Genomic DNA, 121,907 nt, shown 5'->3' with positions numbered 1-121,907 from the left:
ATGATACCAGAGACCATTTTTTCTGGAAGAAAGGCTCTTAGGTTCTTGCCATTGGAGGTGAGTCAATGGATACCAGAGACATTTTTCTGGAGAGAAAGGCCTCTTAGGTTCTGCCATTGGAGTGAGTCGATGGATGCCAGAGAGTATTTTTCTTTGTTCTTTTGTTGAATCCATTCACCAATATCTCATGGATGACGTCAACTACAGCCTGTTCTACAGGGTTTAGAGCTCGGACACTTCTGTTTCAGCAGTTTATTTCACCTTCTTTGCTACACCTGATCCTTCTGGAAGCTTAATTCTTCCCCCTCCTGAGCTGAATTTCATCTCTGTCATCTTTCATTGAAGCTCCATGAGCTAGAGGGATTAAGAGAAATCTCAGTATTGTGTTTGCACTGAGATGTTTGCATCCTACTTTCTGTACAGAATCAGATGGACTGGTATCGAACCCGCTTGTCGGGTGCATGGCAGTGCAGCTTACCTACAAGCTTTTTAAGGCATGAGGCAGCGTGACGAACCTGCAGTGTAGTTTTTTTAATATTATTAAATGTACCGCTAACATAAATGGTGGGGTCTTCCGGGAAATCAGGGCTTTGTGCGAGCAGTGGCAACTATTGAACTGATCTTTTCGGAGATCTCTTCCCAACACTGCCGTGTCAGCTTTAACACCCTGCTACATCGCTTTTTCGGGACATAAGAGCGCTGGCGAAGACCGCTGAGATCGAGTCCTCCGAGGACGGCCTTATTTTCCCTCATCTAAAAGCACCGACATTCTTTCACGTTACGATCCTGAACATGGGAAGGGCTATTTTTAGGATGCTGGCAGAGGAAGTCTGAATGATTTCAGAAAGCATGTCAGCAAGAAGCCTTGTATGTTGGCGTTGCATGTGCCACTTTTGTATTAAGTACCACTCAGTTTCCGCGAGAGCTTATTTTAAGTACTTATTGATTGGTGGCAAAATCTGGTCTGGTGTGACCACGATTAATACTCATTTTCCTTTAGCATGCCATTGCATTCAACACAAATGTTTTTTTCTTGGTTTGTGTTAAAAGCGTGAGACGTTTACTGAGAGAGCGCCGACTGTTCAACATGTGCCAACAAATGAGCATGTCCGAATGTCTGAGGGGTATTATAGCCTCTGCCTATGTGACGTTGCAGCACATCATAGCCAATCGAATTTCCTTCATCTTTCAGTGACGTCACGAGCTACGCATGCGCAGACGGCGCACTACCTCCGGGCTTTGCGTAGTTGACGTACACGCCGCAATGCATTGTGGTGAGCGCCCTTTCGTCTTCACCATCCCTTCGGGGTCCCGAATCACAACAAACACACTGTGTTGGAACGACGATGTCAAGAATGATTTAAAAGCCAGCCAAAAGGAGACAGGGACTGTTCATAGAGAAACCGATTTCGTTCAGAGGGGACAGCAGCGTGTAACTTGCAGAAATAGCGTTGCATTGGGAAATGTGGACCGCCATACTGAACATACGGCCGTGGAGTAGAAACCCTGAAGACAACCGTGCTATTGACATAGCCTGACATATTTTCGTACCTTATCTGTGGAAATCAGCGCGATACACACGTCATTCAAAGCAAAGTTAAGTCCAGCTCGAGTACTGCGTTGAAATCGTGTTGGATTTTCCACTGCAAACATTCACATGTATGCGAGCATAAATTCATTCATGAGGGGAAATTACCAGTGAGAAGTGGAGGCTGTTAGGTGGATAAACATTAGTTGAAGTCATGACATGTCCTGCAGTATTTAGTTATTCTTTATGGTTTACAGAAATTGCAATGAGTTAGTTCATATTTATGAGTACATAATTCTATTGATACTTCTTGCTTACATCTTTGTATCTTTGGTTCACGAAAAATAACATTTTATTTTAATGTTATACAGGGATATGACCGGCTCAGAATCTCCTGATCATATTAAAGGGATCATCCAATTGTCACTTTATGCTTTCTCCATCTCTAAAGTGATTACCTTACACATTACATACTTTAGGTTCAGTTTCTGGCAGGCCAGGTTTCTGACCGAAACGGCAGATTTAGAATATAACACAGTACTGGCGTCAGTACCATATAGAACAGGACGCGGAACAGAAACATACCAATTTTTACATATTACATCAGGACAGGGTTACTATTACAGAGAGTATGTACAGTTATTAAATTAAATAAAAATAGCTACAGATAAGAGGCAAAGTGTAGGTGCGTGTAGTGTTTAGTGCGAATAGTTGATTAACTATTGCAGTTACAGGCGCAGATGTAAACATCTAGGTTTGTTGGGAGCAGTTCTGAGTGTACAGTCTGAACTGCAGGGAGGGAAGGACCTGCGGAAACGTAAAAGTACTAAAAAGATAAAACCATTTAGTAACAGTAGGTAACCTACTAAACTACACCAAATAACAAAATGGTAATATTGTTGAGTAACCTGGATAAAAACTGTAGTCTAGTAGATTATTGGGGTAAAACAATATTAAGTTAGTAAATGTGATTTTGACGTCGCCTTCAAAGTTCACATTAATTTACCCTACTGCAATGTTGAAATCATTTCCCGCTGATGTTTAAAATAAGTCTTCCTTTAAAAAGATAATTCTTGATTATTATTCAACTTTATCAACTCACTGTCATCCTGAATAGGGAAGAAGAAGAAGTACAGTAACTTTTCCAGTTTTACCTTCGTGCTGTGAATTCTTTCAGAGGTACAACCTCCTGAAACACACAGAGGTGAACTAAGCTAAGAGTTTTTCTCCAACACTTTTGATCCCTCATATTTTCAGAGGTAGACGACATATAGATGTCAGATGTGAATATAAATTGGGCAATGTTTAAAGGAAAAATGAAAACCATTCCAAGTGTCCCAGTATCACAATATACAGTGAACCCTGACACCCACAAGTTTGCCATTCGATTCAAACATAATAAAAAATATATGTCTAATGGATAACAGGGTGTTAGTTTGTGTGGAAGATAATGAAGAGGGGCTGAAAAATGCTGAACTACGAGATTATGTTAGGCACCAAAGTATTTCTATATGGAATGGAGATGACTTATCTGCACCTAACAGATAAACTTTATGCAAAGTTGGTATAATCCTTTATAATTATCTCACTAGAAACTATCTCAGTGTTTCACCTCAAATAAAGGAACTGTAGAGTAATTAAGTTAAGCCAAGTTTAAAAAAGTAAAGCAAAGAATGACTCCGTTGTTGTTTCCCCTCAGCTGATTGATGTGTGTTGTGCAGGAGGTGGGGCTGACTGCCAGGGCATGAGTCAGATCACAGCTCTGCTGCTGACTACATGAATGAAGAGGACGCCTTTGGGCTCTCGTCAAACTGCTGTCTGGGCAGAAGCACGCCATGCACGGTAACGTGCGACACTGTGTTCTGAAGGCTCAGGGTTCTCAAAGTGAAGCCTGTGGTCAATTTATACTATCTCTTTCAACTCTTTTGTTCTCATGTTATCGCCAAGTAAAGCTTCCTAACACAGAAGCTGGAATGTACAGCTGCTCCACTAATGGTTAAACTAAACAGAAAATGTAACTGTAACTGAATGTGCAGAAGAAAGAAAAAAGGGGAAGTTTCTTGCACATGATGTGCAGACCGCTGGTACTGAATTCAGTGGGCGAAGCTCCTGCAGCCTGAGTGTTGCATGCTGACTCCTTAAAGTGGAGTTCAGATGTCAAACTACAAAAATCCTCAGCATAGAACAAACTTTGATTGTCCGTTGCAACTTTGTGTAATCACCACGTTTGAATTCACTGGCCTAAAATTGCTGTCACAGAAGGGTTCAGATCATCGGCCAAGTTCTGCTTAAAAAAAACAGCCTGGCCTTTTTCCTGTTTCCACAGAGCTGCTCAGAAGGTGACAAACCATCTGTTATGTCAGGTTAAGGCACGAATCTGTCTGACCAACAGCTGCCAGATTTGCATTTTTGACATTTAGAGTGTTTTAAACTGACTCTGGGTCCTGCACGGAAATGACCTTGAGCCTCTTGACCTCCTCCAGTCGTATCAAGCGTTAAGCGATAAAATTATCAGCGAAAGGCATCATTGAGGAAGCATCTGGGACAAATTAGCAGCACGCATGCTGCTGCAGTGAGCTCATGAATCTAACTTTAAACATGGACGCAACAGATGTGTAAGTTTACATACAGAGTTTAAGGGATGATCACGTACGGCTCGTTCTCCCCACTCAGGGTTTTTTTGTCCCTGGTTTCCCGAAGCTGATGCGTTTCCAGGAGCACCACGACCGCATCCTCAAGAAGATGATGCCCAAACTGAAAACAGCCCTGGGTGAGAAACACGAGAACCTGTTGTGACAATTAATAATGAAGCAAGTGCTGCATAACGATCCACAGCCAGTCATAGTGCCAGAATGAAACCTTTAATCCCTCAGAGGTGGCTGCTTAATCCTCAACTCTGACTCAACTCCAATGGCAGAACCTAAGAGCGTTTCCCAGAAAAATGGTCTCTGGTATCCATTGACTCACCTCCAATGGCAGAACCTAAGAGCGTTTCCCAGAAAAATGGTCTCTGGTATCCATTGACTCACCTCCAATGGCAGAACCTAAGAATGTTTCTCCAGAAAAATGGTCTCTGGTATCCATTGACTCACCTCCAATGGCAGAACCTAAGAACGTTTCTCCAGAAAAATGGTCTCTGGTATCCATTGACTCACCTCCAATGGCAGAACCTAAGAGCGTTTCTCCAGAAAAATGCTCTGCGAGCATTTCAGGCTCTCTTAAAGATTCCTTTGAAGTATTAGAGATGGGTGTTGTGTCAAGGTCATCTTCTGATTTTAAGGAAATGTCCATTGACCTCTCCTTTTTGCTCTTTAAGACACTTCTTGGAAAATGTAAGTCTAAGACCATGCAATCTGTGGCTAAGACCACAAGTACTTCAAGAGAAATACACACTCTCATCAACCATCTGACAGAGTTGATACAGCCTGAACTCAGCAGCACAGAGTCCGCCATAAATCTGATAAATGACAAGAATCAGTTCATTAAGAAAATGGCCAAATCCCTCATCAAGGAGTTTGGCTCCCCAGACAAGCTCTTAAATGCTGCGATGTCAAATGATTCATCTTTTGACAAGGCTGTGATAAGTCATTTGAAATTCGGGCTCCCCAGTCCTCCAGAAAAGTCCAAAATTTCCAGGTTTTTTTCAGCAGTGTTAAAAGCTTTTTTAAAACCCTTTACGTGCTGCTTTAAAGGGCAGCAATGATTACGTGACATTTTTGGCTTTTTCCTGCTGCCTTGCTTCGTTTAAAATCTTGAAGCAGAATTTTAGCACCAAATCCATTTCCATCACCCCCAACCAGTCGCAGCGGATGGCTGCCCCTTTCTGAGCCTGGTTCCGTTGGAAGTTTCTTCCTGTCAGAAGGGAGTTTTTCTTCCCCACTGTCGCCTTGTGCTTGCTCAAAAGGGGATCATTTGATTGTTGGGTTTCTCTGTAGTACTGTATTGTTTTTACCTTACAGTACAAACAGGGAATAAACTTGTGATTTGGCGCTTTATTTAAGATATATATCATATACAAAATATCATATATCAAATAAAACAATAATATCAAATAAAAACATTCAGACTGTTGTCTTGTTTTTCTATGTTGTCAAATATGTAACAAGTTGAGTGTGTGCATTCTGGTCATTAGCATTTTTGGTTTTTTCATTTTTAATGTATTCGAGCTGAATTCGGGGTGCGAGGTAGTTGCTTACTACAGCATGTTTGTATAGACACTATGGAGTTCTGAGCTACTAGGAAGTAGGAAGAGGCTGACTTAACCACCCCTCCCTCCTACCACACATACAAGATTGATTTAAATTTGTAGGATCTGATCTCTTTCAGAACCCAGCTTTGCTCTCAGGAGGTAGGAGTTAGTCTGAAACTTCAAAATGAGGTGGCCAGCTCTCTTCCATGTGTGTGACATAAGCGACTGAATCTGACAAAAAACTTGAATATTTTTCTGTCCTTTGAACATCCAATACGTACAAATAGAATAGAATAATGCTTTAAATGTCCCACAAGGGGAAATTTGGTTGTATAAGCGGCAAAAAGAAACAAAAATACACACAGAACAGAAAGACAATTTTTACATATTTTACATACAAACCCAGGTTGTAGTGTGCAAACAGAGCAAGATACTGAAAGATGTTTACATATTTAGAATATTTTGAAAAGTGCAGGTTGTGTATTGTACCTGTGCATTAAAAAGTAGACATGTAACTTCCAATAAGTTAGTGTATATATAGACTGAGAGAAGTAATGTGCAAGTTATAACAGCAGAAGTTGTCACAGCACTGATGTAAACCTCTATGTTTGTTGGGAGCAGTTTTGATTGTGCAGTGTGACAGCTGTAGAGAGGAAGGACCTGCGGAAACGCTCCTTCAAGCATCTAGGATGCAGCAGTCTGTCACTGAAGGAGCTCTGCAGTCCAGCAACATTTACATGCACGGGGTGGGAGACTCTGTCCATCAGAGAAGTTATTTTGGCCAGAGTCCTTCTGTCTCCCACCACCTGCACTGGATCCAGGGTGCATGCCAGCACAGTTCCCTGTGGGGCCCCTGTACTGCATATGAGTATGTATGTATGTATTGTAGAATTCAAGTAGGTGCAATATGTCGGTGAGTGCAGAATTTAGGAGAATCACAACAATCCATTTGCAGTCCAAGTTCTTCCCCCCTGTTGGACAGTCATTCTGCGAGCCTTATGAATGTGTTTGCAAAGAATCAGATCTTAGTGAACTCTGGCTCAAGGTCAGGGGTCAGAGGTCAAGTTGTCTGAAAATCTTGTAAATGTGATAACTTTAGAACAAGATGATGTAGAATTTTGAAATTGATACCATAGGTGTATCTATTATGAGGCTGAGTGGTACGATTGGTCAGTATCAGTAGCTATGTGCATGACTAGACCCTATTACATACTCCCGCCCTGTTTAAATGCTGCTTAACTGTGCAGTCCCTCACATTAAGTGTTTTATTCTTCTCAAGAACATTTGGGGATCCATTAAAATGTAAAATGGTCAGATGAACAATAGTGATGACTGATTGTCTACTAGACGAGCCGTACGCGTCCCTAGTTTTGATGTGCAGAAGAAGATGAGTTTAACCGACAGACAATTTAAATCAGGAATTCATTTTATTTATTTACTCATTCATATTTATTTACATGCCAGAACTTTTTGATCATGTCACGTATGACTGATTTAACTTTGCAGGTTTTAAATCCAGCCTCAGATGCTTCAATAGAAGCCTTCAGCCCATCGACTGCAGCTCAGTGTTTGTGCAGCTGTGGCAGAGGGCGAGCGCCTGCCAATCATCTCTTGCGACACCGTCTAGCGGCTGGCGAATCGACGGCCCCCGCGGACACGCACTACTATTAAAGCAGCTATTAATAGCAAAGTAACAATCTCAGAAGCCACATTGTGCTCATGTTCTACACGTGTCAGGCTAGAACTGCATCAATTAAGGCCAATTTATGGTCTTCCTACACTCAACACATGATAACCTGGTGGGATTCTTGAAAAAAAAAAAAAAAGGAAAGCACAAACTTGCGCTTCCCACAGAGCTCCCAGCTGATGTGTTCAGCAGCCGCCTGTGCAGCCTGAGTATTTGTCCTTTTCCCTTTATTCCTGTTTCTCTGCTTTGACCTTTATTTGTGTGTTAGGGAAGAAATCTCAGCAACAAATCTCACTTTTTGGGGCTCTTGCTCTGAACAGATCAGCCACTGATGAAAGAAATGACATCACTGCCCCTCTGTGTTCATAGCTGAGAACTGCACTGCAGCGCCATGAATTCTAAACGTCTAGATTCAGTTTTTCCACAACAAACACAAATTTATGGAGACAAATAAATCACTTATCCTGGATCATGCTCAGCACGAGGTATAGTGTCGCTTTGGTATGAGTTCAACTTCACTCACCCATCAGACTATGTGTGCACATGTACACAGGTCCATAAGTAATTTGGTTTGATTAATTAAGATGTGCAATGCAGAATTTCAGCTTTAAGTGTTTAAGAATTACACCCTGAATTTGGATACAGCCTGTGAGTGCCCGTTGTGCCGCGTCTGCGCATGCGTAGCTCGTGACGTCACTGAAAGATGAAAGGAAATTCGATTGGCTATGATGTGCTGCAACGTCACATAGGCAAGAGGCTATAAATACCCCTCAGACATTTCGACATGCTCATTTGTTGGCACATGTTGAACAGTCGGCGCTCTCTCAGTAAACGTCTCACGCTTTTAACACAAACCAAGAAAATAACATTTGTGACTGCAATGGCAATGCTAAAGGAAAATGAGTATTCAATCGTGGTCACGCCAGACCAGATTTTGCCACCAATCAATAAGTACTTAAATAAGCTCTCGGAAACTGAGTGGTACTTAATACAAAGTGGCACATGCAACGCCAACATACAAGGCATTCTTGCTGACATGCTTTCTGAAATCATTCAGACTGCCTCTGCCAGCATCCTAAAAATAGCCCTTCCCGATGTTCAGGATCGTAACGTGAAAGAATGTCCGGTGCTTTTAGATGAGGGGAAAATAAGGCCGTCCCTCGGAGACTCGATCTCAGCGGTCTTCGCCAGCGCTCTTAATGTCCCGAAAAAGCGATGTAAGAGGGCTGTAAAGCTGACACGCATGGTTGAGGAAGAGATCTCCGAAAAGATCAGTTCAATAGTTGCACTGCTCGCACAAAGCCCTGATTTCCCGGAAGACCCCACCATTTATGTTAGCGGTACATTTAATAATATTAAAAAACTACACTGCATGGTTCGTCACGCTGCCTCATGCCTTAAAAAGCTTGTAGGTAAGCTGCACTGCCAGCACCCGACAAGCGGGTCTGATACCAGTCCATCTGATTCTGATACAGAAAGTACGGATGCAAACATCTCAGTGCAAACACCAATCTCTGAGATTTCTCTTAATCCCTCTAGCTCATGGAGCTTCAATGAAGAGATGACAGAGGATGAAAATTCAGATCAGGAGGGGGAAGAAATTAAGCTTCCAGAAGGATCAGGTGTAGCAAAAGAAGGTGAAATAACTGCTGAAACAGAAAGTGTCCGAGCTCTAAACCCTGTAGAACAGGCTGTAGTTGACGTCATCCATGAGATATTTGGTGAAATGGATTCAACAAAGAACAAAGAAAAATACTCTCTGGCATCCATCGACTCACCTCCAATGGCAGAACCTAAGAGCCTTTCTCCAGAAAAATGGTCTCTGGTATCCATTGACTCACCTCCAATGGCAGAACCTAAGAGCCTTTCTCCAGAAAAATGGTCTCTGGTATCCATTGACTCAACTCCAATGGCAGAACCTAAGAGCGTTTCTCCAGAAAAATGGTCTCTGGTATCCATTGACTCACCTCCAATGGCAGAACCTAAGAGCGTTTCTCCAGAAAAATGGTCTCTGGTATCCATTGACTCACCTCCAATGGCAGAACCTAAGAACGTTTCTCCAGAAAAATGGTCTCTGGTATCCATTGACTCACCTCCAATGGCAGAACCTAAGAACGTTTCTCCAGAAAAATGGTCTCTGGTATCCATTGACTCACCTCCAATGGCAGAACCTAAGAGCGTTTCTCCAGAAAAATGCTCTGCGAGCATTTCAGGCTCTCTTAAAGATTCCTTTGAAGTATTAGAGATGGGTGTTGTGTCAAGGTCATCTTCTGATTTTAAGGAAATGTCCATTGACCTCTCCTTTTTGCTCTTTAAGACACTTCTTGGAAAATGTAAGTCTAAGACCATGCAATCTGTGGCTAAGACCACAAGTACTTCAAGAGAAATACACACTCTCATCAACCATCTGACAGAGTTGATACAGCCTGAACTCAGCAGCACAGAGTCCGCCATAAATCTGATAAATGACAAGAATCAGTTCATTAAGAAAATGGCCAAATCCCTCATCAAGGAGTTTGGCTCCCCAGACAAGCTCTTAAATGCTGCGATGTCAAATGATTCATCTTTTGACAAGGCTGTGATAAGTCATTTGAAATTCGGGCTCCCCAGTCCTCCAGAAAAGTCCAAAATTTCCAGGTTTTTTTCAGCAGTGTTAAAAGCTTTTTTAAAACCCTTTACGTGCTGCTTTAAAGGGCAGCAATGATTACGTGACATTTTTGGCTTTTTCCTGCTGCCTTGCTTCGTTTAAAATCTTGAAGCAGAATTTTAGCACCAAATCCATTTCCATCACCCCCAACCAGTCGCAGCGGATGGCTGCCCCTTTCTGAGCCTGGTTCCGTTGGAAGTTTCTTCCTGTCAGAAGGGAGTTTTTCTTCCCCACTGTCGCCTTGTGCTTGCTCAAAAGGGGATCATTTGATTGTTGGGTTTCTCTGTAGTACTGTATTGTTTTTACCTTACAGTACAAACAGGGAATAAACTTGTGATTTGGCGCTTTATTTAAGATATATATCATATACAAAATATCATATATATCAAATAAAACAATAATATCAAATAAAAACATTCAGACTGTTGTCTTGTTTTTCTATGTTGTCAAATATGTAACAAGTTGAGTGTGTGCATTCTGGTCATTAGCATTTTTGGTTTTTTCATTTTTAATGTATTCGAGCTGAATTCGGGGTGCGAGGTAGTTGCTTACTACAGCATGTTTGTATAGACACTATGGAGTTCTGAGCTACTAGGAAGTAGGAAGAGGCTGACTTAACCACCCCTCCCTCCTACCACACATACAAGATTGATTTAAATTTGTAGGATCTGATCTCTTTCAGAACCCAGCTTTGCTCTCAGGAGGTAGGAGTTAGTCTGAAACTTCAAAATGAGGTGGCCAGCTCTCTTCCATGTGTGTGACATAAGCGACTGAATCTGACAAAAAACTTGAATATTTTTCTGTCCTTTGAACATCCAATACGTACAAATAGAATAGAATAATGCTTTAAATGTCCCACAAGGGGAAATTTGGTTGTATAAGCGGCAAAAAGAAACAAAAATACACACAGAACAGAAAGACAATTTTTACATATTTTACATACAAACCCAGGTTGTAGTGTGCAAACAGAGCAAGATACTGAAAGATGTTTACATATTTAGAATATTTTGAAAAGTGCAGGTTGTGTATTGTACCTGTGCATTAAAAAGTAGACATGTAACTTCCAATAAGTTAGTGTATATATAGACTGAGAGAAGTAATGTGCAAGTTATAACAGCAGAAGTTGTCACAGCACTGATGTAAACCTCTATGTTTGTTGGGAGCAGTTTTGATTGTGCAGTGTGACAGCTGTAGAGAGGAAGGACCTGCGGAAACGCTCCTTCAAGCATCTAGGATGCAGCAGTCTGTCACTGAAGGAGCTCTGCAGTCCAGCAACATTTACATGCACGGGGTGGGAGACTCTGTCCATCAGAGAAGTTATTTTGGCCAGAGTCCTTCTGTCTCCCACCACCTGCACTGGATCCAGGGTGCATGCCAGCACAGTTCCCTGTGGGGCCCCTGTACTGCATATGAGTATGTATGTATGTATTGTAGAATTCAAGTAGGTGCAATATGTCGGTGAGTGCAGAATTTAGGAGAATCACAACAATCCATTTGCAGTCCAAGTTCTTCCCCCCTGTTGGACAGTCATTCTGCGAGCCTTATGAATGTGTTTGCAAAGAATCAGATCTTAGTGAACTCTGGCTCAAGGTCAGGGGTCAGAGGTCAAGTTGTCTGAAAATCTTGTAAATGTGATAACTTTAGAACAAGATGATGTAGAATTTTGAAATTGATACCATAGGTGTATCTATTATGAGGCTGAGTGGTACGATTGGTCAGTATCAGTAGCTATGTGCATGACTAGACCCTATTACATACTCCCGCCCTGTTTAAATGCTGCTTAACTGTGCAGTCCCTCACATTAAGTGTTTTATTCTTCTCAAGAACATTTGGGGATCCATTAAAATGTAAAATGGTCAGATGAACAATAGTGATGACTGATTGTCTACTAGACGAGCCGTACGCGTCCCTAGTTTTGATGTGCAGAAGAAGATGAGTTTAACCGACAGACAATTTAAATCAGGAATTCATTTTATTTATTTACTCATTCATATTTATTTACATGCCAGAACTTTTTGATCATGTCACGTATGACTGATTTAACTTTGCAGGTTTTAAATCCAGCCTCAGATGCTTCAATAGAAGCCTTCAGCCCATCGACTGCAGCTCAGTGTTTGTGCAGCTGTGGCAGAGGGCGAGCGCCTGCCAATCATCTCTTGCGACACCGTCTAGCGGCTGGCGAATCGACGGCCCCCGCGGACACGCACTACTATTAAAGCAGCTATTAATAGCAAAGTAACAATCTCAGAAGCCACATTGTGCTCATGTTCTACACGTGTCAGGCTAGAACTGCATCAATTAAGGCCAATTTATGGTCTTCCTACACTCAACACATGATAACCTGGTGGGATTCTTGAAAAAAAAAAAAAAAGGAAAGCACAAACTTGCGCTTCCCACAGAGCTCCCAGCTGATGTGTTCAGCAGCCGCCTGTGCAGCCTGAGTATTTGTCCTTTTCCCTTTATTCCTGTTTCTCTGCTTTGACCTTTATTTGTGTGTTAGGGAAGAAATCTCAGCAACAAATCTCACTTTTTGGGGCTCTTGCTCTGAACAGATCAGCCACTGATGAAAGAAATGACATCACTGCCCCTCTGTGTTCATAGCTGAGAACTGCACTGCAGCGCCATGAATTCTAAACGTCTAGATTCAGTTTTTCCACAACAAACACAAATTTATGGAGACAAATAAATCACTTATCCTGGATCATGCTCAGCACGAGGTATAGTGTCGCTTTGGTATGAGTTCAACTTCACTCACCCATCAGACTATGTGTGCACATGTACACAGGTCCATAAGTAATTTGGTTTGATTAATTAAGATGTGCAATGCAGAATTTCAGCTTTAAGTGTTTAAGAATTACACCCTGAATTTGGATACAGCCTGTGAGTGCCCGTTGTGCCGCGTCTGCGCATGCGTAGCTCGTGACGTCACTGAAAGATGAAAGGAAATTCGATTGGCTATGATGTGCTGCAACGTCACATAGGCAAGAGGCTATAAATACCCCTCAGACATTTCGACATGCTCATTTGTTGGCACATGTTGAACAGTCGGCGCTCTCTCAGTAAACGTCTCACGCTTTTAACACAAACCAAGAAAATAACATTTGTGACTGCAATGGCAATGCTAAAGGAAAATGAGTATTCAATCGTGGTCACGCCAGACCAGATTTTGCCACCAATCAATAAGTACTTAAATAAGCTCTCGGAAACTGAGTGGTACTTAATACAAAGTGGCACATGCAACGCCAACATACAAGGCATTCTTGCTGACATGCTTTCTGAAATCATTCAGACTGCCTCTGCCAGCATCCTAAAAATAGCCCTTCCCGATGTTCAGGATCGTAACGTGAAAGAATGTCCGGTGCTTTTAGATGAGGGGAAAATAAGGCCGTCCCTCGGAGACTCGATCTCAGCGGTCTTCGCCAGCGCTCTTAATGTCCCGAAAAAGCGATGTAAGAGGGCTGTAAAGCTGACACGCATGGTTGAGGAAGAGATCTCCGAAAAGATCAGTTCAATAGTTGCACTGCTCGCACAAAGCCCTGATTTCCCGGAAGACCCCACCATTTATGTTAGCGGTACATTTAATAATATTAAAAAACTACACTGCATGGTTCGTCACGCTGCCTCATGCCTTAAAAAGCTTGTAGGTAAGCTGCACTGCCAGCACCCGACAAGCGGGTCTGATACCAGTCCATCTGATTCTGATACAGAAAGTACGGATGCAAACATCTCAGTGCAAACACCAATCTCTGAGATTTCTCTTAATCCCTCTAGCTCATGGAGCTTCAATGAAGAGATGACAGAGGATGAAAATTCAGATCAGGAGGGGGAAGAAATTAAGCTTCCAGAAGGATCAGGTGTAGCAAAAGAAGGTGAAATAACTGCTGAAACAGAAAGTGTCCGAGCTCTAAACCCTGTAGAACAGGCTGTAGTTGACGTCATCCATGAGATATTTGGTGAAATGGATTCAACAAAGAACAAAGAAAAATACTCTCTGGCATCCATCGACTCACCTCCAATGGCAGAACCTAAGAGCGTTTTTCCAGAAAAATGCTCTCTGGTATCCATTGACTCACCTCCAATGGCAGAACCTAAGAGCCTTTCTCCAGAAAAAATGGTCTCTGGTATCCATTGACTCACCTCCAATGGCAGAACCTAAGAGCGTTTCTCCAGAAAAATGCTCTGCGAGCATTTCAGGCTCTCTTAAAGATTCCTTTGAAGTATTAGAGATGGGTGTTGTGTCAAGGTCATCTTCTGATTTTAAGGAAATGTCCATTGACCTCTCCTTTTTGCTCTTTAAGACACTTCTTGTAAAATGTAAGTCTAAGACCATGCAATCTGTGGCTAAGACCACAAGTACTTCAAGAGAAATACACACTCTCATCAACCATCTGACAGAGTTGATACAGCCTGAACTCAGCAGCACAGAGTCCGCCATAAATCTGATAAATGACAAGAATCAGTTCATTAAGAAAATGGCCAAATCCCTCATCAAGGAGTTTGGCTCCCCAGACAAGCTCTTAAATGCTGCGATGTCAAATGATTCATCTTTTGACAAGGCTGTGATAAGTCATTTGAAATTCGGGCTCCCCAGTCCTCCAGAAAAGTCCAAAATTTCCAGGTTTTTTTCAGCAGTGTTAAAAGCTTTTTTAAAACCCTTTACGTGCTGCTTTAAAGGGCAGCAATGATTACGTGACATTTTTGGCTTTTTCCTGCTGCCTTGCTTCGTTTAAAATCTTGAAGCAGAATTTTAGCACCAAATCCATTTCCATCACCCCCAACCAGTCGCAGCGGATGGCTGCCCCTTTCTGAGCCTGGTTCCGTTGGAAGTTTCTTCCTGTCAGAAGGGAGTTTTTCTTCCCCACTGTCGCCTTGTGCTTGCTCAAAAGGGGATCATTTGATTGTTGGGTTTCTCTGTAGTACTGTATTGTTTTTACCTTACAGTACAAACAGGGAATAAACTTGTGATTTGGCGCTTTATTTAAGATATATATCATATACAAAATATCATATATATCAAATAAAACAATAATATCAAATAAAAACATTCAGACTGTTGTCTTGTTTTTCTATGTTGTCAAATATGTAACAAGTTGAGTGTGTGCATTCTGGTCATTAGCATTTTTGGTTTTTTCATTTTTAATGTATTCGAGCTGAATTCGGGGTGCGAGGTAGTTGCTTACTACAGCATGTTTGTATAGACACTATGGAGTTCTGAGCTACTAGGAAGTAGGAAGAGGCTGACTTAACCACCCCTCCCTCCTACCACACATACAAGATTGATTTAAATTTGTAGGATCTGATCTCTTTCAGAACCCAGCTTTGCTCTCAGGAGGTAGGAGTTAGTCTGAAACTTCAAAATGAGGTGGCCAGCTCTCTTCCATGTGTGTGACATAAGCGACTGAATCTGACAAAAAACTTGAATATTTTTCTGTCCTTTGAACATCCAATACGTACAAATAGAATAGAATAATGCTTTAAATGTCCCACAAGGGGAAATTTGGTTGTATAAGCGGCAAAAAGAAACAAAAATACACACAGAACAGAAAGACAATTTTTACATATTTTACATACAAACCCAGGTTGTAGTGTGCAAACAGAGCAAGATACTGAAAGATGTTTACATATTTAGAATATTTTGAAAAGTGCAGGTTGTGTATTGTACCTGTGCATTAAAAAGTAGACATGTAACTTCCAATAAGTTAGTGTATATATAGACTGAGAGAAGTAATGTGCAAGTTATAACAGCAGAAGTTGTCACAGCACTGATGTAAACCTCTATGTTTGTTGGGAGCAGTTTTGATTGTGCAGTGTGACAGCTGTAGAGAGGAAGGACCTGCGGAAACGCTCCTTCAAGCATCTAGGATGCAGCAGTCTGTCACTGAAGGAGCTCTGCAGTCCAGCAACATTTACATGCACGGGGTGGGAGACTCTGTCCATCAGAGAAGTTATTTTGGCCAGAGTCCTTCTGTCTCCCACCACCTGCACTGGATCCAGGGTGCATGCCAGCACAGTTCCCTGTGGGGCCCCTGTACTGCATATGAGTATGTATGTATGTATTGTAGAATTCAAGTAGGTGCAATATGTCGGTGAGTGCAGAATTTAGGAGAATCACAACAATCCATTTGCAGTCCAAGTTCTTGCCCCCTGTTGGACAGTCATTCTGCGAGCCTTATGAATGTGTTTGCAAAGAATCAGATCTTAGTGAACTCTGGCTCAAGGTCAGGGGTCAGAGGTCAAGTTGTCTGAAAATCTTGTAAATGTGATAACTTTAGAACAAGATGATGTAGAATTTTGAAATTGATACCATAGGTGTATCTATTATGAGGCTGAGTGGTACGATTGGTCAGTATCAGTAGCTATGTGCATGACTAGACCCTATTACATACTCCCGCCCTGTTTAAATGCTGCTTAACTGTGCAGTCCCTCACATTAAGTGTTTTATTCTTCTCAAGAACATTTGGGGATCCATTAAAATGTAAAATGGTCAGATGAACAATAGTGATGACTGATTGTCTACTAGACGAGCCGTACGCGTCCCTAGTTTTGATGTGCAGAAGAAGATGAGTTTAAACCGACAGACAATTTAAATCAGGAATTCATTTTATTTATTTACTCATTCATATTTATTTACATGCCAGAACTTTTTGATCATGTCACGTATGACTGATTTAACTTTGCAGGTTTTAAATCCAGCCTCAGATGCTTCAATAGAAGCCTTCAGCCCATCGACTGCAGCTCAGTGTTTGTGCAGCTGTGGCAGAGGGCGAGCGCCTGCCAATCATCTCTTGCGACACCGTCTAGCGGCTGGCGAATCGACGGCCCCCGCGGACACGCACTACTATTAAAGCAGCTATTAATAGCAAAATAACAATCTCAGAAGCCACATTGTGCTCATGTTCTACACGTGTCAGGCTAGAACTGCATCAATTAAGGCCAATTTATGGTCTTCCTACACTCAACACATGATAACCTGGTGGGATTCTTGAAAAAAAAAAAAAAAAGGAAAGCACAAACTTGCGCTTCCCACAGAGCTCCCAGCTGATGTGTTCAGCAGCCGCCTGTGCAGCCTGAGTATTTGTCCTTTTCCCTTTATTCCTGTTTCTCTGCTTTGACCTTTATTTGTGTGTTAGGGAAGAAATCTCAGCAACAAATCTCACTTTTTGGGGCTCTTGCTCTGAACAGATCAGCCACTGATGAAAGAAATGACATCACTGCCCCTCTGTGTTCATAGCTGAGAACTGCACTGCAGCGCCATGAATTCTAAACGTCTAGATTCAGTTTTTCCACAACAAACACAAATTTATGGAGACAAATAAATCACTTATCCTGGATCATGCTCAGCACGAGGTATAGTGTCGCTTTGGTATGAGTTCAACTTCACTCACCCATCAGACTATGTGTGCACATGTACACAGGTCCATAAGTAATTTGGTTTGATTAATTAAGATGTGCAATGCAGAATTTCAGCTTTAAGTGTTTAAGAATTACACCCTGAATTTGGATACAGCCTGTGAGTGCCCGTTGTGCCGCGTCTGCGCATGCGTAGCTCGTGACGTCACTGAAAGATGAAAGGAAATTCGATTGGCTATGATGTGCTGCAACGTCACATAGGCAAGAGGCTATAAATACCCCTCAGACATTTCGACATGCTCATTTGTTGGCACATGTTGAACAGTCGGCGCTCTCTCAGTAAACGTCTCACGCTTTTAACACAAACCAAGAAAATAACATTTGTGACTGCAATGGCAATGCTAAAGGAAAATGAGTATTCAATCGTGGTCACGCCAGACCTGTTAGGTGCGGCTGTGTGCAGACAGGAAAAGGACCCAAGGTGCAGACTCCGGAGACAGAACTTAAACAAAAACAGCTTTAATGCTGAACGCAAACATGGCATAACTGGAAAATGTCAAAAATAAACTAACACCGGTGGACAGGCAAAACACACAGCAAAATAAACGGTAGATCGCGACACAGACACAGAGAAACACAGGGCTTAAATACACAGAAGGAGCAATCAGGGAATGAATAACAGGAGGGAAACACAGCTGGGGCAAATCAGAACTGACGAGACAAAAGGAAGCGTAAACTGAACACACTGAAATAAGACAGAGACCTTCAAAGTAAAACAGGAAACACATAACACAGACTCACATGCAGACACTACAGAGGGAACAGAGACGTGGGACCAGGGCAGACACAAACACTGACTGAACACGGGAATATAGGAACTAAGGATACACAGAGACTCAAACTAGACAAGGGGATACAGGTGATAGGGGAGACAGAGCAACTAAAGAAGACAGAGACATAAACCATGAGACAGAACTCAAAGAAACCAAAGACTAAGTATAAATAATATAATAAACTCAAATACCCTGGGTCAACGACCCAGGCATCCTAACAGTACCCCCCCCTTAAGGGCTGGCTGCCAGACAGCCCAACCAAAACATCAAAACCAAAAAAACAAAAACAACCGAACCAGGGTGGGCGGCGGGGGAAACAGGATGGAGGGCTCGAAACAAACCAAACAAAGAGCCAGAAACAAAAAAAAAGAAAAAGAACAAACAACGGAGCCTGGAAAGCAACAGAACAAAAAACAGGCTCATGACAGGCGCAGGCAGCCAGGAAAAACAGTTCACAAAAAGGTCAGGGGGCCGGCCCGGAGGCTGACGGCCCAAGAGCCCAGAAAACAGTTCAGGAGGCCGGCCAGGCGGGAGGCACTGGTGGCGACGGAGCAGATCGGGAGGCCGGCCGGGCGGGAGGCACCGACGGCGACGGAGCAGATCAGGAGGCCGGCCGGGCGGGAGGCACCGACGGCGACGGAGCAGATCAGGAGGCCGGCCGGGCGGGAGGCACCGACGGCGACGGAGCAGATCAGGAGGCCGGCCGGGCGGGAGGCACCGACGGCGACGGAGCAGATCAGGAGGCCGGCCGGGCGAGGAGGCCCGACGGCGACGGAGCAGATCAGGAGGCCGGCCGGGCGGGAGGCATCAGACGCGACGGGAGGCAAGATCAGGAGGCCGGCCGGGCGGGAGGCAACGACGGCGACCGAGCAGATCAGTATGCCGGCCCGGGGCGGGGGAGGCACCGACGGCGACCGAGCAGATCAGGAAGTCCGGCCGGGCGGGAGGCACCAAACCAACGGCGACGTAGTTCAGGGGGCCGTACCCAGGAACAGCAAAGGACGATCCAGTACATCGGCCGGAGAGGACGTGCAGGATCAGAGCAGGCCGAACGGAACGAGCAAGGCCCGAACGGGAACTAGCAGGCCGAACGGACGAGCAGGCCGAACGGGACGAGCAGGCCGAACGGGACGAGCAGGCCGAACGGGACGAGCAGGCCGGGCAGGACGAACAGGCCGGGCAGGACGAACAGGCCGGGCAGGACGAGCAGGCCGGGCAGGACGTGCAGGCCGGGCAGGACGTGCAGGAACAGACAGATTGGAGACCTCAGGGGCAGACAAAACTGAACCCTCGGAGGCTGGACCAGGCGGAGCTGCAGAGGCTGAGGCCGGACCAGGCGGAGCTGCAGAGGCTGAGGCCGGACCAGGCGGAGCTGCAGAGGCTGAGGCCGGACCAGGCGGAGCTGCAGAGGCTGAGGCCGGACCAGGCGTAGCAGAAGCCGAGGCAGAAGCTGGACCAGGCATAGCCAAAGCAGAGGCTAATGGCGGCTGAAGCGGTTCCTCGGCCCCTCCAGCGGAGGCAGGTGGCTGAAGCGGTCCCCTCGGGCCCTTCAGCAGGAAGAGACGGCTGAACGGGCCCCTCGGACCCTCCAGCAGAGACAGGAGGCTGAACTGGCCCCTCGGACCCTCCAGCAGGAAGAGACGGCTGAAGCGATTCCTCGGACCCTCCAGCAGAGACAGGTGGCTGAACTGGCCCCTCGGATCCTCCAGCAGGAAGAGACGGCTGAAGCGATTCCTCGGACCCTCCAGCAGAGACAGGTGGCTGAAGCGGTTCCTCAGACCCTCCAGCGGAGACAGGTGGCTGAAGCGGTTCCTCGGACCCTCCAGCGGAGACAGGTGGCTGAAGCGGTTCCTCGGACCCTCCAGCGGAGACAGGTGGCTGAACGGGCCCCTCGGATCCCCCAGCAGGAAGAGACGGCTGAACGGGCCCCTCGGACCCTCCAGCAGAGACAGGAGGCTGAACTGGCCCCTCGGATCCTCCAGCAGGAAGAGACGGCTGAAGCGCTTCCTCGGACCCTCCAGCGGAGACAGGTGGCTGAAGCGGTTCCTCGGACCCTCCAGCGGAGACAGGTGGCTGAAGCGGTTCCTCGGACCCTCCAGCGGAGACAGGTGGCTGAAGCGGTTCCTCGGACCCTCCGGCGGAGACAGGTGGCTGAAGCGGTTCCTCGGACCCTCCGGCGGAGACAGGTGGCTGAAGCGGTTCCTCGGACCCTCCAGCGGAGACAGGTGGCTGAACGGGCGCCTCGGACCCTCCAGCGGAGACAGGTGGCTGAACGGGCGCCTCGGACCCTCCAGCGGAGACAGGAGGCTGAACGGGCCCCTCGGACCCTCCAGCGGAGTCAGGAGGCTGAACGGGCCCCTCGGACCCTCCAGCAGGAAGAAACGGCTGAAGCGGTTCCTCGGACCCTCCAGCAGGAAGAAACGGCTGAAGCGGTCCCTCGGACCCTCCAGCGGAGACAGGTGGCTGAACGGGCCCCTCGGACCCTCCAGCGGAGTCGGGAGGCTGAACGGGCCCCTCGGACCCTCCAGCAGGAAGAGGCGGCTGAAGCGGTTCCTCCGACCCTCCAGCGGAGACAGGTTGCTGGACGGATGACCGAGGAGAGGAGTGACGATGGCGTCGCTTCCTTCTAGATGAGGGAACTGAAACTGGCGGAGATACGGAGACCTCCTCCTCATCCGACCACATGGCCGCCAGGAAAAAGGCAGGCGAATGGGCAGGCGAACAAGGTCCCGGCTGGTGTGAGGAAGGAGAGGCAGTCTGAGGTAGCGACGAGGCAGGTGGTGAGTGTGTGTTGTCCTGGAGCGGCGGTAAAGAAGTGGAAGTGAAGGTAGAGAGAGCAAGCTCGCCAGCCCTGACTTGCTCCCTCCAGGCAGCTATGGAGCCGCCCAGCACAGTGTCCATAGAAAACTGAGTAAGCCGAGGGTTGCTCCGAATGATGGCATCTACAGCACTTAGCCCAACTGCCATGGTCCTCAAATCATTGGCCTGAGCAATGCGGTCAAGGAGCTTAATCATCCGCTCCATCTCAGCGTTGAATCCAAAAGCTGAAGAGACTGCAGGGTCCATGTTCAGGTCGCGATCTTCTGTTAGGTGCGGCTGTGTGCAGACAGGAAAAGGACCCAAGGTGCAGACTCCGGAGACAGAACTTAAACAAAAACAGCTTTAATGCTGAACGCAAACATGGCATAACTGGAAAATGTCAAAAATAAACTAACACCGGTGGACAGGCAAAACACACAGCAAAATAAACGGTAGATCGCGACACAGACACAGAGAAACACAGGGCTTAAATACACAGAAGGAGCAATCAGGGAATGAATAACAGGAGGGAAACACAGCTGGGGCAAATCAGAACTGACGAGACAAAAGGAAGCGTAAACTGAACACACTGAAATAAGACAGAGACCTTCAAAGTAAAACAGGAAACACATAACACAGACTCACATGCAGACACTACAGAGGGAACAGAGACGTGGGACCAGGGCAGACACAAACACTGACTGAACACGGGAATATAGGAACTAAGGATACACAGAGACTCAAACTAGACAAGGGGATACAGGTGATAGGGGAGACAGAGCAACTAAAGAAGACAGAGACATAAACCATGAGACAGAACTCAAAGAAACCAAAGACTAAGTATAAATAATATAATAAACTCAAATACCCTGGGTCAACGACCCAGGCATCCTAACAAGACCAGATTTTGCCACCAATCAATAAGTACTTAAATAAGCTCTCGGAAACTGAGTGGTACTTAATACAAAGTGGCACATGCAACGCCAACATACAAGGCATTCTTGCTGACATGCTTTCTGAAATCATTCAGACTGCCTCTGCCAGCATCCTAAAAATAGCCCTTCCCGATGTTCAGGATCGTAACGTGAAAGAATGTCCGGTGCTTTTAGATGAGGGGAAAATAAGGCCGTCCCTCGGAGACTCGATCTCAGCGGTCTTCGCCAGCGCTCTTAATGTCCCGAAAAAGCGATGTAAGAGGGCTGTAAAGCTGACACGCATGGTTGAGGAAGAGATCTCCGAAAAGATCAGTTCAATAGTTGCACTGCTCGCACAAAGCCCTGATTTCCCGGAAGACCCCACCATTTATGTTAGCGGTACATTTAATAATATTAAAAAACTACACTGCATGGTTCGTCACGCTGCCTCATGCCTTAAAAAGCTTGTAGGTAAGCTGCACTGCCAGCACCCGACAAGCGGGTCTGATACCAGTCCATCTGATTCTGATACAGAAAGTACGGATGCAAACATCTCAGTGCAAACACCAATCTCTGAGATTTCTCTTAATCCCTCTAGCTCATGGAGCTTCAATGAAGAGATGACAGAGGATGAAAATTCAGATCAGGAGGGGGAAGAAATTAAGCTTCCAGAAGGATCAGGTGTAGCAAAAGAAGGTGAAATAACTGCTGAAACAGAAAGTGTCCGAGCTCTAAACCCTGTAGAACAGGCTGTAGTTGACGTCATCCATGAGATATTTGGTGAAATGGATTCAACAAAGAACAAAGAAAAATACTCTCTGGCATCCATCGACTCACCTCCAATGGCAGAACCTAAGAGCGTTTTTCCAGAAAAATGGTCTCTGGTATCCATTGACTCACCTCCAATGGCAGAACCTAAGAGCCTTTCTCCAGAAAAATGGTCTCTGGTATCCATTGACTCACCTCCAATGGCAGAACCTAAGAGCCTTTCTCCAGAAAAATGGTCTCTGGTATCCATTGACTCACCTCCAATGGCAGAACCTAAGAGCCGTTTCTCCAGAAAAATGGTCTCTGGTATCCATTGACTCAACTCCAATGGCAGAACCTAATAGCGTTTCTCCAGAAAAATGGTCTCTGGTATCCATTGACTCACCTCCAATGGCAGAACCTAAGAGCGTTTCTCCAGAAAAATGGTCTCTGGTATCCATTGACTCACCTCCAATGGCAGAACCTAAGAACATTTCTCCAGAAAAATGGTCTCTGGTATCCATTGACTCACCTCCAATGGCAGAACCTAAGAGCGTTTCTCCAGAAAAATGCTCTGCGAGCATTTCAGGCTCTCTTAAAGATTCCTTTGAAGTATTAGAGATGGGTGTTGTGTCAAGGTCATCTTCTGATTTTAAGGAAATGTCCATTGACCTCTCCTTTTTGCTCTTTAAGACACTTCTTGGAAAATGTAAGTCTAAGACCATGCAATCTGTGGCTAAGACCACAAGTACTTCAAGAGAAATACACACTCTCATCAACCATCTGACAGAGTTGATACAGCCTGAACTCAGCAGCACAGAGTCCGCCATAAATCTGATAAATGACAAGAATCAGTTCATTAAGAAAATGGCCAAATCCCTCATCAAGGAGTTTGGCTCCCCAGACAAGCTCTTAAATGCTGCGATGTCAAATGATTCATCTTTTGACAAGGCTGTGATAAGTCATTTGAAATTCGGGCTCCCCAGTCCTCCAGAAAAGTCCAAAATTTCCAGGTTTTTTTCAGCAGTGTTAAAAGCTTTTTTAAAACCCTTTACGTGCTGCTTTAAAGGGCAGCAATGATTACGTGACATTTTTGGCTTTTTCCTGCTGCCTTGCTTCGTTTAAAATCTTGAAGCAGAATTTTAGCACCAAATCCATTTCCATCACCCCCAACCAGTCGCAGCGGATGGCTGCCCCTTTCTGAGCCTGGTTCCGTTGGAAGTTTCTTCCTGTCAGAAGGGAGTTTTTCTTCCCCACTGTCGCCTTGTGCTTGCTCAAAAGGGGATCATTTGATTGTTGGGTTTCTCTGTAGTACTGTATTGTTTTTACCTTACAGTACAAACAGGGAATAAACTTGTGATTTGGCGCTTTATTTAAGATATATATCATATACAAAATATCATATATATCAAATAAAACAATAATATCAAATAAAAACATTCAGACTGTTGTCTTGTTTTTCTATGTTGTCAAATATGTAACAAGTTGAGTGTGTGCATTCTGGTCATTAGCATTTTTGGTTTTTTCATTTTTAATGTATTCGAGCTGAATTCGGGGTGCGAGGTAGTTGCTTACTACAGCATGTTTGTATAGACACTATGGAGTTCTGAGCTACTAGGAAGTAGGAAGAGGCTGACTTAACCACCCCTCCCTCCTACCACACATACAAGATTGATTTAAATTTGTAGGATCTGATCTCTTTCAGAACCCAGCTTTGCTCTCAGGAGGTAGGAGTTAGTCTGAAACTTCAAAATGAGGTGGCCAGCTCTCTTCCATGTGTGTGACATAAGCGACTGAATCTGACAAAAAACTTGAATATTTTTCTGTCCTTTGAACATCCAATACGTACAAATAGAATAGAATAATGCTTTAAATGTCCCACAAGGGGAAATTTGGTTGTATAAGCGGCAAAAAGAAACAAAAATACACACAGAACAGAAAGACAATTTTTACATATTTTACATACAAACCCAGGTTGTAGTGTGCAAACAGAGCAAGATACTGAAAGATGTTTACATATTTAGAATATTTTGAAAAGTGCAGGTTGTGTATTGTACCTGTGCATTAAAAAGTAGACATGTAACTTCCAATAAGTTAGTGTATATATAGACTGAGAGAAGTAATGTGCAAGTTATAACAGCAGAAGTTGTCACAGCACTGATGTAAACCTCTATGTTTGTTGGGAGCAGTTTTGATTGTGCAGTGTGACAGCTGTAGAGAGGAAGGACCTGCGGAAACGCTCCTTCAAGCATCTAGGATGCAGCAGTCTGTCACTGAAGGAGCTCTGCAGTCCAGCAACATTTACATGCACGGGGTGGGAGACTCTGTCCATCAGAGAAGTTATTTTGGCCAGAGTCCTTCTGTCTCCCACCACCTGCACTGGATCCAGGGTGCATGCCAGCACAGTTCCCTGTGGGGCCCCTGTACTGCATATGAGTATGTATGTATGTATTGTAGAATTCAAGTAGGTGCAATATGTCGGTGAGTGCAGAATTTAGGAGAATCACAACAATCCATTTGCAGTCCAAGTTCTTCCCCCCTGTTGGACAGTCATTCTGCGAGCCTTATGAATGTGTTTGCAAAGAATCAGATCTTAGTGAACTCTGGCTCAAGGTCAGGGGTCAGAGGTCAAGTTGTCTGAAAATCTTGTAAATGTGATAACTTTAGAACAAGATGATGTAGAATTTTGAAATTGATACCATAGGTGTATCTATTATGAGGCTGAGTGGTACGATTGGTCAGTATCAGTAGCTATGTGCATGACTAGACCCTATTACATACTCCCGCCCTGTTTAAATGCTGCTTAACTGTGCAGTCCCTCACATTAAGTGTTTTATTCTTCTCAAGAACATTTGGGGATCCATTAAAATGTAAAATGGTCAGATGAACAATAGTGATGACTGATTGTCTACTAGACGAGCCGTACGCGTCCCTAGTTTTGATGTGCAGAAGAAGATGAGTTTAACCGACAGACAATTTAAATCAGGAATTCATTTTATTTATTTACTCATTCATATTTATTTACATGCCAGAACTTTTTGATCATGTCACGTATGACTGATTTAACTTTGCAGGTTTTAAATCCAGCCTCAGATGCTTCAATAGAAGCCTTCAGCCCATCGACTGCAGCTCAGTGTTTGTGCAGCTGTGGCAGAGGGCGAGCGCCTGCCAATCATCTCTTGCGACACCGTCTAGCGGCTGGCGAATCGACGGCCCCCGCGGACACGCACTACTATTAAAGCAGCTATTAATAGCAAAGTAACAATCTCAGAAGCCACATTGTGCTCATGTTCTACACGTGTCAGGCTAGAACTGCATCAATTAAGGCCAATTTATGGTCTTCCTACACTCAACACATGATAACCTGGTGGGATTCTTGAAAAAAAAAAAAAAAGGAAAGCACAAACTTGCGCTTCCCACAGAGCTCCCAGCTGATGTGTTCAGCAGCCGCCTGTGCAGCCTGAGTATTTGTCCTTTTCCCTTTATTCCTGTTTCTCTGCTTTGACCTTTATTTGTGTGTTAGGGAAGAAATCTCAGCAACAAATCTCACTTTTTGGGGCTCTTGCTCTGAACAGATCAGCCACTGATGAAAGAAATGACATCACTGCCCCTCTGTGTTCATAGCTGAGAACTGCACTGCAGCGCCATGAATTCTAAACGTCTAGATTCAGTTTTTCCACAACAAACACAAATTTATGGAGACAAATAAATCACTTATCCTGGATCATGCTCAGCACGAGGTATAGTGTCGCTTTGGTATGAGTTCAACTTCACTCACCCATCAGACTATGTGTGCACATGTACACAGGTCCATAAGTAATTTGGTTTGATTAATTAAGATGTGCAATGCAGAATTTCAGCTTTAAGTGTTTAAGAATTACACCCTGAATTTGGATACAGCCTGTGAGTGCCCGTTGTGCCGCGTCTGCGCATGCGTAGCTCGTGACGTCACTGAAAGATGAAAGGAAATTCGATTGGCTATGATGTGCTGCAACGTCACATAGGCAAGAGGCTATAAATACCCCTCAGACATTTCGACATGCTCATTTGTTGGCACATGTTGAACAGTCGGCGCTCTCTCAGTAAACGTCTCACGCTTTTAACACAAACCAAGAAAATAACATTTGTGACTGCAATGGCAATGCTAAAGGAAAATGAGTATTCAATCGTGGTCACGCCAGACCAGATTTTGCCACCAATCAATAAGTACTTAAATAAGCTCTCGGAAACTGAGTGGTACTTAATACAAAGTGGCACATGCAACGCCAACATACAAGGCATTCTTGCTGACATGCTTTCTGAAATCATTCAGACTGCCTCTGCCAGCATCCTAAAAATAGCCCTTCCCGATGTTCAGGATCGTAACGTGAAAGAATGTCCGGTGCTTTTAGATGAGGGGAAAATAAGGCCGTCCCTCGGAGACTCGATCTCAGCGGTCTTCGCCAGCGCTCTTAATGTCCCGAAAAAGCGATGTAAGAGGGCTGTAAAGCTGACACGCATGGTTGAGGAAGAGATCTCCGAAAAGATCAGTTCAATAGTTGCACTGCTCGCACAAAGCCCTGATTTCCCGGAAGACCCCACCATTTATGTTAGCGGTACATTTAATAATATTAAAAAACTACACTGCATGGTTCGTCACGCTGCCTCATGCCTTAAAAAGCTTGTAGGTAAGCTGCACTGCCAGCACCCGACAAGCGGGTCTGATACCAGTCCATCTGATTCTGATACAGAAAGTACGGATGCAAACATCTCAGTGCAAACACCAATCTCTGAGATTTCTCTTAATCCCTCTAGCTCATGGAGCTTCAATGAAGAGATGACAGAGGATGAAAATTCAGATCAGGAGGGGGAAGAAATTAAGCTTCCAGAAGGATCAGGTGTAGCAAAAGAAGGTGAAATAACTGCTGAAACAGAAAGTGTCCGAGCTCTAAACCCTGTAGAACAGGCTGTAGTTGACGTCATCCATGAGATATTTGGTGAAATGGATTCAACAAAGAACAAAGAAAAATACTCTCTGGCATCCATCGACTCACCTCCAATGGCAGAACCTAAGAGCGTTTTTCCAGAAAAATGCTCTCTGGTATCCATTGACTCACCTCCAATGGCAGAACCTAAGAGCCTTTCTCCAGAAAAATGGTCTCTGGTATCCATTGACTCACCTCCAATGGCAGAACCTAAGAGCCTTTCTCCAGAAAAATGGTCTCTGGTATCCATTGACTCAACTCCAATGGCAGAACCTAAGAGCGTTTCCCCAGAAAAATGGTCTCTGGTATCCATTGACTCACCTCCAATGGCAGAACCTAAGAGCGTTTCTCCAGAAAAATGGTCTCTGGTATCCATTGACTCACCTCCAATGGCAGAACCTAAGAACGTTTCTCCAGAAAAATGGTCTCTGGTATCCATTGACTCACCTCCAATGGCAGAACCTAAGAACGTTTCTCCAGAAAAATGGTCTCTGGTATCCATTGACTCACCTCCAATGGCAGAACCTAAGAGCGTTTCTCCAGAAAAATGCTCTGCGAGCATTTCAGGCTCTCTTAAAGATTCCTTTGAAGTATTAGAGATGGGTGTTGTGTCAAGGTCATCTTCTGATTTTAAGGAAATGTCCATTGACCTCTCCTTTTTGCTCTTTAAGACACTTCTTGGAAAATGTAAGTCTAAGACCATGCAATCTGTGGCTAAGACCACAAGTACTTCAAGAGAAATACACACTCTCATCAACCATCTGACAGAGTTGATACAGCCTGAACTCAGCAGCACAGAGTCCGCCATAAATCTGATAAATGACAAGAATCAGTTCATTAAGAAAATGGCCAAATCCCTCATCAAGGAGTTTGGCTCCCCAGACAAGCTCTTAAATGCTGCGATGTCAAATGATTCATCTTTTGACAAGGCTGTGATAAGTCATTTGAAATTCGGGCTCCCCAGTCCTCCAGAAAAGTCCAAAATTTCCAGGTTTTTTTCAGCAGTGTTAAAAGCTTTTTTAAAACCCTTTACGTGCTGCTTTAAAGGGCAGCAATGATTACGTGACATTTTTGGCTTTTTCCTGCTGCCTTGCTTCGTTTAAAATCTTGAAGCAGAATTTTAGCACCAAATCCATTTCCATCACCCCCAACCAGTCGCAGCGGATGGCTGCCCCTTTCTGAGCCTGGTTCCGTTGGAAGTTTCTTCCTGTCAGAAGGGAGTTTTTCTTCCCCACTGTCGCCTTGTGCTTGCTCAAAAGGGGATCATTTGATTGTTGGGTTTCTCTGTAGTACTGTATTGTTTTTACCTTACAGTACAAACAGGGAATAAACTTGTGATTTGGCGCTTTATTTAAGATATATATCATATACAAAATATCATATATATCAAATAAAACAATAATATCAAATAAAAACATTCAGACTGTTGTCTTGTTTTTCTATGTTGTCAAATATGTAACAAGTTGAGTGTGTGCATTCTGGTCATTAGCATTTTTGGTTTTTTCATTTTTAATGTATTCGAGCTGAATTCGGGGTGCGAGGTAGTTGCTTACTACAGCATGTTTGTATAGACACTATGGAGTTCTGAGCTACTAGGAAGTAGGAAGAGGCTGACTTAACCACCCCTCCCTCCTACCACACATACAAGATTGATTTAAATTTGTAGGATCTGATCTCTTTCAGAACCCAGCTTTGCTCTCAGGAGGTAGGAGTTAGTCTGAAACTTCAAAATGAGGTGGCCAGCTCTCTTCCATGTGTGTGACATAAGCGACTGAATCTGACAAAAAACTTGAATATTTTTCTGTCCTTTGAACATCCAATACGTACAAATAGAATAGAATAATGCTTTAAATGTCCCACAAGGGGAAATTTGGTTGTATAAGCGGCAAAAAGAAACAAAAATACACACAGAACAGAAAGACAATTTTTACATATTTTACATACAAACCCAGGTTGTAGTGTGCAAACAGAGCAAGATACTGAAAGATGTTTACATATTTAGAATATTTTGAAAAGTGCAGGTTGTGTATTGTACCTGTGCATTAAAAAGTAGACATGTAACTTCCAATAAGTTAGTGTATATATAGACTGAGAGAAGTAATGTGCAAGTTATAACAGCAGAAGTTGTCACAGCACTGATGTAAACCTCTATGTTTGTTGGGAGCAGTTTTGATTGTGCAGTGTGACAGCTGTAGAGAGGAAGGACCTGCGGAAACGCTCCTTCAAGCATCTAGGATGCAGCAGTCTGTCACTGAAGGAGCTCTGCAGTCCAGCAACATTTACATGCACGGGGTGGGAGACTCTGTCCATCAGAGAAGTTATTTTGGCCAGAGTCCTTCTGTCTCCCACCACCTGCACTGGATCCAGGGTGCATGCCAGCACAGTTCCCTGTGGGGCCCCTGTACTGCATATGAGTATGTATGTATGTATTGTAGAATTCAAGTAGGTGCAATATGTCGGTGAGTGCAGAATTTAGGAGAATCACAACAATCCATTTGCAGTCCAAGTTCTTCCCCCCTGTTGGACAGTCATTCTGCGAGCCTTATGAATGTGTTTGCAAAGAATCAGATCTTAGTGAACTCTGGCTCAAGGTCAGGGGTCAGAGGTCAAGTTGTCTGAAAATCTTGTAAATGTGATAACTTTAGAACAAGATGATGTAGAATTTTGAAATTGATACCATAGGTGTATCTATTATGAGGCTGAGTGGTACGATTGGTCAGTATCAGTAGCTATGTGCATGACTAGTTTCATTTCATGTAGTAAATCTTTACATTGTAGACTTTCAACCTGGGGCCTCATACACAACACCAACCTGTCTACGTGGTTCTTCTTCAGCTATCTGAGAATTTTTATGGGAAGTGTATTTTTCTGGTATTTTCTTAGCCTCATATATTTTTTAAAAAGCACATAAAAAGGAGGAAGCAGGGGAAATGGGTGAGGGTGAGCATCTGAGTGACTTTAATCCAAATTGCGATGCTTAGGCGACTTGACCCAGGCAGCTCTAAACGAGCAAAGCCTGCTTTCATAAAGACATAACAGTGTGAAAAAGTGTTCATCAATCCCTCCTTTCCTTTTCACATTTTGCTAGAAAAACGGAAAATTTATGCAGTAATTTACTGAAACGTGTATAAAAATACGTGGAGGCACAACACACTGCTCCAGTAATGTTTAGGTCCAGTCGTTACTGAAACATTGTGTTTTTCTAAATAATGGCATTCTATTCTATTCTATCTAGCTATGCTTTTCCTACATCTGCTGTGTCTTTGGGATTGTTGTCATGCTGAAAAATGAGGCCATTGTCATTAAGATGACCAATTTCCAGATGGTATTGCAGATGGAATAAACGAAGAATTCAAGTGCGTTTCATTAAAGCTGGTTTGACGGTTTGACCAGCTTTGATTATGACTGACATGCAGATACTTTAGGGTGTCTTCACTCATTCAGGAACCTTCCTAAACAAAGTTGACTTTTAGCAATGGTACTGCTACCTGGATGTAGGCCAGGCTTCTCTCAGAAGAGATGTTTGGTTTGCGAGTGCTTCTTCAGCTTGGGAATTAGCCAACTTCTGCTGATAAATGACCCACTCAGACTGAGGGTGATGGTTTCCTTTTTCTGTATTTGGTGCCAAATGGAAAAAATGGTATATAGGTTCACTATGAGGCAAAAAACAAACAAAAAACCCCAAACCACACGCAACAATGTATCACTTCCAGCGTGTTTTAAACGAAAAATCACAACGGATTATGTTTTCATCACAACTGTGTTCCAGCCAGGTGAGGAGAGCTACCTTCGTCATGCTTCCCTAACCTATTAATCTCGGTTTCGTACACCTTTCAGCAAAAGAAGCATCACATTGAAGCTACTTTGAATGCATCGTGTACCTGAATATTGTTGCTTATTTGCTTGATGAATTACTTGCAAGATGACATGAAAAAACAAACAAAAAAACGGCATAATTTCCTGTGGTCGACTAATCCATTAAGCCTTCCGGGAGGCATGTAATCAGATAGAATCTAAGCTCTGTAGTGGTGCAGAGTGAGCATGTGCACAGAGCGCTATGTTAAAGTATAAAATATATCACATACCAAACGTGCCCCACATTCTAAGGTTTTCTTGGATCAATCCAGAATTTTCCATAAAATATTCTGAGCTCTCCTCACAGATTTATCTGCTTCCAACCACGGATTGAAATAACATGACTGAGCTTTAAGATGTTCTGGATTCAAAGCAACATCCCGGTGCATCACAGGTGTCTCTTTCAGCTTCTCCTACCACAGATTTGTTAACCGTTTGCACAAACCTTCACAGCCCTGCCAAGCATCCTTTGCTTATCCAGCAAAGCTCAGAAGCTGTCTCCTGCTAATTTATCCAGAAAGATGCACAACAACAGCGTGGAAGCAAGCTGCTGAATGCCGATGTTAGGCAGCCTACCAGCTCTTATTACAAAGTCTTCAGCAACATGTTATTTATTTCTGTATTCGATGTTCATTTTCTGTTGGCTTTGATTAGAGCAGGGACGCAATAAACTACTTCCATTCTTCCTGAGTCAGTCTTGACTAAACAGTTTCTAAAATGTCAGGACACATACACCACCACCCGTCTTTCCAGTAATAAAAAAATGTAATGGCTCATAAGGCCAGAAAATCTTTAAAAGTAAGAGGCTGAAATTAGTCAATTATGCTAATTGTGAAATAAATATCATTTAAACAATCAGTTGATCATTTGGTTTCACCGACTGCTTCACTTCCTAGATATTCCATGATCAGCTGTAAGTGGGATTACTCCAAAGTGGAAGTTTTTAGGGTCACTGAGGGCTGAGCATATGCAGAGCACAGTGCGTAAAGGTGCCGACACTGCATGTTGCATTTAATTGTTTATAGATGCACTTGAGAGAGCATTGAAGTGACTCCAGAATTAAAATTACAGTTGACATTTTCAGGGTTTGCCATTGCTCTCAATTGGCTTTTTGCTAATTGAACGCTGTATACAATAAAGACAACAATATGTGACCGTTACGTGACAGAAGCCTGTGCATTTTCCTTTTACTGCTGATTGCTAAACAAAAATATTCATTAAAGTCCTAGAAGTAAAACCCGTGGCCCCTTTGGAGTGCACAAGAAATTCCATTATCCAGGAATTGTGGTGGTTTGGAAGCTTTCGCAACACTGGAAAACTCATTTACAGTGTTTCTCCATGCACTGCATCCTAATATATATATATATAAAAAACACCCGATATCACCCCCCCGTTTTTTATTGAGCTGATTTTAAAAAACCACAAACAAATTTAAAGGTTCATTTTCACCCCACCTCTTTTTATTAAGCAAAGTATCAGAATGGACTGCAATTAGTTGTTTCACAACTAAAACAAAACCCAAAGATGACTGAGGGGATGTAAAGAACATTTTAGTACTGTTTGAAAGTACTTGCATCTACATCAGAGTATGAAAAGTAGGTGGGTAAAAATGCGACTCACATCTGTTACGTGCGTGTGCGCGCGCCGGATGACTGTGTGCCAGTGGATGTGACATTGTTGAGAGTAGTAAAACATAATGAAGTTAAGCAACCTTGTACTGAAAGTAGTTTAAAACCATCTCGGACTCCATGTGCTCGAGATGTGATAACTATGTCACAGCAATTAAAAAAAATGTGTTATCAATGGTTACATAACAATCAAGATAACTTAAAGCCATAATTTTTTTTTTTTTTAAAAAGTATATATTAGCCCTCAAAAATCAGCTGTCTATATGTTGAGCCGCCCAGTTGAAATTAATTAAAAACAAGACTGGCCTGAAGTAATGCAAAAACAAACTATTAGTAATGGACAAAAACTACAGAAAGCATGGTCCTAAACATTTTTTAACAAAACCTGCTTAAAAAAATTTAAATGGAAATCAAGACATACGGTAACCCGTGTAGCACTGTTTGCTAATTCTACCATTGGTCATATTTCTTTAAAAATAACATTCACAAGCATATCGAGTTAAATGATCTCTACGGTACATATCTGGAGAGTAAGATATAAAAAAATAAAGATGGAAAATAAATCGGCTCTCAGGAGAAAATTCCCCTGTTACCGATAACTCAAAAAAAAAAAAAAAAATCTTCTGTACATATCAGACTCTAAAAGATATATTTATATTTTGTCACCTCTTGTTAATGATTTACATCCAAAAATAAAATTAAATCTTCAGTCAGTCTTTTTAATCTTTTTTTTTAAAGTGATCAGTAGAAACAGCGGCTGGTGGGTCCTGCAACGTTACGATGCAGCGTGACAGTCGGGAGGTCAGTACTTCACACATGAACGACAACAGAACCAAAGTAGAAGCCGGTTCCTAACAAAGCTAGGACTACTGGTCGTCTTTACCACAGTGTTGGTGACTACGCCTCAGTTTTCTTTTCTTTTAGTTTTTACAGTGTCTCGTCATATCGTCCTGTCACAGCAGCATGGACTCCTGCATGGCAAACGCCTCCTGTGCGTGCCTGTAGTGTGGTCCTCCAAACAGCTGAGGAAGCTGTTGCCGTAACACAGGCTGCTGGTGCTGCTGCTGCTCTTGGAGTTGCGGTCGGTACTGACGCAGGGCGTCCGGGTTGTCGGGGAAGGTGAACTCTGCGAGGGGCGACATCTGCGCCTTCTGGAAGCTGGGCGAGCGAGGCATCCCACCTGGGGATGTAGGGGGCAACTCCTCCGTTGGCTCCCACTGGAGCCCATCTACACCCTGCTGAGCTGGCAGGTAGTGCGGGTTTGGCTCACCCCGCTGGTGTCCTTCGAACCTGTAGACCTGTGCTGTGGAGGTGAGCTGTTGCAGATAGATGGGGGTGGAGCTCCCTTGGTTGTCCAGCTCCGGGGGAGGCCTGGGGTTCCGAGGATTGCGGGCGCAGCTGTGCGTTGGCTGCCTGCGGTAGGTGGCGAAGGTGTTATTCATGAGGGTCTTGTCTGGGGAGAAGCTGTTGGGCTGTCGCTGGGTGGTGGCATACGCTCGTTCTCCATACAATGCACTGGGCGGTGCAGGATATCGGGAGGGCAGAGCATAGAGTCTGTTGTCCACGCTTTGGGTGGGATGTGGAATGGGGACCTCAGTAGTAGTCCTGCCTGGGGAGTGCTGATGAGGCGGGGTATGGAACTGGTTCTTTGGGTCAGGGTAGCCAGTCGGAACATTTACAGGACTGTTGTGAGGAAAACGAGGAGGAAGAGGCTGTCTGGCCATTCTGGGCCCGGGTGCCATGGAGACGACACTCCCAGACAGGCTGCACCCGTGGCTCGGGCTGCCCTGATGCAGGGCTGACACATTGTAGGGTATCTCATTACGAAAGGGCCTCAATCTGGACGGAGGCTTCTCAAGCTCCAGGATCTCGAAGTCCTGCTCCGGCAGCCCTGGTACATTATCATACTGGGAGGCATTGGAGCCTCGGTCGGTGCCGGGGGCGTAGCCCTTGGAGCGTGGCCGGCGGTGAGGCTGAGCGGTGTCATCTGGGCTGGAAGGAGCCGGCGATGGCCCTCGGCTCATCTGAATTTCCCGCAAAGCTTCTAGCTTTGTCTCGGAGGGTTTGACCCACCGGGGCCCAGGCATGTCTCTGCGGGAGCTAGAGGCTGCGTTGGAGTTGTGGTTGGCGATGGCGTGAGCCTTTCCTCCATCCACAGCGGTCATCTGTGGTGTTGGGGTGGGGGCTGACAGCGGTGTCGCCCCCCTCTCTGGTGTGGTGGAGGTGGATTGCTTTTGTGTCTCATTTGAGATTTCACCTGACCCCCTGGAGTGGGTTTCCCTTTTGTCCCCCTTGTGGTGACGGATCCGTTTCTCCAGCGATTCCCGGTGGGCTCGGCTCGGGGGCCGTCCGTCCCGCTGGGGGTCTGGTAGAGGACTTGGCTCCCTGGGGGGCTCGGCTGGCTCCGCGTGGCTTTGACCGTTGGCCACGTGGTTTGCTACGGCTATCTCAGGAGGAAGCTGCCCTAGAGGCTTCTTGGGAAACTCGTCCTCTTTACCTGTAAAAGATCGGAGGGGGAAAAAAAGGTGTAAACGCATTAGAACGCCATCAGGAAACAAAGGTGAGCGGTGATGACTGAACACACTGTGTGGCGCTGGTTCACATCTGATGACGTGTCACAAACGGGCACATGAATTCATGCAACAACACTGCCATAGAGAGTACAAAATAAAGGAGAATACACTCATGAAGACACATAATCACATATCCACAGGCAAAGAGTGGGAGGAGGATAGGGAAAAAAACATCAGAAATAATGTTTGATATAAATTCCCATCATGGGAGACTCAATTAGGAAGAGACACTCTACTGAGCGTGCTCTGAAATTATTAGTCTTTCTACATTTCATTAAACAGTACTCGGCTGCAGTAGTAGCTCCAGGCTTGAAAGGTCATACAGAAATATTTCTTGATTAATGAACCTTCTTAAATGCACTGAGACTTATAAGTACAACTATAAAAAGAGAGAGAGAGTACTCAGCTTCTACAACCAGTACAAGGTTTGACATTAGTACTCAAACTTGCTGCTTTACATCTGAAAGAAATGAGCAGAGCTGACAGGAACACACGGTGTGGGTTATGTGGGTGTTTTAAGGGAAAAAGTGATGACCAGAGTCAGGTCAGGACGACAGCAGCTGGAGGAAGAGGAAGCGCTGTGGGAGTTATCCAGGAAGTCGACTTATTGGACCTGCATCCACAGACTAAAGAGCGTGTGCGTGACGAAATTACCCACTGACCTCGGTCACTTTTGTTCCACCACAAACTGCTTAAAACCCACCGGGCGACAAAGTTAACGTCTTTCACTTATTGAATTTATTGTTTTAATTTAAAGAAATAGAAACTTGGGATTTTCTACAAATTTCAACTGATTCAATTTTTTTTCCTAACCAACTTTTCTGTTTTGTTTTCTTCGTTCATTTCCGTTCACGTTTATTAGACGAGCCAAAACACAATCATCTTTTTCATTCGTGCGTTTTATTAGATAACAAAATACAAATCAAACTTGTGTTTCTTCTGCTACTGCAAGACTACAGCCCTCAATCAAGAGGTTTATACAGTGCTGTGAAAAAGTGTTTGCCCCTTATTAATTCCATAGTTTTTTGCATATTTATCACACTTACATATTTCTGATATTGGAACAAATATCAATATAAGACAAAGATAAGGGAAGAATACAAAACGCAGTTTTTCATTTATTAAGGAGGAAAGACGTTATAAGCCCTTAACCCTAATAACTGCTTGTGCCACCCTTGGTAGCAACTGCAATCAAACTTTTGCAATTACTGACTACGTGTGTTTCACATTGCTGTGGAGGAATTTGGGCCCAGAATTGTTTTCATTCAGCCACACTGGAGGGTTTTCCAGCACAAACAGCCTGTTTAAGGTCAAAGCACATCAATCAGATTTGCGTTTAAGCTTTGACCCGGCCACTCCAAAGCCTTCATTTAGTTTTTTTTGAGCCATTCAATCACTGTCCTGCTCCAGGTCCAAAGTGCTTCAGGACACAAACTGATGGCTGGAGATTCTTCTTCAGGGTTTTGAATCTTAACTGAGGTAAGTAAGGCCTGCAGTTGTTCAGATTTTGTTTTAAGTGTCCTTTAACTTGTGTGATGCAAACAGAAAAGTGATGCCAGTGTAGTGAGCGATTGTTTTTCCAGCATGACTGTAGAAATGCTGCTGTAGAGTCTTTTCACCTCACCTGCTGACAGGTCAGAGGCAAATAAAATTGCTCTTTCAAGTCAACACCCCTGTATTAAATGCCATTTCTGCAGTTGTTGGAAGCAATAAAGAACTCAGAGTACTGAGTAAATTACATGCTGTGGTGATTAAAACAAACTTAAATTAAGCCAAGTAAACACTCAGAATCATAAAACTGTCAAATCTCACAGTTCAGCCTATTCAGACACAAGGATGCAGATTAAAATAGCCCTGCTGCACAGCAGCAGCACATGTGGCAGCAGATAGCTGTTAAAACATAAGCTTAACAAAAGCCTCCAGTGTTCAAAAAAGGCCCATTATCTTGTCAGCAGGCAGGAAAGCAAACAGACTACTATTAAAGTTGTGTGGGCTCTGGAAGAAAGGAAAGCCCTTCCTCCTTCAGCTACAGCTGCTGTTATAGAGGTTTATATAGTGTGACGCAGGAGGAAAGCAACCACACAGGAACCTGGAAAAGACTGTGAAGACAGGGGTAGATGCATTGAGGACCTTTATCTAAATTTACGGCTGTGCCTTTAAGTAACATTAGCACAAATGCAAGGTTAATTTAGAAGATGAGGAATTTTGTCTCTAAAACTAAAGTTCTCCACACAGAATCATGCAATACTTTTAGTTTCCCACCAGAGGGCGCCTTATATCATCAATTTTACATCTGCAGCCACATTGTAGTCCAAACAAAAAGGAGAAGGGGATCAAAAACTAAAGGTAAGAGATGAGCTAACCATTGAAGGACTCCAAATAAGCAGCAAAGCAAGTCTGAAATATTATGCTGGAAGATCAGTTTGTGACAGAAACAAAGAAAAATAAACCCGAGTGCTGCGGGACAGACAGGCGACAGACAGGACGGACTGACTGTGGGACAGATGGACAGAGACATGGAGAACGAAGGACCAGTCAGGATAGCCCACCGGTTGCTGTTGTAGGAGGGAATGTGGCCGCCGCTCACAGCCACACTTTTGTTGTTGTTGGCTTACATTGTTTGAAAGAAGAAGGGAGAGAAGGCAGATTAATGAGGAGACAGAGCAGGATTCGAAAAGCACAGTCAGCTGGCACATCTGGACCGGTGTTTGACTTTGTTGTGAACACGTATGTTTGATGTTCGCACTGCAGCCTGGCTGGACCGAAGTTGAGCTGGGTCAGACCTGGCTGGTCACAACGCCCTCTACCTACAGTAGGGGAGCTGGCTGTTGGTCACATGATCACAATAAAAGAGCTGGCTGATTGCAACTGACTGTACCAGTGTTTTTGAGGCATTTAGCCAGTTTGAGCTTACATTGCATGTGTAGGGGTTAACTTAGGTTAGAACAACCTTAATGTGAGCACTTATCCCGGCTGAAGTTGGGTTATAGGGTAAGTAAATCCAGATAAGGGAAAGAAACCCTGGATATGTTACGCTTGCTTAGTGGTACAGAGCCCAGGCTGAGTGAGAACCTACATAGACACCAGTTAGTTTGTTTGTCAGGGCACCGACTAACTCTGACTAATGTGTCTATTTTTGTGTAGTTGTTTTTGTTTTTTTCCCTTTCTTAGTGGTAGCTCACTCATCTTGTGGACTTCAGGTGGACCCTCAGAGGATCTTCATGTATGGATAGAGCCACGCTAGTACCAGCTTGGGTGTACGCTGATTCTTTGATTCCCTTTGGCCTCTTGATTGTGAACATCTCAAACAATTTTCTTACATTTTGCCACTAAATAGAACAATTAAGAAAAGTTGGAAGATGTTTCTATTTCCAAATTTATAGAACTAAATTGCTTTTTCTCCTGACCAACAGATGAAGTAGATCATAGATTGAGTGTACAGCGATATCCTCAAGAGTAAAAGCGTAAAATCTGACATTTGGCTTGGATTTGTTTGTCACATTTGCACTAAAAGGGCAATTGGAGGTGAGGTTTCTGGAATTGTTTGTGCATAGAGGAACTTTTGTCACTCTCCAACACAAGTTTAAAACCAACTGGAGATTGATTTACTTGAGAAGAGCAGACTTTTTGATAATTTATAGAAAATGGATTGTTTGGTGCAGAAGTACCTGGTGCGGGCAGCTCCAGCTTCGCCCTCCTGAGCTCTGTCATGGACGCCTGCAGCTGCTCGATCACAAAGTCGTCCTCGCAGAAGAAATCTTTGGACAAAGTCACCTGCAGAAACTCCACCAGCTCCTCCATGGACAGCTTCATCAGGTGCTCTGCAGACACACACACACTCACACTGATGAGAAGTGTTGTGAGGGGTGAAATCAGCTGGTTTCAGTTTGTGGAGGAAACAGTCTTACTCTTGTGCAGTTTGAGGAGCGTGTAGGACATGGCAGGCAGCACTCTTTCACCCTCCAAGATATAGATGTCCCAGATCCTGAGGGTCAGTGTGAAGGGAGTCTGACCACGAGCAGAACGAAAAGTTAGACGATAAGTTACTGAAGAAGGCAATTTATCTATATTTTTGTGACTGTCAGCAGTTGCCGTGAAAAAAAAAAAAAACGAACTTAACCTCTTACTTTACTGGGAATTATTTTAAAGGAGCACTGATTACTCTAACTTACACAAAACATAATCGTAATCTTTTAAAACTCCTAAATACTGCATGCATGCTACGACCTCCAAAAGCAGCCGTAGCTTTGCACGTGCAGCAGACTCCGAGTCAGCGATGGGTCAGTGTACAGTGCTGCTTTTTGTTGTGATTACCAGTCAAAAGGAAAAAGAGAAGTGATATTAGTCGTCACAGCTTTCTTGTTGAAAAGGAGTGGGAAAATGTCCCGGCATGGTCTCGTCAGTCATTCCAAAAGCTTGTTTAGTCACTAAAGGCGATTGAGTCTTTGCAGCTTTTGGAACTCTTTTAAAAACATATTTATATCATGCGGTTTGCCATGACTGCTGATCCTTTTATCCTCTTTAATATCCAATTTATTCATTTGTAACTTTTCATATTTGTTGCTTTCATTACGGTTCAGAGCTTTGTAACTTTGTTTGAAAGTCTTGGTTTTAAAGGTGCTTTATAAATACAAATAAAGTAAAAATCCACCACTGACAGGCTCCTAAACCTCTCACATTCCTGGCGATTAAAAGCTGTTTACGGGCTGTCAGAAACGTGTTGGGTTGGTTGGTTTTAATCATTGAATTGGAGCAGCTCATTGGCTGAAACCAAGTAGAGAAATCACAGCATTGGTTGTTAATAATAAAAAATTATTCAATAACTTCAGTTACTGATTGTTGGGTTTCTCTCTGCAGCATAAAGCACCTTGGATGGATGGATGGATTCACAATTATCCGGGCTTGGCATCAGGAGTACACTAGCTTATAAAGCCCTGAGGCTGGGAGTCATGAAACCCTTCACGTGTACAGGTGCCAACAACCTTATGATGGAAATACCCAGCTTATAAGTTAACCAAGTTACGTTGCTGCTCTTCTACATGTCTTCATAGATCCTTTTGAAGGTTGTGAGATCATATCTTGCTTGTAACTGCACTCACTCTGTCCAGAAAGCACTGGAAGAACCACTTCATGGTGTAGAGACTGGTGAACACCTCTTGGTTGTCCTGCAGCAAACAGAAAATGGTGACAGAGTGAGGATTAAGCAGCCACCTCTGAGGGATTAAAGGTTTCATTTCTGGCACTATGACTGGCTGGTACGTTATGCAGCACTTGCTTCATTATTAATTGTCACACAGGTCTCGTGTTTCTCACCAGGTGCTGTTTCAGTTTGGGCATCATCTTCTTGAGGATGCGGTCGTGGTGCTCCTGGAAACGCATCAGCTTCGGGAAACCAGGGACAAAAAACCCTGAAGGTGTGGAGAAAAGAGCCGTAACGATGATCATCCCTTAAACTCTGTATGTAAACTTACACATCTGTGCGTCCAGATGTTTAAAGTTAGATTCATGAGCTCACTGCAGCAGCATGCGTGCTGCTAATTTGTCCCGAGTGCTTCCTCAATGATGCCTTTCGCTGATAATTTTATCGCTTAACGCTTGATAAGACTGGAGGAGGTCCAGAGTGGCTCAAGGTCATTTCAGTGCAGAGACCAGAGTCAGTTAAACACTCTAAATGTCAAAAATGCAAATCTGGCAGCTGTGGTCAGAAGATTCGTGCCTTAACCTGACATAACAGATGGTTTGTCACCTTCTGAGCAGCTCTGTGGAAACAGGAAAAGGCCAGGCATGTTTTTTTAAAGAAGAACTTGGCAGATGATCTGAACCCTCTGTGACAGCAATTTTAGGCCAGTAAATTCAAACGTGGTGATTACACAAAGTGCAACGGACAATCAAAGTTTGTCTATGCTGAGGATTTTTGTAGTTTGACATCTGAACTCCACTTTAAGGAGTCAGCATGCAACACTCAGGCTGCAGGAGCTGTGCACACTGAATTCAGTACAAGCGGTCTGCACATCATGTGCAAGAAACTTCCCCTTTTTCTTTTCTTCTGCACATTCAGTTACAGTTACAGTTCTTGTTTAGTTTAACCATTAGTGGAGCAGCTGTACATTCCAGCTTCTGTGTTAGGAAGCTTTACTTGGCGATGAACATGAGAACAAAAGAGTTGAAAGAGAAGTATATAAATATGACCACAGGCTGCACTTTGAGAACCCTGAGCCTTCAGAAACAGGTGCGCACGTTACCGTGCATGGCGTGCTTCTGCCCAGACAGCAGTTTGACGAGAGCCCAGAAGGCGTCCTCTTCATTCATGTAGATCAGCAGCAGAGCTGTGATCTGACTCATGCCCTGGCAGTAGCCCACCTCCTGCAAACACACATCAATCAGCTGAGGGGAAACAACAACGGAGTCATTCTTTGCTTTACTTTTGTAAACTTGGCTTAACTTAATTTACATACAGTTCCTTTATTTGAGGTGAAACACTGAGATAGTTTATAGTGAGATAATTATTAAAGGATATACAAACTTTGATAAAGTAATATCTGTAAGTGCAGATAAGTCATCTCCATCCATTATAGAAATACTTTGGTGACCTAACAATAAATCTGTAGTTCAGCATTTTTCAGCCCTGCTTCATTATTATTACACACAAACTAACACCACTGTTATCACCATTAGACATATATTATTTTATTATGTTGAATCGAATGGCAAACTGTGGGTGTCAGGGTTCACTGTGATATTGTGATACTGGGACACTTGGAATGGTTTTCATTTTTCCTTTAAACATTGCCCAATTATATATTTCACATCTGACATCTATATGTCGTCTACCTCTGAAATATGAGGGATCAAAAGTGTTGGAGAAAAAACTCTTAGCTTAGTTCACCTCTGTGTGTTTCAGGAGGTTGTAACTCTGAAAGAATTCACAGCACGAAGGTAAAACTGGAAAAGTTACTGTACTTCTTCTTCTTCCCTACTTCAGGGATGACAGTGAGTTGATAAAGTTGAATAATAATCAAGAATTATCTTTTTAAAGGAAGACTTATTTTAAACATCAGCGGGAAATGATTTCAACATTGCAGTAGGGTAAATTTAATGTGAACTTTGAAGGCGACGTCAAAATCAAACTTTACTAACTTAATATTGTTTTTACCCCAATAATCTCACTAGACTACAGTTTTTACTCCAGGTACTACACAAGTATTACCATTTATTGTTATTAGGTTAGTAGTTTAGTAGGTTACCTACTGTTACTAAATGGTTTTATCTTTTTAGTACTTTTACGTTTCCACAGGTCCTTCCTCCCTGCAGCTGTCAGACTGTACAATCAGAACTGCTCCCAACAAACATAGATGTTTACATCTGCGCTGTAACTGCAATAAGTTAATCAACTGATTCGCACTAAACACTACACGCACTACACTTTGCCTCTTATCTGTAGCTATTTTTATTTAATTTAATAACTGTACAATACTCTCTGTATATAGTAACCACTGTCCTTGATGTAAATATGTAAAAATTGTGTATGTTTCTGTTCCGTGTCCTGTTCTATATGGTACTGACGCAGTACTGTGTTATATTCTAAATCTGCCTGTTCTGTCAGAAACCTGCCTGCAGAAAATGAACCTAAAGTATGTAATGTGTAATGTAATCACTTTAGAGATGGAGAAAGCATAAAGTGACAATTATGAATCCCTTAATATGATAAGGAGATTCTGCAGGTCATTAATCAATGTATAAAATTAAAATAAAATGTATTTTTAGTGACACAAGATACAAATATGTAAGCAAGATGTATAATTAGAATTATTTATAATAAATATGAATAAATCATTGCAATTTCTTTAACCATAAAGAATAACTAAATCCTTCAGGACAATGTCACTGAACTCACTATGTTATCCACCTAACAGCCTCCACATGTTCTCACTGTAATTTCCCCTCATGAATGAATTTATGCTGCACTAATGTGAATGTTTGCAGGGAAATCAAACGCATTTCACACGCAGTACTCGAGCTGACTTACCTTTGTTTGAATGACGACTTGTACGCGCTGATTCCACAGATAAGGTACGAAAATATGTCAGGCTACGTCAATAGCGGTTGGTCTTCAGGGTTTCTACTCCACGGCCGTATTTCATACGGGTCCACATTTCCAATGCACGCTATTTTCTGCAAGTACCGCTGCTTCCCCTCTGAACGAAATCGGTCTCTATACAGTCCATTCTCTTTTGAGCTGCTTTTAAGCATCTTGTAATCGTCGTTCCAACACAGTGTGTTTGTTTTGATTCGTAGACCCCGAAAATGGTGCGGCGCTCCAACAATGCATTGCGGCGTGACGTCAACTCCAAAGCCCGATTATGTGCCGCGTCTGCGCATGCGTAGCTCGTGACGTCACTGAAAGATGAAAGGAAATTCGATTGGCTATGATGTGCTGCAACGTCACATAGGCAAGAGGCTATAAATACCCCTCAGACACTTAGACATGCTCATTTGTTGGCACATGTTGAACAGTCGGCGCTCTCTCAGTAAACGTCTCACGCTTTTAACACAAACCAAGAAAATAACATTTGTGACTGCAATGGCAATGCTAAAGGAAAATGAGTATTCAATCGTGGTCACGCCAGACCAGATTTTGCCACCAATCAATAAGTACTTAAATAAGCTCTCGGAAACTGAGTGGTACTTAATACAAAGTGGCACATGCAACGCCAACATACAAGGCATTCTTGCTGACATGCTTTCTGAAATCATTCAGACTGCCTCTGCCAGCATCCTAAAAATAGCCCTTCCCGATGTTCAGGATCGTAACGTGAAAGAATGTCCGGTGCTTTTAGATGAGGGGAAAATAAGGCCGTCCCTCGGAGACTCGATCTCAGCGGTCTTCGCCAGCGCTCTTAATGTCCCGAAAAAGCGATGTAAGAGGGCTGTAAAGCTGACACGCATGGTTGAGGAAGAGATCTCCGAAAAGATCAGTTCAATAGTTGCACTGCTCGCACAAAGCCCTGATTTCCCGGAAGACCCCACCATTTATGTTAGCGGTACATTTAATAATATTAAAAAACTACACTGCATGGTTCGTCACGCTGCCTCATGCCTTAAAAAGCTTGTAGGTAAGCTGCACTGCCAGCACCCGACAAGCGGGTCTGATACCAGTCCATCTGATTCTGATACAGAAAGTACGGATGCAAACATCTCAGTGCAAACACCAATCTCTGAGATTTCTCTTAATCCCTCTAGCTCATGGAGCTTCAATGAAGAGATGACAGAGGATGAAAATTCAGATCAGGAGGGGGAAGAAATTAAGCTTCCAGAAGGATCAGGTGTAGCAAAAGAAGGTGAAATAACTGCTGAAACAGAAAGTGTCCGAGCTCTAAACCCTGTAGAACAGGCTGTAGTTGACGTCATCCATGAGATATTTGGTGAAATGGATTCAACAAAGAACAAAGAAAAATACTCTCTGGCATCCATCGACTCACCTCCAATGGCAGAACCTAAGAGCCTTTCTCCAGAAAAATGGTCTCTGGTATCCATTGACTCACCTCCAATGGCAGAACCTAAGAGCCTTTCTCCAGAAAAATGGTCTCTGGTATCCATTGACTCACCTCCAATGGCAGAACCTAAGAGCCTTTCTCCAGAAAAATGGTCTCTGGTATCCATTGACTCACCTCCAATGGCAGAACCTAAGAGCGTTTCTCCAGAAAAATGGTCTCTGGTATCCATTGACTCACCTCCAATGGCAGAACCTAAGAGCGTTTCTCCAGAAAAATGGTCTCTGGTAAGAAACTTCCCCTTTTTCTTTCTTCTGCACATTCAGTTACAGTTACAGTCTTGTTTAGTTTAACCATTAGTGGAGCAGCTGAACATTCCAGCTTCTGTGTTAGGAAGCTTTACTTGGCGATGAACATGAGAACAAAAGAGTTGAAAGAGAAGTATATAAAAATGACCACAGGCTGCACTTTGAGAACCCGGAGCCTTCAGAAACAGGTCGCACGTTACCGTGCATGGCGTGCTTCTGCCCAGAACAGCAGTTGAGAGAGCCCAGAAGGCGTCCTCTTCATTCAGGTAGATCAGCAGCAGAGCTGTGATCTGACTCATGCCCTGGCAGTAGCCCACCTCCTGCAAACACACACATCAATCAGCGGAGGGGAAACAACAACGGAGTCATTCTTTGCTTTACTTTGTAAACTTGGCTTAACTTAATTTACATACAGTTCCTTATTTGAGGTGAAACACTGAGATAGTTATAGTGAGATAATTATTAAAGGATAACAATTTTGATAAAGTAATATCTGTAAGTGCAGATAAGTCATCTCCATCCATAAGAAATACTTGGTGACCTAACAATAAATCTGTAGTTCAGCATTTTCAGCCCTGCTTCATTATTATTACACACAAACTAACACCACTGTTATCACCATTAGACATATATTATTTATTATGTTGAATCGAATGGCAAACTGTGGGTGTCAGGGTTCACTGTGATTGTGATACTGGGACACTTGGAATGGTTTTCATTTTCCTTAAAACATTGCCCAATTATATATTTCACATCTGACATCTAAGTCGCTACCTCTGAAATATGAGGGATCAAAAGTGTTGGAGAAAAAACTCTTAGCTTAGTTCACCTCTGTGTGTTTCAGGAGGTTGTAACTCTGAAAGAATCACAGCACGAAGGTAAAACTGGAAAAGTTACGTACTTCTTCTTCTTCCCTATTCAGGGATGACAGTGAGTTGATAAAGTTGAATAATAATCAAGAATTATCTTTTTAAAGGAAGACTTATTTTAAACATCAGCGGGAAATGATTTCAACATTGCAGTAGGGTAAATTTAATGTGAACTTTGAAGGCGACGTCAAAATCAAACTTTACTAACTTAATATGTTTTTACCCCAATAATCTCACAGACTACAGTTTTTTACCAGGTACTACACAAGTATTACCATTTATTGTTATTAGGTTAGTAGTTTAGTAGGTTACCACGTTTACTAAATGGTTTTAAGCTTTGGGAATTGTTTGTGCATAGAGGAACTTTTGTCACTCTCCAAACACAAGTTTAAAACCAACTGGAGATTGATTTACTTGAGAAGAGCAGACTTTTTGATAATTTATAGAAATGGATTGTTTGGTGCAGAAGTACCTGGTGCGGGCAGCTCCAGCTTCGCCCTCCTGAGCTCTGTCATGGACGCCTGCAGCTGCTCGATCACAAAGTCGTCCTCGCAGAAGAAATCTTTGGACAAAGTCACCTGCAGAAACTCCACCAGCTCCTCCATGGACAGCTTCATCAGGTGCTCTGCAGACACACACACACTCACACTGATGAGAAGTGTTGTGAGGGGTGAAATCAGCTGGTTTCAGTTTGTGGAGGAAACAGTCTTACTCTTGTGCAGTTTGAGGAGCGTGTAGGACATGGCAGGCAGCACTCTTTCACCCTCCAAGATATAGATGTCCCAGATCCTGAGGGTCAGTGTGAAGGGAGTCTGACCACGAGCAGAACGAAAAGTTAGACGATAAGTTACTGAAGAAGGCAATTTATCTATATTTTTGTGACTGTCAGCAGTTGCCGTGAAAAAAAAAAAACACGAACTTAACCTCTTACTTTACTGGGAATTATTTTAAAGGAGCACTGATTACTCTAACTTACACAAAACATAATCGTAATCTTTTAAAACTCCTAAATACTGCATGCATGCTACGACCTCCAAAAGCAGCCGTAGCTTTGCACGTGCAGCAGACTCTGAGTCAGCGATGGGTCAGTGTACAGTGCTGCTTTTTGTTGTGATTACCAGTCAAAAGGAAAAAGAGAAGTGATATTAGTCGTCACAGCTTTCTTGTTGAAAAGGAGTGGGAAAATGTCCCGGCATGGTCTCGTCAGTCATTCCAAAAGCTTGTTTAGTCACTAAAGGCGATTGAGTCTTTGCAGCTTTTGGAACTCTTTTAAAAACATATTTATATCATGCGGTTTGCCATGACTGCTGATCCTTTTATCCTCTTTAATATCCAATTTATTCATTTGTAACTTTTCATATTTGTTGCTTTCATTACGGTTCAGAGCTTTGTAACTTTGTTTGAAAGTCTTGGTTTTAAAGGTGCTTTATAAATACAAATAAAGTAAAAATCCACCACTGACAGGCTCCTAAACCTCTCACATTCCTGGCGATTAAAAGCTGTTTACGGGCTGTCAGAAACGTGTTGGGTTGGTTGGTTTTAATCATTGAATTGGAGCAGCTCATTGGCTGAAACCAAGTAGAGAAATCACAGCATTGGTTGTTAATAATAAAAAATTATTCAATAACTTCAGTTACTGATTGTTGGGTTTCTCTCTGCAGCATAAAGCACCTTGGATGGATGGATGGATTCACAATTATCCGGGCTTGGCATCAGGAGTACACTAGCTTATAAAGCCCTGAGGCTGGGAGTCATGAAACCCTTCACGTGTACAGGTGCCAACAACCTTATGATGGAAATACCCAGCTTATAAGTTAACCAAGTTACGTTGCTGCTCTTCTACATGTCTTCATAGATCCTTTTGAAGGTTGTGAGATCATATCTTGCTTGTAACTGCACTCACTCTGTCCAGAAAGCACTGGAAGAACCACTTCATGGTGTAGAGACTGGTGAACACCTCTTGGTTGTCCTGCAGCAAACAGAAAATGGTGACAGAGTGAGGATTAAGCAGCCACCTCTGAGGGATTAAAGGTTTCATTTCTGGCACTATGACTGGCTGGTACGTTACGCAGCACTTGCTTCATTATTAATTGTCACACAGGTCTCGTGTTTCTCACCAGGTGCTGTTTCAGTTTGGGCATCATCTTCTTGAGGATGCGGTCGTGGTGCTCCTGGAAACGCATCAGCTTCGGGAAACCAGGGACAAAAAACCCTGAAGGTGTGGAGAAAAGAGCCGTAACGATGATCATCCCTTAAACTCTGTATGTAAACTTACACATCTGTGCGTCCAGATGTTTAAAGTTAGATTCATGAGCTCACTGCAGCAGCATGCGTGCTGCTAATTTGTCCCGAGTGCTTCCTCAATGATGCCTTTCGCTGATAATTTTATCGCTTAACGCTTGATAAGACTGGAGGAGGTCCAGAGTGGCTCAAGGTCATTTCAGTGCAGAGACCAGAGTCAGTTAAACACTCTAAATGTCAAAAATGCAAATCTGGCAGCTGTGGTCAGAAGATTCGTGCCTTAACCTGACATAACAGATGGTTTGTCACCTTCTGAGCAGCTCTGTGGAAACAGGAAAAGGCCAGGCATGTTTTTTTAAAGAAGAACTTGGCAGATGATCTGAACCCTCTGTGACAGCAATTTTAGGCCAGTAAATTCAAACGTGGTGATTACACAAAGTGCAACGGACAATCAAAGTTTGTCTATGCTGAGGATTTTTGTAGTTTGACATCTGAACTCCACTTTAAGGAGTCAGCATGCAACACTCAGGCTGCAGGAGCTGTGCACACTGAATTCAGTACAAGCGGTCTGCACATCATGTGCAAGAAACTTCCCCTTTTTCTTTTCTTCTGCACATTCAGTTACAGTTACAGTTCTTGTTTAGTTTAACCATTAGTGGAGCAGCTGTACATTCCAGCTTCTGTGTTAGGAAGCTTTACTTGGCGATGAACATGAGAACAAAAGAGTTGAAAGAGAAGTATATAAATATGACCACAGGCTGCACTTTGAGAACCCTGAGCCTTCAGAAACAGGTGCGCACGTTACCGTGCATGGCGTGCTTCTGCCCAGACAGCAGTTTGACGAGAGCCCAGAAGGCGTCCTCTTCATTCATGTAGATCAGCAGCAGAGCTGTGATCTGACTCATGCCCTGGCAGTAGCCCACCTCCTGCAAACACACATCAATCAGCTGAGGGGAAACAACAACGGAGTCATTCTTTGCTTTACTTTTGTAAACTTGGCTTAACTTAATTTACATACAGTTCCTTTATTTGAGGTGAAACACTGAGATAGTTTATAGTGAGATAATTATTAAAGGATATACAAACTTTGATAAAGTAATATCTGTAAGTGCAGATAAGTCATCTCCATCCATTATAGAAATACTTTGGTGACCTAACAATAAATCTGTAGTTCAGCATTTTTCAGCCCTGCTTCATTATTATTACACACAAACTAACACCACTGTTATCACCATTAGACATATATTATTTTATTATGTTGAATCGAATGGCAAACTGTGGGTGTCAGGGTTCACTGTGATATTGTGATACTGGGACACTTGGAATGGTTTTCATTTTTCCTTTAAACATTGCCCAATTATATATTTCACATCTGACATCTATATGTCGTCTACCTCTGAAATATGAGGGATCAAAAGTGTTGGAGAAAAAACTCTTAGCTTAGTTCACCTCTGTGTGTTTCAGGAGGTTGTAACTCTGAAAGAATTCACAGCACGAAGGTAAAACTGGAAAAGTTACTGTACTTCTTCTTCTTCCCTACTTCAGGGATGACAGTGAGTTGATAAAGTTGAATAATAATCAAGAATTATCTTTTTAAAGGAAGACTTATTTTAAACATCAGCGGGAAATGATTTCAACATTGCAGTAGGGTAAATTTAATGTGAACTTTGAAGGCGACGTCGATGTCAAACTTTACTAACTTAATATTGTTTTTACCCCAATAATCTCACTAGACTACAGTTTTTACTCCAGGTACTACACAAGTATTACCATTTATTGTTATTAGGTTAGTAGTTTAGTAGGTTACCTACTGTTACTAAATGGTTTTATCTTTTTAGTACTTTTATTAAAAAAGAAATGATTGTTGTTACTTCTTTTGGTAATATCAAGCTATTTACTTAATTAGTGATTCACATTGTTAATAGACTATTACAGTTTTATTATTAGAGCCAGACCAATTTTTAAGACTGACACTGAAACTTGGTAATTTAAAAATAAAATATATCAGCTGATATATATTTATTTTCTCCTGAAACATTTGTAACCTGCAGTTTAAAAATAATCGTTTCATTGTCGCTCACACTCGCCCCGAGTCTACTCGTATTAGCTGCTTGTTGTATTTGTGGCGTTCCAAACAGGGGAAGTTGCAGAGTGCCCTCTGGTGGACAAACTATGCAACACTGGCTGAAGGGTTTTTCTCTTGTTTCTTGTTTACTTTTTACATTTCTATATATCAGCCAATATAAATGCAGTTATATCAGCAAGTACTTCATATGAGCCCCACTGACATACCAGGTTTTACCTAGCTGTAATAAAAAGTGTTACCAATATTGCTACAATAACAAAATATTAGATTGGTGCCTTCGTGTGCACCTTTATTGTCTTCAGTGAAAATGTTACAACTCAAAGTCTTCAGGACGCTAAAAGCGAGCTTGGATGACTCACCGTGTTGTACATGGAGTAGGCTGTGAGGACGTGGAAGAGCGCCTGCTGCCTGAAAGCACAAACAAACCACAGTTCATACAAAAACTTTAATAAACACACTTCAGTGGCGTCTTTGGCTTCAAGTTAAGATGCATGCATGTGGCCTGGAGCTGCACACCAGCCTTGATGCTGAGTTGTGTCGCTGCAAAGCCTGAATGCACTTCCAAATATCAGAAAAGCAGTGTGAAAAGGCAAAACGGCGTTAACGGGTACAGGTCTTTCCTCAGAGTCACGCAACAAAGCGGAAGGCAGAGCAGAAAGGGGACGTGAGATCTCTCACTTCCACACTGGAGAAGCCGCCTTCTCCTTGCAGAGAGTGAAAATGCATGCATATCTGCAGATGATTACTGACTCCCGTTGTGTTTGTGCTCTTGTTACTTTTACTGAGATTATGTGTCAAATAGCGAGAGCTGTCATTGTTCTTGGGCTTTGTGACAGTGAAGTGAAGGCTCGTTGTATCTTCCCCCATGCAGGCACATTTATGTACAAGGTTATGTAAATTGAATTACTCAGGAACTGAAAGGCTCCTTAAAAGGCACACAGGAAACTTTTAAGCTCAAAAATGCAAAGCTGCTTTAAATAAGCAACACAACCAACATTACTGCAGCTGTGTGCAATGAACTTGCAGATGGTTGCTTGGATGTAGTAAAATGTGAAAGTACCCACTTGACATCATAGCGATGCATGAACATGATGTGGTCCCTGTAGGTTCGGTTCACATCCAGGTCGATCTGCCGGATGTCGGGGGATATTCCTCTGGCTCTGGCCTTCAGTTTCTGAAAACAGCCACAAAACAAAGAATGAATGCAAGCAGAAGTGCCATTTAGTACTAAATAGCAGGCATCTGTGTCCACAGAGTTTGTGGGTCCACCTTGCTGATCGAGCTTTCGAAGCCTCAGCTGATAACTTGGCACCCAACCCTCACTTCTGGCTTTAAAAAATAATAAACACTAGTGCTGAGGCTTCGAAATGCACAGTAGGGTCATATTGTGATATCACTGCTATAGAAACGTCTTGCAAGAAAACTGTGCCAGCTGAAGGTGAAAAAACTCACTTGTTTCCCCACTTGAGGTGACGCCCCCCAAAACCCAAACAAACAAACAAGAAAACAAACAAACAAACAAACAAAATGGTCAAGTAGAACCAGGCTACAACAGAGGAGAAGCTAGCAGCAGGTAATGTGGAAAACAAGCATCTCAGAGCGTGGCTGGATCACTCCATAGTTGCACTCTGTGTTACAGGAAGAGCAAATAGTGGATGGAAATTAATGATAAGATTACAGGGTGATGAAGGAGGGCTCTACGCAGCTGGTTAAAAGAGAACAGATAAAACATCCCATGTACTAAATATTTTTCACTTTTTTTACACGACAATATTGTTTCAGGGTGAAGCAGCAGACTGACGTGTGAGCGGTGGATGAGAGCGAGGCGGCTGCCTTAGGCTACGTCCACACGTACCCGGGTATTTTTGAAAATGCAGATTTTTCTATGCGTTTGCACCTTTCGTCCACACGTAAACGGCGTTTTCGGTCACTGAAAACGGAGATTTTTAAAAACTCCTAGCAGGGTGGATATTTTTGAAAACTCAGTTTTTGCGTTTATGTGTGGACGAGAAAAACGCAGCGTCAAAGGTGTGCCCATTTTTTGACGTCACACTGTGCGCCAGGTTATTGTTTCGGGGAAAATTAATTTCTACAATGGCGGACTTAGACAAAATACCATTACTGTTAATTTTACTCTCTGCAGTGTTTAAATATATACATATACACACAGTTACTGTCCCTCCACACATAGGACTCAGTTCTGCTTCTATGCGCCATCTTTGTTTACTCTTTCCCACCCAGGCTGACTTCTGATTGGCCAACATTTCTACACTGATAGGAATATAGCGCCACCTGCTGCTTTGGCATGTTCCTAGCAGCGTTTTCCTTCGTTTTTGGCTTTTACGTGTGGACGGGATTTTTTTTTTAAAAAAAAAAAACGAAAAATCTCCGTTTTCAAAAAAACCCGTGTACGTGTGGACGTAGCCTTTTTTTCAATAATGCTCTTCTTCTAGAATAATTACCTGATTTAGATGTTATGCAACCCCAGGCTTTAGTGGAGTTTGGTTAATCGGTGTAGGTGTGAATGGTCTCTGTGTGTTTGACCTGCTACAGATTGGTGACCTGTCCTGTTCTAAAGCATGTTTTACCTTCACGATCTTGAATGAAATGATCTAAATTGGTAAATTGAATAAAACCTCTAAACTTAATCTTAAATATTTATTCTGTTGATTTTTTTTGCATAGATTATTGCAACTTTTCTTGATATCATTTTTTCTTACTGACAGTATGTAATGCTAACTACAGACAACAAAGTTTGGGTAATAAATGTTTAAAAAAAACAAACCAAACACGACTAAATTACACCTCCTGAAATCTGATGGATTATTGTGGACAGAGCTGCCCTGCTCACAGGGGAGAAATCTTCTCTTTTTCACTTTATATTTTCCACATCATTTAGTGCATGTGGCCTAACTCATAATTAGACCACTTCCCAGCCAATGAAGGCAGTGATATATTGATCTTGCTAGCTAAACTTTCTAATGAGATCCAAACTTTATGCAGGAGTGGGGGAAAAAACCCAAAAAGATCTTTACCGTGTGCCGGAGCAGGCCGTGCAGCTTTGCACAAACACGATTAAACTTCCAAAGCTGCTGCTTGGCCACAATAACTCTGAAGCTCAGTGAAATCAAATAAAGCCGAGGTGTTCGTCAGCTCGCTTATGAATCTTTATGAGGCTCGCGTTTTGATGAACGCTGCAGACATTTTATAAACTTGAGCCTGAGAGACAGTGTTTAGCTGAGAGTTCCTGGAGTGATACCTCATAGAAGTCCTTCTTCTCCTCCTTTATTTTGGGTATATCGAGCAGCAGACACCACACCTCCCCTCGGAGCTGCAGGGGGATTCCCTTGTAGATCCTCCTGAGCAGCTGGAAGGAAACAAACAGCAGGAGGTCATCGTTAACAACCTTCAAAAAGGAACTTTAACCTCAGACAATCACTCCACATTTAGGCCATCAGAAGGGCCGTGCAAGGTTTAGTCCAACAAAACATTAAATGTGAAGATAGGATGAATGTGGTGGTTCTTTCTTTTCCTCTGCATATTCATCACAAGGCGATAAGCTCACAAAGCCTCATCTGTGACTTTAACAGGTGTCACCGTGCTCTTAGGATCATGGCCTCAATCTCTTGTGAAGCACTTCAGCTGCAGATCTCTGGTTAAAAATATTAGTTTAATAAAGTGTGAAGTCTTGTTCTGGGAGCCTTTCACATTCACTTTAATTTCTGGATTATTGAAACTCATTTTTCATCTCCTCTGCCTTCACTTAGTCCAGAAGTCACTCTCATAGATCTCAGCAGTGAGGTTCAGGCTATAATGACAGCACTCATGTTCTGATTAGGAGGCATAATACTGTAAAATCCACAGCAGACTTACTGTGAGCTCGATTATATGTAACTGGTATGAACCACAAATCTGTTTGATGTCAAACTTGTTATAACAACAACAAAAAACAAATACAAGAACTGCTCTACCCACAATCCTAAAACTGAAACAGCGCCCCTGATTGGTGGAGATTGTGGTTACCATGGAAACCTTTAAGCACAAAGCTCTAGAAACATTGAGAGTGACAATCACAGCCAGGAACAAAGTGCTGTAGCATACTGACACACACCCCACAAAAACCTGTCAAATAAACTATTATCCAACACTGACAGCAAAAAGGATTCAGCTCAATGATTGTGCAAAGTCATTGCAATGCATCATGGGATGAGTAGTTTCTTCACTGTTAAAACTAATAATGTAACGTTTGTACTTTTGACTTTTTGTGTTGTGTTTTTTTTATCCAGTTAAAATCTTTTTATGGTCCTGACTCAGCCTGTAGCTGGTTTCAATGTTAGTTCATATCAGCATTTTCTAAAACATCAACAGAGTACATACAGAGGAAATTCACTTCCATTAAATTATGGTGATTTGAAGGATCTAATTAGCTTTTTTCTTTACTTTCATCTTAAGTTATTTTTAGTTTATGTAACTATACTGCAAAAATGTAACTATGGCAACACATTTTCTTTGTACTTTTATGTTGACAATGTTGTTTTAATCCTCGTTTTTAGTCTAGTCTTTGGTCTAGTTTGTTTAATACCTAGTTTGTTTTTATTGATGTATTTCTTGTTTTTAGCTTTAGTAAAAAAGCCTTTTAACGTCCGTGCTCTTATTTTTAATTGTCCTCTATCTCACAGCTGGCTACAGACGAATAGCTGGACTGTAAACACACACACACAAAACGTCAGCCAAGAAGAACGTCTGAAATGATCCATCCACAATTAATACTTTGCTGTGTGTGACTGGATTAAGTTTTAAAAGTCTGCTTAATTAAAAGCTTCAGAGGAAGAAGATGAGGGCTAAACTCTTTTTGGGCGCTATTAAAAAGACGAGAGCCTCGTTCAAAACGGGAGACGCCTGGACCCGGTACATGTGCTAGCCTGTGGCTGGGATGAGTAAAAGAGGTCATTAAGCCACTGACACTCCACCAAATGAAATACACGACCAAACTGAGTAAAATTCCACATTTCTCTGACTTTGAATGTTATTGGGAACATTTTTAATAATCCAAATACACCAAACAAGGATATGTTCCGCATTATAACTTAAACAGGAAGTTGCACTGCATAAACTAGTGATTTAAACAAACACACGGACAGGAAACACCAAGTTGCATGGCCGTAGCTGCAGTCCACTGACATGTAACTGGGGCATCTGGCAGCTGCCAAAAATTACACAGAATACAGAAACCTTCCCTCATCTTGTCAAAGCTGTCAGACAAACACAAACAGTGCGTGCCTGAATGTACGCTGCACCCTCCCTGAGAGAAAGCAAAGGGCTTTGGAAGGTGAACCACGACCATCTGGCTGGATGCACTCGGAGACTGCGGGCAGTGAGAAGTCTAGATAGAATAGACTGCTATGCATGCAGAACAGTCCAGAGTAATCCAGTGTCGACAAAGAGATGGGAAATCAGTCAGACTCCGGCTGAGGGAGATTAAGTCTTAAAAGGCAAACTGCTGGAACAGCAAAGCTAATCGCAGCAGTGAATTCTCCGTCTCCACCTATTAAAACCCAGCCAGCCGTGTGCGTGTGCACAGGTGACTGACAGCGGAGGCAAACGGAAAGGATGGTAGAGTGTTAGGAGGCAGCACTAAAAACATCCGAAGACTAATCGCAGCACCTCAGTGTTCGGTGCTTCCCAAAACGAGCCAATCCCCAGAGACGCAACTTTGAAGCGTGTTTCCTCTCGCACGCCCACACTGATGACTTGTGTCTATCCGCCATGTTGCAGTCAGGTTGTGTGTTTAACCTCTTCATATTTTTCTAATATTGTAGTTTTATCTTAACGTGACAAATCCATATTTGTGATTGGTCAGATGCTGACTTAGATGTTGATGCTGAGGGAAGGAACCCTGGACCCCGTCCCTCTCCTGAGGGCGGCTCTTCCGAAAATAAAAGCTGTGCTGGAAGCTGATTGGAACAAAAACATCAATAGTTAAACTTCTAGTGAGGGCGAAAACATTTAACTTGTTTTAGTCTACACAGATCTCAAATAATTAACGCAAAGCATTCTGCAGAGTACAAAATATTGCAGCAAAAGTGTTTATTTACATTTTATTTCTGAATCTGAACCTGTTTTTGTTGCTTTACAAGAAACACAGACGCAGAGGGAGTCGGTCCTGATTTACATGTACGAGCTGAGAGTAAATCAGGAGCCATAAAACAGACCCCATCAGTAACCTCGCGTCACATGAGTGTGATGCACTGATGTGTGTGCGTCTGTGTGTGTGCAGCTGGTGTGTTTTCACGTTTAAAGGTCTGAGTGGTGTGTGTGTGTGTGTAAGATCTGAGAATTAATGACATTTAGTTGGGTGTGTGTGAAGTGTCCAAAGCCTCCACTCCATCAGCCTCCTACCCACCACACTTGGGACTCGCTTGTTTCTAGTGCAACAGCCTTGTAATTAGGCTCTGATGAGCGAGTCAATGAGCGCATCTGTTACACTAATCATCCTCCGAGCACGAGTGTGTCTGTGTGCCTACATGTGTGTCAACATTTACATTGAACGTGTGCTGTTCGCGCTTTGGTTTGTGCTTATCTTCTGCACAAACAGAACTCGCTGTGTGCATGGATTTAAAATATGGAAGGAAAACATTGGGGGTGCTTAAAAATAAGACCTTAATTGGTATTAAAATGTCTTAAAATCCTCCCTTTAAAGTCTTAAAAATGACAAATCTCTCACATTGTACCCAGACTCTGAATCTGCACACTTTTACCTGCATTACATTTAGTTATGACTTATTTAGTTTTGGTTAATTTAAAGCTGGACTTGAGCCTCCTTACACTAAACAAGTTCTTCCAGCAGAGTTAAAAAAAAAAATGCTGAAGTTGAGATAAATTAAGAACAAAATTCTATTTTTCTTTTTGCTACAACTACAAATAATGAGCTGCACATTATTGTGGCTTCAATTTATGGATCTGTGCTGGCAGTGTTTTTCCCTCTGAAGCTAAAGAGGTCATTGCTGCAGAGTACAGCCTGCAGCAATGACGGCCTGTATCAAAAACTGGCGTTTCTTCTCCAAGTTGTTAAAAATGTGTCGTTTGACACGGACGCATTAACCCAGCTGGTTATGATAACAGTAAAACAGGTCTCATCACAGAGTGACAGAGTTTGTATGAGATCAGCAGTTGGATTGGGATGGTGGGGGATCTGTTGTGGTGGAGAGCTGAGCATAACAGTAAAGCTGTCGATTTACTGGTCAGGCTACGTTTGCACCCGCACCTGTGGTCCCGAGCTCTGAGTAGTGACTGAAAGACTGAGATTCAAAGAATGGTTGGGCTCTTCCTTAGCTAGAGGGTGAGCAGCTCGGTTATTCGTGAGGGACTTGGAGTAGAGCTGCTTCCCCTCCACATTAAAAGGATTCAGTTTAGGTGGCTCAGGCATCTGAACAGGATGCCTCCTGGACGCGGCATTTCATTGGAGAGGCATTTCGGGCATGTCATACCAGGAGGAGGCCTGGGGCAGAGTCAGGACTTGCTGAAAAGATTATCTCTCGCCTGTTTGGGAAAAACTTCTTGCCATCCCAGATGAGCAAGAGGTGGCTGACGTGAAGGAAGTCTGGGCTGCCTCCACGATCCAAGTCAAGATAAGCGGTAGGAAAATGATAACTATATGGTCTCAGCACACAAAAGAACACTTTTAAGTGCATTCAAGTGTAACTTCAAAATGTGCAGGGTAAATGTTGTGAAGAGGCATACTTTAACTCTAACCGCCATCATTAACTATGTAGGTTTTGGTTTCTAAACCTAGAAAGTTAGTGAAAGCAAGGGTGAAACACCACTGGCAACCTCCAGATGAAGAAGTTGATGCTGTTCATCTGGATGTCCAGATGAACAGCATCAACTTTTTGGGATTCCTCTAATCTAATATAAAATAATAATAAATCAGATTTGTATAGCGCCTTTCAAGAGACCCAAGGTCAAACAAAAGTCAAAGGCTTCTGTGACTAACTGGTTTGTAACTGTTCTTGAATATGTGTGTCACCGGCTGCAAATGTAGACTGAAAAATGCAGAATTTAATGCCCTCTGATGAGAATGCATTGACTGTGGCACGTACCGATCCAATCCACTCAACGGCTACCCTAAGGTACCCCTGAGCAAGGTGCCATCCCTACACACTGCTCCACGGGCGCCTGCTTAGTGGCTGCCCACTGCTTCTCTGAGTGAATGGGTCAAATGCAGAGAAAAACAAGTAATTTCCCCACGGGGATCAATAAAGTATACATTATTATTATTATTTTAAAGTACAATCAAAATGGGCCTGCCAGCACCAGTGTGTGCAAAGAAATTTTATACCTAAAAATCCTGTTGGCAGTTTGAAATATACCAAATTTAATTAGCATGGATCCACCTCAGAGGCTGTTTGCCTTCCTGAGTTTTCGGGTCATAAGCTGCTACTTTTTCCCCACACTGTGAACACTGCGGCTTATACTGATGTGCGGCTAATGCTAATGCATTTTTTTTTTTTCATGCAGCCAAAAACATTTTGCCTGGTAACAGTAGACCAATAAAATTGTTAAGTAGTATATATACGGTATATATTTTTACCGCTTGTTAAGAGACGTAATGTTGTTTGTGCACTGTTCCGTAAAAAAACATAAGCAACGTATGTGTGTTACTGATACATACGTATACTTAAAGGTAGCCGTGTTACCGGCGCTGTTCGAGGAAAAAAAGCATTTGCAGTATGTATTTTTGTATGTTACCATAACGTTTATGTTACCTTACGGATTAAATTAAACGTTAAAAATCCTCACGTGTAATATTTCTGTGTAAATATCTCATATTACAAGTGAAACGCATACGGCTTAAAATCCGGTGCGGTGGATTTTGTACAAAGTACAAAATTGATTTTCTTTCTAAAATTAGAGCATGCGGCTTTTAATCAGGTGCGCTCTGTAGTCCGGGAATTACAGTAATTGGCTTCACATTTAACACCGGCTCCTTGATGGAGCCTCTTTGTCTGGACCCACACCTGAGTGACTGCTGTTGGATATTAATAAAGTCTCCCAGCTGCCGAACGAAGCCATCATATTAGCTGTTTTACAATTCCTCATCATATTCCCAAACACAACCACAAACATCCTCAAGATTCCACTTCCACCACAGCTTTTCTGAAGAACACCACTTCCTGTGGTGACCAAGCAGTTACTGTGAAGTACTGGACTGGGGCACAGCTATAGTCTTAGAAGCCAAGATTTCAGAACTGTACAAGCTTTCATTTGCTGCGGTATAATTACTATAATGCTAAACACAATAACCGTAAGGAGGATTGGTCTTGTGTGGCTGGTGGGGGTGGCTCAAGGGGAGCTTATGACTGTCTTACATCTGCTCTCATACTTTCAAACTGCGGGCTAAATGTTCTCACAGCAGTTGGCAAGTATGGAAATAAAATAAGAGGTATATTGAGCGTGACCCCTTTCCTCGCCGAGCTGACGGCACGCTGCTGACTGACAAAGGCAAAAGAAATATCCCTGAAGCTGAGATGAAGAAAGAAAGGATGGAAGAGGGAAGCGGAGGAGGCGATGTTGAGTGATGTGATGGATCGAGCTAAATGTTCTCTCTGCGTCCTTGGCTGTAACTCGACTTGAAAATGGCTTTGAAATAAAAGGGAGGCAAAACCAAAAAAGAAGCAGAAGGAGAGTAAAAAAAAAGGAGCCTAAGAGCACTCTTAGTGCCAGCAGTGAGTGCATTTCAAAGGCCCAACACACCTCAGTAATCCCTGCTGAATTCATGCATACAAATGAAGCACTGCGGGGAACACCACAAAACAACCTGGACCTTAGAAGGCACCAATGAAGACAGCCATAGCTGATACCTGCCCCCCTCTAGCTGTCCTCCAGAGACATTCAGCTCCTCTGTATCAGCCGGACTGCAGCAGAGGGCAGAAGTGGACTTACATTAGCTCGGGAAGATAAATGCTGGAATGTGGCTCAGATATTTAAGGGTGGATTTGATGTGTGTTACTTTATCATTCCTGGTCATTTTGAAGCTGCACAGAAGACTGTTTTTATATTTAAAGATGAAATGACCGAGTGCAGTAAAGCAGCCTGTTGGTTTCTAATGTGGAAAACTCTGGACGTTGCTGTATTAAAGAGGACATATTATGTTTACTTTTATTTTCTACAAATATACAGTTACAATGGTGAATGTTTAGGTTAAATAAAGCAATATTTTCATTCTGATCAGAAAACTCACAAAAACCTTTTACACCGACCATAAATTATCTAAAAAGAACGCAGATTTTCAGAAGGAGGTTTTACTGAATTCCTCTCACCATATGTTGGCCAAAAAGTTCTCTTAGAAACTTTAAAAGAACAAACCTGACTTTTATTAGAACGGGGCTCAAGATCTTTCTGGGAAAGTCCAGACCCTAAACAGTCTAACACATGGACGCAGCCACTCTCGTTGGCTTCAGACGTCTGTAGTGCAACACAAAGACAAATTCCCAGTGTACAAACCTGTGAATGCTCCTCATCTACTCAGAGAAGTTTGGACTCTTCAGCTGTAAACCCCTGAAACTACTCGGTTACAGCCAACAATGAAGTTCAGGTCAGTTTGAAACCAAAGCTGATGCTTGCCATTTGGACAAGCCGAAGACGAAATCGCAAAGTAAGAGTTTAGAAGGAGACTTCTTTGGAAGGGTCTAAAAACAGCTGCACTGGAAGCCGTCTGAACTAGCGAATAAGAGCCCAACTCGCCCCAAAAGGGCTTTATTAACAATACGGTGAAATCAGCCTGCATTTATGACAACATGGTGATATCTGACCTTTGACCTTGAAGAATTACATACTAAAATGCTGTATTTTACAATCTTTAACCATATCATTGGAGCAGATCTGGCTGAAAACTCTGGCTTCTACAGGCTGTAAAAACTTGAGATTTCTAGTTTTTCACATCTGGTCTGACTTTGAACTTGATGTCGACCCGATTTTCACCATAATTAAATCAGCCTGAGCTGTTCTTGCTACCATGACACAAATTTGAACAAGATATCTTGAAAACTGACTAGACTGCCGACAAACAGACAGACAAACGAACAGACCCTATTACATACTCCCGCCCTGTTTAAATGCTGCTTAACTGTGCAGTCCCTCACATTAAGTGTTTTATTCTTCTCAAGAACATTTGGGGATCCATTAAAATGTAAAATGGTCAGATGAACAATAGTGATGACTGATTGTCTACTAGACGAGCCGTACGCGTCCCTAGTTTTGATGTGCAGAAGAAGATGAGTTTAACCGACAGACAATTTAAATCAGGAATTCATTTTATTTATTTACTCATTCATATTTATTTACATGCCAGAACTTTTTGATCATGTCACGTATGACTGATTTAACTTTGCAGGTTTTAAATCCAGCCTCAGATGCTTCAATAGAAGCCTTCAGCCCATCGACTGCAGCTCAGTGTTTGTGCAGCTGTGGCAGAGGGCGAGCGCCTGCCAATCATCTCTTGCGACACCGTCTAGCGGCTGGCGAATCGACGGCCCCCGCGGACACGCACTACTATTAAAGCAGCTATTAATAGCAAAGTAACAATCTCAGAAGCCACATTGTGCTCATGTTCTACACGTGTCAGGCTAGAACTGCATCAATTAAGGCCAATTTATGGTCTTTGTATCTGTGTTCAGGACAGCTGTGGACAGCAGGGTGCCACGCGCTCCTGCTCATAATGAAATCAGTGCTGTCAAAAGGAGAATCACCTTCTCACTGTTCTTGTATTTATCCCAGTTCTTCAGCATCTTCAGCCATTTGGTGGTCCTCTCCACCTCCGTGTGTTTTTGCTGCAGAAACAAGAATGAAAACATTAATTAGTTTCCCCTGCAGCTACACTCGGGTCCACTGGGAACCACAGTGAGAAGAGAACAACATGCAGGTCATTATTTTGTATGTTCAAAGGCGTTTGGAGCTGTTCAGATGCTCTAATTAAAGCCTTCTGCAGATGCTGGTTTGTCTTGTTCGACTTTTGCACATTTCATGAACACAAGCATTCGTGAAAGAACCAGTTTTTACATCAAAACAAAGCATATTTATCATTTAAAATCAGAATTTCAGTAAGTTTTGTTCTCACAGCTTTGGGATTAGAAATTGGGCTTTTACTATCCCAAATAAGTCACTTGTTTGTTTAAGTGTTTTATTCATTTCATTTTGATAAATTTGTTTTTCTTCAGTATGGCATTTTGAAATTAAAAACTAAATTTTTCCCTGTAGTTGCATAGAAAACTGCTTTCCATTTGACTGTACGTCCAACACCTCAGAGTATCCTTATGTAACAAAGAACATGAGGATACTCTGAGGTGTTGGACGTGACTAGAAAGAGTTTCTATTTTTAGGCAAACACTAAAGGAACAAATATACAGTATATACGATATACTGAAACAGCTGACAGGGACTACATGTTAACTGCCTCTGGTGTGAGCAGAGGAACTGATTTTAAAGAATAAAAAACCCAAGGCTGGTACACTCCTTTGTTTTCTTGAACAACACTGAGGATGAAGGATGAAGATTATTGCTCTGCTTTAGTGGTGTGCTGAGTGGGAATATTTCAGAGACTGAGGAATCTGTTTGGAAGCTGGCTTTGTTTTAATTGTTGGTAAAATTATGGATGGAGTTTCCTTCCCCTTGAACCTGCAGACAGGTGACATGCTAAAGTAAAAAGCTGAGCATGTGGCCCCTGTAGTGAGGGGCTCTGATTTTTTTCTTGCCATGGGTTGGATCCTCTCATCTCAGCCTATTAACATTTCCAGGTTTTTAATAAATAAAGTTCTACCAAAGCTGCTGGCATTGTTAAAAGAAAAGGTGCCCAATGGCATTACCAACACAGTTTTTATCTCTCCAAACTCGTCATTTTGTTGTACTTCATGCCAAACCAAATCTTCTCCAGTGGGATGTAAACCAGAGTCTACTGGCAGTCAAACCAAAAAGTTCCCCTCCAAATTCCCCTCCTAACGCAGACTGTACGTTTCTAAATTCGGCATATTCCTGGAAATTAATTTACTCCTCATTTAAATGTTAGGAAAAAATCTAATATCTAAAAGGCAGAAAAATTGAGTCTAGTCTAATGGCAATACAAACAATGTGTGTTTAGGAGTTGTATGAAACCACTGATCACGATCTTGGGATTTGAAACTATGGTTAAATGGTTAACTCTGGTTAAATGAATGATGCAGACGGGCAGCTGTAGATCTTGCAGGCTTGCGTCCACACGCCTGTGCAGAACGCAGTTACGCATCGTTCTGCTCAAGCGCTTTTACAGCAGTTCGCTCTGACGCAGCAGATGAATGCATGAACCATGCAGCTTGCATTCTGCCTCACTTGTTAACCGGGAGAGGAAGGCCCGGCCGTCTGCCGGGGTCACATCCAAACATCTTTGAACCAACAGGTAACTGCTCATCTGCACTAAGATACAAATAATACATCGAGTCACTGCGCTAATCTGGGACTCTTGTCTCTTGGGTATCTGCAGGTAGCATTTCATGAATTACACAACACTGTTTGTAATCTTTGAGCAGGGGTGTGAAACACAAGGCTCAGGGACCCATGTCAACCAGATGAACACCAACTGGGAGATTCTGGTTGATCAAGCAGCTTTCTCTACACCCAACACCAACTGAGGGAATATCTTTTGGGAGAATAATGTTCATCCGTCAGGTCGAATTCAACAGACTTTGAGATCATTGCCAAGGTGGCCCAGCACCTTACTAACCCATGTGTAGACTTCCCATTTCTATTAGGATCGACCCAGATCTTTCTTTTTTACCTCTGGGGCAGTCACGCAACACTAAGCAAGAACTACAACAAAGGGTTTCCTGTGTCCCGTGCTTCAATCTCAAACCAAACCGGTCTATCTTATTACATTCTCAGGGTTTTCCTAATGCAGGGGAAGTGAAAGCAGGAACATGAAATGTAATTTTCTGATTTGCGTAGCTGAGAAGTAGCTCTTTTTTTTATTATAAAAATACCCCAAAGCTGCACAGATGGATTTGTTTAAAAACAACGAGAAGCAACACCTCTCACCTTTTCCTCCACCGAGTCGTAGGATGGAAGTTCAGTCTCACTAAAGAAAGGAGAGGAAAGCAGAAGAAATTAGTAAGGAAAACAGCTGGAGGAATGAGATCTTAAGTCTCTTAACCTCCAAGTTTTTAGTTATGAATCATAGTTGATATATTTTCCTTCCAGAAAATACTTTTTTTTAAAGAGTTCATCTCACTCCCTGACTGTTATCAGTAGGAGGGAACATCACATATGTCAGTGGTCGCACAAACAGGAAATAACAGATTGGACATTCCTTAATCTTGTGTCTGTTTATCAGAAGTTAGTCACTGGAGAATAATCTGGTTTCAGCTCCTGTTGAAACCACTCTTACCATGCCTCGACCCCTTGGTCACTTCTGCTCAGAGTCTTGTTTCGAATTATGCAGGAGCTTCCAGTTCAGCCGTATATCTGCTTTACTTTGTGAGGAAAGGATGACACCTCGCCCATCGTTGCCTCAATTTGGTTTACATTGTAAGGTAATGACCCGACAATAATACAGAAAAATCCCCAACAATCACACAATCCCCTATGAGCGAGCAGTTGGCGACAATGGGAAGGAAAAAATGCATGAACCAATATCTACTAAAACCTTTACTTTTAAACCAGCGTTAACCCAGTATTAACCAGGACAACTTTTTATCATTTCTACATGTACAGACTAATAGCCCTGTATGGTGGCTTCCATTCTAAACACGTCTTTTAGAGATCTAACCAATGCAGAACAGTTAGTGGCTGAAAATGTTACAGCTAGCGCTGTTAAAGACAAGCTACATAAGATTAAACCTAATGCTATGCTTCTCTAGCTAGTTTACCAGATGCAATTTCCTTGCTGTCTGGACCAGTCGCCAACTATTTTGGTTCTTTCATCAAATATTATCTAACCTTTGAAATAATTTAAAAAAATCCACCACATTTGCTGTATTGTTTATAGGAAAGGCAGTCCACTAAATCACAACCCATAGGTTGTGTAAACAGTTCATTACAGCCCATAGTAACATTTCATCATGACACGGTTCATAGTAGTTATGAACAGAGCAAACGATGAGGTGAGATGAGAAGTCTGACAGGCCAAGGTAGATGGATATGCTGACAAATCACAGACTTAAACAGTCTGCTGTTTGCTTCCTGCTTTAATGCGATAGTTAGCTTATTTTTTTTAAACCATGACTACATAACATCTACACATACAGTTCGTGCTTCAGATTGACTCTGAACATGACACCAGCATTTATACTTTACTGAAGTAACCCAACTTTTGGAAAAAGAGCCTTGGGAGAGACGGAAACTTCACATCTAGTCTTGTTCTGGTGGTTCTGCCCACACAGATTCTCTAACCTTAAAACTACTCAGAGGTCACGCCGTTTTCTCCAGCGCCAACTGTCTGCCCAATTCAAAACACCCTCCATGGGCTTCGTTTTCTCCTGCCCAGTCAGTGACCTTGACCTCAGCATACTCCTGTCCCGGTTTTAACCAATCGTATAACCCCGAAGTTTCTTTACTCCAGCACCCTCCTCCTCCTATGTCTCGTTGGATCGTACCACTCTATCCTCACGCTGATGCTCTGTGATTGTGGCCAACCAAGCTGCATGTGCCAGCCTATATATAAAACACTCTAGCACAGTGGTGTTTAAGAGCCTCACAGCCTCTGACCAGCCCGGCTCAAGCCACAGACACACTCATCTCTCAGCAACACCCGTCTGGACAGCTGCTGCTCGCTTTCTTTCTCCCTTCAGCGTGGTAGACTGGGCTTTGAAGTTTACTAATGTAGTTATTAGGCCTGATTATAGGATGTATGTGTGCGAGAGCTTACTGGACGAAGCCAAAGCGGTCGACAACTTTGTACAGACGGAAGTTACTGTCCTCCCAGGGGTCCACGGGGGCGTCTTTTCCCTGGAACAAAGAAGAGAGAAAGGGGAAAAAAATTCGGATTGGTGAATTTCTGCCTTTCTAAATTGGCCATCAAAAATCAAGATGACCTTTGACCTTCTGAGGATGCCCCGTTTCTGAGGATTTTGTGATTCTTTATAGAAAAAACAATAAATCAGTTAATCTGCAAAGTAACTGGTATCCTAGTTTGTTTGACTGATGCCTGCTGTTCAGTGAAATAAACTGAACACTGGCTTCTGATGGAGCTCCAAATTACATGCCACCCACGTTCTTCAGGGGGAGAGGATAGTGTTTTGATTGGCTGCTAGATTACATGTGGGGGCTTCGACTCTGGCGCCCTTGAGAAAGTGCGTCGGTGTGAGTGTGTGTTTGTGTGTGACCAGCGATTAACAGGTGTGAAATGAACAGCCAGACGTCCACCTGCGTCACCATCTGACTCGAGGCGTCCTAAAAACCACTCGACCGTCAGTGAAATAGGAAACCCAAAGGCAGAGTGTGTGAGGAAGTGTTATAAAGAGAATATCAGAGAGACAATGTGTGAGAAAAATGAGTGATGGAAGCACAAAAAGGTCAGAAAATAAAGGTACAAATGTCTGAAATGTTGGATATTTCGTTGATTTGAGGAGGGATGAAGCGGCCTTTGTTGATCTGCACACAAGCTTCCTTCTTCCGAACCATCTCTTTGAAACTGTTAAAGCTGTTTTACATTCACAGTGAGATAAAGGATTGGCTCAGCCAAATACATCATTCATCTCAGCTTAGCAAATCTTAGCAATGACCTCAAATCCAGGAGAACTACGACCATAAATACTAAACAGTACGCTAGTCCCCACTGATGCTGAGAAAACTTTCTTCCAAGTTTGCTTCAACTTCATGTATGTATGAAGGACCAACGTTTTTTTCTGATTTCACTACATACATTCTAGTTCTTTTACTCAATTTTATCACAAAATCTGAATCATGCACACCGATCAGAGATAACATTATGACCACCTGCCTAATATTAACCCATCGAGGCATGGACTCTCCAAAGACCCCTGAAGGTGTGGCGTGGGATCTGACAGCACATCCCACAGATGCTCGACTGGATTGAGAACTGGGCAGTCTGGAGGCAAAGTCAAAACCACTCCTGCTGAAAGAGGCCACAGCCATCAGGGAGTACCGGTCCATGAAACGGTGTAAATGCTCTGCAAAAGTGCTCAGGTTGGTGGTATGTGTCAAAGTAACATCCACATGGTGGGAAACCTGCTTCTAACAGCAACTTTGAGGACTAAGTTTAGTTCCTTACAAATATATCCCACCCACTAACAGGTGCCTCGATGCAGGGGTACTCAGTGATAGTCACTTCACCTGTCACTGATCAAAATGTTAAGACCAATAAACCAAGAAGGATTAAAGGAGGAGGAGCTAAAACAGCTTGCTTTGGACAATGGCTGAGCTGAGGAAAAGAATCTCCAGCATAAGATAAACAAGGATTATTTTGGACTGTGAATCATGCAAAGCTTCTCTACTAGAGTCCAACAAGAAAGGAGTGCTTTTATGGGAAATATCTACGATACAAACTTAAACACCTGACTTTAGTCAGACATTTCAGCCTAAAGTGATTTTCTTTTGAAGAGCTGAGTGAAAAGTAGAGCTCTTTCTGTGCCTCTGTGCTGTTCAGCAAGCAAGCGCCCAGCAATGTGAAAGACAAAAAAAGTAATAAACATTATGTTTTCTTCCAACTTCATTTTATTGAGTCTACATGTTAAATATGTTTGTTGTTAAAAATCTAGAGGCCAAAACTTATTTCAGAAGGGGAGTATGCAAAACAATTTTTTGAGCTGTCAGCTGCTCAAACGACAGGAAAACAGGAATCAGCAAAGTTGGTTTATTATTTTAACCAAATTGACCTTTTGGCTCTATAGACTATTTTCAATAAAATGCAATATATATATATATATATATATATATATATATATATATATATATATATATATATATATATATATATATATATATATATATATTAGGGTTGCAACGATACTCGTATCGATATTGAACCGTTCGATACAGTGCTTTCGGTTCGGTACGCATATGTATCGAACAATACAACATTTGTAATTTATTTTATCAACTTTCCTTCTGACGATGCTGTCTGTGTTGAGCGCTCAGTGAATCTGCGTTCGACTACTCCGCCTAGGCTGCACTGTCGAGCGCAGATCCACTGAGCGCTCAACACAGACAGCATAGTCAGAAGGAAGAGCGCAGGGCAAGCTAGCAAGACAGAAGTTAAGCTCACCTTGCAACATTCAGATCTGGCGTTTGGAATTATTTTGGTTTTCATGTGACGTATGACCCTGAAGGTAAGCGAGTCATGGACTAAAGTAAAACAGTATGTTGGATGTGCCATGCAATGCTCAATTACATGGGTGGGAACTAGTGTGTTAGCGCAGTTAGCTCGTTAACGTGTTGGCCGTCTAGCCCCATGCACGGGGCGATCGGCGGTAGCTCGTTAACGGAGATTTGCCGTGTTGTGGCGTTAAGGTCATTTCAACGAGATCAACCTGAAAGCACTAATGGGAACACAACGAATATGACTGCACATTTACGCCGACATCATCCTAGTGCAAAGACAAAAACAACAAGCATGCTACTAACTTTAGCCGAGTCATTTAGACAGCTGTTAGCACATGATTCTCCTTATGCTGCTGAGAATATAGCCCAGAAGAAGCGGATAGTATAGCTTTTATTTTGGAAAGAGACATTTCTCTGTAATAAACTCTCTTTTCCAAAGATGAGTGATTCCTCAATCAGATACAGGGCTTGCAATATCGCTAGCTCGACGTCCTGGAGCTAGCGATTTTTTCAGTCGGGCTACCAAAATCTATCTCTTCCCTGCCCGTTGGGCTATTGTAGGAAGGAAAAATATATGTCAATGCTTTTGCATTCTTTCAGAAATGTAGCTGGGTAATTATGTCATTGGCATCGGTGAGCCACTGTCAATATGTGACATATTGTAATCGCGTTTGAATTTGCGCTTGTTTTTTTGCTTTCACTTTGCAATCGTGCGAACTGTGTATAGAGAGCGACAGCACTGATCTGTGAGTGATGATAATTTGCGCACCAATTCCTCTGACATCGTCTTATTAATCGTTAGCTTACTATGCAAACATGACAAGTGAAATCTCCCACAGCTTAAACATGTGAGAGGTTGATCGCGCAGAGAATCGCCGAGCTTATGTGAGTGCGTGTGTAAAAGCAGCACGATATATATTTTAGTTCTGCTGAGCCAAATAAGACAGGTCAGGGTGAAGAAGTGACAGCCAAAGAAAAGCTTACCACAAAACGGAGAAGTTATGACAAATCAGACTATGAGGCAAAAAGAAAGTGCAGCTTTATGGTTTCATGGACAAAAGAATTTCTGTGGCTGCAATATGGCCAGGGCTGCACATAAGTGGTCCGCAGGTGCGCATTCGCTGTCAAAATAAAAAAAACACGCACAAGGGTTAGGGTTAAATTTAAAAACTGTACTTTTGAGTTAAAATATATATTTATAATTTTAATAAATGACAAATTAAAAAGGCATGAACATTTTTTTTGTATCGAAAAAATATCGAACCGTGACACCAAAGTATCGAACCGAACCGAACCGTGAATTTTGTGTATCGTTGCACCCCTAATATATATATATATATATATATATATATAGTTATGAATAAAGCATTTTTCTGTTGCAAAATAAGATTAAAGAACCATTTCACCGTCAGCTTACACTTCTGCTGCCTGTATGCAAATTACAGTACATGTACCGCTGCTGTTTGTCAGTACAACAGTCTACGTTTACTGACTAAGCTTCTGATTGTCACAGAACTCTATTATAGATCTCTATTGTCATGCCCCTCTCTCCTACGTCTCTGGTGCTAAAGCCTGTTGGAGGTTGCCAAATGCTTTGCGAAGCCCTGAGAAGGCTGTGAGTGGTTAACAGGTCGGCCTGACATCCAGATGTCGAGGTGAAATATTTCAAAAATCGTCTCCTCCCTCTGCTCCCACCCAGTTTTTGCACCGCTCCCTCAGCACAAACAGAAACTCACCCTTGAAATAGATAAGTCAAACATTGAGGAGCGCTTCAGGGGAATCAGAAGATCTCTGTGTGTCGTTCTCTCCCCTCGCTCTGTGAGTATCCACAGAGTCGCAAACTCTACATCATCATCATTTCTGTGTCAGTTTCAGGGTGAAATTAAATCAGGCTCGTCATTTCACCTCTGACTGTTCAGCTGCCTGCCTGTTCTGAGGTGTATTTCACACCTTCGCCGTCTCATTTATATCTCCCTGTGAGAACTTGACTTACTTTCTCAAACTGTTTGAATAAAATTCATGCTCCAGAGAACACAACTGTTAAATTAAAAAAAAAAAGGGAAATATTGAGATTTTTTCTGTCATATAAACCTATATATTTACGGAAAAAATAAATACATTTTAAGACATTTTATTAGCGTTTGGCTGATTGGATTGTTGGGCACTGATTTCATAAATATCAAACCAGGGAAGGACTTTAACGCCAATTATCCATCCATCCACCCTCTCCCCAGTGTGCCCTGCAGCATCCTCCCAATGGGACATGCCCAAAACACCTCAGCTGGCTCTTGTCGAGACCAATCCAGCTCTGAGTCCCTTCCAAATCCGACCCCCTCGCCCACAATCTTGTTCTTGGCTAACACCCAAAATTATTAGTGAAGCTTGAGGGTCACACAGACTTTTCTTGAACAAAACTGAAATGTGGTGAGTGAAGAAAACTTATGAGAGACCTGGGGGAAAAAAAACGAGTTATGCAGCCACCCAACATAAAAAATAGGCTCCATCCTTCTGCAATCAGCAGCAGCAGTCAGGCCTGAGCAGATGTGTCATTTGGAAACAAAATCAGTCACTTCTGCACATTCCACAAAGACAAAAGTCATATTTAATAACCACAAATTTACACCAGGTGACGTGAGACGACAAGTGTTTGTGGCCAGCGTGATAGCAGACTCTATTAAACTCCTCCCATCCCCAACAGTGACAATGACACTGATTTAGCTCCGATTGTGCCTCATTCTGCCACACACAGACGCACACACACACACACGTGCGCACGCGCACACACACCTCCATCATCTCCGCTCTCCATGGTCTCTTCGCTCTTAATGAGGCAGCCTTATTATGCAGCCTGCTGGACTAAATTAAAAAGGCTAATTTACAAACCGAGCATGGTGGGCTGGTCCAACTGATAGCGCCGTGCTTGGTAGCAGAGGCGTCACTCAGGACGGGAGCGCGTACATACAGTCCAACCACAAGAGAACTGAGGATTTTGAGTAAAAGCAACATTTCTTCAGTGATATTTAACATACTTCATACTGATTCATAAAAGTCTGACATGTTTCTGGACATTGTTAGATAATATGCTGCAGCGCATGTTTTTTTTAAGTCTCTGTGAAAAAACAAGCAGCATGGGGACATATCGGAGCTTTCAGTGGGCTTTTTTATGAGGGGAAAGGACAGAGAACCCACTGACAGGTGACATGACTTAGGTGACGTACCTGTCAGAAGTGTTGGATATAACAGGCAGGAAGTGAACAGTCTGTTCCTTAACTTCATGTGTTGGAAGCTGAGGGTGACTGAGTGACTTTGACATAATTCAAATTGTGATGCTTGGGTTTAGACTCGACCCATGCAGCTCTACAGGGAGTGCAGAATTATTAGGCAAATGAGTATTTTGTCCACATCATCCTCTTCATGCATGTTGTCCTACTCCAAGCTGTATAGGCTAGAAAGCCTACTACCAATTAAGCATATTAGGTGATGTGCATCTCTGTAATGAGAAGGGGTGTGGTCTAATGACATCAACACCCTATATCAGGTGTGCATAATTATTAGGCAACGTCCTTTCCTTTGGCAAAATGGGTCAAAAGAAGGACTTGACAGGCTCAGAAAAGTCAAAAATAGTGAGATATCTTGCAGAGGGATGCAGCAGTCTCAAAATTGCAAAGCTTCTGAAGCGTGATCATCGAACAATCAAGCGTTTCATTCAAAATAGTCAACAGGGTCGCAAGAAGCGTGTGGAAAAACCAAGGCGCAAAATAACTGCCCATGAACTGAGAAAAGTCAAGCGTGCAGCTGCCAAGATGCCACTTGCCACCAGTTTGGCCATATTTCAGAGCTGCAACATCACTGGAGTGCCCAAAAACACAAGGTGTGCAATACTCAGAGACATGGCCAAGGTAAGAAAGGCTGAAAGACGACCACCACTGAACAAGACACACAAGCTGAAACGTCAAGACTGGGCCAAGAAATATCTCAAGACTGATTTTTCTAAGGTTTTCTGGACTGATGAAATGAGAGTGAGTCTTGATGGGCCAGATGGATGGGCCCGTGGATGGATTGGTAAAGGGCAGAGAGCTCCAGTCCGACTCAGACGCCAGCAAGGTGGAGGTGGAGTACTGGTTTGGGCTGGTATCATCAAAGATGAGCTTGTGGGGCCTTTTCGGGTTGAGGATGGAGTCAAGCGCAACTCCCAGTCCTACTGCCAGTTTCTGGAAGACACCTTCTTCAAGCAGTGGTACAGGAAGAAGTCTGCATCCTTCAAGAAAAACATGATTTTCATGCAGGACAATGCTCCATCACACGCGTCCAAGTACTCCACAGCGTGGCTGGCAAGAAAGGGTATAAAAGAAGAAAAACTAATGACATGGCCACCTTGTTCACCTGATCTGAACCCCATTGAGAACCTGTGGTCCATCATCAAATGTGAGATTTACAAGGAGGGAAAACAGTACACCTCTCTGAACAGTGTCTGGGAGGCTGTGGTTGCTGCTGCACGCAATGTTGATGGTGAACAGATCAAAACACTGACAGAATCCATGGATGGCAGGCTTTTGAGTGTCCTTGCAAAGAAAGGTGGCTATATTGGTCACTGATTTGTTTTTGTTTTGTTTTTGAATGTCAGAAATGTATATTTGTGAATGTGGAGATGTTATATTGGTTTCACTGGTAAAAATAAATAATTGAAATGGGTATATATTTGTTTTTTGTTAAGTTGCCTAATAATTATGCACAGTAATAGTCACCTGCACACACAGATATCCCCCTAAAACAGCTAAAACTAAAAACTACTTCCAAAAACATTCAGCTTTGATATTAATGAGTTTTTTGGGTTCATTGAGAACATGGTTGTTGTTCAATAATAAAATTATTCCTCAAAAATACAACTTGCCTAATAATTCTGCACTCCCTGTAAACAAGCAAAGGCTGGTTTCATAAAGACATAACACTGTTAAAAAGCTTTCAGAAATCCCGCCTTCTTCATATTTTGTTAGAAAAATGGGAAATTAGTGCATTGATTTATTCAAATGTGTATAAACACACATGGAGACACAACACACTGATGACTGATATGTTCCAGGTTTGCTCTTCCTGCATTGGCGGCGTGTTTGGAGTCATGCTGAAAAATGAGGCCATTCATAATCATACGATCATTTGTAATCCACTTGTCCTGTTTCTGAAATTCTTTAAGGACACACTGCACACCAAACACAGACATGTCAGGTTTTCAGCTAATAATTCTTTGGGAACTACTTTATTCCCAAAGAACTTTGTTATTCCTGTGTTTAATCCAGTCTTTGGCATGTTTTATAGCCTAAATTTAAGGTTTGGGAAGAAATTATCTGTTTTGGTGACAGGCTGCTAGTAGCAAAGTGCCTAAAGACACAATTTAAAATAGGTTCTTTGCAAAGTTTGTCATGAACAGACAGAACACTGGTTCATCCCTTTGGTTAGATGCCTTTTTAATGCTTGAATGATTCATAGGTCAGTGTTTAGTTGATTAAACAACAAAGAACTGGAGTGAAAATGAGTGAAAAAGCAGCCAATGTCCAAAGAAAAACTTTGCTCAAGACCGCTTTGAAAACTAACTACTAAAAAGTCTTACTACTTGGGTGCAACATATAAAGAAACTGAGGGTTTTGCACAGCACCGTATGCTGTCAAACTCTTCAGTTTCAAGAGCCCCATTCGGCCTGGTTTGATCTGTAGTGGGCTGGACAAGAAATCAAAGTAAGTACTTTTTCCAGCAGTGCCTAATTTGCCATATTCACCCTTCAGTCACTGCACATTACAATTTATGGATCACAACAGATCAAGATACCAGCAACTTTATGATCCAAACTACTTCAGATCTGGAAAAAGTGCACATCTGCAGACATTTTCACTCCTGTGTAGTGATGCTGGCATCCCTGCGGTGGGTTTCTGTGCACTTTATTTAACAAATTAAATTTATTTACTAAATTTAATTCAATTTTCCCACTTTGCAAAGCTACCCAGTGGACCACACGGGATTCATTGGTGGATCTCGTGTTTGACGCCCCTGATTCAAGTGCTTTGGGATGAAGGAACTGCCACCTCTGGATCCCAGTCAATAAAATCATTCCATGCCCATGACATCACATTAACCCACTCATTTAGTCTAATGAGTAACCACTCGAATCCGCTTCCTCCCTTTTCTATTAAACCTTCAGGCCTGCAGGAGGGATTTTTGTCGTTCTCTGCCCCTCTAACACAGATAACGCACGACCCACTGAACACACACACACTGGAAAGACAACGGTGGCTTTTAGATGTATAATTTGCATGTTAATTTTCACTGAGAATGCTGCATCTGAAATGTGGCTCTTGCGCAGTAATGACAGCCTTTTGAAATTTATGAAAATGATTAAATCACACGGCGGCACATTGTGCACACGACACGCTGTTATTATTGTGTTTCACGGGCAATAAGGCAGTGATTTATGGAGGGATTTCACCACAGCGTTATGAAGTTTGGTGGAGTCTCAGCATGACTGAGTGGCTGGAATTTGGCTTCGGATGACCACAGGAGGGAGAAAAAAAAAAAGTAATTGCTGTGGGTTTTCCGCTTCACCAAAGCTTCTGTGTGCTTTCACACTGACGGAAGGAAGCGTTCGCCGTACCTTGTCATATTTGGCGACTATCTCAGCCCGCTCCTGGTCAAGTTTCACCGCTGCATCCTGCTCGGTATCAGACGCTGGAGAGACAACAAAAGAGGGGAGGGGAGGAGAGAGGAGAGAAGATGATTGGGCGTTGAGCATAAGCAAGTTCAGCAACAGCAACTTAGAATAAAGGTTTGCTGGATATTAATATATACACTGCTATTATTTTAGGATAAATTCAGCAAAAGAAAAAAAAGCCACATTAAGAGAGGTCGGGTTATATTTTGCACTTCATTTAAACACATTTGCAATCCCGGTTTTCAAAAGATGTTTCTGAACCACTTTTGTTTAAATTGTGTTATTTAGTATGTATATTAGATGTCCTGTTTTTCTTCATAGAGCCACTTGATGGTATTATACTCAGTTTTTATAGTACTTCATTTAGATTTTTGCTTATTTTGAGTCATTTTTACCTCATGAAGCAATGCTGTTTTATTATATTCTGTTCTAATGAGCTATTTTGCTTTATGTAACCCTCTTGGGATGACCACAACCAGAACCCCTGACCCAGCCATTTTTACTAACCCAACCTAACAGTATCTAGCAGCTCTTTAACTCCCCTCTCCCTGCTTCTCCTCTGGGGGTGATGGAGGTTGATGAGGGTGGTTTTTTGATCCCTGTGATCTCTTTTATTTCCTTTTCCCTGTCTCTTTACTTTAGTGGTGTAACACATGATGCAGGGAACAGTTTGAAGTAGAGGGCCTCTACTTCAAACCGATTTGGTTGACGGACCGTTTTGGGAGGACACTCGAGATAAACTTATTCTAACCCTCGACAATCAGAATATGTGATTTTTGCTACACTACATTTTATGCAGGAGTTCCTTGAAAACCATGGCAGTAATGGGCCTCCTGTAAGTTTTCTTAGGTGTTGTAACTGTCGCTGCTGCTAGCTAAACTCAGCCCTGGGGCGCACACACATCTGATTATCCTGTCATCACAGACGTGCTGTGTGTTATTCCGGCTCCCTCGGAGTGTGCCAAGAGCTGACGTGGAGAACGCACACACCCTTTTCAACACACACTCTTCAAACCAGTCAGAAGGAAACGCTTCAGTGCGGCACGTCCAGCGTGTCAGTCTGACCTCAGGCGGTGTGTGTGTGTCTGTGTGTGTGTGTGTGTGGCTGCTTTAAACTGACAGCTGCCGTGGCGAGGACGTCACCGCGCCACAGAAAGGTTTCCAGTGTTTTCCCAGCCTACGCGTCACATTGTGTGAGTGTTAAATGTGTTTATCCTCTCACACACACACCGATAACACACAAACACGCACACACCTCACTACTCTGTGATTGTAAATCTGCATTTCCAACAGCAGTTTACACACATACTTCCTGATTTAGCTGCGAGAGACAACCAAACACTGGATGTGTGCTAACAAAGCTCTAAATTGGAGTCACATTGTGTTTAGGTTGAATCTGGTGTGCAGCATGTAGTAATGAAGCCTTGTAGTGAGCAATACCTGGAAGTGGGAAGGGGAAGTAGCAGGCATGGAGCCCTCTGAATTTAGCATAAAATGACCACCTAGGAGGACAAAATGCTTACAAGGTACATCCTGAAGCCTGTTGAACATCTACACTACGCTCTCCCAGCTCTCAAGATCAAGATAACCTTAGAGATCCAAAGATGGATGTCAAATGGGTGAAAAATAACAAGCGATGAAATCATTTTAGAAGGTTTTTAAAGCTCTTTTCTGAACTCACCTGAACTCTGGAAAAAACCCAGAATCTACTCGAATGGTCGTCAAACCACATTTTTATACCTATACTGAAGTGCCAAGGGTGCAGAGGAGGTCATCAAATGTCGTCTTTATGGAGAAAAGAGTTCAATAAACCTTTGGCTGGTAAACCGTAAAATCACCCCAAGGCCTGAAAAGCCTTCAGTGTGTTCACTGCTAACTCCACGGCGCCAAATACTGAGATTCTGTCAACATCAGGCGTCTCTCAGCTTCGGTACAGAGCACGGTTTCAGAGAGGTAATCAGCGCCATAAAAGGGCGATGAAGACAGCATTAGGAAGCAGAAGTGGTGGCAGTGACATAAATCACTGGTTTCTGTTTGTGTTTTAGTGTCAGTTTGTGCACCAAAGATGCTCAGGTAGGTCTGGGAAAAGAAAATCTGCACAGAAAATAACAATGCATGCTGAAAATTGAGGCTTAAAAGTTACTCTGTGCCTTTTAGTGAGACACAAAAAGATCCTCCACCTTATAACATCTGCCAGGTCACTGATGAACCCCAGCGGGGTTGGGGTTAGGCTGCACGCTACATTTCAGATCAAGTCTCTTAACATGCAATCAGGCCTGTACAGCTCTTCCTTTATAGGATTTCCATTTGCTTAGAAGCATTCATATCTGATGAGTTGCGAGTAAAGCTTAATCTAGAGACTTGCCTTGATGCATGCTCAATCACCCAGATAAGGAAATCCCACAAAGTTAACTGTTAGGCAGTAGGTGCTAGCTTCAGTCATTATGCAGATGCACTGTTTATAAGGTTGGGGAAACCTGCAGTCAGCTGAGACTGAAGAAGTCACTTGGTTGAGTGACGAAACGCTTCTCCTGCTCAAAACACAACGTGCTGGTGAACAGAGTCAACTTTCTGAGACTCACAAATATATGGATCGGAAACATTTGGAATTTGACCAGACGATGACACAAGAGGGAAAGTTGAGGCATTTCCAAAGCTACAAGAACTTGCAGCTGACAGTAAATGCAGTCTGGCCCTCCAACGCCTGATCTTTTAATGACGAAAAACAATAAGAAGTATGAAAATAATACAGTCAGCTATAAAAACCTCAAATCTCAAACTGCTGGCTTTTGCCCTCTTTAACCCTTTTCCACTGAACCCCCAGCAGTCAGTGATGATGATCCTTATTCTGCCAGCTTTTCAGCCCTTTGCAGCTCTTTATTTGACTCCAGTCATTCTCCAACTTCCTCTCAAGGTCTCTGGGGTTCAACTGGAGGAAAGGCAAGACGGGAATTCCAAAACGCTGCGAACAAACATTCTCCTTATTGAGCCGGCTGGCATTTTTATGACAGGATGGTGTGTGTCAGTGAAAGGCATGTGGCTGTGGGCTGCCAAGAGCACTCTGCAGGAGAAGACACCGCGAGCGAGGGGATGGGGGAAGAGACGTTCGTACACAGCAAGGCAAACTGTCTGGGGCAAATAAACAAATACAGTAAAGTCTTTTTCTGCTGGGAAATCCTGCCCGAGAGGCCCTGCGGTTCCCATAGTGAGCGGGGGAGGAATTGGGGAGGAAATGGGATTCAGTCTTTTCTTTGCACTAAAGCTAAGCCCCAACTTTGAGACCCTCACAGCCATATTAGTATTCCACAGCGGTCTGACTTTAGATAAATGCAATTAGAGCCCTTTTCATGCTTTAAGGATCACTCCAGCGTCTGTGACGGAGATCGGGTCTATGTTTTTATTTGCAACCAAGGAGCTCTTGACTTGCTCCAGAGGGTTTATGGCCATTTGTAGAAGACTCAGAGTTTATGTGGCATTTCATGTTAGGACTCTTGAAATATGTTTGATAATGAGCCTCCAAAGATGACTTTGACATGCTGCACACCATGGTCATCAGCTGGAGAAATGGTGACTCAAATTAGGAACTTTATTGCAAATTTAATTGTGGGGAAGTCAAACTTCTACTAATTTTGCCAAATTATGACACAAACCTGCATGTGCCAAACCAAACCTTTGAAATAGAAATATCCATGTCCAATAAAAGAAAAGAAAACCGAGGAATAACGCTAAATATGCAGAAATTCCAGCGCAAGAGCTCTGGCTCATCTACTTTACATCAGGTTAATATGGTTATTTAATAGTAATTAAGCATCTAAATGATAACACTATGTGTTTTTAAAATCCCTTGAGCACGATCCCTGAGTCTGATCAGACTGGAGAGAGTGAGCAGTACAAAAAAGTGCTGCAAAATAAGCTAAAAGAGAAGATAAATCCCCTCTGAGCTTGATGGGCTTTGATTATTTAAATCAACTGCTTCATGCACACACATGAAAACACTGACTAAAGTCACTTCAGCTGCTTTAAATGGACAGAAGCCTCAAACTCAAGTAACTTCAATTATCTGTGATGTGTAGACGTTCATCTTGTGTTTATCCTTGTAGTTTATCCAAACTGGTTTGGCAAAATAAAGCACCAGAAAAAAGAAAACAGAGTAGCTTGTGAAGTAGAAATAAGATAAACAGGAACAAACATTGAGGGAGCATCAAAACAGCAATTATACATTTGGGGGTGGGATTTTCCTCGCTCCTGCCACTGCCCTTTATCCTTCTTTCCACACTACAGCCCCCCCCACGGAGCTGACCTTCAACCTCCCGCTCTCTAATTTGCCAGTCAGACCCCAGCGGCGAGGCCGACGAGGCTCCGTCTAACCGTCCCTGCCCCGCTGTGACTAAAATGTCCTCGCCCGTCACCTCCCAGCCGGGCGCTACCCCGTCCCCACCTCTGCCCTTCACTCCTGCTCTGCACGATGCATTCAGGAGTGAACTGGTGTCAGCACTCAGAAGTGTTCACACATGACAACTGGACACCTCATGAAGTATTCAGGAAGTTAGGTACCACTTCCCCCCTGTGGGGTTTACCACTGAACAGGTGAGTGCAGTTCTCAGGCAGGAAGCTCACACGGCATTTTCTGCTATAATGTAATCTTGCAGCCCTAAAGCCTCTTGCATCAGCATATTGAGCACATCAGGTATGTGAAAGAACGACTCCACGGTGGTTTGGGGGAATATAAAAGCTTTAACAGAGAAACAGATTTAATGCTGGCTTCAGGTGCTGCTAACCCTTCTGACAGACTTTCATTAGGAAGGGGTCCCCTGCTGCCAAAGAATCATGCCGAGAAATTTGAATTGCTTGACAAATGACAAATGTTCAGGAGCAACAGAGAATCAGAGTAAACGGCTGTTTCTTGGACTACAACCTAAGACGTTAATATTCTTTAAAGAAGACCTTTTCTGTTTTTCCTTATTTTAATTTATTTATATAGCACCAAATCATAACAGTAATCACCTCAAGGTGCTGTATATATCCGTAAGGTAAACACCCTACAATAATACAATTGAGCAACTGATGACAGTGGGAAGGAAAAACTCACTTTTAACTGGAAGAAACCTCCAGCAGAACCAAGGTCAGGGAAGGGCGACCGTGCCGGAGGTCATTTCCTGTCATATAGAACACTTTGCCGTGTTCTACTATATTGAACATGGCCAAGGTTTTAAATATCGAGGTCAGGTTCAAACTGATGTGAAAACTCAGTTTCAGACACTTTTTCCTGCTTTGAGCTCTGTGTGATGTCACTGGAAATGAACATGCCTAATATGACCATGTAAGGCACACAAATGGCCCAACCGTAGCCCAAGAGGTTTCTTTCAGTCTGTGGATCCACTAAGGGTCTGCACCAAGGTTTGGCACAAGATAAAAATTCACATTTTGAACTCTTAATCATGCACAGCTCTTTTAGAAGATTTTAAGATGCACATATGGAGCAGGAACATTTACTTGAAATAACGTAAACAGGTGTAAGCAACGAGCCCCGGCTTTGACTGACTACATGTATATTTAAGAGAAATTTAAGAGCAGATGCAAGGATGAAGCCTCCAATTGATAATTCCTCTAGGAGCCGCTCTAACCATGTGACAGGAAGTGTTGTGGAGAGTATTTTTGTTTTTCTTCCTCTTTATCACTTGCTGTTAAAGACCAGCCCTGACAATGTAAAACATGACAAGCATAACCACGGTCTTTCTTGTTCTCTCAGCCCTCTTTTGGCTGCTGTAATGAGCCCTCTTTGTTTTTATCTTAAGGAGTCCTCGCCTGTTAAAGCTCTTTGCTGCTCTTCCACCCATTGTCAGTGCATCTCTTACCCTCTCATAGATGCTATCTGTTCAGAAAAAGGAATAATTATAAGAACTATGATAAAAGAGGACAGGCTTGATTGGAGAAGAACTAATTTCCCACCTTTTGTTTCGGTGCTCACGCTTCGTTTTGAAGCTGACGGCCACGTGTGACCTGTATTCAGACCTGCATGTTCACTGTGTGCTTGCTAAACATGCAAAATGTGTTAAAAACAATGCAAACCAATGATCCCCTCATCTGTGATATAAATATCAATTCAAAGCAGGAGTAAAGTCTTGTACTGAGTATATTCCAGTAAAGGTGAGCTGGACGTTTTACTGCAGAGATTTCAACTCCGGAGGGTTTTCACTTCTGTAACTGTTCGGCCTTTTGAAAGTTTGCGGCAGCCTGACATTTAAAAAGATGAGGCAGCCTCTGCGCGTCGATTTTTAGGTTGAAAAGCTGCACGTCTGTACACTTTTAAAACACACTTTTGCACATTTTTCTTCACTGAAAGATGAACTTTTGCATTTATAACTTGTGCATAAGATCTAAATTCCCCAAAAGTTAATTGCTGCAAATTTATCTGAGTGACTTGTGCTTTACATAAGGCACCGCAATTACAGTGGGTTTAGAGCAAGAACAGGAAATATTCTGTCATTTAACAAAAATTTTCCTTTTTATTATTACAAGGCAGTCTGTGTACGGAAGTGGATTAGGGCCACCGGGAAAAAAAAAAATTAAAAATGGGCACGTTTCTTTTCTTCTTCTTCTTCTTCTTCTCCAGAATTCTGAAAAAAAGTCCGAATTCAGAGAAAAAACTGTATAACGAGTGACTGGCTGTGACTGTAACTTGGTTTTTAGCACTTACAATAAACATTTTACAGATCAAACACTTGTGTAAGTGTTAAAAAACATGATTATTATTGCAACACATTGTTCTGTTGTTGCATCACTAATTTTCCCATGAAAGCCACATCTAATATTGAATGTTTGCAAGCTGTGCCGGTACTTCCAGCCACTCCCTTATTTACAAGGGGTCGCCACATCGGGCAGCTCCGCATGTTTGATTTGGCAGATCTTTTCACCCAAAGGGATTTCAGTCTCCTCCTGAAGCTTTCACTTGTTAGACAAATGTGTAAATGGCTACACTATGGAGCCACAATTTCACAATATTAATGCTACTTAACGTTCGATTGAAACAAGCGGCTCTTTTAGGTAAGTAATGCATCAGTAACGCAACTCAGCACACTCACGAAACAAGTTTCCCCACTTCACAACAAACAGATGAGGCAACTTTAGAGAAGCATGTGTTATTACTGTGCCTCCAAAACAATCATCTGCCTCACCCAGTCTTCATTTCCAACCTCAACGCAACTGCAGGAACGTGACACAAACCTCTGAATGACACCCAGCAACCAATAATCACAGACTCCAACCAGACTTACAGACAAATAATTAACTCCCACATTACCCGTGGCACATTCTCAGCTAAGATAAAGGAGAAGTTAAAATTCTGCTTGTTTCAACAAAGCCAAAAAAAGGAGAAAAAAGTTTTTTGTCAAAGTCATTTAATTTGTAGCACCTTCATGTAAGAAGGCTCACACATTTATCAGCAGACAGTCCACAGTACCTCACAATCCACTATCAGCACACATTGTTATCATTCCGCTGTCAGGGCTTTATATTTGGAAGTGGCACATGACAGTTTACTGTTAAATGTCTGCACTTGCTTATCTTCTACTAAGTGCGGTGACATCATTTGCTGTTTGTGTGCAAAGTGTCACCAGTCTGTGTAACACTTCACATGCCTCCTGTGCACTAGAAGACTTTGAAAGGAATTAGAAAGAAAGAGCCAGAACCTGGCGCTTGCTCACATCAACTGGGATTGTGTCATAAATCGGTTTTTAAGACTTTGCAGAGCCCACCGAGCCGTCCAGGAAATTATTTACATGCATTCTGGTGGAAAACTTCGAAGGATAGCAGGTCTTGAAAAATGGAGCAGAAACTTTTTGGCAAAAGCTGTCGACCCTTTGCTGCTACCTTCCTGCATGCTAGCTATGCTAGTAATTCGTCAGGACTGACATCAAATCCAAATGTGAAAAAGACTGATATAAGAAACCTCTGATTGACTTTTTACAAGACCATATGATCAAGATGATGGACAAACATCTGACATTTGTCTGTGACACTGAAATCATTTGAAAAGTTGCATGGTGTAAAGTTGGTCTTAGCTGTTAGATCCTAATGAACTGTAATATTAGCACGAGTTCACTAAACACACAGTCTGTATGGATGGCAAAAAGTTAGCCCAGTTTCATCATATAAAATATATACACGTGAAAGAAATTACAGATATAGTAAGTGCTTTTTCTATTTAAGTACAAATCATGAAATCAAAAAAGAAAACAATGCAGTATGCCATTAGGTTAATGGCTAAATAAAGGCCAACAACAAAAACGGCAACTATTTAATTGCACGCTAGCCTATTGACCAACCCATTTATTTACTTATTTATATATTTATACATATATATATATATATATATAATTTTAGCAGCTTTGGTCCTCCGTAGTGTAGTGGCCTACATACAGTACAGTGAGAGTGTCAAGTTTCTGATTAACTTTGGAAGTCTTAAAAAAGAAAAGAAAAAGAAAAACGTACATACAGATATATTGTCAGAATCTATGACCAATATTTAAACTTTCACTGGATTTTGCATTTGGAAAGGAGATGATTATCTGGCAGTCATTGCAATCACTGGTGTAAAAATCACAAAACGCTCTGAATTAAAACCACGTCAGCAGGACATTGTGAGCCAACAGACCAGTTTAATATTAATTTATATGATCCATTTAGACCAAAAATACTAATCATAAGGCACCCGGCTAGAATGTCCCTCACATACCATCTATGTACATGCCAACAACACAGAGAAACTGAGTGGAACTCCACAATTGACTTCTTTTACCTCTTTTCAAGACATCCTGTGGATCGTCCGAGCGAGCTTTAGTCCGCATCGGTCACGGTTCAGCCAAGTCCAAAACACCAAGAGATAACATACACTACCTCATCCCATCACTGTCACTACCCAGTGCTCCAGAAAGAGAGGAAATATGAGCGAGCAGCAAAGAGAAGTGAGATCAGAGCCGCTGCTGCTGCTGCTGTCACAATGCTGCCGTTTGTTTCACAGACAGACAGACAGACTCGGACAGAGAAATCTGACTTCAGGAGTGAGCCGTTCCCACTCACAACATTCTCCACCCAAATACAACAACACAACAACAACAAGCTCTATTCAGCACATCATAGAGAGGGAGAGAAAAAGGACAGAGGGAATCGCTGTTTCCAGACAGCCGACGAAACTTTCACAGATTTTCCAAACATCACAAAAATAAAATGTGAATCAGAGGAATTCTTTCAATTCCACGTAGGATTACAAAATGTACTTGTAAAACTCAAACTCTTACCGCTCATGACAAAGCAATGTTTTATTAATGAAGCAAAAATGTGTGTAAAGGTTTTGCTGTGCTGCTTCTGGGAGACAGAGAGCATGGGGTGTGCAAGCTGGGAAAAAGTGAGAGAGACAGACAATGGCAGTATGATGATAAACAGTTTCCATTAAAACTTCATTATGAAATGGACGTGATGTACCATGACGGGTCTTATGATGTGGCGTATCGAAGATGAGAGGCAGGGCGGTGCTGGGGAAACGAGCGACAGGCAACGCAAGCAAAAAAAAAGGCAACGCAAGAGAAGAAGAACGCTCAAGAAAGGGAAAGCGTGAAAGATCAAGAATGTGAAGAAAGTCAGAAAAAGTAAAAAAGGAAAGATCAGAGAGGAATGAAAGAAGAAAGAATGCTTAAAAGAAAGAAACACAATGAACGAAAAACTGAAGTAAAGACAAAGATCACAAATGTGAAGAAAAGAACAAAGAGAAAGAAAGTTCAAGAAAAAAGTAAAGGAAACATGAAGAAAGGGAAAGAGAAAGACAAAGTGTGAAAGAAAGATCAGGAAGAAAGGAGAGAAGCAAAAGATCAAAGTAAAAGATCAAAAGAAAGACAGAAAAATCAAGAAGAAGGAAAGAGACAGAAAGATCGATAGAGAAAGAAAAACTGAAATAAAGACAAAGATCAAAAATGTGAACGAAAGAAAAAGGAAAAAGAAAGATAAAAACATGAAAATGATCAAGAAAAAAGAAAAAATGATCAACAAACTAAAAGAAAGAAAGAGAAGTGTCATCTCAGCTCTATCTGTGTGTGGCATCGTTACAGGAAGTGTGTGTTTGTGATGGGACTGAAGGGCTGTTATCACTTCTGCAGCTCTGGGGTCACTGATAGAAACGAGTGGGTGGGGCTGTACAGCTTTCAGCTCCTCTGCGTTGTCTGCAAGCTCATCTCTCTTTAAAGGGTTACTCTGCTTTTGAATGTTAAAAAGACAAATATACAGATTTACACCATGAAACTACAATCTCAGTCTTATTTACACTGAAGTATATCAGCACTGAAATCTTTGAAACAAAGCTCGTGTCCTCAGATACAGAACTGGAAACAAACCCAAAGTAAATAAATCAAAAGTACATTTAAATCGACTTTACAACATCATTTAGAGGTCATCAGGGTCGTGAATACAGCTGCCATTTAAACAGGAAACACATTGAGCCAATCAGACACAGATCAATTAAACAACATCCAAAGAAGTCAAGAAGTTCTCCGTTTATTGTATCTACATGTATAAATATCAGAAAGAATTAAAATAATGGCTGAATACTGCAGTTCTGTGGACAATGTCTTGCACAGTCTACCTGGAAACCATCTTTTTATCAAGGGATTCTTTCTGTCATTGGTTGTTTCTTGGTGGTTATAATCCGACTTGACAGTCACCATGAAAGAAAGAAAGCTACAGCTAGCCCTACCTTCCTATAAAGTGGAACAAACCATAAAACAGTGGCAGTGTTAGCCAACTGAATACTGACTAATATAAGAGGTATGCATGTAGGTTCATAAACAAAATATCATCCGTAATCTCAAATGCTACAAACGAGCATTTGAACCACACAAAAGCCAGGCCTGTTGCAAACATCACTGAGCTGAAACTCAAAAAACTAAGAAACGTGAGGCTCACATCACCTTGTTAAAAAAGGGATGGAACACGTGACCTTTAACCCCTATCTGTTTCCTGTCTCCAGTCTGTATGTGAGATCAGGCAGTTTGGTGGGTGAGCCTGGTGCTGTCAGCCAAAACTACCATCAAGCAGCAAGTAAAACACAAAACATACGAGAGAACGCTCACGATGACTCATGACGTGTCACTACTCTGAAAAATAATCCCAAGTTCAGTCGTGTAGTTTCATCCTAACTGTGTGTGTTTGCAGCGCAGTTGTACTGGAACTATCTTGAGGACTGATCTAGTCACCAGGCTCACACAACACACACTTTCAATAAAAATATCTGAACAACATGCAGTCAAATATACAGTTTTATCTGCAAAGGAAAATAAAACTTGCAAAATCTTTACATTTAGATTTCATTTAGAGTACTTGAAGAAAAAAAAACAAACTTACGATAGAGTTTTATTGGACCCATATTCTTGAAAAGCAATAAGAGTATCACTGGTGAGTAGACTCTTCAGCGATACAATAGAAGGACTCGTTCCTTTTGTTGCTTGCCCACAAATCCCCTGGAGAACGTAGCAACTACTTTGCAGTATTTTTTTCTGGTTTAAAAATTCATGTCACTGTGGAGTGGAGTGGATTGAGAGACTGTGCATCCTTCTAACTGCTGATCCTTATTATACGATAAAAGACAATTTATAACAGGTCAGACCTCACACCACACAATAACCCGTGAAGCAGACAATGTGTGCTAAACAGACTGGTTCTTATATAGCACACCGTACTCTGACTACAAGCCTCATTCTCACACACATTTATAGAAACTCTTTCTTCTAGGGCTTTCCATCTAACACTCACACACATTCACACTCCGGAGAACGCATCAGGAGCAGCTTGCAGTTCAGGATCTTGCCTAAGGATATTTTAGCAAGCAGACTGGATGACAACCTGCTCTTCCTCCTGAGCCACAGCTACTGATAACCGCAGGTTTATAACATTGCACTAAAGGCATGCTGGGTAATGCTGGCTAAGCAGACTGGTGCTCTGTGCTGCACTCAAGAACAGAAAAGATAGATTTAGGATCTAGAAAGGAGAGCAGTTTTTCAGTTTGGCTTCATTTGCTGGACTTTCACTGTGATCGGCCACTGATACGATAAGACAACGAGCTATGCAGAGCCAACAGGTGCTTTCACATGAGGGCAGACTCATTTGTACCACAAATACAAAGTAAGTCTGAATGCAGTGAAGTGCCAGGTGTTGACTTTATTTGAGAACAGCTGCAGTAACCTACAAGCGGAACAAGCAGCCTCCTGCAGGGCAGCCTGAGAGTCGATTATTTACTCATTTTATTCATGATTTCTTTCCTTTTTAAAAAAAAAAATTATGATATTTAAAACTTTTAATAATCTACATACAATTACATCAATATATATCATTTAACCCATATCAAAGCCCATTTGTAAAGCAATAATCCCACTGACCCAGAAGAACTAAATGCTAACTAATACCATCTTAAGTTTATTAATACCGAGCTCAAAGGCTTCTTTTTTTAAATTTGCATGCAGCAGTGGCAGATTTGCAGACTTGCAAGTTACCACAAGGTGAATTAGGCGTCTATCAGCCAACAGGAGCCTGTAAAAGAACCGCACGCCATCATTTTTGTTCAAAGAGACTAAATGCGGTGCAGATCAGAGGCAGCGAGAGCTAAATACAGGCCTGTCAAACTACCTCAGGAGAGTAACAATCAGGCGGCTGTTTTCCCTCCTCTTTTTTTAAAACATGCACTCATTTCCGATCACTTATTTTTTTAATGCAAAATACTTTAAAGCTGCATTTCTCACATAATAGGAGCAAAATAAATGCACTCAGATGAGCAGGAAGATGAATGAAGCTCCAACAGTAGTTCAGGGAAAGTGACTCAAATCACTGTTCCTCAAAGGCTACCAGCACAACTTCCTCACTCGTTACAGAGCATTTCCTTATTTCTCTGGCATGCAAAGAGACTACACACAAATACACACATACTCAATTCTTTTTACTGCCTTTACACAACTATTAAGGTTGGATTGACTTCGGTGCTGCGTTACGCTGGAGTATTATTACCCATTCAGCTGGACAAACTGAACCCCAGTGGATTTAAATTGTGCATAAACAGGAGACTGCGGCTGATTTACAGGATATATCCCACCAAGCTGACTTAATTATCTGTCATCCTCTAACAGTCAGCATGTGGAGATGACAAACGATAGAAAAGATGCTTCTGTGGTTTGGAGTATTCACACTGCCTTCAATTATAAGCACAGCTTTGGGCTTCAAAGCAGTGTGGCTTCCTGATCCCAAGGAGGACAGAGGAAATGAAAGCTGACCACATTTTATGTATTTATTTTTTTTAAGCATACTTTAGAGCAAAAGAGCAACCGTTTCTGTGTAGAGAAGCATGACTGTAAGCAGTATTGAAACCTGATGAAGCCAGATTGCTAAAGTCTGTTAGCATGAACGGAAACGGATCCAGCACCGTGACAGAGGACAAGGCGGGTGGGAACATTAGGACCAAGAGGTCGGACCTGTTGACAGAAATGATGCAGAAACCCAGACAGGTTTAAAGGATCCAAGATTTAGTTATAAAATGGGTATAAGAGGTACCATCAAAAAGTTTAGAGACTGCACCTATTAAAATAATAATAATAATAATAATAAAATAAACTAAAATGAAATTAATATCGAAACTACACAGCCATTCCCTTCAGGGTTGGATGCTTGTGCAGCAATACACCACTACCAGAGCTCCTGATGTCTTACCCTCGATCTGAATGTGACTGTGTGCATGTGAGCATTTGGGACGAATGCTTGACGACCTCCACTGCGTTGCATGGAGCCAAATCTGGTGAGCAGGGTAGGTGGTAAGTAAATTTTTGCAGACAAAAAAGGCTTCCAGCACAGTCCAGGTTGTTTGGTCCAAATGTTCTTCCCCAGATGCCTTTGGAATTTGGAAGCAAAGGGGTAATGTGGGCTAACAAACACATGATTCATCAACTTGGGAATATTCTGAATGGTCTTTAAATTGAAGCACAAGTCGTAGCATGAGTTGCATCACTGTTATCCACAGTGATGCAACTCAGGATTAAGGTTGGTCTGCACAAGTTTAAAGTTCAGGGAAAAATTACTAACGTGCACAGGTAAGAAATTCAAACGGGTCTTTCAGTGAGTGATCCAAATACAGCTGGAGGTAAGACTACCCTGAAGAGGACAGCAATCAAGTTCAAGTTGGGCGTGAAGTGAAACTGGATGTGACAAATGAGGGAGAGGGCAGATCTGGCTGAGAAACCGAGGAACACTGGACGCTTACAGGCTGGAGACTCGTTATCAACACTGTAATAACGAGTAATTGTTACAAGAGTAACAATCTGATGAGATACTAAATTTTCACTCACTGAAACCGAAACACAACCTTATTGGGAGGGGTTGAGTCCCAACAAAAGTCATATTGTTTGCAATTCCATTATGATGCTCTAAAAGTTTCAGTTTAGTGTGATAAAATAGCCAAGCGGACGTCTAGCTATAAATACAGAGCCCTGTCTCAGGTCATGAAAGGCCACGTCCTAAACTTTAGTAACCAAATGGATTATTAAATTAAATTATACAAAATCAGCCATTGAAGAGTTTTCATAAAATGTTGGACATTATAACACAGGAGACTATGAAGATTGAATCACTTTTGGAGCCAGCCTCTACTATTAGAGGAACTGCAGTTTATAGTACTTCCACACTGGCTCCATTATTCAGTCCCAGATGTTGCTACCTGCTTGTGCATTCAGTTCAAATGAGTGAATGAGTGAGTTCAAATGCACTGAATATCATGAATTCTTCCTGATGTGACATCTGAGAGTGGATCGTTTGTTTGGTCTTCTCATTCAGCCCATAAACTGAAGGAAGCTGAAGTCAGAGCAATGAAGCCATGTGCCATTTTCCTACATACGTCAACCAAACTTCTTTGTGTAGCTACAGAAGATTCTGGCAATTATCAAGCACCAGCTTCACTATTCTCATCTGCAACCTACATTGGTTTTTGCAAAAAGCTCCTGTTATAATCAGGTATAGTTATGCAGCACTATATAATGTATACTCAGTCAAACACCTCCCTCGTAATAGCCCAGCCTCAGTAATATCTGAAGGCCTGTTGCATCACTTGATACATAATTTAATAAGAGAAGGTGTGAAGCACCAAAAGCAGCGATCAATACGGCCGACTGAATCTGACACAAGCCGTGAAAAATACAACAAGCCTCAACGTTTAAATGACTCCACTGTCTGAGGCTAAACTCTGCACTGTTCTGCCAAGAGAGTCGACAGCGGTGCTATGAAGTGTGCTGCAGATCTGCCCTTTTTGACGACAGGCAGGCAATTAGTCCTTCTGCTGCAATGTGATTGTCAGCGGTCAGCTTTAGCCCAACACCCGCTGGGTCTGGACTATCTGCCAGTCCCTTCTTAGCTTAACAGCGTGTAGTAGTTTTCTTAAAGCTCCAGTCTAGAATAAATATAAAACACACACGTAGCCATGCAAACACGCACAAAATGCCTACAGATGGTGTTCCTGGTATGCAAAACACCAAGAAGTGTCCTTGTCTGATGCTCCTGGTGAAGAATTTGAATATGTGAATGAACCAGGTTTTCTTTTTTCTTTTTCCCTCGACTGAAAGAAAGAGAGAGTGAGAGGAAGAGTATGAAGGTTGCTGAATAATGCAGTGAGCTACTGATGGTGTTGACCAGGAGCAGGCTGCAGTCTTGCTTTAGATTTGCTGTAAATCCCCCCTCCCTCTTCTCAATAACAGCAGTAGATAAGCGCTGCTGCAGAGGGAAGCTCTGTGTGCACAGGGCACTTTTGTGCTCTTTTGTGGAATAAGTGGAGGGGATAATTCATGCACAGTGGAAAGCTAACACATTTCTCCAAGGTTTTAGTGAGAGCCGGACAGTTCCGCCTCTCTGGACGCATTTGGCCAAATGGGACTGACACACAGACCTTGTTTGTCCTGTATGAATGAACTGCACATAACGCAAACTCATGGGTAAATTCCTACCTGATAATGAGATCCCCAAGTAATTTTACTCTAGTGTGGACTGAATGAGAGCCCAGGTTGAGGCCTTGGACCTCCCGCAGGCTGTTGCAGACCTAAATCAATATAAACGGATTTCCTTCCCAGAAAAGTTTAACAAAGTTTTCCAAGAATTTTCTGTCCTATGACTTAAGACCCTTGTCAAGTTCAAGTTTTTCGGCAACTTTTCTTCTGGCACCTGCTCCATTATATTTCCTACTGTTGATGAGTTCAGGATGAAATACAGTACAGAGGGCTGCGGCCCAGACTTTTGGGAGTGGCTCTTCTAAATAATGGAACCAACAACCTTCAGTTGTTCAGAAGTCAGGCTTATACACTAGTGATTAAGACCATAATCTCATTTGAAAAGTGTTTACTGAGGTCAGAGATGAAGAGAGAAGCAGGACCAGTTGCCCATAGATTTCTATAGTTGTTTTGTAACTTGATTTTTTAGAGAAGTCACCCCCTGCTGGCCATTAGAAAGAATAAATGTTTCAGGCACTTTCACGCTGGCTTTGATTATAAGACGGAGATATTCTGTTTATCTTGTATATAAAGCAAACAAGTAGTTAAAACATGGACCCACCAACAAGATCAATCAACCAATAAATTAACCTGAACCCACTCAATCTGAGCCACAGGAGGCCCTCCCCTCCCACTGCCTTACACCTTCTCAGGTCAGCTGCTTCAGTCTGGGCTCTACTTTTCTCTCAGTGTTGATTTCCAATTTCAGGAGAGGCTTCAGGTATGCTGGGGTCAGGCCTTCTAATAATCTAATCATCTACTGCAACTCCTGTCTTATTTACTAGACATCTTCGAGTCACCAGATCGTAGACTCAGCTACAGTCGGCCTCCTTCAAGTTACATTTTGCAAACTTACACTGCCATCAGATCCCCTACTGACCTCTGATCCCTGCACTCCATCTCATTTATCCAGAGGTTTCTTCCCTTCTTCTAGAGGCATCTAGTTAACTTATTCTACAGGTAATAAGAGCAGCTATTTAAATGATTTGTGGAATATGGTAAATGGTCTGTATTTGTATAGCGCTTTACTTGGTCCTAAGGACCTCAAAGCGCTTTACACTATACACAATCATCCACCCATTCACACACACATTCACACACTGGTGATGGCAAGCTACAGTGTAGCCACAGCCACCCTGGGGCGCACTGACAGAGGCGAGGCTGCCGGACACTGGCGCCACCGGGCCCTCTGACCACCACCAGTAGGCAACGGGTGAAGTGTCTTGCCCAAGGACACAACGACCGAGACTGTCGGAGCCGGGCTCGAACCGGCAACCTTCCGATTACAAGACGAACGCCCAACTCTTGAGCCACGATCGCCCAATGTGTGTGGATGTGCTGTTATACTTGGTCTTGTGCTATGAAGCAAATGAAAAACTGGTAAAGAAATTAGCTGCTGATTAACCACTAAACACGGTGCTTGCAGCCCTAACAGCTCACTTTAAGTTGTCTCCAAGGAAAAGTGTTCAAAACTGCAGGTTTACGAGTGCTCTTTCTCCTAAAACTAAGACATTACTTTATTAAAATGAACATGACATGTATTGTTTTTTGATGTGGCAGGAACCACTGAGCATGCTCAGAAATGTGGCACACACACACACACACACACACACACACACACACACACACACACACACACACACAATCTGATGCTTCCTCACAAGTACATGTGGTTTTGATCCTGCAAAGCTGACAGGGAGCTGGGCAAATTATCAGATATTCTGTTATCTCACACTCATGCCATCGCGCTATCCAGCCGAGGAGCTCAACAACATCTGCTGGCACCTCGCACCTTATCCCCACTCACCACTCCTCCCAGTCTGCACAGAACTGCAGCGAGTGTGTGAATTTGTGTGTCCTGTATCTGCTGGAGGCCGTCGTGCTAAATCTGCCTGCACTGATTCAGGCTGCGAGAGGAGCCAAGGTGAATTCGTCTGCAGGGCCGATAGACCGAGATAAAGATGACAGCCAAATGGAAAGTGTGGATTGTTAATGGGCAGTCATTAAAAAATATTATCATTCTTTAAAAGAAGAAGACAAAAAAAAGTTATCTTCATGGTTGTCGACGTTGGACTGGATTTTGAATTTGACAAATGCAGCTCAATTAGAGAAAGTAGAGAAAGGGGATGGGGTGCAGTGCTTTTTCTCACACTTTAGCCACCTTTGAAGCCACCCCCACCACTCTCCACCCCAAACACAGTACTGTAATAAAATATTTATTTTTTATTCAATTTTTTCCCCCCAACTTCTTCTCTTTTCCTCAAGCAGAGCAGAAGCTCTCGTTTATAAAATGGTCTGGAAGTCATCGACGTTTCTGTATCAGGCTCATTGCTGAGCATAGTCACCCCCCAAAGGCTCATTCTGAACCAGAAGACACTCTCAGATGTGATAATGATATTTAGGTAGATTCAATACAAACAATAACACAAAACGATGTGATAAGTCTGTAACCCCGTTTATGCCACCTCTGTTACAGCAATTCATTCTTTGAGAAATCCCTATTGCTCCCATGCTGGACACGTTCCTCTCAAAAAAGAAAAAGAGTGTCCACAGAAGTATTTCAGTCATTAAAAACAGCTCAAAGTTCCCTTAATGAGCTGGACTTCACATATATGTTGTGGAAAAGCTGTCCCTTCACAGTGATGAAGGAATAACAGCACAAAAGTACAGACAGTTATGTGTATTTCCAGACAATGAGACCTTCAGATAATAATATTATAGAATACCTATTCATAAATTAACTAATACCATGTGATTGGATATTATCTCTTTAACCTGCCAACTTCCCAGTGCATTGTCTGCATTAACGAAAAGAAAATGGAAGAAACGTAACAACCAGGAGTTAAACTAGTAAATGACCTTGTCCAGTGACCAAAAATAAAGCACCTGCGTGCTGGAGAATGTAACATCTGTCTCCATCGATCTTTTCTGACCAATGATTTGGGACCCAAGTCCTAAAATATTGCCCCCCCAATGCAACCCATGCTGCAGCGCTTCCTTGTGTGCTTTAATTGGCCCTACACAAGTGTCCTAGTGGGGCCAGTTGATAAATTGAAGCTGTTATGAATGCCAGCTGGCAGGAGACAAAGCATTTCCTACCTGAATTCAAGCCTTTTAAATCAAATATATCCTGGCTGCTAGAGCAGGTACATCCAGTGGTTAACAGTGGCTTCAAGCACATAAAGGTTTCTACATTTGCACAAGTGGAATAACAACATGAGGCAAATCAGAAAGAGTCAGGTGAAAGCTGATATCAAGTACATGAACATAGAATTTAGCAGGTGCAAAAAATAAATAAATAACAGTATTTCTAAAAAAAAAAAGATTACATTTTGAAGAAACCTGCAACAAGTGTCGATTAAACTGCCCATTAACTTCTCATTAAATTTATGCAAATTTCCCCACAGTAACAAACAGAAGCTTATTTTTTTATTCGAGAAGCACTGAAGCGACAAGCTGTGCCTTTCCTCCTCCTGCAGGGGCAAAGAGCTCGGGCAAACCTGTGGCTACGACAATAAAAAAAACGTCTCCTGTTTGCAATAGTGGCGATCACAGATCGCACAGGGTGGCATCCAACCAGGAGACAGGACCGGGTCAGTGGTCAGATAGTGTTCCATTACTCAGAGCACCATGCTTCATTATTCAGTGCACACCAGAGAAATGAAGCCGTGACACACACACACACACACACACACACACACACACACACACACACACACACACACACACACACACACACACACACACACACACACACACACACACACACACACACACACACACGTCCCACAGCAACAGAGCTATTACAGAAGCTGCTCGAGGGGCATGTCCGTCCCATTCAGACTAATGACACATGGCACACCAAAAAGTTTAAACTCATCCACAATGACATTCAGTACAAACTAATTAACTTTATTATTAAACTGGACCGTTTTTGTGCCAAGGAGGCCACATCAAATCAACTATCAGAAGTGTTGCTTGTGACATTGACTTTTAGGGACAAAGGGGGCATTAAAGATCCATAAATGTGGTTCTAATAGTGCTGTATGTGCCCCGTCTCTAACCACATAATTTGGTCTTCTAAGAGTCAGAAAAGGAGATTAACCAGGCTGTGCTAATCTATAGCTACGTCCATCTTTCATACTTTGAATCTCTCCATCTAAGAGAACTGCTTTGTGTTTGGTCTAAACACAACAGGCCCAAGTCTGCTGACTTAACCTCGGCTGCTACTTTTGAGGGGTTTCGCGTGCAGGCAGCAGATATCTGAGCCAAGCTTTCCTTTTCACTGTAGCCGAATGCAGGTAAATGAAAAATGAACGTAAAGCTAAATCGAAACAGCCCATGATTATCTAATGCATTACAGAAAATGACATCCCTTATATGCTTACCACACACAGCGTACCAAAGTGTGCTCAAAACCCAAGTGGTCAATAAAAGCCAGACTACAAGTGAATGACAGGCTTTCTGTTTCCCCCCGGCTGCAGCTTCTACGTATTCATATGCAGATATCTATATATCTATCTATCTATTTGCAGGCATCAGTCTCGCACATCTTAGGGCTTCACTTTTCTTCAAGCAATGTGATTTTTTTTTTTTTTTTTTAAACTGGACCTCAGCACCTGCTGGGAGCATTTTTATGCATCTTATTCACCAACTTCAAATTTATAAATTTTCTTGAGAAGAGGCTGCAAGTGACACAGAGTCGGATGGCACTTTCTAGGCAGCAGTTTGCAAATTAATACATGACTAATTATGCAGATCAGAGTAACAAATATTTCTGAAATTGCACCAAGAAAAGGCGGTGACCTTAAACTATTGTGAAACACCAACACTCCACTGAAACCTACAGTAATGAAGTTGTCTGATGAGGATTAACAGCTCCTCACAGTGAGGCACATCATAACAGAGTAAAACAGTAGACCTTTCACCTGCTTCAGGGACGAGAATTACTGAAAACCTGCATGCACTTCATATCAGTCTGCATACATTCAACAAGGCTCTCCTCGTACCTTTCTCCCAAAATAATGTTTGGTCAGGTAGATTTGATCTTGTCTTCATTGCACTGATTCAAATCATAAAATCATAAAATGCGCACACACACCTCCGAATCTGGCCACTGCCCTGCGTCTGGATGGCGACACCAGCTCCTTGACGATCTGTAGGACCTGCATGTTCACGGGGAGGTGGCGGTGGAGGCAGGCGGAGGTGCCACGGGGCAGTGGCAGCCCTTTCTTGCCTTCTCACCCCGAAAAATCTCATCCCTCCTCGACCCCTCCTCGGAATTCATCTCCTAATCCACATCTTGACTCCTGAAGATCTTGGTTTCAGCATCCCATTCGCACCTCAGGACGCCAGGACGAGAGCTGCCGGCTCAGTCTTCTTCCTTCTCCAGATGTCAAGACATGCTTACAAACTCTCCGGCGCTCAAGTATCCTCCACTTTCACAGTATTTTTCTATGAAACAGCTGACGGCACAGATGTGCAGCAGCAGTAAACACTAAATCTCAAGCTTCACCTGCGTTGGATGCTGCCTCAGCTCCACGTGAAGCAGCCCGTAAATCTCGACTCAACTCCTGGCGGCCGCTGAAAGTAGCAGTGGATGTTCGAGGCAGCTCAGACTCTGCGAACTGAATGTGCTCATCTTGCGTGTGATGTGCTCAGCTGGAGCGCTCTCACACACTTCTCACTTCGCAGGTTGGCAGCAAACAAAAAAAATGAAAATGAAAAAGAAAAGCACAACACAGCAGTCGTCTTTTCTTTTCCCCCCTTTCATCCGTTTTATCTCCGGTGGCTCTGGCAGAAAAACCACCCGGCTGCTGCGGATCAATAGATGCACAGTTGACCGGCAGTGATGCCTCTTAACTGCCCAACTCTCTCATCTCATTTTCAGACTCTTTTTTTTCCCCCTCTCATCCATCTCTTTCCTCTCCCAGCGCCCCTCTCTCCTCCCTCCAAGGCTGGCTGCGTCTCGTGCCGTCCTCTCCTCACATCCTTTAAATTCAAATTAATGGGCGCTTCCACTCACTCACCCGCAGCATCTCCTTCCCTCCCTTCCTCTCCACCACTCCGCCCTTCTCTGTTTTTTCTCTCCTCTTCTCATTGTGCCGCTTTCTTCCACCCCCTCCCTATTTTTCTCTTCGTGTACATTTGCCGTGAAGCATGAGCAGAATGCAGAGGGATAGGAGATGCTTGGTCTTGTGTTTGTGAGGTGATGATTTGTACAGAGCAGCATCAGTGGAGCTGACATCCAGAGGTAAGAAGAACACTTTAATTGCTTTTTGCAAACTTCCAATCCAGGTGGTAAAAAGAGCTGTTCTGTAAGCTGTTCATGCTGCCAAAAGTGCTTATCAGGAAACATTTATCTACCTCTGTAAAGAGTCCTAAAAGGCTGCCGTTTGCATCGTATTATTTCTTCTGGACATCTCTCCATTCTCTGCAACAAATTCTCATCCCAGGTCGTCAAATACTGTCAATACGGACACGGCGTCCTTTGGTTCTCTGTGCCTTGATGAGCTGCCTGCTTCGATACTGGACTCCAAGAGACAATGATCCTCTTTTAAAGAGCAGCAAAGCATGATTGTGAAAGTTTGAGGCATGGAGGTGAAATAATTCAAAAGTTTGTGACCCAGGATAGAAGCACATCTAGAAGCAGTTACTGCCAATCAGCAGCCAGGTGGCTGTAGCTCAGTAGGATGAACAGGCTTTCTACTAAAGCAAAAGATCAGTGATTAGATGCTCAGAAAAGGTCTTTACACACCAGATGTTCAAGATTCGTGCAAATATTTTGTGCATTAAAAATATCTTTTGGGCTCACCTACTCTGGTTGCAGCTGTTCGCAGCAACCATAAAGGACGCATTTCCAGCATGCATTTTTTCAGATCCATGTCGATTTTTAGAATAAACACATATGAATAAACACATCTGCCCAATTGGATCTCTGCATTCTGCAGCAAGCCCGCTCACAGCTCATAACGTGCCTGCATACTGAACATACGACGATGTGGAAATAGTAAAATAATCCTATCGTACCTCAGATACACAGCTAAGCACTGCTCTGGGTCACTTGGCTCACATAAATAATTTCTGTGCCTCAGATGTGGTCCCAGTTCCTCCAACAAGAGCTCAAACTGGCCCACCGACATTCTGAAATACGTACGAAAGTCGCCGTGATAACAGCTTCAACTTATCCCCAAGTCACTGGCACAACACGGGTATTGACAAATAAACTACAGCTAGAGCATCCAAAAAATTCAAAATTCCTTATGTAATCTTTACTGTTATGGAATTCTACAACAGCTTTTAATTCTTTGAAAGCCAAGTCTTACACTCGGAAACAATACCCAGAAGAGAAACTGGTCCAATTCCTGTCTGGGAGCTTTATGTTCAGTGTAACATCTGTAAAATGGACCAATGCTTTGCACACATCTTCTTGCCCTGCCTTGTTTTCCATTACAACACTGACATGCATTTCTTTATTTCCGTATGAGACGGGATGGACATATGCCTCCCTCATCACAGATATATTTACCGATTTCAAGAAATCCAGACTTTCAGTGCTCCGTTATAGACGGGAATGTTTGATGAGATTATTTTTTTAAGTACCCCAGGGACTCCCATTCTTTTATGAGATTAGAGAGTTGATTAAATCCAGTAAGTCTTAGTACAGTACACATTTCATAATGATGTTTGGTAACTCTCCGCCTCGCTTGTTAGCTGTGTGTACATCTTTCTTTTTTTCCCTGCTCTCTGCCTCTCTCTATTATTACATCTCTAATCAGTCCACATACCTCCGCTCTGTTCAGCTCTCTAACCACATCATCTTGATATAATAATTCCAGTTATGTATTTTGCATTACAGACTGGTGCTGTATGCCTCTAGCTGTAATTTATTTATCTCTAGCAGAGTTATGCCAGTGACAGTTGGTGACACGAGGACAAAACACGTGCTCTTGTTAACATATGAATTTAATAGAGATCTGATGAGAGCTTCACTGATTATCACTGGGAAGCTGTTAAAGTTGAAGTGGCTCTAATAGGCTTAATCATGCACGAATATGCAAAAATTTAGGATTACAGTAATTATTTAATACTGGATTGATAGGTCAAAGTAATCAGTTTGCATGAAATCTGTTCATCACACTTATGTTGGTCACATATTACGGAGACCTACGCTTCTGGTGATGCATGCATGAGTTTTTTTGTTTGTTGGTTTTTTAAATGCTACAGTCCACGGAACAACCAGAAATGAACTTGCTGTCTCAGGGACTGCAAAATGGTTGCGTTGAAGATGGACACCAGGTTTGCATTGATTCATGGTCCGTTACCATATTTAAACTGACTTTGGTGCCTCATGGCAAAACAGCAATAAGACAGAGTCAGTCTGCGACCTCGTTGATCTAAAAGAACAAACATTTGCTGCTTGGTGGAAACTTAACTGCATCGTTTTTATATATGAACATGAATTCCCTTAATCCAAAGAGATGCCTCAGCACAGACTCAGATTGATTACAGCAGGTTGGCAGTCTGTCTGCAATGTTTGTGAGAGCAACTGCAGTCAGTCTGAGTTAGACTGCAACTGTTTGGAGACAGGTTGCAGTGACCCAGAGGTTGATACCGTTGCATGCCCGTCTTCTGGGTGACCAGTTGGTTGCTACAGCTACTTGCAGCCACTAGATGGGCAATGACTGATTTTCCCTATTCACAAGGAGGTTGTCATTCTGTCTTTATCTAGATACCCATTGCAAACCACAGTATCACCAATCTGGAAGAGAATGAAAAAAATAAAAACACACAACTACTTTTCATCAGTAGCTCAAAACAAAACAAACACTACAGGGCTTTCCAAGCTTAAAACAATCAGACAGCAGTGTGAATATTTCCAAATATTCAACAACGAGTTGCTCCACATGTTTGAATTTGCAGATGCCCTCCCTGACGTAACCCCAAAGGGAATCGGTGTCTCCTCGTCCTGGGGAGCTTCTCCTTGTTGTTAGGCGAACATGTAAACAACTACGTACTATTTATTTGTAAAGAAACAGTTTTTCATTTAAAAAGTTGTTGTGGTTTATTTTATTTTTTTTATTGGTAAAGTAACCAATGGATTGATCAGGTAATCAGAAAATGATCACTTGGTAATTAACTGATATTCACTAGCTTATAAATATTTTTTATAACAAAATGATATTAACCCAGATGTGACCTTGAGCTCTTGCAGAGTGTTAACTGTCAAAATACTGCAAATACTGTTGGATGACAGACATAATTCATAGTCCCCAAGGACAGGGCAGCGCGCAGACGGGCGAAGCAGCAGCGACACAAGCACCAAGGTTCATCATTAATATAAATAGAGCCACAGGGAAAGACTCAAATGAAAGGCGCACTTTTTCTCCCTCACACACAGAAACACTTTCAATCCCTCTCCTCTAATGACACACATTCTCTGTCTTTCACTCCTCGTCATCACACACAAGCAGGGTTGTGCACTACAAGTGTGCACATGTGTCCTTGTGATGAAGTGTGTGTGTATTTGTTAGCGTGTCGGTCCACCGGCACTTTGTCAGAAAGTCCAATTACCGCATTGCTGGACTGAATCTGTGGCTGCTGTTGCTAAGCCTCAGACCCACTGTTGCTAGGCTGTGACCCCACTACATAAGGTGAAAGCGTGGCTTTTAGCAGCTACCGCTACGATCACCATTCAAGCGCCTTCAGTCTTTTGCTAACACCAGCTTCTAGCAGATTAGCCTCACCGCTAACGGCGTGCATCAAAACCATCACAGCCTAAAGCTAGTACTGCTGTGGGTGGATGTGCTACAGCAGTAGAAGCACCTGTGGCATTTTCTTTTCTTTGTAACACCAATAAAGATGTGAGAATACAGAATCTTAAGGCGAGGGGAACAACAGTTAGTTTCCTTTTGTATTGCGTCAGCAGTTAATAGCCGGTCGTGTCTGAGCAGGTTCTTGTTGAATGCAGGTAAGCAGCGCGTGTGTCGAGCCAAAGAGCAGTATTTCTTCCAGTGTACCACAAACCAGCAAGTAAAGAAGCCGGGATCATAAACCTTATCTCTAAATCAAACTGTTCAGCACATTATGGCAGAAACTGGACGTTAAGCAGACAGATGTTGACATGGTTTCCTCATACAATCCAAGTCCAGTCACAACATCTTTTATAATTCAATAAATACTGACGAGATTATCGTAATTAAAAAAAAGAAATGCACACCTTTGCTCTTTTTTAGTTGCGGAACATCTGATTAACAAATACTTAGGTTACTCAATGGATGACTACTCCACAAAAAGCAGTAATATAATGTTGCCCATCTCTAAAACATGAACTCATTGTGAAGAACACTACCCTAATAATTCTGCCCAATAAGATGATAAATGGATTTCAGAGCAAGGTTAGGTATTCAACGTTGGCACAACTGTCAGATTTTAATAGGTTTTTTTCCCCTTTAACCAAGATTCGATGTTGAGCAAGCAGCTGATGGTTGTTTAATATCAACATGTTGTCATCAGGCCCATCAGACCAGTGGACCATGAAACTAAATGATGTTTATTTTTATTTTTTTAAATCCCCTGTTTTTTTATTGTGTTTTTGGATGATCATCTCTTTGGGCATGTCCTGACAACTTCCAGGGTGGATCCTATTTTTTAAAACGCTGCCAGGAATTCCTGTTCTGCGTACCTGCTGACGACACTGGGAGCTCAGAAAAATTTGCCATTGCCCCCAAAGGCTAAGTCAGCCGACTAGCCGGTGGATTCCTACTGTGGATTCCCAGCTTGATTTAACAACTTAAGACCTTGTTGCTCTTTAACTACTTCCACACATTAAAAACAAACAAACAAACAATTGATGTGGTTTAGGCATGTGACTAGGATGCTTCCTGCTCTTTGCTTAGACTGCTCCAGTCTGGCCTGAAATATGGATGGATTCTTTTACATTATCTTTGTCATGTTTACAAATCTCAGCAATTATACTATTAAATATACTGATCAAATATATTTGCACTGCTGCATTATAACAGCTTAATGAATATTTCATTTATAGCCTACATGCATATTTAATGAGCCATTTATATATTCAAATACAACACATCTTTAATTTATGGTGTATCTTTTGCGGCTCTATTTGAAACACTACAAAGTGTGAGACCTAAAAATGAAATGGGTTCAACTTACGGAGCAAGAACTACAGCTATGATAATGACTCAGTTTACTATTAATGACATTGCTTACATATTTTTCCATTGTCAGCTGTCACAATGAATTAAAGAGGTTTAACCTTATTCAAAAGTTAAGTCTTAGCATCATAAAGACACTATTTAAAAAGAACATTTTTTTCACATTACACATGGAGGGTATTATTCTTTGTACATGGGTGTGTGGTCCAATATGTGGCTGGATTTACAATCAACTCCAACCTTATCCTCACCTTTCTTCAACTTTTACAAAAAAAGAGCCTTCCCAACAATCAATATGTAATCTTCTGACATGTTTTACTGGCTTTACATTTCTGAATTTCAAAGGTTGATCATAAAAAGAGTCACACATGTGAGGCAAAGTCTAAAGTGTAAGGTGAGTAAGAAAAACTGTGAGCAATGGGAGCGAGGTGCAGGGCGCCTGCAGAGATATGGATTGAGCTGCTATCACTGGAGCTGGATTGGGCAGGTTTGAAGGAGCAAGGTATCGATGGAGCCCTGACTCTCAGCACCCACAGATCCAGTCATAAACGGGCAACAGATCAATACAGGTCTTTCACGAGTTTGCCCACTTGATTGACAATGGAGAGATACTGTAAGTCCGCTCAAGCCTCGGATCCATCACCTCTTTAATCTACAGGCCAGATAACAACTCAGCTTGTCTGAGGCTTTCTTCACTCAAACTCGCAACAGGCATGCTGTCAGTGCTGGAATTGGGTCATCGATCTTGAATTTTGGAAAGCGGAGACAGAGATGACTGTGGAGAGCGGGAAAACAGGTCTGACTTGAAACAGGTTGGCGTAGGTTAACACAAAAACACTGGAGGCATTTTTGCAGCAATGAACTGATGTTAAGTACCTGTTTTTGGTTTGCACCGCTGCCAAGTACACACATAACATTTGTTTATTTCGGGAATTTCAGCTCAGCTACCGCTACACACAGGGGCGATCGTGGCTCAAGAGTTGGGAGTTCGCCTTGTAATCGGAAGGTTGCCGGTTCGAGCCCCGGCTTGGACAGTCTCGGTTGTTGTGTCCTTGGGCAAGACACTTCACCCGTTGCCTACTGGTGGTGGTCAGAGGGCCCAGTGGCGCCAGTGTCCGGCAGCCTCGCCTCTGTCAGTGCGCCCCAGGGTGGCTGTGGCTACAATGTAGCTTGCCATCACCAGTGTGTGAATGTATGGGTGGATGACTGGATATGTAAAGCGCTTTGGGGTTCTTAGGGACTAGTAAAGCGCTATATATAAATACAGGCCATTTACCATTTACACTTAGCTATTATAGAAAAAGCTTCTAGCTCTCCCTCTGCTTGCCCATCATTTTTAGTTATTCCTGTGTCTTCTTTACTGATAATGGCACTTTGAATATTTGTGGTTGTTTCACAACACTGGCAGCCATGCAAAGATCTCTTCATCGTAAAAGGAATTTCTTCTTCCCCAATATTGCCAAATGCTTCCTCACAGGGTTCTCTCACTAATATTTTAGGATCATTAGCTTATAAACTTAATTTGATTTCTCTGATTCGTACAGATTTCCAGTCTTCTCTTCAATGATAGATGTTACGACTCAGAAAATAAATCTTCACATCAGCCCTGGTACAGGATTAGAAACAGCTGAAGCAGGATTCAAAAAAGTTGCTGTGGTATTTCCAGAAAGTCTCATCTTTCCAAGCCATTGCAGCATCTCCGTCTATCTGAACAAAACCGCTTATATATAATTGAAATGGATGGAAAGACCGACACAGCCATAGAGTTGTGTCTTCAATACAGCTGTGCCAAATGGTGCATGACAAGCTGATACAACACTAAAGTTGTATCATTTTTAAGGCAGATATTAAAACAGCGAGTTAGTCTGTAAACTTTCTGATAAGTTCCTAGTAAAATAATAATAAACTGATCAATTTAATTTTCACACAGTCATTAAAAATGTTGAGTCTTGCATTTTTAAGGCCCAATGCTGACTGGATCATTTCTTTAGGAAAACCATATAGCAGAGTGATAATGGTGATAATAGGTTAAGGAAGGAAGGAAGGAAGGAAGGAAGATGATGTAGGATGTAGTAAAACAATAGCCAGAGTCGTGGGAGATTACAGGGAATAACATATTATGTTACATATTACCCAAAGGAGACAGAGAGAGGGACAGAAGCTTTAAAGTCCAGACGCCATATACTTAACACGACTCCCATCTTTGCTGCCTGCTACGAAAGAAAGAGAGAAAACTTTTTTGCTTCACAGCACTTCTTTGTCTCAATCTCAGCTTCCTCTGCAGAAAATGACAACAACAACTACACTGTTATCTCTCTGGCCTCACATCTGATCTTCTGTCTCGATTGTGGACTGCAAGAAAGTGGCATCTCCAATTTTAGACAGCACTCATCTCCATAATGGTCTCGATCCGCTCCGTCTTCCCTCTATAAAGGGGTTTGTTTCGGGTTGGCGGCAGCTGAGTGGCTGGCGTAGGGACCAGCATGCAAACAAATCAAACGGACACAACAGCACACAAGCACACAAACACACACTTGCACGCCTCTGTTGTCCTAATGGCAGCATTCTGTTGGAGGGGTGATTGAATTAGGCTGGGTGCTGATTGCTCGCCACATTGATTAATGTTGCCTCCTGCGCTTCAGTGCGTCACGGCGCTCCCGCTGCTGAATACCGATGAGACGCGGCAACAACTATAAGAACATGACCAACTCATCACACCGCGTGCTGTCTTGTAAATTAGCTCGTACTTTGGTAGAAACATGCTCGTAGAGTCGAAATAATAGCTGGAGATGGGGATGTTCCACTCATCAATTGTTTTGTTAGACATTTGTTGCCTGAAAGGTAACTGAAGAGTGCAGGAAATTAGGCTGAGTAGCAAGAATGGATCAGAACAATAAAGATGAGGGCTGCATATCCACATAAAAGGTCTAAAAGGCCTTAAATCAATCCGTAGAGTGGAGGGGAACTCCACAGACAGGTTATAATTCTGTCAAACACTTTTATAGCCACCATTTTTCTTCCACTATTAAAACAAATTTGGAGATTAGGCCAGCTAAATAGTTTTTTGACAAGACTCTTCAGAGTACAGCATTAATGTATTCAATAAAGCAGGTAGGAACAGTGGCCACGGTTCTGCTATTACAAGGATTATTTCTACTTACACCTCCTACAGGTATGTAGCAGCATCATCCTACCGGAGACATGTTTCTGTCCACCCGACAGACACAGCACAGAGCTGGGGTATCACATAATATCTGAAAAAGTTTCAGGGTGTTTTCCACGCAGATGGCAGTAAAAACAATAAAAAAAAAAAACACATCATCTGTAACCAGCGAACCAGTGAACTCAAAGCCCTCTGCACGTCACAACAGCCAGTTTTGAGTCAGCAGTTTGAAAGCTTCACAAGAGTTCAATGTCTGTGGACAGGGGTGATGGCTGAAAGGGGCGGGGGAGGGATTTCTCCAAAATGCCCTCCTCTAGTTGACTCTCTCACTCCCTTTCCTCCCTCTCCTTCCTCTCGCAGCCTGGCGTTGTGCAGCGGCGAGCGAGGGAATGGGAACGGCCAGAAAAGAAAAACATGCTGGAACAACTTCGCCGCTCTGCCTCGCATTTCCTGTTTGCCCTCCCCATGTCATTTCCTGCTTCAAGTGCGCAGCCTTCGGACCAATCAGGCTTCGGCCAGAGTTCCGCTGTCCTTCATGGCTTGTTACATACCGTACTGTTAAATTTTCCAGCAGCACCTGCCCTGCGTTCCCCACATCACCGACTGCACCCATAACTAATAGTTCGTAACAAACTGTTGTTATTATAACCTGAAGCACACCTGAGCCTAAAATTAGGCCTGTTTTTAAAGAAAGGATGTCTCTTTGTGGCCCAATAGTAACATTTATCCACACGCCCAAGATAATTGCTTCAATTATTATTGTTATTTAATGGTATAAAACCACAACCCTTTAAGGCAAAGTAATTTGATAGTAGTATGAAAATAAATAGTTTGAGCAGTGAGGACAGTCACACCAGAAAAACAAGGGGTTGGAGACCACGATATGACTGAAATTATTGCAACTGTGTGCAATTAACTTGCGATATTATTACTCTTGGTTGTTTCCTTATGGGGATCAATACCAGATAGGAAACAGGTCTGCAACCATTTGCAATCAGTTGCAGACTGATCACTTCAGACCACCTTTGGTGTGTCAGCTTCAAGTCAGAAATTCAGAAATTCCCCCACAAATTATTGCTACATGATGTCAGTTTAACTTCAAAATGACTGATGTCCTCTGCAACCTTGCGTGGGAGTCGACATAGCAAGACGTATCACACTGTGTTGCAACGTGTTTGAAATCTGTCTGCATTTATAAATTAGACAGCAATTATTTGCAAACCTTCGCCAACCTGTCTGAGACTCACTGCAATCACTCTCAGACAGGTGGGCGAAGGTTTGTAAATAACTGCAAGGAGGTTGATGGTGTTGCAAGCCAACCTGTGGTTACTATGAGGTCTGTGTGACTAGACTTCCATCAATTTTCACCAACTGCTCACCAACTGGTTGCAGAACACACATTTCTTTGTAGTGACTGGTGGTTGCAAGGAGCTGGCTGACTGCTCTTTAGTCTTTAATTGTTTGAGTTCTTCACTTCAAAAACCAGGTTAATAACGATAAAATAATAACAATAATAATAAATTAAAAAAATAATAATAATAATAACAACAAAAACAGTGAAGGTGCACTACAACTAAATCACAATTTGGCTTTAAACATTATTAACCTTTATATTTCAGTTAAACCCCCCCACCCACGCACAGAGAGCATCGTGTAATTATATAAGTATATAATTACATAATTAAACAAAGTGAATCATATGCTTAACAGCAGATCTAACTTGAGCATATTTCACTGTCACTTTGGCTGACTGCATGGTGTGTTTCCTCGCTTTGAGCCACAACGGTTTGGCATAATTTGCTGCATTTTTCTGTGTGGTTTGTTCAGGCTTTGCGCTGCCCCGTAAAACACCAACCGAGGTTTGTAAACAACAATCACATGAGTCATAAGTGGTGTTCTCTGGTGAATTTGCAGATTAATCAAGTTTCATTCTTTCAGTTCCAACAGAACTGGTTCAGTACATCTTATAACCTACAATTTATTACATTTTGAACTTCTATTGTCTGCTTTATAATGACACTGTTACTTCACCCAGCTCTTTTTCCTTTTGCTCCTCGTTCAGCTGCAAGTATAGAGGGTATCATATGTAGTACAGATTCTGAAACCTTGGAAGACATTTTTTGAAGTAAAATTAATTTGACTTGGGGCACCCAAGTAGTTTAAGGCTAGTCGTCTCTAGTTAAGAGCCTGCTCAGGGACATGTTGCTTTTCATTCCCCAAACTGCAATTTTCCTTGAACTTACTCATCTCCAAGTGTAACCGACTGCAATCCAACCTCAACATTTTTCTTATAATACCCATAAAAGCATGAAATATCCAGAAAATGTGTGTGAGGGAGGACATGAAATCACATTTGCTCCATCTTGTTCAAAGTCAAGTTAAGGCAGTTTATTTGAATATCCTGAATCTGTCTTTGAGCCCTTCTTGTTGAACAATCCTAGACCATTTATCACCCTACAGCATTGGTGCTGTGGGGATAAACATGGACATAAAGATGTGCAATACATCGGGGTAAACAGAATAACAGCAGTATTTCTCTACTACGCTACACTATGTTTGGGTTTAGACTGTAGAGCAAATAAACCGCAAGCACAGTAAGTGTACTTTGGTGCACACAGTAAACTCAAAGATTTTTTCAGGCTTTGACTGGCAAGATAAAGCCGACAAAATTAAGAAGTTCGTGTTCTAGAAGTTCAAGCAGGAAAACTCCAAATATAGTCTTAACCAAAGGCGAGTATATCAGAAAGCCGATAAATCAGTACAACTCTGATGTAAGTACACATTAAGGTCCAGACCTCCCTGAGAGCTAAACTCTCCCAGGGCAGCATGACCCAGCCTCCCATTGATCAGCTGTGACGTGTTTGCGAGCATTAGCGTGTTTGTGTGCTGTTTAAGCAGACAAAGCTACACACAGATCAACAAAGAGTCATTAAGGCAGGAGCAGAGAATGCTGGGTAAGGAAGATTGAGCTGATGTTTGATGTATGTACAGTCAGACATTCGCGGTGACCGCCTCACCAATGTGGGAGTCTACAAATATTACCCACAATGCTTCACGCTCACTCCCTTCTTCTCTTCTCTCACTCTCACACGAACACATTCATACATCACGCAGTCGATCAGGTGTATCCTACTTGACACTGGTCGATAGGCTGTGCGTCGTTTATCACGGGCTGACGGGTGGGGAGATGTTTGTCAGTGACTGTGGGATTCAGAAAGGAGTGCTGTGGCCTTTCCCGGGTTTACTGTAAGATAATTGCTCACTGTGACTGCGAGAGGCTGCAAATGTGGCTTCTTAAGAGCTGATAAGATATGTTACGAATTGTTAAGTCACCATGCTTGTGTGCTCATTTGTAATAGTTGTGCATTTGACTTAAAAAAAAAAAAAAAAGAAGAAGAGAGATTGTGATCAGCGAGGAGCACATGACTAACTGAAATCCATAGCAAAGCTTACACTGCTTTACCTTCCTTACCTTTTTTACTCAAATTAGCACAATTTACAAAATAAACACGTTATTGTATTCAGTAACACTTAAAGCAAGCAAATGAGACCATAACTTCATTTTTTTAGGTGCACGAAGCTCTTAAAATGTCTGATGGCTTAAAAACCAAAAGGGGAGCTGCTGTCTAAATTCAAATTCAGGTTTTTTGTCGTTATTCCTTCACCTGCATACTCCTGCTTTGATATTTACAAAGTAAAAGCTTACTTTCGGACTCACTTAAAATACATCAAAGCTTGGCTTTACCTCTGCTTCACCTACTTCTAGATAAACTGTGTGAATGTGGTCAGCCAAGTCTAGTTTACAAAACACCATGTAAATGCATGCAGGAAGGAGCACGACATTATTTGTCTGTCTAACACTGACAGACAAATAACAGCTGTAACTAACATGACTCATGGCTGTGTCGTTAGAGATGTTGTTACAATACTAATCAGAGGTGATAAGTAACGAAGTACAAATACTTTGTTACTGTACTTAAGTAGATTTTTCAGGTATCTGTACCTTACTTGAGCATAGTTTTTTTACTTTTATTCCTACTTCTTACATTTAACACATTTGAGTTATTAGGTCTCACAGTGGGTTCATCTGAAACCTTGGCTGATTGTGACACCCCCCCAAAGAGCTCCTTTGACTACGATGACCTGGATGACTGAGAACCTTCACAGACATATGATCTCATTGTGCTCTCTCTTTGCTGATGCGCCATTTTAAAAGGTTTAATCCAAATCAACCTTGTAGTTTATTTTTTCCTGCTTTCAGTGAGCCTGATGCAACGCACGTCTAGAGTTTTTACACGACGTGAGTACAATACCAACTTTAACTGCGCCACAGTTTCATAGCACGAGAACATCAGTTGTTATTAAATACGACTGGATGAGGACAACAACAAAGTGGAGGGAAATGTGGGTGAATTCACACTACGTTCCCAAAGAGCAGAAACATCATAAAAGCCACACTCTTAAGCACAGCAAGGGTTTCTTTGTTGTACCAGCTCCCATTTGTCTGATGTCCAGACATTAAGTATTGATGCCTCAAACTTTCTGAGCGCCGTCGATGAAAAACAGTAGAGCTGCTCGGCTCACCATGGCAACTAAATACAGTGAAGCCATGAGGAGACTGTGGCAAAGCAACATCATTTGAGTGTGTTTGTGAAGGAGAAAGCCAACGAAAAAGAGGGAGGCAATTTGTGTCAGTTGATCTTAAATTCTTATGGTCCAATTATCTTGTTTAAAATATACATTATTTATTTAAAAAAACAACGTTGTGTTTTCCATTAAAATGACTGCCTGCTGCAGACAGCACATGGCAGCTTCTTTTCTTCAGTTAGCAGTCAGTTGGTCTAATGCTATTCATCGGGTGAACCAGTTCAGCGGTTTAAATCAATCAGCTAGATGAATTTTTAAGAAATAGCTGCCAGCAACTGAACGTGCAATGAGCCACAGGTCTCTGCATCCTGATATGAAAGTCAAATCTTCATATTTTATGCACTGATAATGTCAATTACTCTGTGTGCAGCTTCCCTAAGTTATGGCTGTCTCGAGGGTATGATCAAAAATGTAGTCAACTGTTTTTTGTCCCCCATCAGGAAAAAAAAACCAAATATAATCAACACCAACTGTTTTCAGACCTGCTTTGAGCTAAATAATGCTGCTGGAAAACTTGATAAAAGTGCAACAGTACGGGGGGAAAAATTGCCAAGCAGCAATGAAATAACCAACTGCAAGTGCTAATTTGGCAGCTCTGAGAGGCTAGTTATGACTGCCTCGGGGCTTTTTAAACACCCACCCCCAAACTGACTGCCCAGCACACAAAATATGCTTCAACCAAGACAACCTGACTCGGTCTTATAACCTCTGCTGCAGGACGACTTGTCTATAACAAGTCCATTTTATCCATTTGTCTCCTGACTACATCTGATGTTTTATAGGCCAACCCAGTGTGAGACAAATAAAAGCTTCAGCATTCAAAAGCGTTGTAAGCATTTCATTTTGTAGAATGAAGGATTAAAGGAGCGATGACAAAGGTATGAAACAGGTTCATCTCAAGGGAAATCTCTGCTTGAAATTGTGTTTCTTTCCTTCCCGCTCTCTTTAACTTCGAAGGATCTCCCATTGGCTTGGATAGCTTTCAGTTACTTTGGTTCCAGGTTTCCTGTGCTTATCAGCGCCTCTTCCACCTATGACCCCCCCCAACAGGTTGTGGCAGATGGCTGCCCCTCCCTAAGCCTCGTTCTTCCTGTTAAAATAGTTTTTCCTTCCCACCGTCACCAAGTGCTTGCTCAAATAGTGTAGGGTCTTTTAATGTAAAGCACCCTGAGGTGACTGTTTGTGTTATTTATGTCCACATTAATCAAATCCAGCATTTATTTGACCCTTTCCTTTTAATTAGCTTCATAGTTTGATGGGATCACCTGGCCATTTACACAGGTTTCACAGTGTGCTTCGTGTGCCTGGAGGGTTTTTAGGTTTTCTCTGCACATTTGATTGTATTTCACAACTTGTATCTATTATTTCAGACATGTATTTGTATTTTATAGCTTGTTCAATAGTATGATTACCTGCCCAGAGGCTCCAGATGGAAATTAGCTATCAGCTAGTTATTTTTCCTTTTTTTATATTTATAATTTTATGCAGGTTTCCTGACAAAATAAACAATAAAACAAATAATAATAAATAATAAACTGAAGTAACCATCACTGTATCAACCGGGATAAAAATACACAGACTGAAGAAGCGTCTTAACAGCTGAAACAAGATTGTGGAAAAATACAATCACAACCACAGCAGCACCGAGAGGCTGTCCCTCATCAGGGATCTCATGTTTACATAAGCAGGAAATTAAACCCATCAACAATTTCAGCAACAACAAGTCACCATCCAACTGCTGCATAAAAGTCAGGCGTTTGCTCCATCTTTCTCCAGATATAAAGGAATAGAATTAAACCAATAAATCTAAGTGTCCAAGAAAAATTGAAACTATTTTAGTGCATCTTTTTTATCAAAGTTTCCAGGATATAAAATATTCTTTTGTCAGTTCTCCATGTCAGTCAATTCAATATTTGGACTTTTAACTGTTGGGCTGACAAACTTGGCACGTTAACCCTTTTCTTATTTCCTACTGCCAGGTTCTCATTGCCCTATATTCTATTTGTCCATAAAAATAAAGCAAATAAATATATGTTTATTTTAATTTTATATATATATATATATATATATATATATATCTCATAGAGGCAGTTGCACCTCTGTGGAGGCTCAATACGTAGATTAATTAAATAAAAACTAATAAAAAGGCTAAGGGCTGCTCCAGTGGATGACAGAGTGACTACTCATTCCACAAAAGGCATCATGGGAAATAAAGGCAGTTGTTACAGAGAACATGTTTCCCTCTGCAGCCCTGAACTGTACACATACATACATTTAAGAAAGCTGGAATGATTCTGTAAGTTCATACCAACTACAACAGGATCATTTAATTATTTCTGACAGACTGATTTTCAGGAAGCCGAGTGGGTTTCAGGAAGTTATGGAGTTCATGTCATTGTCCATGAAGGAAACTTGCATTTTATATGTGAAAGCAGGGCACCTATTACGCTTTTCCTTATTTCCCATGGTAAACATACCGCTACAATGCTGGAACAGGGCCAGTAATGCTGTGAGGTCAGGACATGTACAAGTAATCTCTGTGAGCGTACAAGCCCTGCCCAACTGCTGTCAAAACCTTCTGTTTCTGAGGGGCAGCCAATCAGAACAAAGTTCTCTTGAGCTAAAAATGGCTTGTGTCAGTCAGAGGATGAGCTGTGAAAGAAGGATTATTTTTAACACTGAATCACAGAAGCTGCTACAATCAACAGGTTTACTTTAATGCACACAGATTTTTTATCATTCATTCATTATCATTAATCTGAAAAAAGCCAGACATCACAGCAAGGTGCGGCGAGGAGACTGATGTAATAATAATCAATAATATGTAGAAGCGCTGTAGACAGTGTTTACCTAACATACCAGGTTTAAAAACCACAGGCACTTTCAAAGACTACTTAACAGGTAACTGGATGAACCTTCAATCCCCGTGTATATAAAGAAACAATAAGATGTAAAAAACAAAAAAAAAAAAAAAAAAAAAAAGAATGAAAGGAAAAAGAAGCCAAATTCTGTGGAGCTGTGAGAGCTTGCACCTACCAATGGAGTCAGCATCTTGGTAAGAAAAGATTTGGCTATAAAGAAAGCAATAACTGGTCAGGTCTGATTTTCAAAGCCATGTACCAGGGCACATGTGCTCGCTCGGTAACTTTATATTACCCATTAAATCTCTCTCTCCAGCTTTAGTATCTGCACCGTGATGCCCTGAGGATAGGGTCTTTGGATCCATTTCCTCCTGCTGCCTTGTTTACTGGAAGATGTAATCATATTCCAGCAAAGCTTCCTTCCTGTAACAACCCCCCACCACCACCACCACCAACCAACCCCAACACACACACACACACACAAACTCTGTGACCACAAACACGGCAGCCGAGCATCTTTCACCACTGCAGGAAAAGACAGAGAGAGCGGCTGGCCACTGACTGTCATAGAGGACACACGGGCAAGACGTAAAATAAAACATGGCAGCAGACCATGTGCAGTGGTGGAAAGGAGAGAGAAAAGAGGAGGAGGATTGGGGGAAGATTACTTTTCCACCTTCACCCCTGTATTTGCTGAAATTACACCCCGGCTAAATTTACAAGTGAATCCAAAATATTTCAGGAATCTTAGTCCTGTAATGAATCTAGACTGGTGACTCACACACCAAAAGTTTCCCAGGTCTTCAAACGCAGACTTGAAATACTTTCCAAAATATTGTAGTATGACTTGAAACTTAGAGACTACATCAAACACAAGGGCAAAATGGATTCAAACACCAGAACAACATGAATCTCTCCTGAGGTCCTAAAAGGAAAACTACACAACTTCCTAAAACTGATTGATCTTTGATTATCTAGGGAAGTGATTGTGATGACTCTGCGTCGTCCCAAGTACCATCAATAAAATTTTTTAAGAAAGTGGTTATATGGTAAAAAACTTGATAGTGACAAGGATGACATAGAATACGCATTTAGAATTGTTGTACCAATGTTGGTGGCACCACCTGAGCATCGCTCAGTATTGTTACTGACCAAGTCAATTTGTTTATAACTACAGTGTTCATCTTTGGATTGCTGCTTCTAGCAAAATAATGCAGAATGTTGCAAAGCTCAGATCATCTCCAGCTGGTTTATTAAACATGGCAATGAGTTCACTGGACTCAAATAGCCTCCACAGTCACAAACCTCAGTCCAGTAGAGCACATTTGGGATGCAGATTGACCAAAATCTATGAGGAATGTTTGTTAAATTTATGCTATGAAGACTTAAATTAGCTGTGAAGGCAAAATAAGGTCAAATCTGATACTAGCAAGGTGTACTGAACTGAACAGAACAAAAATAATGAGCTATAAATAATGAACAAAGTCCTTCAAAGTACAAATTTGTTCAAATTGCAACTGTTTTGGTTGCTGCTATCACAACACATAAGAATGGGAAGCAACGCTGTGAAGACAAATAATCAATTCCTATTTGCTGGTTTCTGCTCTGAAGTGAATGGCTTTCATTTTCCCAGCTTCTGCTTTGGTTGAATCTCTGTGTTAAGCCGATAAAGCAGACAGCAAAACAAATTTAACTGCAGGTTTAAAAAAAAAAAAAGAAGAGAGAAAAGAACAGAAACAGAAGAGTCTGTGCAAAAACAACAACAAGTAGCATTTGGGGAGTAAACATCACAGATTTGATGATCATTTTGCTGCTGCAGAGAAAATTCATCACATCTGCAGCGTTAATGCCACGCTAGGGGCGCATGCCTCACTTCCTTTCTGTGGGAGCCCTTAGATGTGCCACAGCAGCATTAATGAAAACAGTATGTCATCCGTTATAAAATCTGGACTAATCCTAATCCCTAGACTCTGTACAAGTTCAAATGCACAGCATGCTTGAGGCAACAGGTCCTTGAAGTAGAGGAAGTACAGCGGGCTAATAAACCTACCCGACCTGCGTAACAACAATAAACCGAAACGGCCCTGTTTTCTAAGGTGCTTTTCCAACGCAAACAAATTCCAATCTCGCCAATAATTAGCTTCGAGTCATTCTTTGGGCACAGACGCTTCAACTATCTGGAGCTGCTGTAAAGTAAGAGGACACATTTCACACCAGGAGACGTGTCATCATCACTTCAGGGCTTAAGAGCTTAACGGGAAAAACACAATGAACACAAGAACAAATGCTGCCTCCGAGTGTTTTCAGGGATGTGGTGTCATCAGCTAAACCAACACAAACCAAGCAAAAGAAAAGGAAAAAAAAGGGAACATAGGACCGGACAAAACTTCGATTTGTGCAATAGCTCAGACGTTAAGAAACAGCCTGCAGCAATAACAGCTCTGCTGCTTTAGAAATCCTTCAGATCTTTTAAGTACTTAACTAAACCACAGTCAGTGAGAAACCCCGTTTTTTGTTTGTAATTTTGTCAGAGCGACTGGAATAAATTCTCAGGTTCTAGTCTTTGAAACGTTACGCTAAACTAACAAGCTGCTGGCTGCAACCTAACTATACTACAACTACAACTACTATAATAAACTAGCAAATAAGATGGTTTATTATAGCGAACTAAGCTAAACTAACTAAAACTAGATGTGAAATAAAGATTTTGCAATCAAAACTATAATAACTCTGCATATAAGCCAAATACCCAAAGTACAAACCGTCTGATTTAGCTTTAGCTTTTAATGAGACCACTGTGGTCAGCCTGGCTCACTGCTTGTTGTACCATTATAAACTGTATATCACAGCTTCACATAGCCATTTATTCATGACGCCCTGTTTTAAAGCCTTGATTTTAGCATCGATGGCTGTCATCACCATAAATGGAGGAAAAGATAAAGCCCTAACTGATCAGTTACGACAAGGATACTAATTACTAACAGACATACCATAAACATAAAACAGGGATTTAACTTGCATCATAAGTGGCTCATCAGAGACACAAGCTTTTTGTTCCAGGCTATAAGCATCTGTATTTTATTGTATAGTTCAGAATTTAAAATGGGAGTCTAGGTGTCTCATCAGCCTCTGGTTTTTAGCCTCGGCTTCATTTGTCTGCTTTTTTTTTTTGTAAACTCAGTTCCTCATTGTTTGGCTTTGGTTATGATCATAATCTTTGCAGTGTTCAGCACAGGTTCTGAACTTCACTGCCATTCACGGCATCTCAACATGACGGTCCTAATCTCAAAGTACAGTAACTAACACGCCTCGTTTAAAGCAGTGCTTTGACACAGTTCTATTCCGCCTCTGAACGCCCGCTAAGAGCTATTTGGATCTGAATGTGTCAAGCTAAGAATGACAAGCACAGCGGGGAGACACGAGCGCTATTAGCTGACACGTACCCGACATGATTAGCATCATAGTGGGGACTGCACGCTTATGTTCACGAAGTTCCCAGGCTTGGAAATTATGGTGGAGTTAATAACACTCTCCCTTCCCTCAAGAGCTATACCCAACATGTGGGTGCTCAGACAAATATTTCCAACAGAACTTCACTGATGCTATCTATAGAAAGGCTGTATATTTGTGGAGCTGCAGCCAGGTGTTAACATGTGATACTGTTGGGGTAAAGCTGGAAAAAAAACCTGCAAACCGACTTGAGTTTTAATAGAAGCTGCAGGTCTAGCAGGGCAGTGAGTGTAAACACTGTTTCCCTGTGTGCTCTGTGGTTAAGCTTTCCGAGTCCAGCAGATGGAGACCAGATGAGGCTTTGACGAAGAAGATAATTATCCTGCGCCACGCCCAGACACACTGTGGGCCCAGCACGCCACGCGATGACATCAGGCTTCTCCCGACAGGGAGAGATGAAGGTACATGTCTGTGTGTGGGCGAAGGACAGGTGAACAGATTGGAGTTAACGGTCCATGTCTGCCCTCAAACTCTCATCCCGCATGTGCGGTCATATGTTAGAAAGTCAGACTTGCATTACATCTAAATGCTTCTTTTGGAGTTTGGGAGAGTTAGCATATTCACAAACAGACCAGTAGCCACTGCGATGATCATCTTGGGTGGCTGCTGGTCTGTTTGTGAAACCACCACACTTGAAAGCATAAGGTCATGTGATATATCAGGAATTAGCAAAACATGTGGTGCTGAAAGGAAAATTTCACCTCTCCAAAAAAAACAACTGCTGTTTCCACAAGTGTTTAAAATGAACAGGAGCAGAGATGCATGACAGATAAATGAGATGTTTCCTTAAGAATCACATTTACTTTCACTGCATTATCTCCCAGCTACAGCTCCTAATTCAGAAATTAAGATCTATCTTTCTAAAAAAGAACCACAAAAACAAGCCATATCATACATTAATATTACTGACATCCATGCAGTTAGTTGCAGATTTCTTAATGAGAGCTCTGTAAATATTTCACAGCAAAGCATTTCAATAACTCTAATGGATATTCAGATTATGATAAAACAGCCAACCTGCTATACATTCAATCACAAGTAAAGCTTTAACAAAACAGAACAAATAGGAGCTTATTAAGTGTTTTTATGTAGACACACCAAACTGTTGCTGCTGATAGAAACTCCTGTACAGCCATTATCCTCCTTTAACTAACTGTGCTGTTTATACAACAGCAATAAAACATCGCACAGCTTGTGAGTCTGTTCCTCATTTGTCATCAATCTCCTCTCCTTCCACTGTTATCACTCTGCTGGGAATCCATTTCCTACTGGTCTGCAGGGAAGGGCTGGAAGTTATTGTGCTACAGACAGAGCTGCAGTGTATTATTTCCAGATATAATGACTCTGTGCTATATCGCCAAACAGCTTCTTCTGTTCACAGATTGTATTATTTGTTGCATCACACCGGCTCTGAAGACATGTGCTATACAGAGCAGATGACCACAGAAATCTAATAAAGGTACAAAATGAAATGTGTTGTGTAACAATGAACACACAGAGACCACGAGTAAATAAAGCTCAACCTGTGGTGACATTTCAAGACCCTGGTCTTTTTTTTTTCCTTTCTTAAAAATATCGCTTTCGGTTCCACTTGGTGATTCAGATCCCTCTCACACCTGCGAAACACAAACTCAATTATATTTCCGTAGATAATAGTCTAAAAATCTAAAATGAACAACCACAAAAACTTCCTTTGACCCTTTGGTGAACAGCTTGAACCCTGTCCAGGGTACCCAGTGGTCCTTAGTTAACCTCCCACCGGCCTCCTGTGAGAACCCTGACAAGGCAGCACCCGCAGTGATGCTGCATCTAGGGCTGCCACAAATGATTATTTTGACAGTCGACTAGTCACCGATTATTTTTGCGATTAGTCGACTAATCAGATCATCATCCATTGGACATAAAACACAGCTTATTGCACCAGCATGCATCTGCTCTTATATAACTATCATTATCTTACAGCTTTAAGTGTTTAAGTTATGTGCTAACTAAAAATAAAGACAAGATGATAGTTTATTAAATTTTAATGAAATTTGCAGGTTGTTTCGGTGACGTTTAATAAACTCCTTGCTATCTAAAATATAACAGGACACCGGAATATATTCTCGAGCATCTCACACTTCTGATAATCAGTTGTCTGCTTGAAGTTTATTCAGCTGTGTAAAAACTATAACTTTAATCTCAGCCAAACCGATTTACTCAGGAACAAATAAAATACTAAAAAAAAGCCAAACAATAACATTTTTAAGTTATCTAAGTGACTTATATATGTTTAACCTGAGTAGCGAAAGACAGCGGTGGGTTTGAAAACGATTTGCTGGGAGTCCGGTGTTCTCACCGGCTCTAGTGAGCCTTGCCCCCGGCTCGCTATCGAGCTGGTGGGTAACAGACGTCTCCGAAAACGTCGGAGCGCTTTTGAAAATATGTGGTGTCTTGATAAACTGAGCCGATATTTCAAGTTTACACAGCTACTTTCTCGTCTGAAAATATGTTAAACGTTTATTTTGTGACCCAGAAAGAATAATAAGAGTAATATTAAAACTAACTAGCTGCCGCCATTGTTGGAAACTGAGCTGGGCTGTGCTATGAATTCTGGGACAGAGCTTCTTCTTCTTCGGGGTTTAACGGCAGCTGGCATCCTTGTACATGCAGTGCTGCCTTTTTCTGTTTCAGTCCGTTATTACACTCTTAAATCCTACTACTTATTCCTGCGTCTTTTGGGATCTTACAAAGCTTCAAACGACGCGTCGACTATTAAATTAGTCGTCGACGATTTTGATAGTCAACGTAATCGTGACTAGTCGACTAATCGTGGCAGCCCTAGCCTCATCCAGCGTCTAATCCATTTATAGCAGTTGAAAGATGATCCTTGCTATCGTGTCCCCCTTTCTTCCATCTGGAGTGAGTCAGCCTTCCTGGTTGAGGAAGAGACTTGTTAGAGGACGCTAACCCCGCCCTGCCAAGGCCGGTGGCTCTGTGTGTTATAGGGGGGTAATTAAGGTAATTAGCCCAGGATATCAACATCACCAACCACCTCCAGGCGAGAGAGTGACTCTATCAAAGGTTGAGATGAATAATGAAAACACATAAAAGACTTTCTCCCAGCGCGCCGGCTGCTCATTCGGGCCCCATTAAGACAACAAAAAAACACCAACTTTGTTCATCTGCTGTGTTTTCTGCCTTTGAGCGAGATCCCATCACAAAGGTTAGATATTAACTTTTTTTAAACAACCTTTTTAAATTGTTTATTTAACACTGATACTGTTTTAAGGCTGCAACAGGCCGGTGGTTTCGTATATTCAGGTTGGCTCTTGGTTAAACTTGAGTTTTTGGGAGGTTTTATGCCAAATCCAAACAAAAAGTCCACATTTACAATAACCCCCCAAAAAAAGCAAAAAGTTCCTGAAAGGCTGTTGAAAATATGTTTTTTTTAAAAAGTGAAGTCAAAGAAGGGTCTAGAAAAATCTGCAAGACAGAAAGACAATGATGCAGAGGACTGGATGATGAAGTTATTAGAGACTCGTGCAGATAAGCTCCCCATGCAACACGCAACATGACACTAGCACAGATTACATCTAGATATACAAATATTAACGACATAAACATGTTTTAGATTTTATAAAACTAGATATCCATGTCATCTCTGTATCTGGAGTTGATGTCTCTGATCTCAGCCATTTCACAGCTAAATAAAATGTTGATCAAATGCTGTGTTTTTGAAGATGTGGTAGTTTTTAGCCTTAACAGTTGTGTACTAGACATGTTAGAGACCTCTATTCAATAGAAAATGCTTGAATTTCAATTGGTGAATGGTTGAAATTAGGTTAAATTCTGTGTATAGGATGATAACTAAATAAAAACGAATGCACAGGGACAAAAACTATGATGAAATCTATCGACACTTTGGTCAATGAATAAAAATGACATGAAAGACAAGAGAGACGACATCCAATTAGAACTAATTCATTTGTGTAGAAAGGAGGGACAAGTTGGGAAGTGATCCAATCAGAAATAATCTCCTTGTGCAGTCAGGGTAGACGTGCACATTTTATCTGCCCCCCAGGAAATGGTATAACAAATTCCCAAAAAAGCATCCACAATTATGGTGATTTATGTGGGTAATCGGCATTTTTTTCACTAGTTTCTAGTTATTTTTGTAAACATTAGTGAGGTGAATGCTGAATTTTTGACATCAGCTGTCTATATCAATAAGGTTTAGTCTGCTATGATGCATGCAAACCTGAATCTGAGTTATATACAATTTAACCTTGGCCCAAGTGGCACGAGTTCTTTTCAGATCTGCATCAATTCTCTTAGATGACAACATATTACAACATTAAAATGTATTGTTCCCATAACCTTTGCATTACACACTAACACACATCAATTAAAAAAAACAAAAAAACAACACACACACAAAGTCGCGTAAACCTCCAAGGTGCCGGTTACCTTTTCCACCGCACAAGACTTAGCTCATCAGTCAAGACTCCCTTTATTCACATCACTCACAATAAATCACATCAGCCATCCAAACACTCCTGACACACACGCCACCTCTTTGAGTGTGTGTGCAAAGGAAAAAAAAAAAAAATCAGTAATCAGGTTAAATCTCTTAGCACCCCCCCTTCAGAAGTGTCTGTCTAATCCAATCGGCTTCCAGTACATGCCTCACATGTGCTGGGTTGCCCTGGTAACCCACTCCCAGCTTGCTGGTACACAAATATTCGGCCTTGTGGCTCTGCGTGGAGAAACGCTGGAGAGTGCAGAGAGACTGCTGGCAGCAGCA

General features: G+C 42.2%; 1 protein-coding gene and 1 long non-coding RNA gene across 2 annotated transcripts; both read right to left on the bottom strand.

The window, feature by feature from the left end:
• Positions 1–32,951: 32,951 nt before the first annotated feature.
• Positions 32,952–97,679, bottom strand: usp6nl (USP6 N-terminal like). The gene is made up of 20 exons (XM_040036062.1): positions 96,862–97,679; positions 75,653–75,726; positions 66,599–66,678; positions 64,771–64,810; positions 62,457–62,537; positions 53,969–54,076; positions 51,774–51,883; positions 51,069–51,117; positions 49,429–49,549; positions 48,500–48,594; positions 48,286–48,351; positions 47,095–47,194; positions 46,838–47,007; positions 45,714–45,833; positions 41,957–42,161; positions 41,028–41,122; positions 40,814–40,879; positions 39,623–39,722; positions 39,383–39,535; positions 32,952–35,638 (listed from the first exon to the last, which is right to left on the bottom strand). Exons 1-20 carry the CDS (start codon positions 96,929–96,931, stop codon positions 34,095–34,097), a joined length of 3,447 nt encoding a protein of 1,148 aa, XP_039891996.1. The 5' UTR covers positions 96,932–97,679; the 3' UTR covers positions 32,952–34,094.
• On the bottom strand, positions 70,479–72,465 carry LOC120735953. The gene is made up of 2 exons (XR_005696389.1): positions 71,006–72,465; positions 70,479–70,923 (listed from the first exon to the last, which is right to left on the bottom strand). It is a non-coding gene; the product is annotated as an uncharacterized LOC120735953 (long non-coding RNA).
• Positions 97,680–121,907: the final 24,228 nt, after the last annotated feature.

The sequence above is a fragment of the Simochromis diagramma genome, unplaced genomic scaffold (genome assembly GCF_900408965.1).
Source record: "Simochromis diagramma unplaced genomic scaffold, fSimDia1.1 OVJJ01000816.1, whole genome shotgun sequence".
NCBI classification, from domain to species: domain Eukaryota; kingdom Metazoa; phylum Chordata; class Actinopteri; order Cichliformes; family Cichlidae; genus Simochromis; species Simochromis diagramma.
Note: the sequence above shows the minus strand (reverse complement) of the source record. Positions and strands in the feature narration are given on the sequence as shown.

Bases quoted from the DNA above. Each gene is read 5' to 3' on its own strand.
- usp6nl (XM_040036062.1), bottom strand. From the start codon at position 96,931: ATGCAGGTCCTACAGATCGTCAAGGAGCTGGTGTCGCCATCCAGACGC. The intron at 75,727-96,861 runs GTGTGTGTGCGC...TTGTCTCTCCAG, and splicing joins GGCAGTGGCCAGATTCGGAG to CGTCTGATACCGAGCAGGAT. The intron at 40,880-41,027 runs GTGAGAAACACG...TGTTTGCTGCAG, and splicing joins CCAAACTGAAACAGCACCTG to GACAACCAAGAGGTGTTCAC.